Source organism: Aristolochia californica, unplaced genomic scaffold (genome assembly GCF_029961685.1).
Source record: "Aristolochia californica isolate CCGP_79_NKW_82.1479 unplaced genomic scaffold, dmAriCali1.0.hap1 SCAF_15, whole genome shotgun sequence".
Taxonomy (NCBI): domain Eukaryota; kingdom Viridiplantae; phylum Streptophyta; class Magnoliopsida; order Piperales; family Aristolochiaceae; genus Aristolochia; species Aristolochia californica.
Genome location: NW_027181826.1, coordinates 19,739,575 through 19,860,582, shown reverse-complemented (window position 1 = coordinate 19,860,582; position 121,008 = coordinate 19,739,575). Strand labels below are relative to the sequence as shown.

Below are 121,008 nucleotides of genomic sequence, written 5' to 3'. Positions count from 1 at the left end.
CTTGTAGCCAAAATAAAAATTATTATTATATTTTTTACTTTTAAATCTTAACTTGGTATCTGGTTCTCATTGTTTTCTCAATACGGAGAGGGCGAGGGGCAGTCCCCCTACCCCTTTTTCTCTCCACTTGGAGAAACACCCTTCTTTCCATCACTGGAAGGCAACCCATTGTCCCCTCCTGGAGCAGAAATAAAGGAAGGCAGCTCCCCTAGCTTCTGCTGTTTGTACAAATAGATTGCCCCTTCCCATCTTCTCAAAGGGGTGCCTTTCCTACCTGCAAACGAAGGAAGGATGGCGGTGCCCTCCCTCCTGTCAGTAACAGAAGGGGGAGAGGGGGCCTCCCCTTATTCTTCCATTCTCCTCAGAGTGTGAGACAGACGCTCAATCCTTCCTGTTGAGAAAAGTGGCCCTTTGATATAATATTTCTACTGCTATAACTTATAAACATACCATTTCTATAGTTTTAACATATGACAAGATGCACCAAAATGAAAGTCCTCGTTCTTCTGAAGTAGAGTTGGTGAATAATCTTCTGGAGGAGGTTATTCACAATACGGGCACATTGTGTCCAATTAGGTGAATAATCCTCTGGCTGGAGACCATTCACAATAAGGGCAAACGTGTCCCATTTAGTTATGGTTTACTTGAAGGGTGGTTTCAACTTTCTACGGTGAGAGTGTTCTTAATGCTGCATGGATATACCAAGGACAACGAGAGCAGCCATGAAAGCGGCGAGAAGGGAAGGTCAACAGAAGAAGAATTTCTTAAACAAGCTACGGAGAATCCCCACAGAGTGAGCCAAGGAGTGGAAGAAGCTTAGGAAGTTTGACGGAAGTGGCAAAAGAGGAGGCTGCTGAAGAGTTGGAGAAAAGGTCGACGACGCTGTCGAGGGAAATTACGATAAGATCATGGGAGAGGATTAGTTCAATTCCACCTTGATCATCTTTTGGGGATTTAGCAACATATTACACATTTAGGTTAATGATGCTGGTGGGAGAATCACCAGATGACCAGTTCGTTTATACATTTAGAATGTTTGCCGTGATAGAAAAGAGGAGTTTAATAGGATCTGGTGTACCAGAGGTACCTAGACGTTCCATCAACAACCCTCTGAATAGACCATACATTCCTATCATCGCCAGAAATTGAACAGGAGGTATACTTCCGTTTTTCATCTTTAGCACCATTTCAGGCTTCTTCACAGACTGAGAAAGTTGTTCGCAACATGGTGAGTTGAGCCATCCACCTCCATCAGAGCCAAACCAGCCTAGGGCACCTGCTCCTAAGGAAGATGAGCACACACCTTCTAGACCATCTTTGAGGAGCTCAGTATTGCCATCATTCAGCCACTACCAGATTTTGCTCTTCCTGGCCCTTCAACTTAGCTGTGTCTAAAGATCTCGACACATTTTGTATTTGTCATTGATTTCTCATATTTGGATTAATACAACTCATCTCCTTATTCATTCCATCTCATCTTCTTATGATGCCAAAAGGGGGAGAAAAATAGAAAAGGGTGAAGTACTAACTTAAGGGGAGGAACTATGGAAACTTCAAAGTGTAAACTGATAAAGAATGCTAGAATTGTTAAAATTAATAAACACAAGTCAATTTGCACTATATTTGCATCATCTTATTGGACTAGGTTTGTCATCATAGAAAACGGAGGAGAATGTAAAAGAAAGGGTTTGAGATGCCTCTAAACACCTGAATTTTTAGGATAACAAACACATACATATTACACTAATCATTTTATGAGAGTTTTGTAGTAAAGGTGTTTCCTAATTTTTTTGAAAAATGGTTTCAAATCTTGATATAGGAAGCTGAAATCCATGGAGTCGAACCCTGGGGTGGATTTAACTACAAAATTAGATAGTCAGAAGGAATGAATTTGAAAGTTTGCTAATATATGCAAACCCTAGTTTCAGAAATTCAACTTTCTAGAATATGAGAGGTAAGTTTAGAGGGTTATAGGTCTCCAAACTTTGTAAATGACCTACCAACATATTCAACAAAAAAAAGAGGATTGTTTGTAATTTTTGGAACTTATTTTTCCTATTTTTATAAAAAAATAAAAAATAAGAGTCAAGAAGAAATACTTTTGGCTAATATGTCATTGAAAGCTAAAATATTCATCAACATTGATTTTAAGATCTGAGTTAGATATAGGAATTGTGGTGGTTTCTTTATGATCATACGATTTAGACTTTGATTTTCATATCAATTGACAAGTTTTTTAAATCTTCCCATACTGCCAGCATTTCTATAGTTTTCAAATGCCTTGATTTTGAAATCCATATTATTAGTCCTATTGGAATTATCGATAAATTCACCTTAGGATTGATGCCTATTGGAGTTTTCAATAGAAATGCAAGTAACCTTTGCAAGTAACCCAATCAAAACTTGGTAAGATGCTTCCATGAGTTGTAATTGATGTGAAAGTTGTAGAGGAGACACCATGCTCCTATTCAAACTGGGAAGTGAAAAGAGGTCTTATCCACATTACTCCCTTTTTTTTTTTTGAAATTGGCAGAGGATCCAAGGGTAGGAACACCTCTTATCTACCATTTTTCTGCAATATAAACATAATCAGTTTGGTTAGATTAAATCTGAAGAGTATTGAGAGATTTCAATTTTGATCCAATAATGTTTATTATCTCGCTTTTTGACTACTCATCATTATTCAAGCACTTTTACTTGGACATTGCAATTTACATTGGTCACGGATGTATTTTATTTCCTTGTTTTCGTTCAATTTAATCTGTTCCACGACGACAAAGCCAGAAGGGAGGGTTTTTCTGTTTTTCCTACCGCCGGTGGACTTCTCCTCTCTCTCTCCCAATTGCTGGAGAGAGAAGAAAAACATCTCCTCCTCCTCCTCCTCCTTCCCCTCCTCCTCCTGCTGCTTCCCCTGCTGCTGCTTCGATTTCCTTTTTAAATTGAAGGAGAGGAAAAGGGAAGGATTGCCTGTTTCCTCCGGAGAGGCGAAACTACTGATGCTCTAGGGTTTGCAAAAACCCATTTCCCTCGCATGCAATGTCCAATGGGAGTCGGTAGAAATCCAGGTGTCAATCAATTTCTACGGCTCAGATCCCCAGTACCTCCTGGAATGTATGTCATTGTCACCTCTTCGCCCAATTCTTCATTCTCACTTTCTTCTTTCTCCAGTTATTATCTCCTGCTACCGTAATTTATTTTGCTTTAATTCGTTTCAAAATTCTAGCATTTTGGGTCCCGATTTCCTGAAAGATAATATTCTTGATCAGATTATGAGATGCTTCCGGGCAGAACCCATTGCGGGGAGATCTCGGAACGGATCGTTTGCCGGCTTCTGAGGGTTAGGGTTTGGTATTAGGGTTTGTAAATATGATCAAACAGATACTGGGGAAGCTTCCCCGGAAACCATCGTCCAAGTCTTCCAACAATCCCGATAACCACAATGCGGACGGGGCTGTCCCCACTGTAAATTCGGTGGGAACAGGTTCTGTCACTAGCAATTCCAACAGTTCTCGCAACAATTCATCCCCTGCAACGGGTTCTGGCTCCAATTCAGCTCCAGGTGCTTCACGCAACAGTTGGGTTTCTGCAGCTAATAAGTTTAACCATGGGAAGAAATCTGGCCCTGTCGTTACGCCTCCAAGTGGACCCACTAGTTTGGCTTCCTATGACGCATTGCCGAGCTTCCGAGATGTTCCAAGCTCTGAGAAGCCCAATTTGTTTATCCGGAAGCTCAACATGTGTTGTGCTGTATTTGATTTTATGGATCCTACAAAGCACCTCAAAGAGAAGGATGTAAAAAGACAGACCCTTCTTGAACTGGTGGACTATGTAACCTCTGCCACAACCAAGTTCAGCGAGATAGCAATGCAAGAAATCACCAAAATGGTTGCAGCAAACCTTTTCCGAACTTTTCCTTCATCAAACCATGATAACAAGCTTCCAGAAGCTTTTGATCCTGAGGAGGAGGAGCCTGCAATGGACCCTGCATGGCCCCATCTACAGATAATCTATGAATTTTTCTTAAGGTTTATTGCCTCATCAGAAACAGATGCGAAGTTAGCAAAAAGGTACATTGACCACTCCTTTGTGCTAAGATTGCTTGATTTATTTGACTCCGAGGACCAAAGAGAAAGGGAATACTTAAAAACCATACTCCACCGGATATATGGCAAGTTTATGGTGCACCGTCCTTTCATCCGTAAAGCAATTAATAACATCTTTTACCGGTTCATCTTCGAGACAGAAAAGCACAATGGAATTGCAGAGTTACTTGAAATCTTGGGGAGTATAATCAATGGTTTTGCTTTGCCACTGAAGGAAGAGCACAAGCTCTTTCTGGTGAGAGCTTTGATTCCTTTACACAAACCCAAGTGTGTCTCAATGTATCACCAGCAGTTGTCTTATTGCATCACACAATTTGTGGAGAAGGATTTTAAATTGGCAGATACCGTGATAAGAGGTCTTCTGAAATATTGGCCTGTCACTAATAGTTCAAAGGAGGTTATGTTTTTGGGAGAGTTGGAGGAAGTTCTTGAAGCTACTCAGGCAGCAGAATTCCAGCGATGCATGGTGCCTTTGTTCCGACAGATTGGTCGATGTCTGAATAGTTCCCACTTCCAGGTACTCTATCCAGTTGGAACTTATTCTTTTTAACTTTTGATATTTTTTTCTTCTTCTTCTAATATTGGGAAGAAGGATATCTCCAGCGTGTTTACACTGTTCTAAAGAAACCACAAAAAAAGTGTAAGAAACTGTATAAGCTGTATGATGTTGATTAACCTCCTTGCATAAAAAAATATTGTTTGATTTGTTTGGAGAGTTGGTTTTGCAACACTTTGATCAGAATGCAAGGGGAGGAAAATTCAGTTTATCTGTATCATATGCTATTCAGATTGGAGATGGATGCCATATGGTTTTGCTGTTTCTTTGATGCCTGCATCACCCTCACCCGGGGCTTCACTGTGCAGAGAGTTAGGGGTTTTAATGTGAAACATAAAAAAGGCACAAAAGCCTAAGGTTGTCCTCATGAAGTTCATTAAGTTTGTCTTGGTGGAGTATCAATTGCAGAATGCTTGTTTAGGCTGTGCTGTTCAGATTTGATTTATACCAATTTGGCATGCCAAACACCCTGGATGATCTTTCTTTGGTGTCGGTTTCTAATGTATGTTGTTCATTTTTCTATTACAATAAAGTTGACTTAGCGTTTCTTTTTTCTACTTATTTTCACATTATAGAGTGTATTGAATACTATATTTTCTGCCACTTCAGAAGATTATATATCCCTTGCTTCTCATTGGTTTCTTGGTAAAACTTTTTTTGTTGTTATTAGAAAGAACAAGTGCTGCTATTGTCTGTGCTGATCATCATGTTTTTTTCTTCTCAACGATTTTGAGTTAATTGAATCTCATGAGAATGAATTAATTATGGAGCAGATGTGTTATCAGAGGTTAGCACCCAAAATCTGAGCAGTTTATTTGTACCAGTGGTGGTAGATAGATGGATCTTATATAGAAAATTAGGCATGCTGGTGTCTAAACATAAATTACTTTACAGAATTCCCTGCAAGAATTTTCTGCCTATGTACTGACTGAAGGGCCTAAGCAAAAACTTCATTATTATACATTAATAAGCTTAAACAATTTTTCATTCTGTGATTTGTATCACTGAAGTATCTTTTCTATTATATAGACAAAAATCCATTTGTAAATTATAGTGACTTGTTTTTTTTTAATCTTCTCTTTTCAGTATGTTAATCATTCTTTTTACCAATCACTTTTTTTCCGTCTTCCTTGAAATATTCATTTGCATGTCCTGAATAGTTGTTCCTGGACAGCTAATATCTCTTTAGGAGTGTCAGCTGGATTGGGGTTCCAACATGCTAGGTTGCTGATAAAGATCTATGTAAATTTGTTCCTATTATGTAGCTTAAAAATACAACCCTGGCTGTTAAACTCACAAAGTTTTGGAACTTCGCCATTTTTTATTTTTTTTAAAGTGTTACTTTTAGTTTACCTACTTTAGCTTGGTAACACTGCTAACATGAAAGTGCCAAAAAAAAGGATTTCACTAGTGTTTATAGGTTAGATATTGAACCGGGTTTAAGCAGATGCAATCCCTTATCAGGGTCTAGAAGTGAAAGATTGAGGAGAAGGCATAAAGTTGAGTCAACCTGACCTGTCACAATTCGATTGGTGTACAATGTCGACAAGTCATATCTTACCTTCTCCCTCTATGTTAATTTAGAGTTAGGGAGGCTTCCCTGTTTCTATTTGTGGGCAGGGTGAGCCTTTCCACCCCTCCCCTGCCTTGAAAGAAAAGGTGGGAGAAGGCAAGTGGAGTTCTTTCCTCCCTGGCATCTGCAACTGTTTAGGATGGGGCTAAAGGCACCTTCTTTTCCTCTTTTCTTCTGCTCTTCAGTTTGGATGCCGGTGGGGGTGGGCTGGGCCTGTCCCCACTGGCAGAAACAAAGGGGAAGGTTGGGGTGGAGCTCCCTTCCTTCCTTACCTGTTATGAAAGAATCCATGCCCTCCATCTTCCTTCTGCATGCCAGTGCAGAGGGCGGGGGGCCCTCCCCACCTACAGACAGAAGGAAAATGCACCCCCCGCTTCCTCTGTCTCTATTTTGATTTCATTTTATTCAATTTATGACTTCATGCTGATGTTGTTCTGGTTCAAGTTTTTTGTGGCTGGTGTTGTGTGAAGTTGTTGGCCTGGCTCGGCGTGCATGCTACAGACTTTCCAACAGTATAAATATGTCTATGAGAATTTATGTCCACAATAATGTTGTCAGATACTTCTCAGCACTTGGAAGTCCCTGTAGTAGCAACCTGTTGTGACGATGTGCCTTGAAATTTGCATTGGTCCTTTTTTCCGTTGACATGTGTTCTACCAAAGACTAGTATGTCTGAGGTTTATTACATTAATTCATTCTTATGCCTGTAAGAGACCCCACCCACAAAAAAAAAGGGTGAAAGCTCAGTGGGGAGATGGACCATGAAACCGTCTATCTGCTCCACTCCATCTTAACCCTCTGCAATGTGATTTGCCAATCCAGGAGTATGACTCTGATGAATTAGAAGAACGTTCACTAGGTCTTGAATCTCCTTGAAGAATTGCATAAGATGTCAACAAAGTTAATTGTCATTTTTACACAAGCTTATATCCACTTTTTAGTCTTCTTCAACTTCAAGCTGAACTGAGAGCCTGTTGTTGAAAATTTTACTTCAGGAGAGTTCTAAGTTCTGCTTCCGTGGAGTCAGTGATCATGGCGATCCACAAGTGAAGGTCCTCTTTGTCTTTCTAATTGTTTATTTAATGCCACCACAGCCAGCAGGACCAGATATCCTTTTCAGCTGCCATCATTGATTTGGTTGAGCCATCTACTTGGAGGTTCCAAGATGAGATGGTGCAAGTCTTGTTAGGGGGAGGTAGCCACTACTGTCTGATTTGACTGGATGGTAGCACTATAGTGATTGTGGAATTCTTCCATGAGGCCTACCTGACAGAGAACTGTGTAACCTTCTCACTTAGCCCCTAATGGAGCATGTATATTAGAGAAAGCTTTTTGGTTTTTTTCTTTCCCAATACAACAAGGAGTGATTTGACAATTTTTTTTTTGTTTTTTTGTTTTTGGAAGCAATATGAGAGCTAAGAGAGAAGTTACATGAGGCCTCCAAAAACAATTGGAGGGACGGACCTCAAAATTACCTATGAAATAGATAATACAAATGCAAAGGGAAAACAAAATTACATGAAGTAATATAACTGACCATGATCATTGAATTTTGTGAGCTTCATGAACGTAGTGCCCTCCTTAGTGAGGTTGTCTGTGATGACATGTGCCGATCTAGGAGTGTGAGACCAGGTGATGACCATGATGGCCATTAAGTCGAAGTCCTCTTCCATTTGAGGTTGCAACCTGCAAGCATGAACTGATCACAAAAGAGGAGTCACCTTCCACCCTATAGGGACACTGAGATTTTCCTTGGCTGAACGGACATCATGGAGAAGATCATTAGTTTTGGTTGATGGAGAGTTGGTACACCAAAGGGGGCCAGCATAGCAGATGATTGTTGTGGCCTCAGTGTCATGTAAAACACCACCAAAACTTGCAGGAGTAGGGTGGCTATGGGCATTCCCATCAAAATTGAGTTTGATGAAGCCTGTAGGAGGAGAAATTGAAGGGGTAAAGTAGCATAAACTCCAAGAACTCTTCTGAGAGAACAACCAAGAAAGAGAGAGGTGTACTATCTTATCCACAACTAAATCAGACTTTTTCATCTCTCCTTGGAAGACTTGTTTCTTATAAAATGAGGAGACAGAAAGTTCCATCCGACTTCCATTTCCAAATAAGAATGTCTTCACCTTGGCACCTGAGATAGTGGGTGGGAAGGAGCTGCAAAGACCTTGACACCACAGTGCCAATTTGCAAGAACCTTGGCATTAATTTTATAAGCACTAGAGATACGGTTGATTGGTGGAATTCGAAGCATCTCGACCTGGAGCTCTTTTTTGGATCAACGCCATGAAAGGGAACCCAACGAGCCTTGCAAGTAAGCCTTTCTCAAACAACTCTGCAAGAATCTTGTAGTGTCATCTATTAGGAAGTGTCATCCCACTGGTAAACTCAGCATAATTCCCTTTGATCTGGGGCCTTTATCAAGTGGAAGAGAGAATTCTGCTTTTTCAATTTCTTCTATTATAGATCTTGAAGTAGCTGGGAGGTACCAAAGAGAGGAGGCTATGGTGTGAAAAACATTGGTGTTGCCATCCCCTTCTTGGAGCCACTTGAACGGTGCTCTTTGTTTCTAAAAAGTTCTGTTACTGCTAACTAAGTTATTGCTTTGAGATTCCGGAGAAATGAAGTGCCCTAGCTTGGGCCAGGAGGCCTCACCTTAGCATTTGGATCAAGCTCTTGGATTTGAGAGGAGATAATATTGGCAGCCACAAATACTTTCAAAAGAATTCTATACTCAATATCTACTGATATGGCATGTAAGAATTTTTAGTTTCAAATTGGGTGGTAATTGACTCCTCAACCGAGTTGAAACTCCAGCCTTCCAGCTTGAACTCATTGATATACCACTAGTGACATTCAAATTTGAAAAGAGTTGGACCCCACAGGTTTGACTCACTATCTAACACCAATGATTAGAGGAAGGCCTCGAGTGGGAGATGCCAAAGACATTTGGAAATCTTTTCAACTAGTCCGAGGAAGCCAGGATCTATCCAATTTCAGATAATTGGGCCTTTTAATTATTAGTCTAGTTGAAGGAGCTTCCTCCCAATTGGATGTCTTGTAGTCAATAAAGTTGTTGAAGGCAGTCATGAAGACGTAATTGAGTCGGCAGTAGGCATCTTCTCCTCACAGTAATGCATAGCACTAAAAGGCCCCAAAATTAACCAACAAAAGGGCCAGTGATTGGGACAGGTGGACACCGAGCAATGACATTTTTAGAAGTGGATAGAAATTGTAGATATCTTGCTGAGCTACAGATGCTCAAAGCGTGAGCTTAGGAGTTTTCCTCACTTTAACCTATGTGAGAATATCCCCACTACATTTCCCCTCAAATCTAGGCTTGAACAAACAGTCAGCGGACCTAGAGCTTGGACAACATAAACAACTACAAATTAAATGGGACATGAACTTGACCCAATAGAACTCATCCCTTCCTGTCATACCATGTTAAAGTTACATCCTGGTCCATCCCAAAACAATGAGCTGACGTTAGGAGATCTTTTTCTGACTCTCAAGTGAAGGATTTTATCCTGACTTTAATCTATGTGGTATTGTTCTCACTAGCATTAGCTTTGAGCTTATACTTTTTTTCTTTATGATACTTTTCTTTTACTTTGGAAAGTTTAAAACTATGTTGTTCTGAAGAAAATTAAAGAATTTAATATCTCAAAATCTCAGATAACTGTTACAAGATTTTTTGACAATAGTTTTTTCTTTTAAGGGCCCGTTAGCTAAAATAGTGTTATATGTCATGGTTTTGCATGTTGAGCAATCTTGTATATCATTTTTTTCCCTGCATGAGGTTATAGTAACTAGTTCTCTGCTCTTCTTATGTTTATTTTGGAAGGTCAGTTACTGCAGGTCATGTTTTGTCTTAGTTCAGTTAATATTGAGAAGTAGACCTTTGAATACTGCAGAAGGTTCTCAATGCAAAGAAACAGCAATAAAACATTGTTGTTGTTGTCCAGAATCCTATAAATCCAATTGTAGTAAAAGTTATTTTCCTAAATGTTGGTTTCAAGTTTCATAGTTCTCCAATAAAGGGAGTTCTTGCATGTAAAAATAAAAAAAACATGTTTTACTATTTCCAAAAAAGGAATAAGGTTTCCATTTATATAAAAAAATAAAAAAAGGTTTCATGGATGGTTGTGCTAATGGAATGCATGATTTATATAAGGAAAGGATCAAAGAATAGTGGCAGAATCGAGATTTATGTAGTATAAAATTGGATTACTGAATATAGCTAGTATATATCATAAAAAACAAGGTATCTTTACTTGCAAACATGTTGAAGGGAACCTAACATGACTAACAAACTCAAAATCGTGATCCTGTTTGAAATAATCCCGACTGATTTAATATTTTGGAATATGTGAAACATGAAGATCTTATTTCAGGAGAAATACTAAACAAATATGTTGGTGGTGAATTTGGATCTCTGTTGCTGGACGGCTAAGAAGTTTTAGTGAAGCATCATGTCTTAAAATGGATAAAGACTCTAATACTTGGACAAGCGAGTGCATTTACTCTGTAATATGAATGAAACAGATGATGAGCTTAAACTAGGCGACTACTGCCCAAAGTTTTATTTTGCTTTAAATTTTGATTATATATTAGTGCGCATTATCTTGTAAGTGAGTTATTATTAGATTGAACTTATCATCAGCTAAGCTAGGTCATACTTCATAGTTGAACTTGTCTTTTCTCTTCTTTGATATCATTTGTGCAGTAGGATCTGAACTGTTGATAAAAAATATCAACATTTTTATAATTCATTTTTACATAGAATATCATGGATTGAGTATTAAGCTGTCAAGCCAGGAAGTCCAGTATTGGTATTTTACATTTCTTTTTCTCTAGTACAATTTAATTCGATGGAGAATCTGAAAATTGTTAGAAGCTTTCATCTGTTATACACTGATTGCAAGAAAATAGCAAACTGCACCTTTGCCTTTACTGACACAAGTATATATCTATATCTATATCTATTTCTATTTATATCTATATATCTATATATATATATATATAAATAAATAAAGCAAATGAAACAAGTTAATTTGTTACGATGTTATTTGTCAAAAGTTCTTGGTTGATTTATTTATTTATTTGAGTGTTGAACTCCATCACCCTGGTGAGACTTAAAACCAAGACCTTACTCTAGAAATCCTCCCATTTGGCTACTGAGCTAAAGTGTCAATCAACTTGTTTAATTTATTACCGGTTTTTATTCTTGCTCTCTTTTTTTTTTTTTTCAGTCCTGGCTCTGTTTACTTTCTCCAGTTGTCTGACTTGATGCTGACTGAAACAAGTGTTGACACATCCTCCAAATAGAAATTCTATTCATATATATAAGTGTTAATTATATCAATTTACAAAGACTATGCATTCGCTTTGTGTGAGCACTGATCTACAAGACTGAATGTGAATATTTTCTGTGGCTATTATCCGTATATCTAGCTTAAGTAGCTTCAAGAACTAGCAAACATTCTGTAGGACACACAACAAAGTTATGTGTACATGTCATTTTGTCTCGAGTTTTAGTCACTGCTAAGCAAGGAAACCCCTGTTGAATTGCCAGTATCTCAGTCTGTAGTGGTAGATGTATCAAAACACTGTTATTGTATTGGGATCTGTCCTGCGTCCTTTTTATTGTTATGGGGAATGGTGCAGGGTCCTGAAGTGTTTACTTCTTGTTATGTTTAAAGCTGTGCCTTGTAACTTCTTTGTCGAAGCCCACTAATGCTATATGATATTATTTACGGATCTAAAGCTGCCGGAAGTCTTGGAGCCTCTTTGATGACTCGTAATCTGTTCTTTTTATTGATTACAGATGATTCAATCTGTGATCTTTTGCTTGTTGGTTTTCCGATTGAACTCTTGAAGTGATTGGTTTTTTCTCTTTGCGTGTATCCAGGTTGCAGAGCGTGCTTTGTTTCTGTGGAATAATGATCATATACGCAACTTAATAATACAAAATCGCAAAGTCATACTTGCCATCATATTCCCTGCTCTAGAGAGAAACACAAGGACCCACTGGAACCAAGCTGTCCAAAGCTTGACCTTGAATGTGAGGAAGATCTTTTCTGATTCTGATGCAGAGCTCTTTGATGAATGCTTACAAAGATTCCAAGAGGATGAAGCAAATGAGAAAGAGGTACAAGAGAAGCGTGAGTCAACATGGAAGCGGTTGGAGGATGTTGCTGCGTCGAAAGCTATCAGCAATGAGGCTGTATTAGTCTCTCGGTTTGTCTCGGTCCTTAGCATGGGAACCACATCTCCACGGGCTACAGTTGGCAGTTGAGGTTCCGGTTTTCGGTCACTCTGGTCAGCTAGTTTAACAGGGGGAGAGAAGCCGGAGCATTCTGGTTTTGTCATGACTCAATATGCCTCCTGGGATCATATTTGAAAGTATTGAGTATGGAAGGACAAGTTGGTGGCCTCTCGTTTTTTTTTTTTTTTTGTGTTGCTATATTCTCTTTCTTTCTTCCTCTCATTTTCTTCCTTTGAAGAGGGAAAGTGTAAGTGTGTATGATAAGGGGAGATAGGGATTGGTATAGAGGTAAGCATGTCTCTGCTGCGGATTCCCTCTCTACATGATGATGATGGTATATTTTATTTTGTATGACCCAAGAATAGACCGGTTTGGTGCCTTTACCCGCAGATTTTTATTTCGAGGCATCTTATCAAGTTTGCCTTGCATATTTGTTCCATCGAACCATAAGACACTCCTGTACAGAAGAGAAAAATTACTCTCCTCGACCCTTTGTTTTAATTTTTGTATTTGATATGTTTATTTTCTTGGAAGTATGTGATCTAGGCAAGTTTTTGAAGAAGAGTTGCATCTCCCATCTAATAACTTGAGCAGCAATGCAAAGGCTTTCCAAATATTGGAAGTGGTCCTCCCTGTGTTCTTTCATGGTGGAAAAGGGGGTGGCTTCCCAATAGAAGGAAGAGGAAGGATCTTGATCCAAAAATGACTATGCTCTCATTCTTTGAAATTGAATTTGGAACCACTCTTTGAACACATCTTATGGTTTTTTACTTTGAAATCTTGTTTACTGAGTTTAATCCTTACTTTTAAATTATCTCTTCAAATTAGTAAGAGAATTTGTTCTAGCATTTACATTATTTTAAAGAAATTTGGGTTATTACATCCACTAAACATATTTCTTTTTTATAGTCAGAAGTTTTATTTCATTACTCAAAAGTGTAAGAATATCAACACTTTTACATGTATTTTTCAGATTGGTTCATAGACGCATCTGGTTATCTAATCGATAACCAGCATCAATTACTCTCTAATGGAGATTTGAAAGATTCCGGTTTCTGCCTTACATGGTACGTCTCGAACCTCCCCAAATCTTAACGATCCAGCTGGAGGTAGGCGGGGCTGGCCACCCTGATGGAGTGGCTCGTGGGTCATCCATCTGCAAGAACCGATGAATGGAATATCGCCGTGGCGCTTCCCCAGCAATTCCTCCTCCACCTCCGTCCTCGTTTTGACAAGTGGTGCCTTACCACTTCTGCTATCGATTCCCTTTTCGTCTCCAAATAAAAGGACTTTTTCCAGGGACCAACTACAAAGAAAAGGATTTCAGATTCTCTCTTCTGCTGTAAGCTAAAGTGAAGTTTACGAATTACAAGCTCTGAAACAAGAATAAAGAAACTTCTTGCTCTTCGACCACAGACAAGAAGGGAGGATAGGCGGGATTCAAAGAAGGAAGAGAAATGTGTTACCCCGGTTTACCTCTTGTGAGGATCAGGCTCTCCAGATCGTTGTGGTCGGACCCTCCATTGTTGCAGGATGGGGGAACCCACCAGCTCGCCTCTCCGCCATCAGCCACTGCGACGATGAAGGTGAAGCACTGCGTCTGCTCTCCCACGCAGCATCCTGGGTCGTTCCGTTGCAGGCATCACCACTCCCGGTATATGTGGTTCGCTGCTGTAAAACCAAAGTAGGGGTTGATTGTATTAATCCCATCTGTATCTTGTAATTGAATTGAATCTTCCCATCTATCTCTCTATATTTGCTCATAAAAACCTTTCCATCTTGTATTTCTCCATCTCTCTATAATTGTTAATAGGGCTAGGCATCATGTCACCGAACAGGGAAGGTCTGCGGCGACGGGTTCCAATTTTTTGTTTTTTTTTCGGCTCTGTTTCTTCAGCGATGAGTTTCGAAATTGTTTTTTCTTCGGCTCTGTTTCTTCCCGGCGGCAAACTCATTTTCGACTCTGATTTCGGGATTTCGTCCCGACGGCGACGGAAGATCTGCGGCGACGGCAGGATTTTCGGGAGCTCTGATTCTTCAGCGACAGGTTCCGAAATTTGTTTTCGGCTCTAGTACCGGCGGCGGTGATCACGGCACTCGGTGGACAGAGAGGTCTCGCTCTCTCCTTTCTCGTTCTACGGCTGCGGCGCAGGAAAAAACGAGGGATAATGGAAGACGAAGGCTACGGCTGCTCTCCCCGAACTGAATTTTCGAGTCGCTAATCTGATACCACTGATAAAAACAAAATACAGAATACAGAGGACTATAAACTACCGATGATTCATTCATAAACAATCAGCTTATTTAAAATAAATTAATACAAAACTGAAAGAACTAAAAATACACTATATACACGAAGCAGGGAGATAATGGAAAAGATGAGGAAGCCGAAAGGATGACTTTTATTTCAGGGAATGATAGAAAGGAGGGCGGAAGGAGTAAAATTTCTGTGTCGAGTGAGAACTTTTCAATAAACATTCACCACACACAAACGGGGTGAGTCGATTTTATATTTATAATTGATATAGACTGTTACAGCTTAATTTAAGAAATTTATATTTGATTTGATTTTTATAATATAAGAAAGAATAGAGCTTGATTAGCTCCTGTAATTGATGGTCAATGGTCTCTATAAGGAAGTCCTTAAATATGGCAGATATTCTTAATTAAGATACAAATCTTCAACGATGTGAATCAGGCACAGGACCTTCAACAGCCCCCCGCAAGCTAAGCGTCGGAATAGGACAAACATGTAGCTTGAAACGAAAGAATTGAAAGAGAGGCCGAGATATTTTTTTGTGAAAATATTTGCAACCTATAAGTGAGAGGGCACATACTGAGTACGAAGTTTTCCAACAACCACAAGTTCTCGAAGAAAGTGGATGTCTAATTCAACGTGTTTGGCCCGCTTGTGAGCAACCGGATTGGAACTCAAAAAAATGGCATTTTTATTGTCACATAACAGAAGAGGCCGCTGGGGAAGAGAAACTTTGAGATCACGAAGAAGATGCGTGAGCCAAATAAGTTCAGCGGCAATGAGGGCAAGAGCACGATATTCAGATTCACAACTGGAACGAGAAACAATATGTTTTTTTTGGGCACTCCAGGAAATTAAGTTGTCTCCAAGGTAAATAGAGTAACCAGAGGTAGAGCGACGAGTGTTAGGACAACTGGCCTAGTTAGCATCAGAATAAGCAATTAAAACCCCAAGAGCAGTAGATGGACGGAAAGAGAGGCCAAAATGGATAGTACCCTTGACATACTGAAGAATGCGCTTGACAGCAAGAAAGTGGTCAACAGTGGGCGAGTATAGAAATTGACTGACAGAGTTGACAACATGCACAATATCAAGGTGTGTGATGGTCAGATATTGAAGAGCGCCAACAAGAAATCGGTAAAGTGTAGGGTCCGAAAAGGGTTGACCATCAGCTAATAGATGCTGAGAAACAACCATAGGAGTGTGAATAGGCGTGTTGTCAAGTAATTGAGCCCGAGCGAGAATGTCACGCGCATATTTCAGCTGGCTGAGAAATAGACTATCAGTGGTGGGTGTAGCTTCAAGACCAAGGAAGTAACTGAGAGACCCCAAATCCTTAGTAGCGAACTCATAATGAAGCTTGCAAGTGAAGCTATCTAGAAGAGAGGGGTTTTTGCCCGTAATAATAATATCGTAAACATAGAGTAGCAAATAAAAGATGTCAGAGTGTCGGTGAAAGACAAAGAGTGAAATGTCGGCATGACTGCAGTAGAAACCAAGCTGAATGAGGAAGGAGCTGAATCGTTGAAACCAGGCACGAGGTGCTTGCTTGAGGCCATAGAGAGCTTTCTGAAGCTTGCAAACATGAGTAGGGAAGCGATGATCGATATACCCCAGAGGTTGTTCTATATAAACTTGTTCAGTAAGATGACCATTGAGGAAGGCATTCTTGACATCAAGTTGACGAATAGGCCATCGATGAGTAACAGCAAGTGATAGCACAACACGAACAGTGGTAGCTTTGATGACGGTGTAGTCAAGTCCTGGAACTTGTGTGAAACCCTTGGCCACGAGACGAGCTTTGAGACGTTCAATAGACCCATCAAGCAAATATTTGGTCTAAAATACCCATTTAGAACCAACAATATTGGTGTCAGCAGGTAGAGGGACCAAAATCTAGGTACGATTATGCCGCAGAACTTGAACTTTTTCATCCATATCAGCAAGCCAGGCAAGATTCTTGGCAGCAAATTTGAACCCTTTAGGCTCAGTGGATGTCAGAAGTGCAAATAGAAGACCAAAAGATCCAAAGAAACCAATATAGGCCGAGTGATGGGGTTTAAAAATACCGGCCTTGGCGCATGTGACCATGGGATGGGATCCCAGTGGAATAGCAGCAACATGATTAGTAGGAAGCGAAGCAGTGGATCCAGGGAGAGTAGGATCGACAGGCGATAGGGGTGGTCCTGTAAAAGGATTAGTGGCCTGCAAAAACTCATTCACGAGATCAGTACAAATTACACATGAACGGGAGCCAGATTGAATAATATGTCAGGAATGGGGTGCCGGAAGAGATGGGGGCATGTCAGAAGAAGAGGAACTGGGTTCCAGAAAATTGGAAAATTGGAGAGAGGATAAGGGTTGAGCCTGGGAAGAAGTTAAGGATGGGAAATGAGTTTCATCAAACTGAGCATGTCTAGTGATATATATCCTAGAGGTGATGGGAAGACAACGAAAACCCTTGTACGATGAGCTATATCCCAGAAAGAGACAAGGAAGACTACGCGGAGAAAATTTATGAGGCATATAATCATGTAAACATGGATAAACACGACAACCAAAGGGATGAAAATTTGCATAATTTGGAGAAAAACCATAAAGAATTTCAAAGGGGGACTTACCTCTGAGAAGTGGTTTGGGCAAACGGTTGATGATGTAGGCAACAGTGCTAAAGGCGTCAACCCATAAGCGAGGAGACATGTGGGAATGGAAGAGCAGAGTCAAACCAGTTTCAGTTATATGACGGTGTTTTCATTCAGTGCGACCATTTTGAGCAGGGGTATATGGACATGATAGCTTATGATGAATTCCAGAAGTACGAAGGTGGTGTTGAAAACGATTACTAGTAAATTTGGCACCACCATCACTTTGAAAAAAATTATATGAGCAGAATGTTGGTTTTCCACAAATTTTTGAAATTAAAGAAAGGTATCGTAGAAGTCATATTTCAATTTCAACGAATAAAGCTAAGTAAAGCGAGAATGATCATCAATAAACAAAACATAGTAAACAAACACCAAATTTAATGTGACAGGTGAAGGACCCATATATCGCAATGAATTAAATTTAACACATGAGATGACCTTTTTTTATTGTGAAAATAAGGTAAACGATGACTTTTAGAAAGTTGACATGTATCACATAATTTCGGAGATGGCAGTAACGAAGTAAGATGAAGCTGGCCATTTTTATTTAAGAAAGAAAGAACTGAATGATGAACATGTCCTAAACGAGAATGTCATAAATCATATGAAGCATGCAGAGATTTATTCTTCAAAAAGAAAAGAAAAGCTGAATTGCCACGCTCTAGCACACAGAGGCCTCCATCACATTTACCGGTTGCCACCACCTTTCCTGTTTGGCAATTCTAAATAGTGAAAAGATCATTAGTAAATGTAACAGATAAAGGAAAATCGTTCGTTAATTTACTAATGAACAAAAGATTTTTAGTAAGATGGGGAACAACCAAAACATCTAATAATTAAATATTTGATGAATGAGAATAGTGACCGGTATGAGTAATAGGGAGAGATGCATCATTCCCTACAATTACACTATCCTGAACCGTGTAGGTGACAGAATGATCCAAGGAGGAGTGGGTCGGGGTCATGTGGGTCGAGGCACCTCTGTCTACGAACCAGTCCGAAGATTCATTTTGGGATATTGAGCATGCAGAATTAAACGCTTCAGCGAGGTGCGTTGAAGAGTCATGCCGAGTGTATCGTTGCCGACAATAGGCATAGTGACCTTCTTGGCGGCAGATTTGGCATCTCGGTGGTCGACGACGGTGACTGGAGGTGGAACGACCTTGGCCGTGGCCGGAATCGCCGCTCGGGCCCTGGCTATGGCCGTGGTTGGAGAAGGAGCATTGACCGTGACTGGAATGGCCGCCATGAGGGTTTCCGCGGCCACGATTCTGGCAAGAAGAACCACTGGAACACTGAAAGGGGGCTCGATTTGCGGTAAAGGCAGCAGTGGAGGTCGTCGTCACCGAAGGCTCAAGGGATTTTTGGAAGATTTCGAAGCTTTCGGGGCGGGACACAATATCGGAAAAACAGGGGAGGGGATTTTGGGCCATTTGGGCTGAGGAGAAGCCGGAGAACTCCGGACCGAGGCTTCTGAGGAACCAACGAGCCTTGTCGGTGTCATCAATGGGACGACCGATGGCATGGATCTGGTCACACAGTGCTTTGAATACACGAGCTTATACCATCACTGAGCGATTTCCCCTTTTCATCAATTGCAAATCGTCCTTGAGACGAATTTTGTGAGCTTTGGAGCGATGGCTGAAGGTGTTCTCCAAGGCAAGCTACACCTCACGAGATGTGGAGAGGCCGACGGTTTCGGTCATAGCTTCTTCGGACAGAGAGGAGAGAAGCAAACTGAGGAGACGTTGGTCTATTGATTTCCACTCCAGGTGTTTGGGGCTGGGAGTCTGAGAGGTGGGAGGGTCGAAAAGAGGTGGTGGCACAAGAGTACCATCCACTTGACCCAGTAAGCCTTGGTTGTCGAGAAGAGGAAAAAACTGACTATTCCATAGAAGATAATTGGAAGACGACAGTTTGATAGTAACCATGTGAAGTGTTGAAGGGAAGACGATCGCTAGTGATATCAGAAGCTATTTAGGATCACAGAATGTTAATCCAGGTATAGCTCTGATACCATGAGAATTTTTCAATAAACATTCACCACACAGATGGGGTGAGTCGATTTCATATTTATAATTGATACAAACTGTTACAGCCTAATTTAATAGATTTACATTTGATTTGATTTTTACAATACAGGAAAGAATGGAGCTTGATTAGCTCCTGTAATTGATGGTCAACGGTCTCTGTAAGGAAGTCCTTAAACAAGGTAGATATTCTCAATTAAGATACAAATCTTTAACGATGTGAATCAGGCACAAGATCTAGCACAGGATCTTCAACATCCAACAACTTGTAGCCAAAACAATAACGAATATCCTTACGAGGTATGAAAGTGATTCGTCCTGGTTGGGAGCACCGAGCGCCTATAAGCTTCTATCATGGGCGGAGCTAGGTACATCCTCCTCATCCTTCTTCCTTCTGGGTAAACTCGCAAACTTGTGCAACAGAAAGAATAAAACTCCCGAAATGGCGTTGGAACTCCGAAGAGTAACCCGAAGGAAAAACATCTCCATGTTTTGCAAAGAATCGAAAGGAGAAAAGGGAAGCAGGTAGATGATGGAAAAGATGAGGAAGTGAGGATTGTGGATTGAAAGAGAGAAGCCATGTAGAATGATGACTTTTGTTTCAAGAAGAGAAAGGAAGATGGAAGGAGTACAAAAGAAATCCTTGAGTTGATGCTGACGCGGTTTCTTTGTGTCCAACTTGTAGCCAAAATGACAACGAATATCCTTACGAGATATGAAAATGATTCGTCACGATCACATGTAAACTTGTATCATGGTTTTTTTATTCAGTTATGGGCGGAAGGAGTAATTTTTCTCTTTCAGTGCATAAGACGAGAACTAATGGAAAAACTTTTAGAACACCACAAGAACAAAGGAAAGAAAAAAAAATCCTTCTTTTGAAGCAGAATTAGTTGATTTAGACAATCGTGAATGACAAAGAAGAAATATTAGCTGATCTCGTTGCAGGAAGATGGATTTTTCTGTTCCATGGGTAGCCAAAGCTCAAATCTTGTTAGTTGATGTAGAAATTAGTCCAAAAATCCTGTAAGAAATGACAAGACAAATTGAACATCAGTGAGCTCATCAATCTTCCATTGATTGCTTAAGGAGGCCAACATACAATTAGGATAATTGTGCTGGTTCGCATGCAGAGGAAGTACAGCACAACCAGACATAAATGAATGAGGGCAAATACATATTAAAGAAGGAAAAAGAAATTAAGGCAACAATTCCTTTGTTCGCAGGAACTTCATTATTGACGGCCAAGAAGATCGTCGGTTTAGAGAATCGCCAAGTGAGACTTGTGTTTGGTTCCCTGAGCCACTTCTACGTACCATGATTTCCACGCTTCCATGTAATGCACAAAAAGATCAGTTAATGCTGCACAGAAAACAAGCAACAGAAACTTGTCAATTTTCTGGTACAGTTCAAATGTGAATTGCTAACATATTAAGGAGTGACGACAAGTGCAAGTTATTTGTCAAATAGCTGCAGTCATTACTAGTACCAATTTTACCATTTCACATCCAGCCAAGCTAGAAATTTTGGGAATTTCATTACTTGTTACTCTTAGAACGGTAAAAACCAAAGAAATAACCATATTTGATGACCTACACCGGTTGATACCTTCACGGTGGACTTACAAGATAAGGTCACTGGCTTAGCAATATGAAGCTTAAACAGGCAATCATCAAACGATAGCTATATGTTCTAGTGTTGTTAAATAGATAGACCTGATCAACAGAGACCCGTGAGGAAAACGTCTCTGCATCTGGTTCTGATAATTTAGCAATCAAAGTGTCAAAAAGAAAACCAGAGCGGCCATGTGTAGTCTCATAGCATCTGCCTTGGTTCAATATGCAGTTTGAAGAGTAGAACCAAGTATGGGTTCAAAAGAACGTAACACACTGAGTCATAAAACTACCCATCTGCCTTGCGTAGGCCATCAATTTAGATGGTTAGAATAATCTCACATAAACTCGAGATAATAAAAATCTTGTACTTACTACTTGAAAAAAAGCCTCATCATAAAGTAGGTACATGATCTCCACGCAAAAAGTATCCATGTTTAAGAGCTATAAAGAAAGCTCTCACGTGGAAGATAGTGTTAGAATACACGTTTAAGGTTTGCTCACGACCTAAAAAAATAGAGAAATGTAAAAGTTACCTTGATTGTGATATCGAGGTCTAAAGGCAGCTGCCAAGTTCTCCCAATTTTGAACTCTTTTCCCAGTCTTCTCTTGCTCTTTGTCCTTGCCTTCTTCCAACGGAACTGGGCCGAAAGGACCATAGACGTAACCTCTGGATCCCTTTTCCTGCTGCATAGGATCATGTTGACCACTTGCCTCGCAATTAATTGGCACTTTAATAGCTTTCTCATCAATTGGAGAAAGCATCTTGTTCCTTTTAAAATCAATATTAGTAATATCTGTTCCAAATTCCCTTTTAGTGGCTTGCCTTACGTTCATGGTTTTATCGCAAGGCACCAGATCCGAGTCTGGTTTTCCTTTGAGACCCAACCATCTGAAAGCCGGCTTCCTGGTATCTGTCTGATGGGTCTGCAGATCATTTAAAATGTTGAGAATATTATACCCGGAAGCGTTACCATACTGTTTCACAGAAATAATTCGTGGTTTAAAAATACCTTCTCTATGAGATTCATTGATGACAGCACATTTGCAATATCATATAATCTCCGAACTTTTGCTGCAGAGTTATCTTATGACTAAGCGATTAGTCTTAAGGTTTTGGGTCTTTTATAGTTAAAAACAAGAGAACTATATGCAAAGAAATTTCATTACTTCGCATCTGTGCAGAGTTAGGAGCATCTCCAAGCAAAAGTCTTGCAGCTTCATCAAGAGATACCATATCTGCCTGAAATTTTTGAAGGATGTAGTGAGTCCGGAAGACGAGACTTTTTAATTGAACCTAACAGTTTTGGAACCAAAGTAGATGGCTTACGTTGGTGCACAGGAATAATTTAACAAAATTCTGTGTAAGCAGGCCGAGTGATTTCTCTCTCCTGTTGTCTGTTCAACCAAAGAAAAAACCATAATTATAACAATGCAATTATCCAAAAATGACCCAGCATCCCTTAGGGGCCGTCCGGTTTATGCCCAACAAGGGTTTCTAACAGACTCATTCCCTTCTCTTTTCTACGGACAAAATAAATCAAGAAGCGGAAGACGTACCAATTTGTTTCTTGAAAGATATATCAGAAGATTGACAATCTTTGGAGCTCCCTTGCTCTTGTACATTTTCCTCTATCCTTTGAATGGATGGTTTATCATCTTCGTCAGACTCGCAAATCTGATAACAAACAATGAATTCTGGAAATCCACTTCACCAAGCACTCAGCAACCGAAAATAAAACATCATGTCCCATAGGAAGCTACCTTCATATAATTGCAAGAATTTCCTAAAGTACAGCAAAAGTTTTCCCTAAGCGCCTCCTCCTGCAGCCAGGAGAAGTGGATCAAAATCGAGCAAAAACATGGCTCTCACCTTGCAACCATATAGGCCGCCTTAGTTGTAAACAATATTAGAAGAAATAAAAAATAGTGTATTCACCTTAAGCTCTTGTAAAGCCTTCGGGATCCCATCAAATCCCTTCCAAGAATAACGATTCTTAGCCTTCCTCGCGAGAACCTGAGTTAATTCAAACAAATTTTTGACAACCCTACGCAGAACGATAACTTTAAAAAAAAAAAAAAAAGGTACATTGAAAAGGAGATCTTACACCGACACTCTCCAATACATTAACAATATCATAGATTCGTCGCCTCTCAACACCTGAAGCAACACAAAAGAATATTCAAATACCAGGTAAAAGAAGTTAACCACGTTCAATGTAGAGATCAAGCCGACATCAGTCCAATACCTAATTTATTTGCTGCTTCATCCAGCCCTACTGACTCAACATCGTCTCGATTGTACAGGTTCAGGAAACTGCAACAGATTAAATTCATAAGAAACTAATAAAAACTTTATATGGTTCTAAGAAAATGACACTGAGAAGGATCCGAAGGTACTTAGAGCACAAAAGCCCGAGAGACTTTTGCTTCCTGCTATACGCATGATGCCTGGATGCAGGATCGAGGTAAGAAGACGAAGACATGTCTGCGGTGAGTGGGTACGAGATCTGGAACAGGATTACGAGGGTTAGAAGAGGGAGCGGAGACCGCTCGTTAATTAAAGGTGAGAGTGATACTGAGAGGGTTATCGTGATTTTTTATTAATGATGATTCTCCTTTGGCGGTTTGGAAATTTCGAATTTAGGTGCGTAACCGAGGCTGTGAGGCTCGGGATGAGATGAGCTAGTAGGAGGCGGGATTTCAAATTGCGCGCGCGGTGGGCGTTGGAGTCGGATTCGCCTTTCCCTCCTAATACGGTTTCTCCCTCTTGTGGACGAGATTATCCTCCCGCGTGCGCGCTGAATCATGTGAAATAAGGAGCGTTTACGTAATTTCAAATAGGAACACGTAGGCAACTTTTGAAAGTACTAAATTAGTCACATGGGCTAATTCCAAATATTCAGGAAACGGGGGGGTGTACAAATTAATTAAAATTTAAATCAGGTTTGCCAAGTGGTTTGAACTTAGTGATGATGTCATAATTATGTCATCAAAATAAAAACCAATAAAAGGTAAAAATTAAAAAATTCTCAAATTCAAAGTTTGAATGACTGTAGGATTAGCCCCTTAACTGAAAATACAACCGATCTTGGGTGATTCTACCATAACAATTAACAATTTAAGAATCACAAACAAAATAAGAGTGAACTCTCTAATTCAGAGTTTGAATGACCAAGCTTAAGGGATTATCAAAAACACTCTCTTGCTTTAAAATCTTATATGGATATCTTATTTACATCCCAAAGCAAAATCGACCTTGCTTTCAAGAAAAGCTAAGTGCACCAATGCTTTATTTTTGAAATCTTTCTGTCTTAGCTTTAAGTTGGAACTGATGGTCTTTGATTCTTAAATCATTCTATACACTCCAAGAAGATTCTTTATCATTGATTTTCAAATTTATTATCTAATTGAGTTGTTCTTCAAGAACTAAGGGCCTCTTAGTACGCCTCTGGGTCAAGTGAAAGTGAATTAAATTACACTATCACTTGACCCGGATGGGTTAGTGCATGCATCGGGCGCCAGTTCAAGTGGATGAACGGGTTAAATAAGATATGGCCTTTGTGGCCTAACGGGCTTTCACAACCAAGTTGTTGTTAACTTTTATGGCCAAGCCTTTGCAGCCAGGTGATGTTGTGGGAGTAGGTTGAGTACTCACTCATTCTTAGGTTTGTATAGCTTGAGTGTACAGACTTTCGCAATTCGAAGACGAAGATCATGTAGATGCATGAAATGAAGATGAAGATCAAATTTCACGTCCCCCCCCCCATCTCCCACTCATTCAACCTCTCCTATTTTCTTGTTTTTCTCTCTTTCTCTCTCTTGTGCTCTAACATGGAAAAAACAGATGGAGAAGAAGGGAAGGGAAGGGAAAAGAAAATGAAAAAGAAGGAAAGGAACAAAAAGAAAATAAAAATATAATATTTTTCTCTTAGAGTTGTCTTCAAGGTTTCTTTTTCTTTTTGAGTCAATTTTAGTTTCTCTTTTTTGAGTTTTAAGTTCACGGTTTATATTGCAATGTCCATGGTTTTCTTCATATGTTAAAGTTATTCTTCTTAAGCTAGGTGTTGAGTCAAGCTTTGTTCGATTGCTTTGGTTTCCTTGAACATACGTGTCATCTTCTTCCTAGCCTTCTATAACAGTTGTAAACGTTTCATGATGATTGTTAATAAATCACGATGACATTTCCTTCACATACATCAACCGTATCTTTTGCTGCCAACTAATTCTTCAGATGACAAACTGCTGTCGTCGTTGTTAACACAAGATCATTTGATAAGACACTTGCATCACGTCCGATCAAATTTACAACTGAGGAACAAACCCCAACTCTCCTTTTTTTGCTCCCTTTTTTGGGGGAGATGGGCAGGAAAACAGATGAATCGTGAAGTCTAGCAAGAAGTGACCAAGCAAATAAATAACCTAATAATATAAGAATATATATATAGCAGAAAGCCAACAAAAAAAATAAAAAATGTAAACTTGTTTTTGTTTACTTCAGCTATGAACAATTGCTGGTGATGCAGTATGGCTATCTATGTCGAGTTTGAGGATATGGGGGTGGTCTGCCAGTCTGAGGAGATGGTTCAGGGATCTCAGCAACTTCATATTGTGTGGGCAGCAAGTTAAGAAAGCTTCCTTGGACAGGTTGTTGATCAGGAGTGGTGGTATCTGTGAGAAGTGCATTAGAAAGAATGTACCCATATGGACCTAGTGATTTGGAAAGGAAAATCAGTTCTGAATCATACCAAACAGTGATTTGATAGATGGTCGCTTTGGTTTGTTACCCTTTTTCTTCAACTCAGCTGTAGATAAACAAGATCACGAATACATTGAAAATGTCAGAGCATGAAAAATGTTTCCTAAATCCCAAAAACTGTGCAACGATATGAGAGACAACCAATGCCAGGAACTTGATGATCATTGACTATTTCAAAGTTCTTGTATGTGTATCCCACAAAGTTTACATCCTTTGATGAAAGCATCTGCAAGAATGAATGAATGTGAGTATAAGCATGTTACCGGATTGCGCACAAGTAACCATTATGTTTCCTGGACAAACAATCATATGAATGTTTATATGAAACAAAAAAATAGAAGACTCTAGGAGGTTTAATTCACCTCAGTAACAGAACTCATGAATTTGGGGCCAGAATATGATCAACTTACCTTCCTCCATGGACCTGACTTAGATGAAGTTTGTATTGGAGGTGCAGACTGCATTGGAAACACTGGAGCATTAATAAAAATATTGATTAACAAGAAAAATAACAAGTTAAGATTATCTGAAGAATAACAAATGCTAAAATTGTCACACATCATTTACTACAATTAGAAAATTTAACAGATCCATCACATTCCACAAAAAGAGCAAGAAATACCTCTTCAAACTTTTCAAAGTTTTGAGTATCCAGTTCATCATTGACTTCTGGAATAAAAGCAGCTTCCATCTGATACAGTTTATCCCACTGGATGCCTTTAAACCACGGATGTGCCTAAAGACATTTTGATAGTCAAACAGATTCACATGTCATTTGGGAAAACATAGTTAAAAATAAAAAAAACACTGATCTATTGTTTTATTTAAGGGTCTACTTTCACACTATTGCAGCAGTCAACCAAGGAACATCATAGTACCTTATTCATTTCTTAGTTAGTAACTTATGCTTATGCTCAAAAATTTTGTTTTTAGCAACTGGAGCAGTTACCAATTCTTTTAGTTTATAAATGCACAAAGCAAACCTTGATTTCGTGTGCTCCTTTAGTTCCAAGTCTCTGCTCTACATTGCACAACAGCCTACTGATAAGATCTTTCGCTTCAGCTGATAGCTTTGCCTCCTCAGGAAACTTCAAGTGAGTTCTCCAGTTCACAATCTAGATCATATTAAAAACATATAAATTAACTGATGAGAACTATACTAGTACAGCATCGTTGGAGAATATTGACACATAATCCAAAGATACCTTTCGGCAGGTTGACATGGGTTCTTCAGAATAAAAGGGGGGGTAACCCACAAGCATCTCATACATGATAGCTCCAAGAGACCACCTGCAAGAAAGGTCAACTTACGCAATGGAATAGAACCTAGCTGAAGCCTGACTAAAAATCAACAGAGATGTCACTAACCAGTCACATTCCATTCCATAACCTTTCTTTAGCAAAACTTCAGGAGCAATATAGTCAGGCGTCCCCACTGTTGAATAAGCCTGCAACAGCAAGAAGATTAAAAAAAAAAAAAATTGGTTTAGTCCCTAGTACCAACAAAAATGTTTTTATTTATTTATTTATTTGAATGTTTAAACCCTTTACCTGGTGAGACTTGAACCAAAGACCTAACTGTAAAGCCTCACGTGATCATTGAGCCTAAGACCTAAAGTGACTACTAACAGAAATATTTGATTTTTAACCTACTTTGTCCAAACCTGTTTTTATAATGTGAATCTAATTTTTACCACAATAATGGCAATAGATATCCAAACTTAAGAATATGTCATACAAGAATCATCCGTAAAGCAAGCTCACCAACATTCGCCTGTTCTTTTGCCAATGCAAAAGTTGTTCCTGCTGTGTACGCTTTGGTGCTGCTAAGCGCCTGTCACTGTCTAATGAAGGCTTAAAATCTCTACCCATGGCATAGTCAGACTCGCTAAGATTTGGAAAGTTACTACAATCCAAGGGTTTACACAACCCAAAATCTGAGAGCTTCATATGGCCATAACGATCAAGTAATAGATTGTCAGGCTTGATATCCCTAAATAGAAACAGAAATTTTCCAATCATTGGAAATGCTAGATAAATACAATGCTTTCATGTGATATTAAATACACAAGATAACAAAGGAAAACACGGCATACCTGTGGATATAGTTATGCTTGTGAATAGATTCAATTGCTAATACTGTCTGGCCCACATAAAATCTAGCCTCATCTTCTGTTAAAGTATCTTTCCTCATAAGCAAGGTCATCATGTCCCCACCAGGAAGATATTCCATAATTAGATAGAGAAATTCCTCATCTTGGAAAGAGCAGTAGAGTTTCACAATGCAGTTACTGTCAACCTCAGCAAGCAGATTCCGTTCAGCTTTAACATGCTCCACCTAAATAAGATAAGCAGAAAATGGGCCTAAGGAACAAGCAACCCTTCGAAGAATACATCTGCTTAGTTTTTTCTTCATAAAATTTTGAAAGAAAAAAGTAAAAAAAAAGTTCTTGGAGTTACACCTGGCCTCGTCGAAGCATCTCCGCTTTCTTGAGTTTTTTCATTGCATAGACATGACCAGTGGTCTTCTCTCTACATAGTCTTACCTAAAAAAGAAAATGGAACTGCAATCATATTAAACAAAAGCAATTTGCAACTATCTTGAACTCTTAGTATGTGGGGTAAGCAGATGAGTGGATGGATTCTGGTGTGTGTGTTATGAACCAAAATGTTGAGTAAGATTTTAGGAGCATATGATGGATATTTTTAGGGTTTTTGATGGATGTGGGTGATCGCTACCCTGTTCAAGGTGGGCAGCTCCCAAATGCTCTCTTTGAGGGGAGTCCTCAGTAGAAACACATGCAATCCAGATAAGGAAGAACTAATCAAAATACAGAATTTACAAATTAATCCCTACATACATAATACAAATACGACTACTTTCCCAATTATATATAGTTAAAGTTCAAGCAAAATCAATCCTAAAATAACTAACCTAGTTAAGAACCATTTTCCCTAACTAATAAATGCAAGATTTTTCTATTCATTGATCCATATGAGACTACTCTAACCCTCCCCCACATGTGTAAATCCTTTTTGTGGCTCTACATGGATGGTTTGGATTGAGGCCCACGTACAAGCTCTGATACCCTGTTAAAGTTGGATCCAAGCTCATCCAAAAGTTACTAGTTGAAGTTAAGAAGCCTCTTTCCCAATGTGTGTGTGATGTGTGCATGTGTGTGTGAGAAAGAGAAGAAAGAGACCTCTCCAAAAGCACCTCTTCCTATGATGGTCAGCAACCCAAAGTCATCAACGCCCATTTTATGTCTTTGGAGGCGCATATATTCTGTCTCCTTTTTCTCCAAATATTTTAGAAGATTATTCTGCTCTTCCTCGGAAATTTCAGCATCAGCAAGTTTTCTCTCCAGGATCCACCGTCTAAAATTATGCCAAATGAAAGTAAGAATGACAACAAGAAGTTCAAATGCTCCTGATACAAACTATTGTACTACAAGATAACTCCAACAAAAGGACATGACTGGAGGGAAAAAACTAAGTTAAACATGACAAAAGAAAACAATTTGAATACTATCCCAATCCACTTTTCATTTTGGAAAAGTTAGTCTTGATCAGTTTGACTAAATTAATCTTCAGAATTGAATTAAGAGCTTACTCGCACTTAGAAGATAACATTTCAACAAAAAATGGATACCACTTTTTTTTTTCTTTTTTTTCTTTTTATAAAGATGAGAGCTGGAAATCACTATCACTAACTAGTATGTTCATAGCTAACTGAAAATAAATAATTTCAAAAAATTTATGCTTTTGTTAGCCTACTTGACCACAGGCATATGAAAGATGGAGTAAGAAAGAAATCTGGTGTACTAATACATGTCAAACTAGAACCAAAGAAGTCTTGGTGCACTAATACATGTCAAGCAAGAACTTCAAAGACAAATACTGCTATATAAAAGAATTAGATAATGACATTGTAGTCTGCTATTCATTTTAAACATAAGAGTAATCAAGTATTTAGGAAAGGTCATATCTACCTCTCTTTACGATCTTGCAAGCCCTTCATCTGAGCTTTATAATGGTTCTCAATGTATTGTTTGGCCGCAGCAACCTTCTGTTTAGTGATGTTTGAAGGTGCCTCATCACTGAGAGGAGGCTTCTGCCCATCTTTACCCTGATCTGCTTCCTTCTTCTTAGCAGGACTAGATTTGAATTTTTCACCCCTAGCTTGGAATTTCTGAAACCAACTTCTTGCAGAATCCATTTCAGTGTAACATCAACATTGCCTGCAGTCCACTCTATATAATCTCAATGCTGTTAACTGCTTAACCTTTAATAAGGAAATCTGCAAAAAGAAAATACAAAATCTTATTAGATAGCATGGTCTCACCGATCGATGGATATATGCCTCCAACAAGAGGAAGAACTAATTTAGATACAATACACTAGAAATAAAATATTTTTTATAAATAATAAAAATAAAATTGAAGTACGAGGTAAGTGATCAAGAACCACTTCAGTGCCTCTTACATCTTTCTCATAGTTTCCTATTAGAGCAATAGGAAACTCACATTTCTATCCTTTTTAACATTTATTAAAGATAAGAGGAATGAAGAGGAATCAAGCAGAAAATTTTCTCGTCCCAAAACATGGCACAAACTAAAGAAAATTTTCCCGTGGCATGTTTTCCTATAATTTTCAGTTGACACAAACACACCCAAAGAGCGTTAAGGATCGAGTTTTGACCCCTAATAAGGACTGCACAACTCATGCAGCTTTCTCTCCTTTCTTCTCTCCTTCTCTTCTCTCTTCCACACATCAATCCCTAACTTCTACAAGATTCTTTAGTTATGCCTATGATTCTTGTAGAGATCCACCTTTATTACATCTATATCTCACAATCACCTAGAGCAATGCCTTTTTCCCTTTTCAACCAAAATACATGATAATCTTATGAACAAACCACATGATCAACATGAGGTCATCAATAAGGCAGCCATAGAATTGAAAAAGGTTCAGTTTGGATAGGAATTAAAATAATGAATCAGAAGTAGCTGAACGTTACTGATTGTTTCAGGACGGTTTGTGAGAAAATTAGAAGCTCCCTAAAGATCAAATTTCAGGTTGTATGACAATTAGCAGAAGCATCATGTGTTTTTAAGTTCTTGAATCGCCACATTAGATCAAACTCTAGACAGTTATTACATAAATCTGTTGTTAATTTGCAGTCTCAAAAAGGGTCATTAGTGAAGGATTATAAAGTCAAACAGAGGATGAACCTCTCTCCAATAAAGACAAGCCAATATCATTTTTTTTTTTTTTTTTAATAAAGATGTAATCCATTAAAAACAAAAAGTTACAAAGAGATAGGGAGCATATCCGTAACAACAAGATGTTGAAGAGATGCTCCCTGTTTGGCAAGCACATCTGCTGCCGAATTTGCAGATCTCGAAGTGTGAGGCCAAATACAAGACAATAGTGAGGCAATCTCTAAAATCTCCTGGAAAATTTCCCAATGCCTCCATGGCGGAAAAGAAGTGCCACGGCCCCATCCAATGACTACCTTGGAATCCCCTTCAATGTGAATTGGGCCACTACATTTATCTTTGAAGATCCGGAGCCCGTTGAGAAGACCATGAAGCTCTGCAGACGTTGAATCGGAGATGCCTAATGGACCCGCATAAGAAAACCACTGGTTGCCAAATGAGTCTGAAACCACACCTCCGAAACCTGCTATCCCCGGATTACCGAGAGAAGATCCATCAAAATTCAATTTTAAGTATCCAACCTCTGGGGGCACCCACTCTTTCATAACTTGAGTCTTGGTCCCCAAATGCATCTTTGCTAGATTGCTCCAGTTTTCATGAATAGAAGTGCCCTTGAAAGAACTGAAAGGCTTTTTTGTCAAGAGCCAGGTGGATATTTGGCCCATCACTTTGTCCGCTACATTTTTCTCAGATTCAAATTTAGCCTCAAACCTCCTCCTATTCCGTTCATTCCAAATCCCCCATGGCACAAAACTGGCACATGCCGATAGCATCATTTTACCGAGTCCAGGAAGGGGATAACCATAGATTGACTTGCTAAATCTGAATAGATCTACAGAGATACATATTTGCAAGTCGAAATTGCAAAAGATAGAGGACCAAACCTTCCAAGAATACGGGCATAATAACAAGGTATGGCTGGCGGATTCTTCTTCAATGTTACAAAGAGGACATAGCAAGTCTATTGAGGGGTGACCCCTTCTTCGAAACACATCCGCTGTAAGGATCTTATTTTGGCAGGCACTCCACATGAAGAATTTTACTTTTGGAGGGCAACAAAGCCGCCACACAAAATAAATATCAAGCTCCCTCTGCGTTGAGTCCCAACCATTAATGTGTCTGTATGCAGATGCAACTGAGAATTTACCGCTTTTGTCAGGCCACCATATGAGCTTGTCTGCATTAGAAGGCCTCATCCTGACATGATTCAAAGAATCCAGTAAACGGCTTGCTTCCATTGCTTCTACATCAGAAAGACCCCTTCTGGGATGGAGATTCAAAACACCTCCCTCGAAAGCATCTGCCACTGTTATCTCCCTTTGAGTGGAGATAAGAAATATACTGCTAAAAGAGTTTCTCAAAGGTTCCTGTCCTGTCCACCAATCGTCCCAAAATTTAAGAGACCTGCCGTTACCCACAAAAAATCTACAAGCTGAGGAGAAATCTGGAAGAAGTAAATGAAGAGATCTCCAAATTGATGATAGCCTTCTCCGATTTCCCCCTGACATCCACCATAAAGAATTCCAACCCAACTTGGTACGAACCATATCCTTCCAAAGGTTTGATGAATTTGTGTTAAACTTCCATATCCACTTAAGAAGCAAGGCTTTGTTCAGTTCTTTTGATTTTCGAATCCCAAGTCCACCTAATTTCTTAGGCAAACAAACTTCATCCCATCTAACCAAGTGATATTTAAAGGAATCACTTGAACCTCTCCAAAGGAATCTTCTTTTCAATTTATCCATTGTTTTGCATACCGATGACGGGCAGGGCATAAAGGATAGCGCATAGTTTGGTGTGTCAGCAATACATGACTTGAGGAGTATCAATCTACCTGCTTTGCTAAGGAGCCGCCCCTTCCAAGTTGCTAAACGAGCTTCAATTTTTTCCAGCACCGGGTTCCATAAGTTCTTAGAAAGTCGCCCATGAAAGAGAGGGAGACCAAGATATTTGGCAGGAAGTGTAGTAGTAGAGCAACCAAATGAACTTGCCATCTCTGCAAGGTTCTCTTGGTCCACATTAAATCCTATGAGAGATGTTTTCCCCCAATTAACTTTCTGCCCAGTTGCTATTTCAAAAAGACCCAATACTGCCTTTATCCTCCTGACACTGTGCATATCTCCGACTCCAAAAATGATAGTATCATCTGCGTACCGAAGGATCGGAATATTAAAAGCCCGGTGCGGACTTGTTGGAGGTAGCCATCCAAGGTCGACCGCTGAATAGAACATAGCGGACAGGAATTCTGCTACTATGTTGAATAGGAGCGGGGAAAGAGGGTCCCCTTGTCGAATACCCCTGGTTCCTTTAAAGTATCCACATACCGAGCCATTGAGTAGAAGAGAATATGATGCTGAACCCACACAATTCCGAATCCAGAATCGCCATCTTTCACTAAATCCCATTTTTTCCATTATTTCATCAAGCAGGATCCAATTTACTCTATCAAAAGCTTTTTCGAGATCAAGCTTTAGGGCGATTCTTGGGTCCTGATTATACCTGAAATGATCCATAAGCTCGTGTGCAGCCATTGTGGAATCCAGAATCTCTCTCCCCTTTAGGAAAGCGCCTTGACCTCTGTGAATGACGATGGGCAACACTGCCTTTAAACGATGTGCTAATATTCTTGCAATGATTTTATATGCACTCGTAACCAGACTGATGGGGTGAAAATCCTCAGGTTTTTCAACACTTGCTTTTTTCGGCACCAATGTGATAAAAGACGCGCCAATGCTGCGGTATGTGATGCCGTTTCTGAAGAAACCGTGGACCATAGCACTTATATCTTCTCTCAGCCGAGCTCAAAACTTTTTCAGAAAGTCTCCATTAAAACCATCTGGGCCAGGTACCCTGTCACTCTCCATGCCCAGGACCGCCCGCTCAATTTCAGCCGAAGAAAAAGGAGATTCAATTAGTGCTACCGCTGCTGGGGAGATGCGAGAAAAACAAATGTGTGTAAGCTTCGGCCTGCTGGTACACTCCTCCGAGTATAGTTCTGTAAAAAACTTAACCAGCTCGTTAGTTATTGAGATCCAACACGACGTTACCTCATTATTAATGCATAATGAGGTAATTCGATTGGACCTCCTTTTTGCCGAAGCGACGGCATGAAAAAATTTGGTATTTGCATCTCCTTCTTTTAGCCATTTGAATCTAGCTCTTTGCTTCCATCGAACTTTCTCTTGGTGCAGAATCGTGCTGAGCTTAAAATTGAGAGAGACTCGAAGCGAAAATTCATCAGAAGTTAAGTACCTTTGTTCCTCCACCACGTCCAGAGCCGCAATCTGAGATGTGAGGGAAGCCTTCTCGACAATTAATGAGGTATGACGACTATTGGCCCACTCCTTAATTTTTCCTTTAATGAAGCGCAATTTTAGGGGGAATGCCCACTCCCTTCTGCCAAAACTTGGACCCTCATCCCACCAACCATCAATAAGAGATTCAAAATTTTCCTCCATTAACCAAGAATTTTCAAACCGGAAAGGCGAAGGCCCCATTTTTCAAACACTGATGTCAACAAGATAGGCCAGTGATCTGAGCCTACCTTGTTCAGAACTCTTCCAGTAACATTTCCAAACATCTGCAGCCAGTTGTTACATGCCAAGAATCTATCCAATTTAGATAATACGGGTTGTTGTTGACTGTTTGTCCATGTGTAATTCTTACCGGATAAGGGAATCTCATCCAAACCATTCCCCCCAATGAAGTCTGAGAAGCCTCGCATAGAGGCTGTAATGCGAGTAGCCGGGGGGCTCTTCTCATGACAATATCTGATGGCATTGAAATCCCCAGCAAGGAGCCATGGGGAATTCCAATTCTCCAGAAGCGTACTAAGCTCCTCCCAGAGAAGGCTGCGGTCCCTGTAACTAGTTGGACTGTAAACTCCACCCACACACCAAATTCTGTTAGTGGAGAGATCTCTGAACTGAATACCCAGAGAGAAACGACCTTCCATGAAATTAAGAGAGTCAAACTTAGTCGTGTCCCATGCAACAAAGATACCTCCGGAGTGGCCAATTGCATTCACCGATGCCCACTTGATTGAGGGGCACGCCCAAAGTTCCTTGGCAATATCGTTTGTCATCTCTTGACACTTTGTTTCTTGGAATATGACAATAGAAGGCTTAAATTGAGATAGGTAACTTGATATCGTACCTCGCTTCTGGGTAGAGCCAATCCCTCTGACATTCCAAGACAGCAAGATCATTTGCTACCCTGGCCTTGAACTCCCAACGCCGTAATGTCCCCATTCAGCTGTTCATGATACATCACGCCCATTAAGCGTGCCAATTCCATCATATTTTTCCATGTCTCTTCGTCATATTTTTTTTTCTCCATGCGAAGTTCCTTTACAATACTCTCAGCTCTGTCCGTGGGAGAGGGAGCCGATTCTACATTCTTTTTTACCACGTGGCTAGTAGCTTCTCTCTGAGATAAATTAGTTCCCAAATTTTCTCTACTTTCCTGGAAAGTATTCCGTAGAGGGGGAGAGCTTGGAGCCATGATAGGTAGTTTTCCTTGGCCTGGGTATTATGCCTGTTCAGTCTCCACTTGAGTGTTTGATAATTCTGTAGAAATCACCAATCTATCTTTTCTCTGCGTGTCAGATCCTTGAAAAAGACTTAGAGTAGCCCCTTGAGAGTGTTCATTCCGTTCCCCGAGAGAGACAGAAGTCGGGGGGAAGACGAATTCCTGTCTTTCTCCTAATTTTGGAATTGAATCATCAGAACCCGATTCGATTATTGGTTCCTCGGGCTTACGCACCTGAGAGGCTCTTGGCTCGAGGTTCAAAATTATTTTCTCTTTTTGTTTTGTCCTTTCTGTAGTCTCGGGAGGAGTGGTAAACTTGGGTTTGGATGAAAAGAATGACGCTGAGATAGGAGAAAGGGTATATTTTTGGAATTTGAGAAAGTTGAGAGACCAGTATTATCCGAGATACGTGCAAAGTCAGACTCGATTTCAGAGCCAAGCTCATTTTCCGGGATACGCTGACCTTTTATTTTTTGATTTTGAAGAGACATGGTTTTCGAGAAAGGATTTGAACTTCGTTCACCCTCTCCCTTGTTTTGATTTAAATTTTGAAATAAAGGGGGGAGGGAATGGGTGCATTGCTCATCGGATACCGTGCGTGGCTTGTTGAGTGCTTGGGGGGGCAACACGGAAGAGAGCCCAGACACGCTACCCTCAGTAGTTCTCTGGGATTTCGAAATACCTTTACACGCCTCGACTGCAGCGTCTCCGTTTTCAAAATTTGAATCAGGTATCAAATTTATTTTAGCTGACATACGTACCTCTTTTTCCGGGATCGACACGCTTCTCGAAAAAATCCCCTCTCGTCCCGTAGTCCCACTGGCAGGAGTCTCCGGCATAGTGCTTCTCTTGCGCGTCCGGCGACCTTCCGGTGACCGCAAGACACCAATCTCCCCGAAAGACATTTCTAGCCATACAAAATCTTCCCCGAAGCTTAGTTTTTGGTAGCTTGTCTCTCTCCAATGACATTTGGGGTTGACGAAAGCCATGGCAACGTCCAGTTTGGAGCCATCCGCCGTGGATTCCAACCATTGTATTATCTTTCCGAAAGAAGTAAAAATTTTCCTGAGTACCTCCTCCGTCCATAGTTCGATAGGGAGGCCACGGATTGAAATCCATTGGCCGAGAACCTGTCCTACCGGAGTTGTTTCCCATTCCACCGCGAATAGTTCCTCTTCTTGTAGCCATTTCTTATTCCCCAGAATTTCTTCCGTTTCCTCTCTCGATTTCGTAGTAACCAGCCACTTCCCGGGTGCCATCCACGCAATTTTTGGTTGAAGAGAAAACATTTCGCCGAACCAGAGAGCAAGTCTGAGACTATTCCATCTCGTCGAGGGGGATTCCACGATGAGGCTTGTGCTTAGTTTCTGTTTTCCTCTTTCGAAAAGATCTGGGGGTAGATTTATGACCGGGAGCTTATCAGGAGTTTGGGGGATTTGGGGGATTTTCTGTTGGGGGTTTTCGGGTGCTACAGAGAAAGAGGATTTAGGAGGTTTGTTTTTCGAAATGGACATTTGAAGGGGGGGAAGTGTTGAAGATCATTTCGGTGAGGTAGATTAATCATGTCCTTCCTCGTCTCAGGCGTCTTAAACATGTTCTCGCCGAGTGCTAGTATCGAAATTCGCAGCTCTTTCCAACAGTGACAATCGCCGAGAGATTCCGGTAAGTACACGCGCGCCATAACTTGGAGTCCTCTCCTCTGAAGAATTTTTAGCTCTCTGATACCTTTCTTCCGGAATACAGAGACGGTAAACGAAATTTCATCTATATGGATTTCACGAAATCTCGGAGCATTCCCAGAGTCTCCATCTTCGAGAATGCGGGCAAAATTCGAGTCTGCTGCAGGTGGGATAGAGATATAAGATCTTCGTTGCCCGTTCCTTATCATTATACGAACTGCCTGGCCCGAAATCTGCTTCATCGAGATTTCCGTGTCGCCGTGAACCCACGATGCTTCGCCTCTTCTACTGCTCCTTTTTCGAGTTGCAGATCTTCCCTTCACCGTGCACCAAGGTCCATCTTCTCCCGTCGCCAGCGGTTTTCCCCTATCCTCTTGTCACTGTTGATCCTCGATGTCGGATGTTTCCATATCCGTCACTCCATTTACCACTTGCAACTTGCTAGCTAATTGTCATGTGAACCAAGACAAGCCAATATCATGCTATTATGGGTCATTAATTGTAGTTTTTAAAACTTTTGCTCCTTCCAAAATCCAAATTCATATTAACTCAATAATTGATAAAAGTAGTACTAACAAAATATACCTGGGCTGGTCACATCTTACAAAAGTATAGGAAAGATAAAGGAATCTTATCATCAAACTAATCCTACTACAACCATGAAAGGAAAATGCATTCAGACATAATTCCCAGCATAGGGAACTTCAATTGCCAAAAACGACAATACATTTTCACTTCCTAAAAATGCCTAACATAATTAATAGTCTATTGAAAGGTATAAATCAGCTGAGAGAATTCACCTTATGCTATTTAATGATATAACAAAAGAACTGCAAGAAAAGTGGAAAAAATTAATATCTTGCAAAGAGCATTTCTGCCCAGAATTCTCTTGTGTGTAAGAACAAAATATGGTAATATCACCGAGATTTACAACGCTGTTCAAATCAAACGTAAATGCATGTCATGAAAGACAAAAAGAGAACAAAAAATGTTCCACCAAAGAAGCACTTTTTGTTTAGGTCTATGAAGTCACAAAACTGATACGTTTCAGGACATAATTAGATAAAATTGAGTTAAAAAAGCATCACAAGAATGACATAGAAATAGGCATTCTCAAGACGAACAGGCTCAAACCAGGCAAACGGAACAACTAGAATGGTTCCCTGTTTCCAGCAATCAAAAACAAGAACCCTCACTCTTGGAAGATGTAAACAGAACCTTTAATACTACAATCGTAGGACATGACAATTCACGTAGTTATACTAAAAAAAATCCAAGAACAAAAATAATTGGTAAAGCTTAGGATTTTAGAGTCACAACTAGAAAGTAATCAAACTTGGCATCAGATCCAATAAAACTCAATCTTGAACAGCGTCAGCAAAAAACATCAACACGATGAAGCATAGAAACGGTCAACTCCCCGCAAGCTCTCCCGTCGATACAATGGCCATAACAAAATTCCTACTATAGTTCGATAAATTCAGTAGCGCCATAACAACAATTCTCCCCAACTCAATAAAATCAGAAAGGAAAAACAAAAAGATAAGAAAACATTCGCAAGGTATCACCTACCAACGATCTAAAAATCGACTTGTATCTTCAGGAATCCTTGATACGACAATCTCTTACATGGTTACTTATAATAAAAGAGTAAATCGGAAATTTACCTTGGCGTATATTGAATTCAACCCCGAGGCTTTCCCTCTGAATCCAGACTTACAGCTTCGATCCACCTCCGGTTGACTACCAGAGACTGATTGGGGGAGGTAATGGGCTGGTTAACTCTTTCGGACTCCGGCGACTTTCAGTCGGACGTAAATGCCTCGTCAAACTTGAGGTATTTACACCTAAAACTTTTCAAAATACAAAGCAGGAAACAGAAGCGTCCTATAGTTGTCAAAATTTTCAGTGTTTGCCACATCCACTCTTGTCGTCTAAATGTGATCTGAACGAGTTGACAACAATTACATCAAATCCGCGTTATGCCCTTATATCCAGTAATATATTGAATCTAACAAACGATCATCACCTACTAGTCTAGAATAATAAAGCAGAGGAAATAAAAGAATAATTGTCTGACGTCCTTGAGATGAGGCTTCAGTTGAAGTTTGGATAAAAATTAAGAAAAGGGTAATGTTGAAATGGATGAGGTAACCACGTAGAGACGAAGGAGAAGGTACAATCTCACTGAGAGCAAGATTATTATATTTTTTTCTATCGGAAATTCAAAGAGAAGAAAGCGGAGAAGAGATTTGGAGAAGGCGGCAGGAGAAATTGAGAATGAGATGCCAATCTGGAGACAGCAATCGGAAGAGGAAAAAAAAATTCACAGTTGGAAAAGGACTAGAATAGTGATGAGGGGAGTTCGGCTTTTTGGACTCTCGGCAACAAGCACGAGCTGTCAACCGCACAATGGTAATAAAGAAGCGTTTACTGAATCTCCAGACTGCCCCGCCTTCATTTACTCAGTGTACCTGAAAGCAACTGTCAGACACGGAGTTGAATCGATCTCCAAGGGTTTCGTCTCGTTAGGTCTTTACAAATTTTTATAGGAGATTAACGTAAATTAGAAATGAATGAGCGAGCAATTACCTTTTGAGTTCAGCCGAAACGAACAAAAAAGATGAGAGAGAGCTTCCGGCAGCCATTAGATGAAGAATAAAGATAAAATAGTAAAAGGTTCGTCCCCTCCATTCACCAAGTGCCCCCACTACCAGTCGCCGTAGCCTTGACTTTAAAGCAACTTGATTCAAATTGACAGATGGAGTCCCCAGCCCCGGGCTATTCTCGTAACGCTCTCCATCGGGTCGGGGCAGTCGCAGAGATTTTTTCGCGTTATCTTTATCATTCACCCGCCGGCGACGGCATCTAGGTGGCCCGACAATAACGGCGGCGCTGCGTTGATCGTGACTACATGATCGCCACTCTTCAATGGCCGGCAACTAATGCTCCCAACGCGTTTTCTTATTCTTAACCATCTCAACCGTCCATGTGGCGAAAAATATCCTCGTTTGTTGTTCCCACCAAAACGTAAATTTTACTTATTATATATTAATTGATATTAAATTTATAATTTATAGATTAAAGATATTAAATTTACGTTAATAAAACACCACTAAGATAAAATCATAGAAATAGATATTAAATCCTCCATAATTCTCCTTATCTTGAGAGTCATACATATATCATAAAATTGAAATAAGAAGAATAAAGAGAGAATAACTTTCATCTTGAAGAATATAAATAGAATTTAAAGTGCACAATATAACTTTTGATAATTCATTTACAAGACTGGGTGTGCAAATAGCCTTAGCCTCACTTGTAAGACCATGGAGGAATTTATAGAATTCTAAAGGGTGTTGCACTAATGACTATTCATAATGATACATCCCTTAAGAGAGATACATCATCTAAGGAGAGATACATCCCCTCAAGAGAGATACATCTCCTTATTCTTAAGGGATGTGTCCACTAAGTCAAGGTATCCAATTAATCTACCTCTACAGGGGGATGTGTTGGCCATTATTCCCTGTACTGAACATCTAATGACAAGACATCTAGAAATGGGCCCCACGCCTATAAAACCATGGTAATTTTATTTCATAAATAATATATTTAAAACCATAATTTCATAAAACTCCCACTTGGTTTCAAATCCATTTCAAATTCCGATTTTCGAAAAAAACATGAAAAATCAATTTTGATACATAAAACCATACCATGACGATAGGCATTACCTTAAACACTTTAATATACATGTGTAGTTAACCCGGGCCTACATTTTATATATCTTAGATATCCAAGGCAGGGGAATAAACCAAATCCATACTTGTCAAATTTGCCAGTTCAGTGGTCTCCATTCATAGCATACTCGGACCTGAACTCAGGGTAAAGCTATGTACCAGTTCGAGTATTATCCACTAAGGTAATTGTGCCTAATCAGTACCATAGGCATGAATAATTTAGACATCCAACCCTACCTTCCTATTGAGACCTTTCCGTATATAAATACAAGTATATACCTAATAGAAAAGTTGGACATCAAGGCATCTCACCGTCCATAGCATACTCAGTACCTGAGGAGCTCAGGGTAAAACTCTATACCAGCATGAGTATTAGCCGTAAAAGAAAGTGTGCCTATACAGGTCCCATTGGCCTGGACAATTTAGAGACTCAACCGTCATTCCCTATTGAGACCCTCACGTATTCACGTACAAGTGAATACCTAATAGGGAAGCTGAATCTCAAGGCATACACTGAGTACTCATATTATCACCCAAAAGCATATGCATTCTTTCAAAATCATTCTTTCAAAATGGTCATTCCATGGAATATAAATTACAATGTCATGACATAGTATGACAAATCATTGAGACCACAATGCATACAAAACAATGTTCTCTCACTTGGTCTCATCAATTATAAACAAATCAAACCCATGTTTCCCACATGGAAAGTGAAACTAGTCATGGGAAGACACATGGTTAGTGGATCAGCTAAGTTGTCCGAAGAAGATATCTTATAAATAACAACTTCATCCTTCCTCAACATGTCTCGTATGTAGCGATATTTGTCTTCGATATGTTTAGCCTTAGAGTGACACTTTGGATATTTCATGACTGCAATAGCAGATGCTTTATCACAAAAAAATAGGAATAGGTCGCTCCACACAGTCTACTACTAGAAGACTTCGCAAGAATTTGCGAAGATAGACAACCTCTCTGGTAGTTAAGTTCATAGCCACTTATTCTGCCTCCATAGTTGATTGCGCGACACAGTCTTGCTTCTTGCTTTTCCGAGAAATGACACCTCCGCCAAACATAAAAATAAAACCAGAAGTAGACTTGCGGGTATCAATACATCCTTGATAATCTGAGTCGGAATAACCAATCAATTCCAACTTGTCCGCTTGATAAGTCAAAGCATATGACTTTGTTCGTTTTAGATAGCGCATTACCCATTTAACTCATTCCCAGTGAGTGAAACTTGGATTAGCCTGACCATACCTCATAAGATATTTTCTCAACTGACTTTGAAGGTACTCTATTTGAGATATAGGTAGCTGTCAATAGTGCTTCTCCCCAAAAGGATATTGGCAAATTTGCAAGTGTCATCACATATCTTACCATCTCTAGTAAGGTTTGATTTCTCCTTTCAGCAGTATCGTTCTGTTCAGGTGTATAAGGCATGCTAAACATATGGCTAATCCTATTTGACTTGCAAAATTCAGAGAATAACTCCGAACAATACTCTCCACCTCTATTAGTTTGCAATGTTTTGATCTTCCTTCCAGTGGCATTTTCTACCTCCAATTTGAAGGTTTTGAAATAATCTAAGGCCTCATTTTTTTTATACAATAAATATATTTTTCCATATCTTGAACAATCACCTATAAATGTGATAAAATACGAATGACCATTACAAGTATTCACATTCATAGGTCCACATATATCAGAACATGAGAACTTCTTGAGCCTTTGGATGGAAAAGGTATCTTTGTCATTTTTCCATATATACAACACTCACAAATAGGAAAATCATTATGTGAAAGAATTTTCAATAATCCTTGTGTCACAACACTTGTAATTTTATCCTTGTTTATATACCCTAGTCGTAAATGCCACAAATACAATTCATTTTCTTTAATATCCGAAGAAGTAGGAACATTGGACACCATATTTCCACTAATTTACAATTGATATAGACCAGAATTTTGAAAACCTCTCAAAATAACTTTATCGTCTTGTAACATATGAAACTTTTCACTTCCAAAGTAAAATGTAAATCCAAGTTTCTCAAAGTAAGATATAGATAATAGACTTTTTCTCATAGAAGGAGCATAAAGACAATCTTCTAAATAAAAAAACTTGTTATCAACAAGCTTTAGTCGGTAAGTTCCCACATCTTCCATAATGGCCTTTTCATCATTTCCCATGTAAATAAAGCTTGTTCTGTCCTCAATATTTCTTAGCTCCTTGAAGCCCTGCAATTGATTCGATACATGAACAATTGCACCAGAATCAACCCACCAACTAAAAGGCTTGAAATAAATAGTACAAGTTTCAAAAGATAAGGACTCACTAGTGTTCTCATGTTGCCCTTCTTGCATGGTTTTTAAAAACCCTACAATACTTCTTTATATGTCCAGGCTTATTACAGAAGAAGCAAACACGTTGATTTGCATGTACTTCAACCCTTTGTTGATTGACCTTTTTGTCCTTGAAGTTTTGAAATCGAAAGCTCTTTCCCTTCTTCTTAAAATTTTTCTTCTTCAGCTTCAAAACTACGTTAGCGCTAGGTAAAGTTTTATCTAACTCAATACTTGGATTGATTCTATCGGACTGGTGGTCGATCATATTAACCAAATCAAATATAGTCCACTTTGTGTTGGATAAAGAATAAAAATCTTAAATATATTTGACCTATTTGGGTAAAGAGTTGATAATGGTGACCACTTTAGTTTCTTCATCCATTGGTCTACCATGATATTGTAACTCATCTGCCATGTCAAACATATCATTTACATGTTTTCTCACTTCAACATTTTTTGCGCATTTGGCACGAGTGAACTTTTGCCACAAGTTATTGATGTGAGTAGATGACTTTTTACCATATTTAGCCTCAATCTGGTCGAGAATCTCTTTTGTAGTGGGGACATGAAAATAAGTCATCAAGAGAGTCTCACTTAGAGCCCCAAGAATATGTGACATAGAAATTTTATTAGCATCATCCCATTCCTTGAATTTTCTAAGGTCCTTCTTATACTTTTTTAGATTATTGGGGTAGTTTATTTGGGAAGGTCTTTAAGGAGGAGTATTCATTTTGATAATCTTATCAAACCTAATAGCCTCGTAGCATTATGTCAACCCGTTGTGACCAGTTCACATAATTAGTCAAGTATATTTTTCTTTAGGGACTCAGCAAAATTATGTCCACTACTGGATGTTCCTATCATCCAAAAAATATTTCAATATTTGGGAGAACATACATAATTATACAATCATCTCAGCCATCTAGTACTCCCACTTACCCTTTGGGGATTCATGAGAGTTACTAGGCAAATCATTCCGCACATAATAAACAAACAACAATATCACAAACAAACAAACAAATAAATTAATTCATACTTACCCTTTGGGGATTTTGAAAATTATATAATTAAATTAATTTTCACATAAAATACATAAATATATAACAAGGCATGCAATAAGACAAATTATAAATGCTTCAAGAAATTATAGCAAAGAAATAATTATCCAACAACTAAACCAATTAGATATGAACTATTTAAAAAATATCAACATATAAATCTTCATACCTATAGTCTTGAATCTCAAATAGCCAAATAAATTCCAAATAGCACGAAAATTCCATTAAAAATAAACTTCTGGGTCAAAACAACTCTTAAAACACATTCTGGCACATTATATTAGCAAAACCCAGTTTGGTTCATGGTCCTAGATCATTATAGACCCGGACCGCACAAGCCCGCGTGTTAGCATGCATGCCCAAACAGTAGTTTGAGCATTGGCAGGCCCGCACCAGTAGGCCAGTGCACAACAGCCTACGCATTGGCAGGCCCGCACACAACGGCCCGCGCATTGGCATGCTCGCACCAACAAGCCCGCCTACGGCGCCAGAACACAATAAGCCTAAACTAGGCTTATTTCCATTCACAAATAAATAGCCAAAAAATCCAAAACAAATATGGAAAAAATATAGAAAATTAGAATCTATCTCTATGATACCAGTAGAGGCATTATCACTTGTATTTGTTAGACTTGAAATCTAATAATAATAAAATAAATATCATAGAAATAGATATTAAATCCTCTATAATTCTCCTTATCTTGAGAGCCATACATATATCATAGAATTGAAATAAGAAGAATAAAGAGAGCATACCTTTCATCTTGAAGAATATAAATAAAACTTGAAGTGCACAAGATAGCCTTTGATAATTCATTTACAAGTGATAAGCTTGCTCTCGTTCAGCTAGACTGGGTGTGCAAATAGCCTTAGCCTCACTTGTAAGACCATAGAAGAATTTATAGATTTCCAAATGGTGTGGCACTAATGACTATTCATAAGGATACAACCCCTTAGGAGAGATACATCCTCTAAGGAGAGATACATCCCCTCAAGAGAGATACATCTCCTTATTCCCAAGGGATGTGTCCACAAGTCAAAGCACCCAATTAATCTACCTCTACAGGGGGATGTGCTAGCCATTATTCCCTGTAATGAATATCCAATGACAAAACATCTAGAAATGGGTCCCACACCTATAAAATCTTGGTAATTTTATTTCATAAATAATATATTTGAAACCATAATTCCAACCGATACCATGTTAGATTATAGGGTTTCATAACTAAAGGTGTTGGGCGGAGAAGAGGAAGAAAAAAGAAAAGAGAAAAGAGCGCTAACTAGGGTGAGACATTGAGAGAGGGCACAAGTGGAGAACAACCACAAAGAGAGAGAATGTCGAAGAACCACACCCACCCCCCATACACACACACATACCCTTTAGGTCTAGAATGGTGCGAGCTCCTCTAACATATATTTATATTATGAGGTTTGATTAAAAAAAATTATAAGAGTGCACTTAGGGCTACTTATGAAGAATGAAAGAGAACTAAAGTGAATAGCTTCATTATACTTCTTAACAATGAGGATTTCTATGTTATGGGCTTCCCATGCCAACTCTTAGAAATCTTTGAACTTTTGGCACTATAAAAAGTAGAGTAAGCCCCAATACATCCCTCCAATGAACATGCCAATATCGATTTTAGTCAACAAGTTGGTACTTTGTTTACAATTAAGGCTTATGTTTTTTCAATGATCAGATATAATCAATCACTTTTTATCGTTTCCATTGCTTCATGTTGATGAGCTCTATCAGTGTTACAGTGCATCGAGTGCTGTAAAATGGACTCAAATCGTGAACTGATAAATAATTCATCGGTAGTTGGCGAAACTTCAAGGCCAAGAAAGTAACTGAGCGGATCCAAATCTTTAGTTACAAACTCAAAATTAAGCTCACGAGTGAACTTGGTGATAAGAGCCGAGTTGTTGCTAGTAATAAATATGTCATCAACGTAAAGGAGTAGATATATAGCATTTGAATGTTTATGAAAGACAAACAGAAAAGTGTCAACACAACTGTAAGAGAATCCAAGTTGAGTGATAAAAGAGTTGAAGAGCTAGAACCAGACACGAGGAGCTTGCTCGAGATCGTAGAGAGCTTTCTGCAACTGACAAACATGATGAGGAAAACGAGGGTCAATGTACTCAGAAGGTTGTTCCATATAAATATTTTCAGTGAGAGTACAATTGAGGAATGCATTCTTGACATCAAGTTGGTGAAGAGGCCATTTGTTGGTCATAGCAATAGAGATCACAACTCGGACAATAGTAGATTTTACCACAGGGCTAAAGGTTTCAGTGTTGTCATGACCAGGGATTTGACTGTAACCCTTGGCAACGAGGCTTGTTTTGAGACACTCAATGGATCCACTAGGCAGGTATTTGGTCCAAAACACCCATTTGGAGCCCACAAAGTTGGTGTTGGCAGGTCGAGGGACTAAAATCCAGGTCCGATTATGTTGTAGAGCTTGAAACTCTTCATTCATGGCAGCAAGCCAAGCAGGATTCTTAGCGGCAGATTTGAATCCTTTAGGTGTAGTAGAGACAAGGAGAGTAGAGAGAAGTCCAGAGTTGCCCATGATACCAAGGTTGGCCGGATGGCGTGGTTTGAAAATACCAACTTTACCTTGTGTTAGCATAGGGTGAGAAACCAACAGTAGTGTAGAGACTAGAGTAGGAGCAGGATGAGTGATTCATATTTCGGTAGGTTTTGGACTGGAAGTTTGGTGCGGTGAGGAGGGACCATCAAGAAGTGATGTGGGTAAACGGTTGTATCAATCAGTATAAAGACAACATTCTGACAGTGAGGAGGGTGGCGCCATTGTCCAGAATGAGTTCGGCCTTGGTTGACATAAAGGTGGCTAGAACCATTAGTTCTGTCATAGGTTCGACTAGAGCCGTAGCGGGTCAACCAGTCTGATCCACAGGGTGCGACAGTGAAAGCAACAACGGGAGAGACAAAAATTTCAAGAGATTTTTGAAAGAGCTCAAAGCTCTCGACTCTAGAGACGAGGTCAGAGAAGTAAGGAAGAGGAGTGAGGGCCATTTGTGTGACGGAGAAGGTGGAAAATTCAGGGCCAAGTCCACAGAGAAACTAGTGGAGTTTGTCAATGTTATCGACAAGTCTACCGATCGTGTGAAACTGATCATGGAGACCCTTGAAAACGTGGGTATAAGCTATTACAAATTGATTGCCGCGCTTTAGTTGTTGGAGATCGTGTTTGAGTCAGATTTCGACTGAAGGCATTTTCCAATGCGAGGCAGACTTGGCATGCAGTGGAAAGGACAACAACTTAGGCCATTGCCTCTTCGATGAGGGAGGAAAGGAGGAGGTTGAGAAGGCATTGATCCATTACTCTCTATTGCAAATATTCCGTAGTAGGGGTGATAAAATCTGCGGTAGTAAACTGAGGTGGTGGCGTGAAAGTTCTATCTACATAGTTGAGGAGATTTTGACTTTCCAAAAGAAGAATAAGTTGGTTTTTCCACAAGATATGTTGTGGAAGAAATTTTAATGGCAATCATATGGATGAGGGTATGAAAAGGGAAAATAAGAGAAAATGATTCAAGCGCCATTTTTTTTAAAGGATCTATGAGTTGAGTTGGGTTCAGGTTGGAACCACGGACCGACCCAGGTTCATGTGGGTTGGCTTACTCTCAGCACCGCTCAGACTCAAAAAAGTAATTGAGGGACACCGATTCTGGTGGTCCCTCAAGAGAAAAAAAAAATTTGATTGTTCCGGCGCGTCTGGTGTGCCTTCGTGTCGGGACGTAGAATGAGCCAATGTCAACAGCGATTACCAATGTCGGGAGAGTGATAGTGGCGCAATTCTTGTTGGTGATCAAGGGGTTGGTGGTGTCAAGCTACACCGACCTATGCCTGGAGAAGGAAGGTCTATCGAGGCGGAAAGGGTACGCCGGTGGTCGCTTAGGGTAGGAAACAGCAAAATGGGAAAAAGGCAGAATGTCGGGGGCTATCACGTCAGGACGAAATCAGAGGGGCGATGACTATGCCGGTGCGCAAAGGTGGGCAACAGCGAATCAGAGTTGCAATGCGCGTAGAGGAGATCGATTGGAAGCTTCTCGCCGAAAAAAATAACTATCAGATAAGCAGGAGATCAACCCGCTCTGATACCATGAAAGTTTTAAGGAAAAAACTCTTTATTTACCACGATTATAACTTAAGATTACAAAGGTATTTATACACAAAATGATAATAAAAGAATTCTATTTATGGCTCGGTGATCGATCGGTTCTGGCTTATGGAAGCTTGGTCTATAGGCTTCCGTTGCAATGTCGTTCACAGTTTGTTCTCCTAAAAGAAGGTTGATTGTTGGAGAGATTTTTAGTCGTCACGTGAGTGATGGAAGTACTAGCAGGTGCTTCCTTTTGAAAGAAAGAAGCACCCAAATGCGTAGTGGTTGTCTTGAATATGAGTAAGTTGTAACCGGGTTGTAGGTCTTTATTGCCATATGAAGCCATTGAGTCGATAGTGGAGAAGGAGATGAGAGGTAGAGAATGTCCCATTGGGTATACTAAAAATGTCGATGTATAAAAGAGTTGATTTGTGAATTGGTGCGTCCATAAATACAAGAAATTCCAAGTGATGAAATATCCAACCTCTAATTTAATTAATTGATTTGATCTCCACACACAAATTTAATTATGTTTTGTTTAACCTGGCAAACAAACTGCAACCTCCTTAATTAACTAACCTTGTATTGCAGTGGTGGATCCAAGATGGAGAGAAAGTAATAGTGAAGACGATCATTTGTTACTACTTTGATTGCAGGAATCCAACAAAGTTCTCAAATGAAATTCGAATATTTGAAGTTTCAATAGAACCTTTCTCACTTGATAGACAAAATTTCCTCATAAATTTTTTCATCAGATCACTTTGAGTAGGTATAGATACAAGGAGAGAAGGTCACCTGATAAAATCTATTCTTCATTGGATGAGGATGTGACACCTCACCTTACCCTTTGCCACCTTTACTTCAAGGTGGGGAGGCTTCTTCCAACACTATGTATCACTTATGTGTGACCTATGTGTCGCTCTCTTTGCTTGAGTGGATCATTCTTATGATACTCTTTGCTTGAGTGGATCATTCTTATGATACCATTTGTCACTTTTATGATCCTTTTTTTGCTTGTATAACACTTAGATGCCACTTAGGTGGTATCCCATTTGCTTGAGTGGATCATTCTTATGATACCATTTGTCACTTTTTATGATCCTTTTTTTTGGCTTGTATAACACTTAGATGCCACTTAGGTGGTATCCCATTTGGATTTGACCTTAGTTGTAGTCCTAGACAATATGCATCATTCTGATTATCAATTGGGCCTTGATCTCGATGATTAATACCAATTTTTTTACCAAAACCCTAGTTTTTACCACAGATTAACCCTTTTGACTAATCCTCCAGATCTTGACTTTTGACAATTTTATCTATGACTACCTGAGATCAGATCTTTTCAATCTTGACCATTAATCAATATTTGATAATCTACTGTTGATAGAAGTCCTATCTTTTTAGCATGAAATCTTCACGCATACACTAAGTTAATTCATGTAGTTCGTAATTTCTAGCGAAAACGATGAATCGATTGCCCCATCCAGACACTGACATTCATTAAGACAATTCAAACATGCAATCAACGGAAAACTTAATTACGAAAAACAGCCGCAGGATGTGCATAGCTTCAGCTAATCACTCTCTTCACTTTCGGACTCTGCACTCTGAAGCCATTCCACGAAAGGTTTCACATTCTTCCAAAGCTGAGAATTCTTATCGCTCCCACCCACTCCATCTCTATACCATTTCAGGATGCTCTCTTCCTCCAACACATCTGCATCGTAAAGGGCTTTCAGAACAAGGCCGCTCTCTTTAACTGCTACCCCACTTGCTTTCTTACAGAAAGATTCAATAGCTTGGAGTACAACCATCTGGGATCCATCTTCCTGCATGGCAGCCACAAGATAGTCCTTCTTCTTGGCAACATCTTCTGCAAAGCCCTTCTCAACACCATCAAATAAGGCCTCAAACAAAGCATTGAAAACATGCCCACGAGACCCAGAAAGGGACTCCAAAAATAAGGCCAGTTGCACTGGGGTGGATCCCTTCTTCAAATTCTCTTTAATCTTCAAAACTAAAATTTCGTGGGTGCAGCTTTGCACTTCACCATTTTCTGCCTTTGATGTCTTTTTCGCAGGTTTTGATTTCTTCTCCTCTTCCGGTTCATCAGTGGAAAGTATGACCATCTCTGCTGTCACAGCATTAAGCTGCTCCTGGATGCGCTTTTGAGCAGCCTCCTTGGAGGTATCAGTTTGCCACAGAACATCATCGTCGTCGTCAGTTGCTCTGTTTTCGTCCACACCACTAGCTGTGGGAGATGAATGATCCTCATCAGAGCCTTGCAAGGATTTCTTCTTTGAAACCTTTGAATCTCTTCCCTCCTTGGAAGAAGCTGGAACACTTTTCTTCTTTTCTTCTTTCTTCAACTTCTTCTGTTCCTCATCAGCTGCAGCTCCCTCTTTCAGTCGTTCTTTTTCAGCTCTCCTCAGAGCCTTCTTATCTTTTCCTCCTTTCTTCTGCTCTGGAGGATTTTTAATTATGAAGTTGATGAGTTTATCTTTCATGTCTACATCAGACACATAGCCACATGCAGCACATTTAAGGGTTATCATCTGTGTCTTAGTGATAAGAATTTCAGTCTCTGGGTTGCCACAGCCATAACACTGGACATACTTCTTTATAAAATTCTCAAGAAGTGCAGCTAACTTTGCCGTGTCATGAGCCCCATTGACAAGTGAGGTACCAGTCTTCTCATCAAATTTGGACTGGGCCCCCAGCTCACAGCCAAAGTACTTTGTAGTGTATGATGCAGGCCTAGCCAAAGCCTTTGCAATGTCTACCATATTGACAATATTGGTCTTTATGCCATTCCCACGACCTTCAATTTTTGTCATCATCCTAGGCATCTTATACCGGTAAAAGGCATCATCTTTGTTTGCTGAGCCTATGTTCTGTAAAGCCATCTTCTTCTGGTCTCAATATCTCGATGATGAGAACAATCAAACAAGGCAGTAACTACCGGGTATGGAAAAATAAGAGATTGTAAGAACCTGAAAAAAGGCTTTGCTGATTTCTCAAGACTGGAAAAGGTTGTATCCAATCACAACCTTGACCTTTGATAAAATCCTGAAATGGCTGAAGATGCATGCAATCAGCTCTCTCAGAAGAATGCCAATAATTTTTTCTAGTGGGCCAGTATTCCCCAAGTAATCCGATAGATCCCAAATACAGAGAGGCCCACTCAGACATAAAAGCTTTACACTTCACACCCTCCACTTTGGAAATGCACGGATTCCAGATAAAATCTGCTTTGTTTCCTGTAGACAGCATTAAAGAAAAAAATAATCAAATAGAGGAAGCAAAAGAAACATTTACACCAATTTATGAAAAAAAAAGTTTACAACCACTGGCGCTGAAACAGTAATGCACAAATGAATTATATGAAAATCTTCTAATACAAGAGTATGCTTGTTACATTGGGATGAATGCAGCAGCAGTGGTTTATCCAAATGAAGTTAACTATGTGTAATTCCAATTAAATTGTCAAATTGGAAGGTACTTTTGCACATTATTCATCACTTGAACAAAGATACAGAAAAGGCCCAAAAACAAAGGCTCATTGAAAATTACATAAAACATTGCATGCAAATATATAATTAAAGACAGCCAACAGGAACTTGTGCTGGGTGTCAAGGAAGTAAAGTTTATCATGTCAATGACCTTTTCTTCTCTAACAGACTAGTAAATATTAGGACAATACTTATCTTCTCGGGAAACTACAGAATACCTAGAGAATACTCTTAACCGAGTCACCATAATATGACTACATATCATGTAAACACCTATCAACCAAGCCAAGCCCGAACAACCTACTAGCATTCTTAAAATAATGAAGAAAATCCAGACCAATTGTGCACTAGCTTCGCTCAATGCCTTTCATTCAATGGATTCAAGGGAAAGAATTTGAACATTTAATAGTTAGACACGAGAACCCAAATACTCCAGCAGAAGATAAAGTTGTGCAATTAAAAAAAAAACAGAATTTTAACTTAAGCACACACCATCAAATTCATTAGAAGAAAATTTAAGCTTATCCACTGAGAATTGAAAACTTCATAACACCAGAAAATTAAATTATGGAAATTCAAAGAAAGACAAACACCATAGATCAACAGATCATAAAAAATAAAATAAAGAAACTACAAATCTATAACCGCCAATAAATCAAACCACCAGAAGCTCACTAGATTCGTCTATCAGCTCCCATCATATATATAATTAATAATAGAACAAAATCTAAACACAAATGCATAATCAGATCAACCATTCCCTTAAGAAAACAATGTCGACACATAAATACCGATCAAATAGAAAAAAAAAAAAAAAAACAGAATCCACCAAAATCTGAAAATAAAATAAACAAGTCAATCCCCATTGAGCCGAAGCGAAGAGAACGAAAGAAAATCCAACAGAAACAAAAGGCAAGCGATATCACTTACCTTTCCCGACGATGTAACAGTATTACTCCGTTGAACAAGAGGCGAACCAAGGTTTCGCAAGAGATGATGGTTTATATCGACGAAGGAAGAGGCGAATTTCAAAGACAATACAAAAGGGTTAGGGCAACGTCCTACGAAAGTACCCTTCTGCATTAGGAATTTCACCTGATCAGGACTCCTCAACACGCGGGGGTTATCATCAAAAGGTTAAACGTTCGACCTGGGCAGCGAGCGACCGTAGCTCGCGAAGGTTGCTGGCCGGAGCTCATTTGGAGCGTTAGTGCAATTGGAAAATACATTACCTAGAGAAAAAGAAGAGCGAATGTGAATTCTAAGAGAAAAAGTATTATTATAAGACATTTTTTAGTTAATAAAAATTATATGTGATTTAGAATAATTATATATTTATATTAATTAATTATTAATTTCTTTAAAGGGAAAAAAATAAGAGAAGCCTCCTAGCACAATAATAGGAAACTTTTTCCCTGAGACGAAGACGAAGACAGAAGAGGATGAGATGGAGGATGGGAAGGATCTTTCGAAGCCATCACACTCTTGTCGTTTAAAGGACGATATGCAATCATTTGATGGAAAGTAGATTCTACTTCTGAGAGCTGAAATTTTAGATTTCATCATTTTGTGAAGAAATAAAGAGATCTAATTTCTCTAGGTAAAGTAAATTCCACTCCACCATTTCGCATGCATTAACGTAATTTTATCATTTAAGTGAGTAAAATTCACATCCCACTCCAACTTTCCAAGTGTACTAACAAACCCTAATAGTTGTTCATCTGAAAGATTTTTCATGGTAGTACTGAAATTGTTTAATTAATTTTTTTTGTTTAAATGTTATTAAACACAAACTAGACTAGCCAATTGAACTAGATTCAATTGGACTTGGTCTTTTTGTATGGGTCTAATATGTGTAAAAAACTAAAGGGAGGAGAAAAAAAGACTGCCCTGATAGTTTTTTTGTGATTCAACTAATGAATCACAAAAAAATCAATCTAGATCGAATCAATTTCCTCCTTCCCCTATTTGCTTGTAAATATGCTTCATATGTCCTTATTTAGAGTCAAACGCAAGAGTGTAAAGGGACACATGCACTGTATTCCAATGTGTGAAGTTTCCATGTGTTGGTAGGGGATATAGGGGCCCCTCCCCCAAAAGAACAAAGGGTAGAGCAAGTCTTTGCCTTGCCCTCCCCTTTTCCTTCTTATAGATGGGACAGGGGTCACCGAGTGAAAGGCTATAAAATTCACTGGTATGTAAAATCTTAGATTACAATTTTTCAAAATATAATATTCTAAAATCAATATAACTATTGAAATTATTATTTATATTTTAAATAATTAAAATATAGTGGTAGTGTAACCCTTTGAGTATATTTGTCTTTATGTAATAAGCTTATTGAGCTATAAATAGAAGAGAAGTGCAAGACCTAATCTCTAAAATGCTTCCCAACTAACTCTCTCTCAGTCATTTCCTCTTCTCCTTTGGTTTTCTTTCTCCTACTTCCTCTCTTCTACATCTCATTCCTCCTTTGTTTCTCTCTCAAATCGTAATATTTTTATATATGAAACCCTAGAATCTCACATGGTATCAGAATAGGGATTCTAGGGTTTCATTAAAGTTGTTCAAATTTTCAAGTTGAAGCCAAAGAAAAGTTATACAAGACAAATTGTTACCAACAAGTCCAAAGTTTTTTAAATAAGTTTGCATTAAAATCAACTTGTTTTGATCCTTTCATAGGTTGGTAATCTTTAGTAATAGAGGGTCATGTAAACCACTATTGCTAGACTCATTACATGCAGGCGCATTTAGGTTGACACCTATCGAAATTCACATTTTCGTTTCCTAGTATACTTTATCAAATTTAATTTTTTTTTCTTTGTTTTGCATGTCAAAATACAATTTGAATTGTCCGCTTTACTGGCTTACTTGTTCTCTTATTTTTTTAGAGTTTCATTAGTTTACGTAGCTTAAAACCCTAAATTAGGGTTTTCATATCTTTCAAGTCCTTTCCATAAGTATCTTACATGCATTAGTTGAGTTTCATTTAACCTTTTTTGTCTTTTCTAAGTACTAAACTCCTTCTTACTTCCCACATTATTTATGGTCTTGTTCCATGCCAAGCATGGCTAAAAGTGTGGACAAACATGATTTTTTTTAAGATCATAACAATTGTCTCAAAGGACTTTTCAATTATGGCACATGGGTCCAATTTATTAAAAGATTTTTAATAACTCGAGATCTTGCTACTAACCATCGAAGATTTTTAAGCAACTTTCCTCTACCATCGAAGATGATGTTTCTTATCAAAGGTGGTTGAAGGAAGATGCTTTAGTTATTACCAGGCTAATTAATAGCATGGAAGATTGGGACACTTGCGCTACATTATATTCTTCCCTTGATTGCCTTCAAGAGCTGTTTAATGTTTTTAAAGAGTGTATAATACGAAGCATGATGACCATCTAAATGTGTATTTTGCAAGTCTTAGAGGATTGCTTCAAGAGTAGAAAGTTGTCCAACAACTATTGTGGTTCAGGAAAAGCATAGGAAAACTTTGAAATATGCCATCTACCTAGTGAACCTAAAACCAAACCTTGATGTGAAAAAGTCGCATATTCCAAGCTCTACCACTAATCCATCTTTAGTCTCACTGACTATTTTTTAGTGAAACTTTTCATGAACTAAATCACATCTTGCATTAGAGTACTGATTCACATATAGGTACTCTTTTCTTTCTAATTTTCACTCACATCATAAGATTGGTAATTTAAGTGTTGTATTTACTACAAGTTAATTTACCTTCTTTCATTTTGTAGTTTTTTTTTTTTTCGACTATTTCTCATGTTAATATAAAAATGGTGAATAAGACTAAAAGAGGTAGTGGGTGGATAGGAAACGATCAAATACCTAGAAATGGTGGCTTTTTTGCATGTTATCAATGAATCACTTCAATTATTCAGTTAGGTTAAACCTCATTTTGCTACCTAACTTCACTTTTTTAAATTGTATTGAACTCTTTGGATGCAATGGAGGATTAGGATTGTGAAATCTATTATCATTTCTTATATTACATAGATAGGTGCATAAGTTTGATTGTGTTTGTCATATTTACTTGAATCATAAAATTTAACTAATTTATTTGTAAAAATGGCTGAATTATTAGCAAATATCAATTACAATGTCGAGTCAAGCCTTGATAACCAAGACCATTTTCTAATTAGTTTGATTAACAGAGGCCTATATGGCTAAAGAGGAAAGGTTGTTAAGTTATTTTTGTGTAGGTAAGCCCTACTGAAAAATTCCCTTATGGGTCTAGGTTCGTGTGCCTAGTGAACTTTTGTAAATCACTGTGATATTGAAAAATTCCTTTATCGATCAAGGATGGATAACTTAGTTTGCAATATTCATATGTCTGGGTGAATTATGACAAATTGGTTGTTGTGGTCAATTATATAGTGTAAGTCACTATGTAGATCATAGTTAACATTGACTAGACTTGAGTTTAGTCTCCTTTATGACCTGTTCCTGTAGTTATTTTTTTAATTTAAAAAACTCAAATAAAATAATTTATTATTTTAATACCCTATGTAAATTTATTGGGCCTAAAATAAATAAAATCCTCAACCAGTGCCCACTACAACAACTACTAGGACGCTTTCTGTCGACGGTATTTGGGCCCATCTCCGATTCTCAGGCCAACGAGAGACTCTCCCACCCTAACCCATTAAACAGGCCCAATCTCATTTCCGTCGCCGCGTCGGCAAGTCGCCACGTGCCACCATCAGCCTGACATCGACTCGGATCCTGTAAGGGTAAGGGCGAGAAAGAAGGATATAGGCGTCATTTTATTATTGCTGAGAGTCTTTTTGGAATTTGGCTGGGCCGATAGCGTCACGCCCTCGCCTTCGCTCACTCCAGCCTGTCCGCAGCTGTCTTCCAGCACTTTTGCCATTAATGCTGGCTTCCGTACTCGTTCTTCCTCGTAAATTTAAAATAATATTAATAAAAACAAAAGGAGTGAGAAATCAGAAGCGGCAGGAGCAGGAACAGACGCCCGCCAGATCAGAGTGCGAGCGATTCACGTTGGCGTCGTACGTGTGCGCATTGGGCACCAGCTCACGTCCACACGCTCCCCCATGAAATGGTTCTTCCATTTCTTTTGGTTTCTGTCGATTCTCATCCTCTTACCCTGCAGCTCTGCTCCAGCCTGTTGCAGATCCACCATGGCGTCCCCCTCTTAAAACCTCTTCCCTTCTCTCTAACGGAAACTTCACTCCTGTAAACGTTCTGTTACAAGTCTGGTATTAGTGCCCCAAATATTCGCCCCACGGGCCTCCTCTGGCCATGGATCCTTGCCCTTTTGTTCGTCTTCTTGTTGGAAATCTCGCCGTCAAGATACCTGTTGCTGCTAAGCCTGTTCGCTCCGGCGTGCACCCTTCCACCTCTCCTTGTTATTGCAAAATCCGTCTTAAGAATTTCCCTTGCCAGACCTCTCTTATACCGCTCATTCCGCCGGAGACCGCTTATCCCGACGGTAACCCGCAGACTTTGTCTGCTACCTTTCATCTTTCCAAGTCGGATGTGGATAAGTTGGCCGTCAAATCGATTTTTGCCGGGAAGACGTGTTTGAAGATTGAGATCTATACTGGCAGAAGGGGTACTACTTGCGGTGTTAATTCAGGGAAGCTTTTGGGAAAGGTTTCGTTGCCCTTGGATCTTACAGGTACGGAGTCGAGGGCTGTGAATTTTCAGAACGGCTGGGTTTCAATTGGGAAAGGTGCCAAAGGTTCGTCTACGCAGATGTACTTGAGTGTGAGGGCGGAGCCGGATCCGAGGTTCGTGTTTGAATTTGATGGAGAGCCGGAGTGCAGCCCACAAGTGTTTCAGATCCAGGGGAATTTGAGGCAGCCGGTTTTTACGTGCAAGTTCAGCCTTCGAAATTCTGGCGAATGGAATAACAGATCCAGGTTTATATTTCTTTGATCTTTGTTTTACCTCTTTATTTAACGACAATTTGCTTTTGTCATTGGTGGTTGAATTCTCAATGTCGGTTGAAAAATTCTCTGGTTTTCCTATTTCTTATTTCTTTTATGCTTAATTCCAGACGTCCGTGTATTGATTTTTTCACTCTTATTGCTATGTCGCGTAAGCCATGGAATTGTTCCATTTTTTCTTGAATCTGTTCCTTGTACATAGTTTGGTTGTTTTTATCATCCCCGAGCTATTTGCTTAGTTTCATTTTGATGTTGGTTTTGTGCTCGAATTCTTCTTAACCTTGTCCTATTTGATTGATTCTATCAACAGAAGCACTCAATCTGATCCGAGCTGCTCAAGAAGCTGGTTGAGTTCCCTAGGGAGCGACCGAGAGCGCCCGGCTAAAGAGCGCAAAGGCTGGTCCATCACTGTCCACGACCTCTCTGGCTCCCGTGTAGCCACGGCTTCCATGGTCACCCCCTTTGTCGCTTCCCCCAACTCCGACCGCGTCTCTCGGGCGAATCCCGGCGCGTGGCTAATTCTCCGACCGGGGGGCGATGGTACACTTAAGCCGTGGGGCCGCCTCGAGGCATGGCGTGAGCGCGGTGGTGACGCCCTTGGTTACCGCTTCGAGCTCCTCCTCCCAGATATGTCCAACTCAGGGATTCTCCTGGCGGAATCCACTCTCTCAACCAACAGAGGCGGCAAGTTCTGTATCGATTTGGGGAGGTGTTCGACACCGGCAGGTCCTTCTCCGGCGTGTAGCCCTCGCCAGAGTGGGGACTACGGGTACGGGCTCTGGCCCTTGTGTGCATACAGAGGGTTCGTCATGTCTTCCACCACTGAAGGGGAAGGAAAATGCAGCCGGCCGGTGGTGGAGATAGGCGTTCAGCATGTAGGGTGCCGAGAGGATGCAGCGGCGTTCGTGGCTCTTGCAGCCGCAATCGATCTTAGCATAGATGCTTGCAAACTATTCTCTCAGAAGCTCAGGAAAGAACTGTGTCATCAGCTGGAGTTGTAGCTCATGCCATTTTTAACTCTCTCAATTTTTTTCCCCCTTTTGTTGAGTGAATTTATTTGAGATTAGCGTGGTTTGGAGAGTCAGATTACTAACCAAGAAGAGGAAGCCATGAATGTACAGAGAGAAGGAACGATCGGACTTTTTTTTTTTTTTTTTTTTCTGGTGACTATTGCCTTTATGAGAGATTTTTTTTGACTGACTAATCTCGGAAACAGAAGTGAAATCGTGATTGTTGTAATCTAGCTGGAAAGATGGTAACGTGCCAGTGATTTGTAGCTGTACTTGGTTGATCGTGATGAAGTCTACTCCTTTGTCCAACTGTAAAGCGTTATTCTAGTAGGGAATTGCGTGCCTTTTCATTTGATACCCGTGACAGGGATTTGGTCTTCGGGAGCAACTGCCTCGGGTGGTTAAGCGATTCACGTGAAAATATGCTTATTTTTGGACTCTGGTGGGAGTGCAGAGGAGCGGGAGGGTGGTTGAAGTGTGAGTAGGGAGACGATTGGAGAGAAAAAAAAAAAAAAAGAGTGAAAACAAAGCTGGAAGAGTAAAAATAAGCAAATGCTCAGAATACTCAAATCTGCAAATTGACCAAAAGCAAATGCGAAGGGCAAGGGCAAAGGGTATGCCCATCAACTACCTAAACAGAAGACTCAAATCTGCAAATTGACCAAAAAAAACAATGAAAGACTCTTAGAGAGTTTGTTGGTAAAGAGCAAAAAGAAAATGGCAGCAGACTTGAATGGTTCGTGTCAACCATCCATGTGCTTAAGAAAATACGAATTTTGAGACCATGGAAAATGCCAATGAACACTCCACGAAGAAAGAACCAAAGAATAAAGCAATATACATAAACTCGGTGGAGGGCAAAGACATCCAAAGGTAGCAGAACATTTTCTTTAAAACTGCACACACAAAAAGATTTTATGAAGACTTCATACTTGGCTTCGACAATGTTTTGGTTGCCAGTGTTAATGCCTCCTCCACCCCAGGCATGGTGGGGACAAGAATCCATTCCTTTTATAATGTGTTAAGCCTCATTTCCCGCATCAACTAAATGAAAATAAATTAAAAACCAAAACACATGATTTTAAATGTTTTGAAGAAAGAACCTGCTGCTTGTTGCTGCGTCAGTGGCCGTTACCTAAGATTGTATCTCTCAAGAAAAAGATATCTGCACAAAACACAAGCATGTTATTTATCCGTGCAAATGAAGACAAACTAAAGACCAGTGGAAGACAAAATAACCAAGCATCAGTAAGGTGGAATGCTTTACCAAAAGATGAACAAAGTTTGAAAGAGAATACCAGGCATATTGATAAGGCAGACTCTTAGCATGGGCGAAATTTTTTCAATAATCTGAAAATGGCTAGGAACTGCTGGAGTATGAATTTGGATCCAGAAAATGAAATACAATCAAATGTATATGTTCACAAAAAAAAAAAAAAAAAAAAGGAACAATGTACATTGTACTTCTTTATACAACTTCTAGACATCATATAAAAAAACAAAATTGATTTGCCCTCCAGAAAATTGAAGAGTGGTCGAAAGAGAACCGAGCAGGATAGATATTTGCTACGGTTCTACTCCCTCTTTGTAGGAATCAGCAATAACAATGTCAAGTATACCTCTTTCAGTTATCCGAGTCACGCCAGATTTCTAAGCAGAGCAAGATGCAGTACAGGATATCATTTTAGGTACCGGGTGGCAATTTTGAGGCAAAGCAATGCATGCAGAAAAGCAGACCTGTCAATCTCAAGAACCTCATCCGGCCAAATCACTGCTTAAGGGGTATAATAACTTGAAGGTTCTTTGCAAGTAGCCAGCCTCTAGGGTAAATGAAACCATGAACTTCCATGTGGAGATGCCAGTTAAAGATTCTTGAACAACCACTCAGTATAGCTTCCATCTGACTTTCATCTTCAACTATCTGCTCTATAAATGTGGTCTCCTACAAAATTAAAAATAGCAGCTAGTTTTAATGTATAGCAAGACATTTCTCATCATGGAAAGTAGTGGAAACAAGCAAATAAGTTAGCTTGTTGCAAATAGAAGTGTGGGAGAGATTCGAGTTTACTGACCTCTTTCCCTATTTATAATGTAAAAAAATATTAAAAATTACAACAAAGTCCCTCAGAATCTATTTTGCACAAGAAAGCATTTTACTTTGAAGTAAAGAAAACTATGTAAACTTAAAATTATAACTTCTAACACATCCCCTCAAATTAGAGGGTATAATTTCATCTTCTTATTAAATATTTCTCACGTAGTTCCCCATTCTAAGCATAAGAAAAAAATACACCAAATTCGTTTTCAAAATTTGCGGTTGTCATAGCTATGTCGCTTTGGTGCTTGAACTTGCACTTGTATGATAGTTCTTTGACTTAACTTCATCAGTATTATAATCTTATACTCTCTCCCTCTCAAAGATGGAGAGTTACGCCACTGATCCCCCAACTTGTACATAAAATACATTAAAAAAATTTCATCTTCCCCTGAATAACCCACTAATTCAAGACATCTGATCAGATAAAACACATAGAAGAAAGCAATGAAGAGAATGACTCTTACAACTCTAACCGGGGGGGTAGGACATAAGAAAAAAGTAGAAACATACGGTTGACACAAATAGGTAATCTGAAATAGTGACTGCAATTTATGATTTTGAACAGAAAATTGTGACAACAATCACTAAATATTAAGAACTTGAATTAGGTTATGTGGGAACAATTTCAGCCGCATATACTTTTTCAAGCTGAGACAACCCAAATTGGGTCAATTAGAGTAAAAGTGGAGCCACAACCAACGGTAGTAGAAAAACAGTCACTCAAGGATGACAATAGAAAACTCATAAAAGAACAAGAGTATGAAACCACCGTTAAGAGCACTAGAGAATCACCCACCCACTTAGGCCAAAGTCACTCCATATACCCAGCCAATAGAGAGTTCTCTTCATAGTTTGAGATGGAAGGCGAGATAAGCAAAGATAATATTCAAAGAGTAAAAAGAAAAATTATGAGAGGATCCACATCAATAGGACTACATGAAACATGATTAATAGAAATCATACAACAATATGAGACATAACAGTAGAATCACAAAATATAACCATCAAACCGAACATAAAAAAGTTGACCAAAAAATTGACCAGTAAATTTAACAAGAAAATCAGCCACTAAATTATAGACTAAGGTCAATTAATCAAGGGGGAGTGAAATGAAAATGGGCAGTAAGGGAAAGCCAATAGACAGTAATACAGTAGCCAAGGCGTTCTCTTCTTTTGTTCCAATTATGGTGTAAGGCTTACACATACAGCTTGAACCTAGTTTTGGTGGTGCCAAATCAATCTAAAACATTGTTTACACATCAGACAACATAACTCCACTTTGCCGACTTAAAGGAGATGATCAGAAGTGTCGTTTTGTTACCTTCACAATGGTAGGAAGCACGTTAGGTACAATTTCTTCCCCACGTGAGAGAATCAATAGAGAAATCAACGGAGACAACTTGTAAAACATAGCCTTCAAGCGTCTACTCATCCTTCAAGACTGGCCATTGTATATGAGCCTTTACTACGCGGCAGGATCTTCTCCATCAGTGAGGCCGACCAAAGATCGTAACAACCTAGAAAGATCGGGATGAAAAGCCACGACACTCTGTAAGTAAGGACTGCTACCACAACATTTTCAACTGCTTTTGCCATAGCTCGATATTCTGCTTCTGCGATAGATCTTGCGTCAACATTCTTTTCTTACTACACTAAGTCACTAAATTGGGCCCAACAATTGTACAAAAATCTGACATAGACTTTCTATTATCTAGAGAGCCTGCCCAGTCTGCATGTGCAAATCCTTCAATATTAAAGTGGCCATAATTTTTGTACAATAGTTCTATCCTGGATGTTTCTTTAAAAAACTTAGTATCCCTTCAAGTGTTTGTCAATGAGAAAATGAATAAAACTGGCTAATAACACTCACAACAAAAGAAACATTTGGTGTTGCAACTATCAAATAAATTAACTTTCCAACATCCACATTATTTTCTCTCTCTACAAGTCTATACTCTGATTTTCTCCTATTTTCTTCATCTCTTCTTCACCTCTTCTTCTCATTTCACCTTCTTTACTTCAGCAATTTCAGCCAGCCTTCATTAAAGAACGAAACCCTAGAATTCAACAATTTCTACTCAAACAAGGAACTCAAATACCATGACATTGATACTAACCAATATTACAATATTATAACTCCAATCTGTCATGGACACTAATCCGAGGGAACACTTGTTGGCTTTGCTGTTGTAGTTCTCATGGAACCAGAAATGATTTAATGCTCAAAGGCGAAAGATTTACCACATAGAGAGAGAAAGAGAGACTAAATTGAACACAAGTTGATGAAAATAAATAGAGAAAACTAAAAAATAAAAGAAGAGCAACTAATTAAACTGGGAAGAATTTCATAATCTCTACTAGTTGATCAGGTCAACTCACAAACCCTAGACCCAAACTACTTTGATATCATGTGAAATTTGCAGAAAGAAATATGGAAGAAATTAGGGTTTATTGACCTCTCTCTCCCATTTATAAACTCCTTTAATATCTCTACTTCCCTTAAACCCTAAAATCTAGTTTTTGTGAGAAAGCACTTGAATAGAATTTTTATAAAAAAAACTAAATAAAGGGTATTGTAGTCATTTGTCTTCACTTGACTGAATTTTTTATGTCTTCTCTGTTTTTAAGTTCTTGGCTAATAAGTGCATTAGTTATTGGGAATCCGTGCAATTATTTCAGAGGTCCTGGAAACACTAGATTAACTAAAACTCACCTTCAAGCAGAAATAACAAATGAAAATAAAAAGTAAAAAGGAGGTTTGGAATTCTAAAAGATATAAACATACTTGGAAACCTTCCTTCACTGTGTCTAACTGTCTTATGGGAGTAGAAACAGGTCGATGCCACCTCTTTGAGTCCCAAAGAATGGAGCTATTGAATGCAAATCCTGACATATCAACATGGAACCTTCGAAGCCTCTTACTTTTTTCATTTGTATGCCATCCAATGACTTGTGTTCCATTGCATACTGGACCTTCTACTATTGCCTTGGCTTTGCCTTGAGCTAACATGGCCACAGGCCAAGTGCCTAAGCGCCTGCAAAACACAAACCAACTAGTTCCAGTCATTTAAAAAAGACAAATCTAGTTACAGGCAGCAAATCAACATAAAAAATAACTTTTCAAGAAAGCAAGAGGTTATGTTTCTATAAAAACTTAAGGCTACATTCTCAGAAGACATGCCACACTTGATAAATATTGAAGCATCCCATAAACTTTTTAGACTTTTTTTGTAAATGAAAAGTATGCTCCTGTTAATTTTTCTCTTAGCTTATTGTTGTAGAGTCAATTTGCCCAATAATCCTTCATTTTCTCCTGTTAACTGATCCACACATTAAGCAAAACACAGTCCTGAGCTGTAAGTTCATTGTTGTTGACTGGTTTTTCACACGTTTACAGAGATAAGTGACTGACAAGTATAAGTTGAACCTTAAGATTCCATGTAATTGCATATCAAGTGGGAGACAGGAAAACTATATGGTTTGAAAAAGCAGAGAGCAATTAAATTGGAAGAGGATCCAACCAAGACTTTCCCTTAAACATGATGGGTCTTTTTCTCTTTGACTGTTTGATACTACACAAGACCCAAATATGCTACACAAACCTTTACTCTAAAACACTATGGGGTGGTTTGCACCGTTTCCCCTAGAAATATATCGGAATGAGATTCAGATGTCTGGACGTTGGCATTAACATTCTTATAAGCTACAGTTGTTGATGACTTTGATTCGGGTTTGGAAGCATTATCAGAATTAATTCCACCTGCACAACTGTGAAAAGTTGTTGGAAAGGGCAGAACTTTCTTACTCGGAATGGCTTTGATTGCACAACTTGCTCTTTTAATCACAAACAAAGTCCAGCGAGGCCAGAAAAAAAATTTGACAGTCAGTCAGAACTTTCCTCATGTCAAGACACAGCAATAAAAGCCTTACAGATTATAATACCATCAGCAAAGATTAAAAGCTGAAAAATACATACCTAATTTTCCTCATCTGTTCAAACAGCTCCAGAGAGTAAATATTATCATCGTCTGCAAAATACACGATCCCATCCAACCTATGGAGTTCAATGTGCTGGAGGGCTGCATTCCGCTGGTGTACTCCTCTATCTTTGGCATCCGTGGAATTCTCCTTGCTCACAAGATGCCTATACATGACGCCGCTTTTCCGAAGTATCTCGGCAGTTTCATATGATTGCGATTTCGTCTCTACCACAATCCACAGAAGTGGCGGTGGTACGAGTTTGAGTGTCTGACACAGTCGATTGAGGTAATAAGCTTGATAAGCCCGGTTATACGTCGGTGTGACTACAATTAATAATTTCCTAGGAATGAAATTGAATTTTTCAACTTGTAGCTCAGTTTTATGCTCTACTTCTACAACGCCCTCGGGTTTCACGGCCTCCATCATTCGATTCTCAAGCTTTAAAGCACTGAGCGAAGAAGATTTCATGTCAACGATAAGATCATTACGTCTTAGATCGCCAATAATTGACAAAGGCGTAAACCCTAACAACAGGCCTAGAAAGAAGCAGAGAGCGAACCGATACAGAGATCGCCTCCATGCTGGCGAGACCTTCCTCGCGTACTTCTGGAGGAAGATGCCTATCAAGAACCTTCTAAACCCAATGATGAGCGCGGCGAGAGGAGAGGAAGAAGAAGAGCTGTTCGATGAGGATGAGAGGGACTTATAAGTGGGAGATGAATAAGAGAACGAATTAAAATTCAGACCATTGACATGAGCACGGTTATGATGAGCAGGAGACAGAGTTCGTCGGATCGACGCCATGACTGAACCAAAGTATTGCCCCCAAAAGTTACTTGCCCGCGGTTGGATCGAATTCTACGCCTTCTCTCCCGATCAACAAGAAGTAGACACGAAGTCAAATACAAATTCCAACAAAGAAACGGATGAAGCCTGTAGCCCAACAAAGGATGAAGCATCAGAGTCAAATTGGGAATCAAACCGAATTGAAACGATCGAGGAACGAAGTCAGGCGAATCAAAAGAATTATAGCACTTTAATCTCGAACTCTATTTCCTTTTCTGGTCTCAAAATATTAAATACAACTCAGCCAGCTCGCTCCAGTCGAAGCTTCAGTGACGCTCTTCAGTAGAACTTGAGCATGTAATGGCGGCGAAGATCCAGGGTGCTTCTATCTCCGCTCCGCCGAAACGAGTGGGAGACTCACACTTACGTAATTACCCCCCAACAGTTTTGCAGAATATCCGGAGATGTTCAGTAGTCGGTGCGCGCCGGTTTTCCCTTCCGGTGAATTGTGAGACTCTGATGTGTCTCACAGTTCTTTAAAGCAAATAAAATTTGAGAGAAATCCAGTGAAAGCAAACTGTGATTCGACTCAAAATTAGTTCAGAATATTTTCAATTCAATTTAAAACCATCCCAAAATCAAATTGACACTATTTTTGGTGTCTCCCCATTTTCCTCCTCTCCCATTTTTTTCTCATCCTTAAGTCTTCTTCCTTCTTCTCTCCATTCTTCATCTAATATTTGACCCTGTTCTACCTTCATTGACAATCTGAACATCGTCGCTCCTCTAGCAAACCATCAAACTGTTACGAGTCAACCTGGGTTAGGCCAGCCTACCTCTGCCAACTCTCTCCCAAACTCCTCTCCTAACCTGCCTCCCTCACCCTAGTCTCCCTCTAACTCTACTTCCCTATTCCATGTCCAAGGCAGCTTCCACTCTCCTTTAACACCACTATCAGGCAGTTCCCTTCATTGACATGGTTTTCTTTTAGGACCTTTATGCGAGTTGGTCATAGGATAAATTCACAGGAATTATAGGTTCTCCATACATATTCTGATGTGTTCTTCCTGTCTCTATTTCTTACTTCTTCATTCTTACGCCGCATAGCTGAAGCAGGCAGACATTTTGACTGCCGATGATCTGTACATTAATGTTTTTTAGTTTGTTTTGCATCCATACTGGTGATTTGTGAATTGTTGGTCGAAGCTTTTCAAAAAATCTGCTGGCTCGTCTTGCCTCACAAATTTCAGGCCTTTGCGGAAAATTTTGCGTCCTTCAACTTCCACTGCCCTGCACTTCCCCTGAATTTTACAGTTTGCTTGAATTTCTCCTTCTTGTGCACACTCCCTTATTGAATGGCTTCTTCCTGAAAGGAGTTGTCCGGAATCTGACTTGGCGGGAGAATTTTTTGTTTGGGTCAAATGTTTCTGGTAAGAAGAGTGATCGATTCTGTCGTCCATAGTTTGCTGTAGCAAACAAGAACTTGGCCTAGACTTTGGTTAAAAAGTAAAAGTGACATGTGATACTGCTTTGAAACTCATCTGTGTGGACTGTCTAGAAATCCAACTTGGGCTTTCCCACCTGTTTTCTACAACCAGAAGCACAACTTCTTGAAGCATTTACTTGTCCAAAGATTCAAACACGCTTTTCCTCGTGTAAAAGAAGGTGGAGAAAGATCTTGATGGGAAGAAAGAGATGATCAGTGGATCTCTGTATCATAAACAATAATAACAATGTCGATAACAGTGATTTCAAATGCGATCTGTCTTGCATCGACATCCCCTTTTCATATATTCTTCTTTACTGAAGCCCCAACCTTTCAGCTTGTCGTTTCCAGAAGCATGAATTTAAAAATTCTTCGACAAAAGCCGAAGTCCACTAGATAGTTTTAAATCAAGAAGGATGGGTATTTTAGCTTAGAACATATGCAAGTTCAGATATAAGTTATGTAAGCTGCCGAGTTCCATTCACAGGTGCCCGCGTGATTATTCTGGTTTAAAGAGAAGAACTGATGTCAACTCAAGAACTCAAAAAAGCTTCTCCCTACGAATGGCGTTTTCCCACTATCCAAAGCACTATCTCCTATCGTAAACTCTTTTTCTTCATCATCGCAATGGTAAAACGGATCAAAACTTATTATGCTCAGAGCATTCAAGTTGTTTAGGGTTTACAGCAACGAGGGGTCCATTCTTCAACTGTTTCCTGACAACCAAAATGCAGGAATAAAGGCCAACTTCTCTTAGTAGATGAGTTCAGATTCTTGAGCATTTATAGAGAGGAAGGGGAAATAATGGCTTTCTTTCTTTCAAGTCACACAATGGGGGACATTGAAAAGCCAATAGTTGCAGTATCACAAGAAAATATTTCCAGTGAGTGACCCAGGAAAGTTGAAAGCACTTGAGAAACAGTTCAGGAAAAAAATTCTGGCGTTACATGACAGCACGCATGTGCTTCGTTTAGAGCATAATTGGAGGAAATAAAAGGCCATCAAAGTGTCGGCAATTCACATAATTCAGTCACCAAAATCGATCTCGAACCCGAAACGGACAGCTGCTCTGGTCGTCTGCACCTTCAGCATCTCTCCAGTCAATGTCGAGTTTCTCTTCAACTGTAGATCAGTACAATTATAGGCATTAGTCAGTCATCAGCATATTCTTTCTCTTCTGCCTGAGCTGTCTGTCAATGGAAACCAATCCAAAAATTGTGGGGACTGCTCAACGGGCTTACCTGGATGAAACAGGTAGTGAGCATTCGCTGCCCTTCCGTTTCGTGGGTCAATATATGAGTGGTCGTCACTCCCAATGATTCGATCATCCGTTGCACTTGGCAGAGTGCGCCTCTGCCTTTCTTGAATGCCACCTTCAGGGAGAGTGTCCGGTTGTCCAGTTCTTCTGTGTCAAGCTGCGCGCGACAGAAATCAAAAGCAAAGAATCAGAATAAGCTCGTGTACAGCTTCTTCAGTACTCAATTATCTGACACTCTTGCAAAAGAGACGGGTTTGGATTACTTCAAAAATCTGATGCTGGTTGGAGGAAGCCTCCTGTACCGGCGAACTTTCCTCCGGGGATTGCACAATTGCTTCCGAGCTGGTGGAAGAGAGCTCCGGAGCTTCTTGTGCCGACAATTCCCTTTTGAGCTGGTCGATCTCTTGGTGGAGGTTCTGCAGATAGGCGGCTGCGTCCATTAGTATCGATCGTTTGTCCATCTGCAAAATAAAATCTCCGATGAGTGCGCTTTACTTAGCAATGCTCGTGAAATTATCTCATCTTTAGATTAGCCTTACAAGCTAGTGAATGAGAATCAGAAAATCTGTAACAAATCATTACAAATTCTTAAATACAATAAACAGTTTAGTAGTTGCATCTGTCAAAATTTAGAGTTCTTAAACAACATTAAATAAAAAAGTCATCGTCGCCACCCCTTAGGTTCATCTTCTTGTTCTTTTTACTGAAAATAACAGTATAATAGACTCTCTCTCTCTCTCTCTAGAGTGTTTAGAGGAGAAGGGAGAGGAGAGGGTGACACCCAAAAACACGGTATAGAAAAGGATTCTAAATTTTATCACTCTCTGTCGAGTTTTCTGTCAATGATTCAAATACAAGTTTCTAAAATTTCTCGCAAACGATCTAATTTCATGGAATATCAGGACTCGCGAGTGAGTCGATCTCCACCACATCGAGAATAGAAGTTCTCGAATCTTATTTTCCTTCATTTATGTTCATTTCCGCAGATTTTCTGGCAAAAAAAAAAAGGGGCCTTTTCAGTTACGTATCAAGGAAAAAGGGTTCATTTCGACACTTGGTTTCCACGCCAAACGGATGAAAAAATAAAAACCTGAAGATTGCATACCTTAGAAATGGAAGGAACGAGAGACCTTAGGGCGAGGAGCTGCTGATTCAACCGCCGTCTGCGATTTCTCTCGGAGAGCAAATTCTTACATCCAGCATTTCCAAGATTCCCCTCCTCAAGTCCTCCCTCATTTTCCTCATCGTTCTCCTTTCTGTTGTCCACCACCGGCTCAGATGGCTCTATTGCCCCAATTTCCATCTGAAAAGCTTCCAAAAACGACTCATACTCGCACTGAATCGGAGAAAACAGAGGCGAAGTATGAGCAGAAAACGGCCGGGAATCTGTTCCCGCATCGGTGATCTCCGGCGACCAGAAGCTCAGATGCTCGAACGCCATTTCCTCTCAACTTCCCAAAAGCCGAAAGAAACTCGCCACTGCTCAGATTGAGGTCGCACACAGAGCAGAGAGAGAGAGAGAGAGGCAACAAATAAATGGACAGTTAGGAAGAATGCGGGGCAAAATCGTAACGGTTCATTAGTTGACAACATCTTTAGGGGTCCACACGAAGGAGATTTCACAGACGCTGAATCGAGGGAGTCTTGTCAACGGTGCAACCGCGTGTGTAGGTACATTAAATAATGTCACGTTTTTTTGTGTTAGTTCGAGTAATGACAAGTATAGAAAGAGAGTGGGAAAGTACGAAGGAGAGTGCGAGTGAAAGTGAAATTAGAGAGTGAAGATAAAATTCACTTTCATTTGCGTCTCTTATAAGAAGCAAAAAGGCAAAATTACCAAATAACCTTCTCCAAGATAGAAATGAAGCTCACAACTCCAAAGTTGGCCTTCTTGGAGAAGTGTCAAGCAAGTTTGAATACTATGTCTTACACCCCTTATCTAATCTTGACACTCCTTCACCTTCAACTCCATGTTAGAGACCACCATTACTCTCCTCCTTGGGCATCTTCATGTTCGATTCTTCGTCCTCCAACAATACAAAGAACATCTTCCCTTGAAGACTTTGACCTTGCTAGACCAAACATGTTTGGAAGATAAAAAAAAAAAAAAACCAACCACCAGAAACCCTGACAACTCTCCTCGATAGATCAACTTTGTTGGAGCTGCTCTAAATTGGCAAACAGAGAATCCCAAACACCAAAATGTTATCTTAACGAGACTCTCAAGCCAACAAAGAGATCTTTTGAAACGTGAAAGTAATCAGTATATGTCTCTCTATGACATTATCATAGATTAAAAAAACTCTAAACAGAGTTGTTTTACATCACTACAACAATGACATAGTTAGCAAACCTTTGAGCTCCTATCAATGAAAGATTCAGAAAAAAAAGATATATTTGAAAAACCAGGTTGCACACCTTAGAAGCCTCAGGTACCTCTCTTTTCTTCAACCCCCTCACTATTCAAGCCAACCACGGTTCTTCCCCTACCACAACGACTCCAACTCCTCTCCTCCATTGCTCTGCAAAAAGCTCCTTCCCTTCAATTAATAATTCACCCTGCAAATTCAATCGTACCAAATAGTTCTCTCATGTCATTTTTTCCATAACTTAAAATTCAACTAATGTAATTTGCAAACAATGCAAATCACTAAGGCATGGACAAGTGGTAATATCAGCTTATGTTTGCCTAACTTGAAATTCTACTTGTGTCATGGTCATATGCAAACAACCTGATTGCCAATTTTTAATTTTGAACCAAATTTCATAAATCTAATTGCAATTTTTGTTAGAAATAATTTCAAATTCTAAGGCTGTATAACTAGTTGATCACGTTGATTTACCTCCAAGATAACCAACACCCTATTAATCAAACTCTTAAAATAACATCTATGAACTTCAAAATTTGCGGTAGACTTAAGTTTGGAGGCACTAGTCACAATGGAGTAGTCAAGTATCATAAGGATCAGACTTATTTTTATGACGATGGTTTAATTTTTCCTAACTTAGAAAAAATTAAAACATCGTCTTCCTCACGGCGGTGCGTCTTCTTCCTCAGTGGCGGGAGACTACGGCGGGCCAGCGGGCAATGGCGACGGAGGCGGCGCTTCGACGGCACGCCGAGCGGGAGGCTGAGAGAGAAGAGAAGTCGGGAAGCCGAGCGTACTTTGCGACGGAGGTCGAGAGGGAAAGGAGAGGGAGGCCGAGAGGGAGGAAGGCCGACTGGGGGGGGAAGGGGGGGAGGAGCAACGTGCGTCCCACGCTTCAGGTGTTTGATTCGCAAAACAGGTCTGAATCCAAATTCCCTGTTTTTTGCCCGAGCGAATGAATTGACATAATTCACTTGAAGTGTAATTCATTGTACACTAACCCCTTAATCTAATGAACTAAGTAATGCAGGAGTAATTTATCTCACTTCATTTTGGACTAACCCCCCTAAGTGATTTCAAAATAAAAGTTAGAAGTACTTAGCTTTTTTAAATTAAGAGGGAATGCGGCTTTGAATATTGAGAACTTTTTCCCTAGATGATTTTTCAGATCATAGAGCACTTGAAGAGGGTTGTGGCTGCTATGGCAATATGTGAACTTCAAAATTGTGCCAAAAAAAAATTCAAATAGATGAGCTCTAATCATAGGAAAAATAGCTAAGTCAACTTCTTGATTTTTTTTGAAACTTCTCTACTTCTTATAATTTTTTGTAGTAGATTACTTTTAGAATTGTGATTGATTTATTTTATTTTACAATCCCAAATCTCTCCGAAAGAGGTTTAGTGGGCAATGTTCCTTCCAAAAGAAATGAGCTGATTCAGGTGGTGGGGTTTTACTGAAACAATTATATTCTGCAATGTCCCAAAATCTCTCCAAGAGACATAGACAATTAATTTCACGGAGACAACCACGATTGACTCAAACAGGATCACGGTAGATGAAGATATTTAAAGCACGTTAAATGCTTTCATCTTCGTGAATCAAGACGTCGTACTTGACAGGGAAAAGATACTTTAGCATAGGTTGGAGAAAGAAAGAGTGCAACTTAAAATTCAAAGAATTAAATGAGGACTGATCAACACTTCTGTTTCTCCGCATTAAAACTTATAATTCGTTGATCAAAACGAAGGAGAAGCATGGCTTAGTCTCCTCCACACACTTCCAACGTCGGAAAATGAAGCATTCACGTAGAGGAGACGTGTCTTATTCACTGCTTCCAGTGACCTGAAAATGCCGTTTCTGTACACCATTTGAGATCTGCAAAGATCTGTTTAGAGGAATTCACTACTTCTGGTGACCTGAAAATGTCGTTTCTGTAGCTCACCTCACCACCTCTAGCGATCATAACTATGGAAACTTTAAACAAGTATCTGAGTTATTGATCTGGACAATCTGATGGGTCTGTTGCTCATCTGTCCGAGACAACAACAAAAAGGGGATAAAAACAGAAAGACAGCAAAACGGAAATGGAGGAAGAGGTTAAAATTTAATATGAGATGTCCCACAAAGCCATTGGCTGCTGGTTGGAAAAGAGAGGCATATTTATAATTATTTCTATCTTCAGTAAATAAAAGAAGATGGGGGTCGAGTACAACCCCTAAAGAGAGCAATTCAGACTATCTTTTCTCCTTCTCTCTTTCTTTCTTCTCTTTCTCACCCACTCTCTCTATAATCTTCAATAGTACTTTTTTTTCTTCTTCTTCCATATTTTTTCCTTCATTGAAGCCTACGAATTAAAAAATGGGGTTTTTAAGTTTTGTACTTGACTGGTTAAGAAAAATGAGTCTTTTCTCATTCTTTTTTCCAGAGCCCTAGGTATGTTGGCTTCTACTGCATTTAAGTGTAGTCTAATGCTACCAAGTCCTAGTGTGCAACTCAATACTGGGCTTTTCTGGGTGCATAATCCACTGTTAAGGTGATGTCAGCCCTAATTTTGGTTGATTTGCAATATTTGTTGGTCAAAATCATACAAATTGGTTGATTATTGGATTGAATTTGGTTTTTTTTTGCATACATGTACACATAAACCTTAATTTCTTAGAAGTGGGGCTCACCTTCCCCAAGCACATGTCTTGTGATTGAAGCTTTGTTTGCTTGATTATGATTTTTGGGCGATACTTCTCGTTGATTCTGGCGAAATCATTACTCCTTCCAAGGAATTTGAAGTTCTTAGGGAAAGGATACAATTCAAATTCCTTTTGAAAGATTAACTGGCCAAAACTATCTAAGTTGGTCAAAGTTGATTTTGGATGTAGTGAAGGCCAAAATAAAATCTAAATTCATTAGGGAATACCCTCCTATCCCACTGAATTATGACTGGGAAGTCAAGGATAGTCAGGTGATGTCTTGACTAATTAACATCATTGATTCATAGACAAGAAATTAAACTATGAGTTGTGACATATCAAATGAGATGTGGGTATTGTTAGAATTCACTTATGCTCAAGAGAGTAACTTGTCATGGGTATATGAGTTATATGCCAAGATGTTTAGCTTCAAGAGAAGTCAGAGATCTGTCATAGAATACAACAACAAGTTGATTGACATATTGTAGGAGATCAATGTTTTTCATCCCTTCACTACTGATTAGAGGAATATAGAAAACAAAATGGACAAGTACATATCCCAAAATTACTGGATGGCTTAGGACTAGAATTTGACGTTGTTAGGGCCAAATTTCTAACCTCAGTCTCTATCCACAACATATAGTGGAGTTTTACTGCCCTTAATACTATGGGATCCTCATAACTATCTAGAGTTAGAGGTGGAAGAGCAAGTACGTTGGACAAAAAAATATCCATTATGGATGGTTCAACCACTTTTTTGATAAGTGCCAAGCCAAGTTTGGAAAGCCTATGGACAAATTGACTTATTCATGAGAATGTAGATACATCTATTGAGCCCACAATGAACATTGTACTAGGAGCATCTAGTGAGATGCAACAACTAGTTCAACATATGACATAGTCAACTGATGCTTCTACCTTAACATATGTGACTCAGACTTCTAGTCCTACAACCACATTGGCTAGCTCAGGTATGTCTGATTTGCATGTGCGTGATTCATCTACTTAGGTTCTTAACTTAGGTGCTACTACTCACATGTAAGAAACATCATCTTTATTCTCAAAGTGAAAAGAGTCTCTACTGTTAAGCATGTCACCTTGGCTAATAGATCCATATCCTCAGTTCAAGGAATGCATACATGAGTTCCATAGTCCTTCATGTCACCTTAGTTTGTATTATTATTCCAAAGTTTCTCTTAAATATGTTATCCATTAGTCAAATCGCAAAGTCCATAAATTGTTCGATAATGTTTTATCTTTCTCATGTAAGTGAGGTGAGTTGTACTATCTAGAGAGCCACTCACATCATTCATTACAGGTGCTGCATTCTAAAGTCTCACATTTACAACGACATCTATGGGTGACCAACTCTAGAAACCAACCAATTCGTTCAGTGTTTTTTTTTATAAAACACCTTCAAACTCCAAAGAAATATATCCAAAGAAATCAGGCATACCTAAACCAACGACAACAACAAGCATAGGTAATTCTATTCTTCTTGCAATAACTATGCTAAATCAACTAATCACTTTTGAGTTTCTATCTGTGAGAACTCACCCACAATCGACATTGTAGAGCCACTAATGTTCAAGCTCCATACTTTAATCAAGTCATAAACCCGCCATGGGTTTAAACCTTAAAGAACTAGAAGATGAAAAATCCTCTTACTTTGAGTTCTCCATACTTGCAACTCATGAATACAATTTTAAGTATTTTTAATAATTTTCATTAAACATTTTATGAAAATATTAAAGGTGTTCCTTTCTAGAATCACTACACCTTTACTTTAAAATCATATTATTTTTTCTTGCAAAAGGATTTTTAGTTGTTTATGCATAGTGTTGAAGATTTGGGACTAAATTTTAGGAATCCAATCACCTATATGCATTTGCTTTGAAATCAATTGATAGTAATTAGGCAATAAACTCTGGTTTCGAAATCAATTACAAAGTTCAGATTATTATTTGTGGGCTAGAATTTTGAAATTGATCTTTATATAAAGTTGCTCTGAGTGTGCCCTTGATTTGAAAGCCAATCCAAAAGCTATTTTAGGCCTTGACTTTTGATATCAAATTAATTAAGGACTTATGAAGCTACTCCCACATAGTATGAGTATTATGCTTTACTTGTGCTTGTAACGTTGAAATTTGTTTAATTAGGCATAGAATGGATACATAAGTGCAAACAAGTAACCCTTGAAGATATTTGGTCAAGCCTTGTGTAGGCAAGACCTCCCCTCATCTCATTTTGTTGAGAAAAGTTATTGTGGATGAGGATTTGTTATAAATCCTTGGTAGGATAGAGTGCCAAGTTGGCTATTGAAATTCTTTGATAAGTTGTAACTGTGAAAGGGTGAGTTGTATAAGTTGCAAGTGTTCACCCCCTTCTAGGGCCATAGGAGCATTAATCACCATTTCTCATATTTTCTTTATCTTAAATGTCCTCCTCTATCTACTCAGAGCTCGGGAATTCATCCCTAGGCCCAAACACCCTCTACACTTTTCTCTCTTTTCTTAACTTGGTAACCCCTGAGGGCACTAAGAGCCTCTCTCTCCCTCTCTCTCCTTCTCCCCCTCTCTTTCTCTCTCTAAGTTTAGGGAGAATTCAAAACTAAGGGAGACTAACAAATATAATTAGATGGTTCAACCAGAATATAGAGGGATCGTTCGCCTAATTAGACATAAAAAAGATTTTGAGATCTCAATCAGGGACACTCGTATACAAAATTGACTCTAATCAAGCTTAAGCGACACATTTTCTTATATATATACACCACGTTTTACACAGAAGAAGCGTTAACTTTATTATTCTTTTTCCTCTCTCGCTGTCTTCAACCAAACGAAGGGTGGTCTCTCTTTCCTGCATTCCTTCCCATGTTTCAGGTGATCAATAATCCATGACATCGCCACCACCGACCAGTAAACTCCAGAATTTCTTTCCATTCTACAGGAGTCAACAAAGAAGGCTGGACAATACTTTGACATCCCCACTTTGCACGTTCACATTCAGCTATTCTTCATTGAAACAGAAGACTTTACGAACTTTATCCCTCAAGTCTCCATCTCCAGTAGAAAACAACCTCTTCCCCTGAATGCAAGGAATCCCTTCTCTTCTTTCAGACCATATTGACTTAGGTTTGGGCTGGTCGTCTCTAGGCAAAAGCTGTCCTTCTCTTGTCCCTTCTGGGTTCACTAGAAAAAAAGTGAAGAGAAAGGATTTGAAGCTTTGCAGCTTAAAATGGACTGCCTTTTGTTTGGTAACCTTATATTGTAGCTTTCTTTATATCCAGAGAGTGGGTAACATGACCCAATATGGGGATTTTTTACTGGGAAATTCACAAGTCATCTGTCTCTAACACTGTATTCTAGTTTGAGTTTGTTTTCTTCTGATCATGTCGAAGGGCAAGAACTGTTCTTGGCAAGGAGAAAGATGACAGAACTGGGTCTGCTGCTCCAACTTTGAGTCTGTAAATGTAGGACACTCCTACTAACAGACTTTTGCCCAGAGTTGTGTTAATGCTGTCAAGTTTAATTTCAACCATTAGCGTTTATATTCTTTGCACAGCAATAGCAAAAGGGGGGAAACTATTTTGAGTGAATGCGTCTGAGAGAGAGAAAGAGAGAGAGAGAGAGGAGTTGGTCAAGATCATCATCTTGGAGTAGGGACCCAGAGAAAAGCTGTTCCATACTAATAATTCTGACCCAAGTGTTAAAATATGAATAGAAATAAACATCTTGATAAGCTCTCGAACCATAATACATTCACTTCCAAACATCAACACACTCTGGCTTACGACTTCCATGGAAAATCTCACATGTCTGAGACCTAAAAAGGAAGGAAAAACTATTACACCAATTTTCTGACACAAGGCCTGTCCATCTTGTTTCTCTGTTAAATTCTGAAGGGAATAAACGAGGGGTTAAAGAAGTTCCCTTAAATTAAAGCCCCCAGAAAAACCTTACATAGCTGTTAAGGTTATCTAACAATGGGGTGAAGAACATGGTTAATTTGATGAAACGAACCATGAAAAAAGGGGGGGAACTAAAAAACCTCTCTGCAAAACAAACCTTTGCAGCAAACAGGATGCCTTGGTGGGAGCAAAAAATGGAATCATATAGGCCTTGTGTTACAGAAAGAAAAAAGAAAGGCTTAGAGGACGGAAACTGGAAGAGGCTACCATTATTCTAGTTTCAGTAAGCTGTCTATGACTAGAAGAAGCAATCCTATTGCCATCTTCCCCTATACACAGGTCCGTGAAAGGTTTCACATGAAATTGCTGAACGCTGCGCGCAGGTTCTTCACAAGGTCCTTCACTGTCATGCAAAATTTCTCCTCCATCTGCAAAAAAAAAAAAAAAAAAAAAAGGTTTGAGTTCCTCATTCCGATAAGTCGTGAAAGAATGAATATAATGATCTTACGAACTGCATTTGGTCTCTTCCGTTATGTTTTAATTTTCAGTAAATGATCATTTACTGTTTATTTGTAAATCCTTGCATGAACTTACATAAAACGAAGCGGAATAAGGGGGAGTTGATCTGCAACTAATCGTAAAGAAACTTAGTTACCTTTGCAGTCACGGTTATATCCAGAGCAGAATTTGCAAAAGGCGCAGAATATGCGTTAACTATCGACAAAGAAAGTTTTTCAATCTCGGCAAGGGCTTTCACCAGAGTTCCTTTCCGATTCTCACAGTGGATTCTGATGAGAATGTCTTTGTCAGATACTCTAGCTTCAATTTCGGGGAGGGCCTCATCCGACCTTCCATCAAAGTTCTCCTCAGTGGAAGAGATATCATCATCCACTGAGAGCTGAGATTTCTTGATGAATACCACCGATTCTATGGTTTTCTTCACCGCCTTATCCTCCAATGTCTTCACTCTCTCCTGTAATTGTTTAACGTACTTGATTGAATCCGCAAGCACGGACGCCTTGTCCATCTGCGAATTGGATAAAAAGAAATTTCAGTGTAAGATCATCTGAAATTAACAACATAATGAACTGAAAGAAGAAATTAACCCAGGTGCAGAATTATTCATGAAGTCGTCCTCTCACAGTTTCTCTCCCTGAGTCTCTGTTCTTTTATTCTTCAGTTTTAGCGAAACTAGTGCAGCACGAAGAAGAGAATCCCATGTTAGCTAGAGAGGGAACTATACCTTCTTTAGACCAGGAATGATAGCCGATAGAGCGATGAACCTTTGGCTGAGCTTCTCCCTTCGCTTCCTCTCAGCTATTATATGATCCTGAGTATGAGAAGGTGGCCTGGTTGTGACTGTAGTAACCCTCTTCGACCCCTGACCAGCTTTAGACATGTAGCTATGATTCATATGCGACCCAGCTTGGGAAATCAAAATCTCGGACTGAATATTCGAATCTGTGGGAGAAACCATCTCATCCTTGGGCTTGACACCCACAACCACATTTCCGTAGAAAGTCTGATGATTATGGGAGGAACTCTGATTCCCCCCGAAAGAAAGAATATTAGGTGAAGAGTTGTCTGCGGTTAGGACCTGGTCAATGGTGTGGGAATTCCAGCTGGTGGTCTTGAGCAGTTTGGAGGGTCGCTCGACTCCATTGTGAGAACCTTCCATGGATGAGCAGCTGAAAGTTGTGGAGCACCTTGGGGTCAAGGAAGGGTAAGAACTGTAACTCTCTGAGGAGAAAGAATGGCGGAAGTCTTCTCCCATGGCAGTAGCTATCTGCTGCGAGGTGAAAGGATCCAAAGAGTTCATCTCGTACTGCTGGATGAAGGTGGAATCTTCTATTCCCTGCAAGAATTGCACAAGAGAAACTCCACTAAGGTTAAGATGGAATCAGCCGGGGATATTACGGTTGGATCAGATCATGTAAGGAAGCCAATCATAAGAGGCTCCGTTATTATTTTTTATCTTCTCCCTCACTATAATGCATGGACGTTTCCGTGCATGATTATGAGGATTTATTATGAATCTGGATCTATCTACGGCAGATTATGTAAGGAAGTCAATCGGGAGGAGAGCTCCATTAGTAAAAACAAAGGAAGTAGATATGAACACGTGCCCTGTAGATGAAGCCTCCTTATTGACTTCCTCGCATACATGATCTGTCCGCCATTAAAAGCAAGCATCTCCATCTCTTTCAAGCGAAATAACTGATCTAGTGATAATCAGTATAGAGAGGAAAATCGGGTTTTTTGTCTTACCAGTTCAGATAGCCATCTCGATGAAGAGATCTCCATTGATTTCCGGATCCTTGGAAGCTGGAAGTAAAAAACAAGTTCAGGTCAACTCACTCTTCTCTGGTGTAGATCCATGAAAAAAGTCGGAGAAAGAAAGTAGTGCAAAGAAGGGGAAAGGCTTTGCTCAAAACAAGTTATATATCAAATCGAAGATCATTCGGTGTAAAACCCAGCAGACTCTTTTGCACTCGCAAGTAAAAATACAATCTCATCATCTCCCAATCAAGCTGAATAGGGGAAAGAAAAACAATCATTGAGAAATTCCAAGAAAGAAGAACAACTAGAAAGATCTTCGAAAAACTAAACTCAAGTAAAAGAAAGAAAAGAAAAAAAAAAAACTGAAGACCCATTTGGTCAAATCCCAGCATAAAAACCCAATAAACTCAGCCGAGCGACGTCGACCCAAAACCCTGAGTAAGTTGCTTAAGACGAAGAAGAAGAAGATCATGAAAAAGCACTAGTTCTCACCTGGTCGGAGACGTGAATCTTCTGTTGCTCCAAAGTGAGAACAGAAAGCTTCACTTTGTGCTATTTTTATAGCGGAGAAGGTCGAAGCCAACCCCTCCCACGTGTGAACGTCTCGGCGCCTCCGTTTTTTTCTTCTGTTACTGCTGTTCAAAGGATGACTTCATTAAATAAAACTTTCCTCCACACGGTTTGAGGATTGCTGCTTACAGCAAGACGCCGTCAGCGCATGTTCTTACTTGAAAATTCCAAATCGGCCCTGGTGGAGAGATTTTCAATTCAGAATAAAAAACGGATCGTTTCAGTTTTCTCTCCAGAGTATCTTTCTTTTTCTTTTCCAGTTTTCTAATTCGAAAGATGAATCTGAGATTAATAAATTAAGGGGACTTCACTCTTTTTAGCCGGAGGAGACGGAGCTTACAGAAACGATTGTAAAGGCATGCGGAGTTGGTCGGTCAGGACGGCGGAGTCCAACTACAGTTAACGTGTAGCAGGTCTGGGTAAAATGAGAAATTAATGGCATTCAAGGAAGACGAATTAGAGAGATTAGTTGGTTAATGATTCTTTTTTATCGAAGGAGAGGGGTTCACTAGCCGTTAACATGTCTAGAACAGTTGGAGCTGGCAGTGGTGGATGACGGAGGATCAGTGCAACAACATTGAGGCCAGCCTTACAAAGCTTGATTCATATAGTTTACTATTCAAAGCATGGATTTAAACTCTCCATAGTAACATTGAGATTTGTTGAATCCAAATAATGCTAGTTTTTTTGTATTATACTAAGATGATATTGTGAGAGCTAGGTGGTTCCAGTCCACCTAGGTTAGGTTCCGTCCACCCCTGCTCCACCTGGGTTAGGTACTTGATTTTCCGCACTTAATAGACCGGTCTTTTGGGTTGTATTGGCTAGGCGTTTGACATGGTATCAGAGTTGGGCACCACGTTCCGCGTTCGAATCCCGACGGAAGCGGTAGGGAACGGGAATGGTGGGTGTCAGAGCTAGGTGGTTCCGGTCCACCCCTGGTTGACCTGGGTTAGGTATTTGGCTTTCCGGTCTTTTGGGTTGTATTGGATAAGCGTTCTTATGCACCTTACATGACCTCTAAAGTTGATCCAACAACCCTATTTGCACCTGTTAAAGATGTAGCTTAAAAGAAGTGAGATCTACTCTAAAACCATGGAGAAACAAAATTGAATGTGAAGAAAACAATGGAAGATGACACAAAGTTTGAATTGATATTCTCACTTAAATATGTTTTATGGATCCTTTGATTAGGTCCTCGCAAAAATTCTACCATATCAATTTATCGATCAATTTATATGACCATCGAGGAACTTATTCAGTGACTTTCTCTACTTCAATAGAGTTTTTTTTTTCTAATCGTTTCATCAGTTCAATATTTATGCAAATTACTTGTTGAGATAGATTATTAGATATTATGAGGAAAATAAGATCCATCATGATTTGCTCGAGTGTCCTTATTTTAGAGAGAATCAAGTTTGGGTGTTTCCCCATTGACATTAATGGTTCGTGTCTTGCTCTATAATGTGTCACACGGGAGACAAATTTGTACATTGAAAGAAGTGGCAAAACAAATGGTTGCATGTTGTCATGCTCAATCATAACTAAGTTGTAGCTTACCTATTTTTCACTTTGCTACAAGGGAAAGATCAAAGTACTGAACTTTATGGAATGTGGTCCACATTTACATTATCATTCTCTAGGTGTTTTTTTAGAGAATTGGAACCATATGGGTAGATTAGAGAACAACTAAGCTACCACTAATAATTCACCGAATCGATATATAATAAACAAAATATTGATAATAAAAGAAGAAACTCATAGACTTCTCCGTGTTTGTGCATTAATCCTCTCAGTTTGTTTTTCTATTATTTCCAATTGGAACGATAAGAAAATCATTTTCGCCTATCCCCTTTTAAGTTGTTGTTGTCGAACAAGAGGATTCGAGAGAAATTTTCGATAGCTTACAAAAAAGTCACGCCCTTGCCCTTGTAAATTTTTCCAATGGTTTCCTATTGCCACAAACATATCCTAAAAAATGTGGATCACTTAAAAGATTACAGTGATTGTTTTGCAGTAGCTAGTTTGGAGGAAGTAAACTATTGAAACTTTTGATTCCTTCAAATCACTAATTGTATAAAAAATTCCATGAAGCTTAGATGAGCACTCCATTGGTTGCAAATGGTCTTAGCAGAAGAGCTTCCAGTGGCGTGTAAATGGTTCTCAGTAGCTTACCCATTCCCACTCTCTCTGTCTCACCGTCACCAAGTCCTCATTCCTTCCATTTTTGGGGCCACCAAACAAGTTTTAGTTCAAGCAAAAAACCTACCTTTCTCTCTTCATAGTCGACTCCCAGGGCTTTAGTTACCTCTCTGCATCTCTCACTTCTGAACCAGGCATGTGCTTTCCAATCAACTAGAAAAGTTTAGAAAAAGAACAAGTGCTAAGCTGGGTTTTGTTAGGAAGGATAATAGAACGATATGACAGAAAGACAAGGAGCACGTTCTCACTATTTTAATCCCATTACACCCAAAATTTTAGTAAATGTGTTTAGATTAGTGCAAATTAAATTTCTGGAATGACCTCTATAATTTGTAAGAATACGTTTGGTTGTTTAGTTGTTTGCTCCTGTCTTACCCACCAAAAATTAAGAATGCAACTCAAGTAGGCTTGATACAACTTTAGGGGAGGTTAGTCAATATTAAAGTTGAAGTTGAAGTTAGACTTCAAATTCAAGGCAATGATTTAATTCAACTTAAACTTCAAGTTGGGTGTTAGTGCCCCAAAATGAAAACAAAGTTCAAGTGCACTGAAAAACAGATTCCAAATTTAATGCCCCAAAATAAAAAATATGTTGTAAATAAGAGAATAAGTAGTTTTTTATAATATATTTAAATAAAACATATACCTAAACAGATAACTAACCAAAATAAACATGGTTACTACACTAATAAGTGATTTAATGTAGCATTAAAATATATTAATATACTAATTAATGAAATACTATATTATATTAATTAATGAAATACTATAGTATTAAATCAACAACGTTGTCTTCCTCACGACGCCGATAATGGCAGGGAGAATGGCGGGCCAACAGGCAACAATGACGGAGGCGGTGCTCCGATGGTACGCCAAGAGGGAGAAGAGAGGGAGGCCGAGAGGCTCTGCGCTGCGATGGAGAGGCAACAAGCAATTGCGACGGTGGCTGAGAGGGAGAAAAAAAATTCAAGGGAGGAAGGCTGAGAGAGAGAAGAGACGAAGGGAGTGCGAAGACGAGAGGAAGAAGAGAGCGGGAGAAAAAATAATTCCGGGGAGGAAGGCCGAGAGGGAGAAGAGAGCGTGAGAGAGAAAAAAAAAATTGTCGGGGGAGGAAAGACGTGTCTCAAAATTTTGCTTCAAGTGAATGATTCGAAAGTTTGGGCTGAATCATGATTCCACGATTTTAGTATGAGACAATTACCTGTGTTTTTCAGATGACATTGGCGCTAGTGCACTACTAACGGCCTAATTGAATGAACTATGTAATACGCGTAAACTTTATTTCAACTTCACTGTTGATTAACCTCCCCTTCGGTAGTGCTGTATTGAATCATATTTCTAAAATTAAACTAGGGTTTTGCTTGGATGGTTTAGAGGTAGAGGAGGCAATGTAGCTTGAACATCTCTTTGGCTAGTAAACCCTAGTGCCCCTTGCTTCCAATATGGGTTAGAGGTTTGACTGAAATCTTCTTATGCAATAGAAATTTTTTTATATGGCAGCTGATCTAATCTCATGTGATAATTATTAGTAATTTGTCTTCTTTGTGCATGAGTGAAAAAAAAAAGTCTTTGGAAGTTTACCGGGTTGTGGCTGTACCGTTGACATTCTCGCTGAAGGCTACTCTTTCCGTTGTCCACCTAGCTTAATATAGCTTGTTTTTCCTTTCAACTAAAACGGCCAGCATAGTCAATCTTCTTGAAATCATAGTTTTTATGATACCAGAGCAGGTGCTCATAACGTGTGTCTCTGATCTTGAAACCTTTAGTTATGTCCGGAATGCAAGGAATTAAGAGCTTTTGAAAGTTATAAATCGTGGCCAGCCACTTCTAAAAATCTCTACGAACAGTTTCAAATTATTAGTCCAAAGTTTCTGGGATCTTCCGTGTTTCCAGCTCCGTCCATGGAAACTTGGACTAATAATCATTTTTTTTCAAACACAGCAGTAATTTGAAAGGCTCTTCTCGAGATTGCTGATCTGATTAAAAACTATTAAAAACTAAAACATGATTATCAAAATATTATATTCTTGTGACGTTGTCGACTGGGTTAGAGGCTATTTTAATGTCTACAGCTCGGAAGATTTGGCAGGTAGAAAAATATGGAGAGATGGTGCTGTCGAAGTATGATAAGATCGATTTATTTAAATGGGATACGACAAGAGACGTTAACATAGCCAGGAAGAAACCAAGCTATCTACCCCCGACCCCCTCCATCATCTTCTTTCCTTACTAAGCTTTTCACGTATTACCAGTCCAAACCCTTTATTTTCATTGATTTCCCAAAAGAGAAATGACGGGCACTCTCGCACTCAATTTGGGCATACTCAGTAGAGTTAGACTCGGATTTTTCCGACTTATTTTGGGTCAGGAGCCTGTCTTTGAGTTTTGGGAGTAACAACCGATTGAAGCAAACCTGGTTTAGACAAGTTAGACAGCTTCGTTTGAAAAGATGAACCTTCCAGAGGTGGCAAACCATGAATGCTTCTAGAAAGCCTGGGAGGAGAAGGAGAGGTGACGAGGACGAGGGGCACTACTGTGTGTCAAGAGTATTATAAGAGATACGGATCTTTCCTCGTAACCTTCCAAATACAGGGAATGAAGATATGATAAATGTGGTGAATTGGTGATTAGCACCCCACTTTGACATCAGAGAAGAGGATTACGATCTTAATTTCCCCATCAACAGCAATCATGGATCAGAGGATCCCAGAAAGGACAAAATGAAGTTTCCTGCTACCTTTGACCAGATGTAGAGAGAGAAACAGAGGAAGACTGGGTTCTAAATATTACAGATACCATTAAATTTAGTACAGTATCTTCTCTTAGCATTTCTGTTCAGATGACATTGAAAACAGGTAGTTGGGACTTAGGAGGGATACTTTGCTTGATAATCCCACAAACCCATCTCAATCAAAACCAATTAAAAATATTTATAACGTATCGTTTCACCAACTTATCTCTTCCAACTTGGTATTGTTTGTTTTTGTTGGGAACCTAATATGAAATCTCTTTGGATAATGCTTGTACCTAAGAGAGAAGTAGACATTAAAAGATTTGCATATTTGAGGAATCTTTTTTCTTCATTTCGTAGGTTTTATAAATTTTGAGGTTTTCTATGCCAAGAGATATGAGGAAGAATCTTCTTAGTTTATTCTAGCAGTGCTTTCCAACCTCAGATCTATTTCAAGCTCCTGATCAACAGAATCTTACGTTGGGACTTGTCTGAGAGATGATGCTCCCAAACACAAATGGGTTATTCAGATGATTGAAGAGATGATGAGGGTACAATGTAATCTCATTCTAATTAGTTGTAGAAATTAAGGTGGCTTGAGCAGGAGGTGAATGAGATTTTATCTGCATGAAGTAGCTTGTAGTTGGGATTTCTGTTAAAAAAGGAAAACAAGGACTGTTCTACCAGCCTGACATTCTCTGTGAACTTTTCTGGCCTCTGCTCTGCAGCAGTTCACAGTCATTAGATACATTCAAACTTAAGAATACTTTTTCGTTCTCTACTTCTTTCAACTGTACCGGTAAAAGAGTAGAAATGCGGTAGGAGAGACGTTCAAGCCGGAACAAAGGATTTCCAATACTGTACCAGCAGACCTTTAATAATACTCTGGAAGGCTTCAATACAAGTAACCCATCATTTTGGCTTTTTTCTTCACTGGTTCTCTCGCGAGAAAGAAGCCAGACTTTAACATCTGAAATGGAGGATTTGTCGACATGAGATAACATCACAACTGCCTAAATGTAAACAAAGAAAGAAGAGCTTCAGCCATAGCTATTGGGACAAAAGGTCGAACACGTCCGATGCATCCTCTGAGATTGCTACCAGAGGGATGAACCGACTCAATTGGTTCCGACCCTTTTCTCCATTCAATTGGGACTTCGAAATGTCTTCTAGAAGTCGCAATCTTCTCAAACCAACAGTGATGCAAATATTTTCACCCAACAGTTTCACATTATACTAAACAGAGCAGAGAAGACAGAAAGGGTTCACAACGACATAACCCAACTGCCGTGATACCATGAGAAGCTTCAAGCTCACAAACCAACTGAGAATTTTTTAGTCTCCTGCACTGGTCAACACCAGGAAGGAAACACAGAAGTGGACTGTGAGGCGTATATAGATTTTTTGTCTCCAATTGAGTGTGAACTGTGACCGACTAATTGAGGATGGATAGAGACGCTAATAACATGTTTCACGAGGAGGAAATCCTCAAATTGTCAAGCTGAAAGAACAATTGGGAGGTGAGAAAAAAGAAATGAGAGTCTGGGAGAGTTTGAACCGGGATGTCCAAATCGTCGCAGCTCTGTACGCTCCGGTAATCTTGCGTCAACGTTCAAAGATAAGGTCCGACATCGCAAGGCGCACATGAAATTCGCTGGAGTCCGTTTCTGGCTCTGGGCGGGTCCAGTCTAGAACGGAATACACAAACCGTGCCCGAGAAAACAGTTTTTATACTTGAGGAAACTTCAAAAGAACTCCAGTAAAGAAAGCTTTAAGAGGAAATATAATAATAAAATTTTTCTAGAAGCCTTCCTTTTGGAATTATTTCCTTCATTTAGATACATATCACCACCGATTCAGATCACTCTGGTTGTTATGACATTGACCTGGGTTGGATGGTTTAACTGACTTGATGGTCCCATAAATCCATAGAGGCAAGCCAGATCAAGGGAAAAATTGTCACGTTTGAGTTAGAATGGGAGCATTTGGACTGATGCTGAACTCCATTCTTCTTGGTTTGATTTCATTGGTGATGGAGAAACTCTGCAAGTAGTTGGGTGCTGGTGTCGTTTGGTGAATTTCAAATGCTCTCTTGTCTATTTCTTCCCTGCAACTCTCATTACATCTATCGTTGCCAGTAATATTGAAAATTCAGGCCAAGTTCTTCCTTCTAATGGTGTTGTAATTTCTGCTTAGCTGTCTTTGCAGTTCTTGGAGTTCTTTTGGCAATAAGTCATGTAATTATTTTTTCGAATTACTTTCAGTTCTGTTTGAATTGCTAACTTGTTTTCTAAAATGATCTTCTGCTGATTACTTACGATGCTCCTTGTGCTTTGGTTTCCTCTTATACAAGTCTTTTGGACTTGGACAAGGTGGTTATTTAGATTCATTTATTCTTCTTCATTGGATTTTCAAGTTTGTCAATGGGTGTCTTGAATGTAGCTATCGTCATACCCAGGTACTCTCTTCCCTAGTGTGTTTTCTACATATATGTTTAAGCTGGAGAAATATGGAATTTTTTTTCAAAATTTTTAGAAAGAGAGAGAGCATCATTTTACATGATCAGTTGTTTCTTTTAGTGACTAGTTGCTGGAATGTGGATTGGGCCCGTAGAAGATTGAAAAAAAGAAGCAAAGGAGAAGAAAAGAAAGAGAGAGATAACGAACAGAGGGAGAGAAACTGCCATAGCAGCAATAATCGTTCAAAGGTGTGGATGTAAGACGGTTCACGAATTGTCACCTAGACGGTTCACGATCCGTCACTTAAGTGACCCATCCGTCGGACGGTTTTCCACTTATGGTGGTTGCCGGTTACGACCTTTCGGTTTCTCGTCATTTGGTGGTCTCCTTTGATGGAGAGGAGTCTATAAAAGGGGGTCTAGTCTAGCAGAAGTATGCCTATACGTTGCCATCGACGAACCTCTATGATAGACGAGAAATTATGTTTGCCAGAGATGATAGTCGAGAAGCTCTGCTCGCCAGAAGTTGACACCATGTCCGGATGTACGATTTTGGTTTATGAATTTCATATGTGCTTTCGAAATTCATTTAAAATATTTCTACATGTGGTATCAGAGTTCCTCTCTCTGATATAGAGTCATTTCCATGGAGAGGAGCTCTCTGCATACGCTGCGAGCGTCGGCGCTGTGGAGCCAATCGGTCGAGGGCCACTTGTGGTCGCTGAGCGTCCTCTCTACGCGTGGCTAGAGGTTGAAGACGACCTCCAACACACGTAAATAAAAAAAATTGAAACAGTAAGTTTCATTTAAATAACGAGTTGACTCGGGTTGTGCAAGTCAGGCTAGATGAGTCAAGTCGAGTTGAACGGGTTGGCGCGACTCGGAATTTAAGGGTCGAATCGGACATTAACGAGTCGATTGGGTTGCTTTGGATGGGCTGAGTTGTGGCGGGGTTGAATTGTTTTGGCTCGGCTGTTCCAACTGATTGATTCGACCTGCCCACGAGCTGGCCGAGTTGACTTGGTCGTTAGAATAAAAATCATGCGCCTGCGGGGATTCGAACACAAGTAAATGCCGTTGTGACCATTAGGCTATCTGGCTTTATGTGTTATCGTAGGACACACATTAAATATAGATTAAACTTGCAGTAATATGTTTTTATGTAATTTTAATATTTGTGCAAAATAAATTTATTTAGGTTTTATGCATACTTCAGTTTTTTTATGCATATTTTTATGTTGACCTAAATATAAGGATTATTAATTGACATTCAAGTTAGTCAATTATGTTTATGTCATATTTTTTGGTATACATTTGAATAATTGAGTAATTGCCACAACATTCTTAATTAAGCAATTGTCTAGTGACATTAAGTTTAGTCACATAAAGTTAATGACATAAAAAATTGTGATTAATCATGGAGATATAATAATTTAACCCCACAGGGTAAATGTTATATTTACGTGATTAATCAGGATGGGAAAGAAATATTTAAAAAAAATATTCTAGTTGCCCACAGGCCTAGAATATTCCTTTACACACAAATTTTTAGGTCCCATCATAAAAAGACATAAATCGAATGTGTTATAATCTAAGCCCACAGGAAATATTATAATGACACGCTGATTTATTTATTTGGATTATTAACATGGGTAATTATTCAAAAATTTGGCTTCATTACATGTTTAGTAGGCTTGTTATCTATTTTTTGTAGCTCTTCAAACTTTATCTGTCCCAACCCTTGATTCCTCTATTGTTCCCTTAAATGGAGAAAATTATATTGAGTGGAAGGAGAAACTTCTCCTGTTATTAGGGTGTATGGATCTTGACTTGGCACTTAGAGTGGACGAACCTTTCAAACCCACAGAATCCAATACCCACATTGAGAAAACATCATTTGAACTTTGGGAAAAATCTAATCGATTAAGTTTAATGTTTATGAAGTCTCATATTGGGAAGAGTATTCGTGGATCTATTCTTGAATGTGCCAAAGCCAAGGAATATCTTCAAGCTATTCATGAACATTTTGAGAATTTCGATAAGGCATTAGCAAGCACCCTGATAACCCAAATGTTTTCCTTAGTGTGTTTTGAATCTAATATGACTCATGCTTCTTATAACACTTGGTGGATTGATTCTGGTACTACAATCCATGTTGCCAACACCATGCAGGGTTTCTTGAACTAACGAAAACTGTCGCCAAGTGAATGTTCCATCTATTCAAGAAACAAGATGGGTTCACATGTAGAGGCAGTTGGAACTTTCAGACTTGTCCTAAATATTGGCTTTGTCTTAGACCTTGAAAGGACATTTTATGTTCCATCTTTTTCTAGAAACCTTATCTCAGTTTTAATTTTCTTGGAACTTCCCTTCATTTGTTTAAAGACCATTTTCTTGTTGGAAATGGCATTTTGGAAGAAGGATTATTCAAACTTCTTTTAAACCCTACATTTGATTGCAGTCTTACTACTGTGCATGGTATTAATGTTGGCATTAAGTAAAGTGTTATAAATGAGAAATCCTCCATGTTGTAGTATAGGAGATTAGGTCATATCTTCATTGATAGAATTAAAATATTAGTTAATGATGGAGTCCTTGTGGCTCTTGATTTTACTAATTTTAGTACATGTGTGGATTACATTAAAGGAAAGCAAACCAAAAAGTATAAGAAAGGTACCAGGAGGACTTCTGATGTCTTAGAAATCATACACACTGATATTTCAGGTCTTTATGATTCATGTTTCAATGGTCAAAAGTATTTCATTACCTTTATAGATGACCATACACGATATATGTATCTCAATCTGGTTTATGATAGAAGTGAAACACTAGATGCTTTTAAGGTCTATAAAGCAGAAGTAGAGAAACAATTAAGTAAACAAATCAAAATCGTGAGGTCAGATAGAGGTGGTGAATATTATGGAAAGTACACTGAAAAAAGACAATTGGCTGGTCCTTTTGCAAGGTTTTTTGAGGAACAAGGTATTATGCCACAATACACAATGCCTGGCTCACTGTCTCAAAATGGTGTGGCTGAAAGAAGAAACTGAACATTAATGGACATAGTGAGGAGTATGATTAGTAACTCCGATCTCCCATTATTTTTGTGGACTGAAGCTCTCAAAACTGCAGTCTATGTACTCAATAGAGTTTCAACCAAGGCGGTTCATAAAACGTCATTCGAGTTATGGAAAGGTTGGAAACCTAGTTTAAGGCATGTACATATTTGGGGTTGTCCAGTTGAAGTTCGACTTTACATCTACATGAGACAAAGATAGACTTTAGAATAGTCAGTGGACATTTCATTGGCTATGTAGAAAAGTCTAAGGGATACAAATTTTATTGTCCATCTCATTTGACAAGAATTGTCGAATCTAAATGCAAGGTTTCTTGACAATGATGAGATTAGTGGGAGTAGCCAACCTCGAAACTTAGTTTTTGAGGAGCATACAAGTACTCCACCTGCTTCTACAACTTCGGATAAATTGGTTGTTGTTCATAAAAATCATCAGGATTCGATTATTCAAATACAACCAATAGTTGAAGAACCATCTCAACGTGGGGATACTCATATAGATCAGGTTACTCAATAGTCTCAACCTGAAAAATGTTGAACTACCATTAAGAAGATCTTCAAAAGTTAGGAAACATGCAATCTCTTCAGACTATGAAGTGTACTTTCAAGAATCTCACATGAACATTTAAATCTCACATGAACATTTGTGCTGAAGATGATCCTGTTACGTTTTCACAAGCCATGAGTGGACAAAAATCCACATTATGGAATAATGTCATGAAAGAAGAGTTGGATTCAATGGCTAAAAACCAAGTCTGGATCTTGTTGAATTGCCTAAAGGGGAGAAGGCCATTGGCTATAAATGGGTTTTCAAAACCAAAAGAATTTAGGCAATATTGAAATATTTAGGCAAGACTTGTAGCCAAAAGATTTACTCAACAAGAAGGAATTGATTATCATGAAACCTTCTTTCCTGTTTCAAATAAAGATTCATTTCGGATAATCATGGCATTAGTAGCTCATTATGATATGGAGTTACATCAAATGGATGTGAAAACGGTTTTCTTCAATGGAGACCTAGAAGAAGAGGTTCACATGAAACAACCTGAAGGTTTCATTTCAGAGGGGAATGATCACTTGGTCTGTAGATTTAAGAAATCTATATATGGACTAAAACAAGCCTCTCATCAGTGGTATTTAAAATTTCATGATGTTATTTCTTCATTTGGGTTTACAGATAATATCATGGATCAATGTATATACCATAAGGTCAGTGGGAGCAAAATAATTTGTTTAGTCCTATATGTAGATGATATTCTACTTGTTTCAAGTGATTTCTCTCGTTGAAATTTGATATGAAGGATATGGGCGAAGTTGCTTATGTCATAGGCATAAAGATTGACAGAGACATATCCCAAGGGACATTAAGATTGTCTCAAAAAGCCTATATCAATAAAATTCTAGAAAGATATCGTATGAATAATTGCTCATCTAGAGTTGTTCCTATTGTGAAATGTGACAAATTAAGTTTGGAACAAGGTCCACGAAATAATTTAGAGAGGGAACAAATGAAAAATATTTCATATGCTTCCGCAATTGGGAGTTTAATGTATGCTCAGGTTTGCACAAGACCTGACATCGCATATGCAGTGGGAATGTTGGGTAAATATCAAAGTAATCTCGGTTTGGACCACTGGAAAGCTGCAAAGAAATTCATGTGATACCTTCAGGGGACTAAAGACTACAAGCTTACGTATAAAACGATCTGATCATTTAGAAGTGATTGGATATTCAGACTCTGATTTTGCTGGCTGCCTTGATTCGAGAAAGTCGACATAGGGATACGTTTTCTTATTAGCTGGAGGGGCAATTTCTTGGAGAAGTGCAAAACAATTTTTGATTGCTACTTCTACTACAGAAGCAGAGTTTGTAGCATGTTTTGAAGCATCATTACCGGCTATATGGTTGAGGAGATTTATTTCAGGGCTTAAAATTGTTGACACAATTTTTAAGTCATTAAGGATTTATTGCGATAATTCCGCAACAGTGTTTTTCGCCAAGAAGTTTAAGAGCGGAAGTCGTAGTAAACATATTGACATAAAGTTTTTAGCTATTCAAGAACATGTCAAAGCAAACAAGGTGGTTGTGGAACACATCAGTAAGGGATTAATGGTCGATGATCCGTTCACAAAAGGTCTACCACCTGCTGTTTATAAGGGACATGTTGAACATATGGGACTCAGTTCTATTATGTATTTTTTTGTAATTGAGATTCCCTTTATGTTTGTATCGCAATTTTGTCAATGAAAAATTCCATTAAGTTCTTGTGTCTTCTCTTATTTGGTTGTATACATAAAGTTTAGAGAATAACAATAGAAGATGATCCCGAATGAGCATTATGAAAGTTCATTCATAAAGAAATGTGCCACATAATGTTCTCATTCAAAGGAGACAGATGCATCGTAATACGTAGAAGCTAATACTTACTCTAAAGGACTTATCGCCATGATTCATGTAATTTAATCTTCTTTGTTTCAGTATAAAAAAGTTATATCTATGGAAAACATTCATGAAGATGTATCAATGATACATATTAAGTAGGTGTATGGGTCAAGTGGGAGAATGTAAGACGATTCATGAACCGTCACCTAGACGGTTCACGATTTGTCACTTGCCATGTCAGGAGGTACAATTTTGGTTTATGAATTTCAAATATGCTTTCAAAATTCATTTAAAGTATTTCTACACTGGACACGACCTTTAAGCCTTATACTATCAATTAAGTGACTATTGCAAGTAATGACAAAATTGTCCCTTTAGTCTTGCATATAGATCGGCATCAATGACAATGAAAAGTGACTCTTACATAAACTAGTGGAACAATATTACATGTGTAAAACAACTATAATACTACTAACTTCAATGCTCCCCTTCATGCTCGAGCATACACGTAACAAAAGCTCAACCTTTTTGTATGGTGATTTGCAAGAGAAGGTTTATATGAAGTAAGCTATTGTTGATGCTGGTCTAGGGAAAAGGAGGAGGTCTATAAATTGAGTACATACATCTATAGATTGAAGCAAAACACAAGGGCATTGTTTGAGAAATTTAATAAAGTTGTCATTTCTTATAATTTACAAGAAGTTATTGTGATACTCACTCTTTGTTCGGCTTCAATCTTCTAGTATTATGGTTCTAGAGGTATATGTAGATGATATTATGCTATCTGGAAGTGATACTAAGAGAATTAAAAAAACTAAAGGAGTATTTCAAAATATAGTTCAGACCAAAGACCTTGGATCTCTAAAATATTTTTCTGGAGATTGAGCTTGCAAAGAGCAAAGAAAGAACAATATTATCTCAATAAAAATATGTTACTAACATGTTGTATGAGTATGGTTGTTAAAAGCTAGACTACTAGAAATATCCACGAAAGTATACCATGATCTGTTTGATATTGAAAGTCCCTTATTGAATGGTAAGACAATTTACAAGAGACTAGTTGGTTAGTTGATTTATGCAACAGAAACAAAAACATTTCTGCTTCTCTGTTAGTGTGGTGAGTCAATTTATGGAGAATCCTCGCAAGCTTCATCTTGAAGTAGTTCACAAAATTTTACACTATTTAAAAGGAACTCTAGGTAATGGCTTATTTTATAAACATTATGAAACTAGGAAGCTATTGGATATTTTAAGCAAATTATGCTAGTTCTAATGTAGATAAAAAAAATAAAAATAAAAACTCACTACAAGGTTTTGTGTATTTCTTGGAAGAAACCTCATGAATTGGAAGAGCAAAAAATGAAATATTGTAGCTCATTCAAGTGCAAACGCCGAATATCGTGCAATGACTTACACCATGAGAAAACTTATTTGAGTAAAGTTGGCTTTGAAAGAATTCAAACTTGATTTTAAAGATCCTATATGGTGTTGACATGTGATTATCATGCCACAGTTTTTATTGCTGGTAAACTTGTATTTTTCACAAGAGATCCAAACATCCAAAGTCAACTAGCCATTTTGTACATGCTCCAGTGATAAATGGTGATAAAGGAGAATCAAACTCTCCATGATACGTGTTACTTTACTTTTCTGTTAACATAATATCCGTTATGTGCTACCTTCTTTTTCGTTATCATAATATCTACTTGTATAGTTGTAAGGATATGTTCATTATTTGTATTTGATTCTTTCCTATTGTATAGGAACTCACAACTGTAAATATCGTGAATATATAATGAAGAGTTATCTCCTTATACGGTAAGGAGGATTTTAGCTATTTACCGTGTTTTACAAATATCTTTATGGTATCAGAGCCAAGGCTTTTTTTTTCGATTTTGACCATGGCCGATTCGTCTTCTTCACCTCCTACTCTTCCGCTCAACGCAATGGTGCATAAGCTCACCATTAAACTGACCTCCTCCAATTATCTATTGTGGAGAAATCAGTTCGTTCCTTTGTTATCTAGTCAAGAACTTTTTAGTTTTTTTTTTACGGCAGCATCACGGCTCCTTCTCCCATGATTACTGCTTCTAATGGCACCACAAAGTTAAATCCTGCATATATCTCTTGGCTGCATATCGATCAGACACTACTCAATTTACTCTATTCTTCTCTTACAGAGGAACCTATGAATGAGGTCTTGGGTTTCCGTCACTCCCATGAGGCTTACCATGCGCTTGAAGTCTCAATTTTGCATCGATAAAAAAATCGAGAGCTGCAACTCAAGGATGAACTCCAGCTGATGCACCATGGCTCTTAGTCCATTGTTGAGTTTTCTCGTACCTTCAAAGGTCTTTGCGATCAACTGGCTGCTATTGGTCGTCCCATTGACGACACAGATAAAGTCCACTGATACCTACGCGCATTGGGACCCAACTACAAGATCTTTTCTACCACAATGATGTCACAGCTTCCTCTACCATCCTTTGCAAAGATTGTTTCGAAAGCTTTGAGCAATGAAATCTTTGAATGGTAAGTTTCCCATTCATCTTCCAATTCTGCTTATTTTATGCAGCAAACTTCCAAAGTGGTTGGTCATAAGAAAGTGAAGCATCGGTCTTCAGTCTCTCCTACACCGTTTGCCAATTCGAAGTCATCCTCCAACTCCTCTGTTCACTATCAGTTGTGCGACAAAGAGGGTCACTTGGCCAAACATTGCTGGCATTTCTAGAAACTCAAGAAGAAGCAATCGGCTAACCTTGACATTTGCTGCCTGCTCGATTCAGGATTTTAATGACGCTGAATGGTTCCTTGAGATTAGTGACACCGAGGGTGTGGATCAACCGGCTGTCTATTCTGGTAATGAACGTGTCATGGTTGGCAATGGTCAGTCTTTAACAATCTCTCACACTGGTTCCATTTCATCTCTTGTTCCGTCTAGTCCTCTTTTTTTATCTAATGTCTTAGTTGTTCCTGGAATTAAGAAAAATATTATTTTTATTAGTCGACTTACTAAAGACAATAATTGGTGTTACCTTCTCTTCCTCTGGTTTTACCATACAGGATCGAGTCACAAGAGTGGTACTGGGAGTCGGAAGATGTGAAAATGGTCTCTACGTGTTGGATCATCGTCATCATGCCTTCGTGTCCACTACTTCTTCACTGCGAGCATCTTTTCATTTATGGCATTCTCGCCTTGGTCATCCACATTATCGTACTGTTGCTTCTCTTTCTAAATTAGGATATATTTCTTGTAGTAATAAATTGGTGAACAATGATTCTGAAATTTGTGTTGGTTGTAGACTCAGCAAAAGCCACCGTTTACCTTTTTCTCTAAATGATGAACGTTGTGCCATGCGTTTTGATCGTTTACACTATGACCTATGGGGTCCGTCACCAATTTCTTCTTTTATTGGATATAGATACCATGTTGTTTTCATTGATGATTGTACTAGATTTAGTTGGATATTCCCTTTAAAACATAAATCCGATTTCTTTGATACTTTCATTCTTTTACAACGTTTTATTGAGACACAATTTTCCGCAAAAATCAAATCATTTCAGTGTGATGGTGGAACTGAGTTTATTAATAATAAGTTTCACTCTCATCTGCATTCTTGTGGCATTGATTTTCGTCTGGCATGTCCTTACACTCCTAGTTAGAATGGAATTGCTAAACATAAGCATCGTCATGTCACAGAAACGGATCTTAGTCTTATGTTTCATGCTCATATGCCGCTTTCCTTATGGGTTGAAGCCTTCGCTACTGTAGTCTTTCTCATTAACCAACTCCCGTCACCATCTCTTGCTGGCAAAACACCTTATGAGCTCTTGTTTGGTAAGCAACCCGATTACTTTATACTTCGTACTTTTGGGTGTTTTTGCTTCCCTTATGTAAGAGATTACTCACCTAATAAATTGTCTCCAAAATCTGCTCCTTGTGTCTTTTTAGGATACAATACCCTCCATAAAGGATTTTGGTGCTTAGACCGTAAGACACATCGTGTCTATGTTTCTTGACATGTGCAGTTTCATGAACATATTTTTCCTTATAATGGTGATTTTGTGCAAAACCTGCCATCTAATAGTGACTATATCCATTTTTTTGAGTACCAAGAATGTGTTTCTAGTTCTTCTAACATTAGTTCTTCAGATTCTTTGGCTTCACCATGTCTGCCCTGCAGTGATATTTCACACTTGTCATTGACTTCTTCTCTTGGTCTGTAGGTTCCTCTTGATGAGGAACCACTCTTGGATTCTATCATTCCAGATTCTACCATTCCTTCCCCCATTTCGTCCTCTCCTCGAGTGACCACTTCCAGCCATCCGATGATTACCAGAGGGAAAGCTGGTATATTCAAACCATGGTTGTATCATGCTATGAATGTCTCATCTTATTCTCAATTGTTTCAGGCTCTTCTTGCTCTCAAAGAGCCACAGGGCTTCAAGTCTGCTGCAAAACATCCTGAATGGCTCTCGACTATGGATGATGAAATTCACGCACTGAAGAAAAATGATATGTGGGTTCTTGTACCTCGTCCTCAGCATCAAAATGTGGTTGGCTATCGCTGGATTTTCAAAACAAAGCTTCACTCTGATGGGTCTATTGAGCGTCATAAGGCATGTCTGTGGCTCAAGGATTTTCTCAGGTTCATGGTCTTGATTTTGGTGACACCTTTAGCCCTGTGGTGCGTCCTGCTATAGTCACAATCATTTTATCCTTGGTTGTTAATTCTGGATGGCATTTACATCAGCTAGATGTTAAAAACACATTTCTTCATGGCTTTCTCAACGAAGAGGTGTACATAGAACAACCGCCTGGCTACACTGATCCACAATTTCCTCAGCATGTTTGTCGCCTAAAGCGTGCTCTTTATGGCTTGAAACAAGCTCCTCGAGCTTGGTTTCATCGATTGAGCTCCTTTTTGCTCAAACTTGGTTTTCACTCTAGTTAGGCTGATTCTTCATTGTTTGTCTATCACTCCTCACTTGGCATTGTTTACTTACTTGTTTATATTGATGACATGATCATCACTGGAAGTACTCCTTCTCTGGTTCACACCTTTATTACTCGGCTTTCCAACGAATTCTCCATGAAGGATTTGGGTGATCTTTATTATTTTCTTGGAGTTGAAGTTCAAGCTAATGAGAAGGGTCTATTTCTCAGTCAAACGAAGTATGCTCTTGATCTCTTGCAACGTGCTTCAATGATCGATGCCAAGCCTATTTCTACACATTTTGTTGTTGGTCAACATCTATCAGCCAAAGGGACACTATTGTCCTACCCTACTTTGTTTCGTTCTCTTGTCGGTGCTCTTCAATACCTAACTATCACCAAGCCTGATTTGTCCTTCAATGTCAATTCCATTTGCCAATTCATGCATGCTCCCACCGAGGATCATTTTTCGTTCTCTCAACCGTATTTTGCGCTATGTTAAAGGCACTGCTCATCATGGTCTTCAACTTCATAAACAGTCCACTTGTAATGTTCTTGGCTATTCTGATGCGGACTAGGCTAGATGTCCTGATACACGTCGTTCTACTACTGGCTATGCTAATTTTTTTTTTGCTAATTTAATCTCTTGGTCTTCTGAGAAACAAAGCATTGTTTCTCGTTCAAGTACAGGAGCAGAATATCGCTTCTTAACTGTTGCTACTGCTGATATTGCATGGATTATTCAATTGCTTCGGGACCTTCGTGTTACACTCTCAGTGCTACCTAAAATTCTTTGCAACAATCAAAGTGCAATTTTTATGGCAGTCAATCCGGTTATTCGTCCTCGGTCCAAACATATTGCAATCGACTACCATTTTGTTTGTGAACTTGTTGATAATGGCACTTTGAAAATTGATTTTGTTCTGTCACATCTGCAACTCATTGATTCGCTGACCAAAGGAGTTACCAATCCGCAATTTGTTCTCTTTCGAAAGCAAGCTCAGCGTTATCCCTTCTGTCACGCTCACCTTATAGGGGGGTGATAAAGGAGAATCAAATTCTCCATGATACGTGCTGCTTTACTTTTTTGTTAACATAACATTCGTAATGTGGTGCCTTCCTTTTCGTTAGCATAATATCCACTTGTAAAGCTGCAGGGATATGCTCATTATTTGTATTTGATTTTTTCCTATTATATAGGAGTTTACAACTGTACATATCGTGTATATATAATGAAGAGTTGTCTCCTTATACGGTAAGGATGATTTCAGCCATTTACTGTGTTTTACAAACATCTTTAAATGGAAATGTAATTACCTCGTATGTCAAGACTATAGATAGATTGGAGACATATTCACAAAGACTCTTGGAAGACGAGAGTTTAGTAATTTTTGTAACAAGCAGGTTCAATTCACATATATGCCCAACTTGAGGGGAATATTAAACTTCTAGGGTATTTTAATTATTATACAAATGAGTATATTGAGTCATTAGGATAAGTCAAGGTTGCCTTGTTATAAGCAGTAGGGTATATGTTTCTTTATATAATGACTCACTTAAGTTTTAATAAAAGAGGTTAGCAAGCTGAGTTTTCCTTAACAAAGGTGCTGCATTGATGCAACCTTCTCCTCCATATTCCTCTGTCTCTCGCCTCTTCTTTCTTCTCTCAAATATATAATTTTACTGTAAGAAAGGATAACATGATTTACTTATAACAAAAGAAATGCTTGTCTTTGACACTGAGATTATCCTTTTTGGTATTTCCGAGATCAGATGATTGTTTCTGGAAAAGCATCATCGTCCGTTGCCCCGGCTTTTTAATCTATCTCCTGGATTTCAAAGCCGTGACTAGCAGGTTAAGTTGAACTAATCAAACACTCTGTTTGCTGAGTTGAACTTTCCATCTTTATCTCCCCCAAATTTCTACTTTATGGCTAATCATACGAGCAGGTAAGTGGACTCGTATGAAGAAGAGATTGCAGGAAGGATTATCACACGTCAAAAAGTCCGAGAAATCTTATCAACTCTAAAATCATCGGTGGTTTCTGTGGTTTTATTCGCTTGAGAAGATCTTGTCTTTTCATGCTTCAGTTACCGTTCTTTTCTTCATTTGTTTGGAATTGAGGGCTCGATCTTTACGTGTGGAATATTACATGCAATTGCTTCTTGTTAGTGGATGAATAGGATGGTTAGTGGCCATGGACTAATGCAAGTATTTTATGGGACATATTCCCTATATGCTTTGTTGATGAGGTTGATGTGTTTGTAAGCCTTTCTGGTTTTGTTCTTGAACCAAAATCATAGAATAAATTCCTGCTTCCAACGCCCATGCAATGGGTGCCCAAAGATGACCATGTTGAAGGTATCTGCTGCTGTTTTTTTTTCTTTTTTTCTTTTTCTCTCTCTTGAACACATTATCCACTGCCTTTGTACCGTATTATATTATTTCTATGGATACGATCCTCATTGTTATGTCAATCCTATTATTCTTCTCGTCTATGTTATCACTACAAAACACAAGTGATGTTGCATGACCTGGAACACTCATTTCATGGATTCTAATTAAGATGACTCTCAGCGGTTAAGAATGTTGGACTCGCTGATGTTCCCTAACCATCCATCACTTTGAGGTGTTTGAGATAAAATTAACAGTAGGGAGCGACAAGCAGCAACATGAGTGTTGGTGTGAGGTGTCAAACTGAAGAAATCAAACATCAAGGATCGGTTTGAGTTGTCGAACAGAGGAAACCAAGGGTGAGCTTTGAGTTGTCAAATGGAAGAAATTAAGGACCAGTTTCCTCTGGATCGTCCATGAGAAACACTGTCATTTCTTCATTTATCGTATTATAAATACAGTGTAAACCAAAATAGAAATCGATGAAAATAGAGAGAAGTCTTTGTTTTATCAATGGGCCATGAAGATGTTACGAGGCCCTATCACTAGCCTCTCAAACCATCACTGTTATGGTTCCTAACTACTGCTTTTGGATGAGGTTTCCATCCACTCATCAATATCTGCTATCCATCAGCAGTGTTTGCATTGATGATCTGAAATTCTTTCCAAGCTCCGTGATGCCTGCCGTTAATGTGGGTTGTTTCATGCAGAAAGAACCCATGTTGGCTCTAAAGAAGCATAAGTAAACCAGTGAGAAGATAAAATGATTCTTCATTTTCAGCAGCCATGGGCAGCTTCAATTGTAGCGATGAGGAGACATCCATCGAATCATGAATCATTCTCGGATGTCAAATCTGAGGAAGTCACCGAGAATAATACTATCTTTCACCCTGAGGAGAATAATAATCTTCTTTTAATGGGAGGAATGGTAATCAAAGCGATTCTTTCTTTCTTTCTTTCTTTTGATGTAGTAGAGCCTCATCTTTTTTAAGTTGGCGACTTGCCTGTCTGCTACTGTTCATGCTACAACTTGTTTATCTAGAAATAATAATCTTTTTGAATAATAATCAGAGGTAAAAAATATTTCTGTAAGATCTTTCCTACTGCCTTTTGAAAAACAATCAGAGCGGGAGAGACGGATCAGAGATAGCGAAAGAACTAACAGGTAGGTTCTAATGGAATAAATTCTTTCTCGGGCTATGTCAAAGTACTCGACGATAGGTAGGACTGTGGCTCAAGGTTTGTGATCCAATCGTAAAACAAGACCAAGGATTCTGAAAAGGTTAGCATCATAACTGTAGAAGTGACCTCCACATTACAACTCCGGAGGCCCCGATGCCCTACACATAGACGTAACCACTTATCGAAGGTTCAGCCTCACCCTACAGCCAAGGCGAGGCAAACCGGAGCATTAAACAAGGCTGTCGGAGCCGGTGGACGGCCGTACGAGCTGAACACGGGCTTGTCGTCTTCGAGGACTCCATTAAAGTGGGGAGGGGAGGTGAGGGGAGTTGGTAAAGGAAACGAAAGGGAGGAAAAAAAGTCGTCCATGGGGCCGAGACTTTTAGGGTACGTCCGGGTACCCACGACTCTGTAGAGGTGCGTGGGACGGTGACAAGACCCCCAGACATTGCCTCACTCGTCCAATCATCTGAGATAAATCTCAGGGCGGGCGTGCAGTAGGCTCACCCGCCAAGGCAAGGGACGTTCTGCCTACTGCGGAAGGTGGAAAAGGCTGGATGAAACAGATAAAGCGTTTAGGATCTTGCTCGGGTGTCCACTCATGGTAGCTAACCTAACTTGCTGGTATAAGGTTTATACTATATTATATTCATGTCTCAACTCTCAATACTCGAGTGAAGCGAAATTCAATGTAGCATTTAAGGTTTCACGAGCCTTCTAACTAAAGCTTAAATTATTGAAAGATTTAATCTCATTTTAGCAGAAAATAAAATTTTTAACTTATTATCTTTTTTAAGTTAAGAATAATCAAGAAGAATCTAGAGAAATATTTTTTCATCCCCAAAAATGATAGAACTACTAAAAAGATTTCTTATAAATTGTTTGAGGAAGAAAAAGCTCAAAACCTTCTCCAAAAACCCAAATTTTGATGATAACAAACATAGGCTGCTGATAATTTTGGTTGTAAGTGTGTTAGTGTAAATTCCTTAAAATGAGTCGACACCACAAGAAAAGAATCGAGTACAAGAAGCTAGAAAGTCACATATTCAAAATTGAATTGTCTAATCCGACCATAAATTGATGGAGAGTCAAGCACATAATGGATGGAGTCAATCACATGTCCCTGAATAATATAGTGTTTGGATCTTCAAATGATGGTCTTCACAAAGAATTTTCAAACCAAATGTAAAGTGAGTTTGAAATGAGCATGATGGGTGAGTTAACATTTCTCCTTGGGTTGCAAATCAGGCAATAAAAGTGAAGAAGTTTAAATATCCCAAACAAAGTACATAAGAGAGCTCCTCAAGAAGTGAAAATTAGAAGATAAAAAGAGTGTAGAAACCCCACTTAGTCAATAGCCAAACTGGGAAAAGATGAGACTAGAAAGAGTTTAGACCAAACTAGGTATAGAGAAATGAAAGGCAGCCTCCTCTAGCAGGCAGCTAGCAGATTTGCATTCAATTTGTTGTGTGCTTATGTGCAAGGTTTTAAAGTAATCCAAAAAAATACCATGTAGTGACAGTAAAAAGATTTTTTAGATAATTGAGATACACTAGATTATGGAATATTTTATCATATGAGTAATGATTTTCTATTGGAAGGATATTCGAATTTTATTTTTCACAAAGTCTAGATGATAGAAAGAGCACTCCAGGCACTTATCAATTCCTAGGAGGATGTTTAGTCTCATGGTTCTCTAAGAAACAAAATTGTGTTGCACTATCAACAATAGAAGTAGAATATATGTCAGTTGCATTGTCTTGTACTCAACTTCTTTGGATGAGGCAGACACTTTTAAGACTACAACTTAAAGTTTGACTCTATCCCCAAACTTTGTGATAATACTTCTACTATAAACTTGTCTTTAAGTCCAATGCATCATAGCATGACAAAATATATTGAGATAAAACATCATTTTCTTAGAGATTATGTACAAAAGGGGTTAGTAAATTAGAATTTTGTTCCATCTTATAAAAAAATAGCTAATATATTCACTAAAACCCTAACTCATAGATAAACAAGAATTAGAAGCAAACTGAGCATGGTCAACATTGAATAAATTTGAATTTCAATATTTTGGAAGTCAAATCCATAAGAATGGCGTCGCTCCTATGACTAATCCACACAAATCCTTGAACCCTTCTAAGTACTAACGAGGAAAAAAAAAATTTGGAGTTGAATCCTTGGAAAGTGAATTCGACCTTTGAGGCTTGAAGAAAGAAGGAAAATCTTTTATGGAGTTGAATCTTTTTTAAGTGGATTCAATCCAAGTGCTTACAATAATGAGAAGTCTTTATGGAGGAATGGAATCCAAAGGCAAGGAATTGACTCCTGGTATCTAACAAATTCAAACACAATGTTGGGTATACAACTAAAGTCCTACATTAACTAAAAGTGAGGAGGATCATAGATATATAACTGTGGACACTATCTCTATTGGTATAAAGTCTTTTGGGGTAAAATCTCAAGAGCAAATCCATGAGGGCTTAGGCCCAAAGTGGACAATATCATACCAATGTGGAGAAAGGTAGTGTTTATAGTCCTTAAAAATGGTATCAAAGTTATGCCCCAAAGTTAGCCATGGTGGATGAATCCTCTGAATGCCAAACGAAGGTGGTGGGCCTCAAATTAGATCTCAAAGGGATCCGTGGATGTGCTTTATTGGATAGGTAGTGTGCTCCAGATTCTTCATGGACGTGTCCATGTCCCATCATGGTGAAGAGGAGTTGATCTACATAGAGTACGCTCTCGAGACAGGTGGTACTCTATGTAAGGCATGTGTTTCCAACGCATTGGAGTGAAAAATTCGGGTTGGTAGAGAGTGGACGGATGGATGATTGTTTGAGGGGAGGTTTGGTGGTCCTTTGTTCGATGGAAGGATTGTTGGGTATACAACTAAAATCCCACATTGATTAAAGGTGGGGAGGATCATGGATATATAAGTGTGGACACTATCTCTATTAGTATGAAGCCTTTTGGGGTAAAGGCCCAAGAGTAAGTCTATGAGGGCTTAGGCCCAAAGTGGACAATATCATACCAATGTGGAGGAAGGTAGTGTCTATAGTCCTTACACACACTCTATTCTATAGTAAAATCCAAGAACAATTCATCTTCCTCTTAATTTCCTTCTGCCAAATCAATTCCTTAGCATTCTAATTATTCAACAATATTACCATGGGAAAGAAGATAGCCCAAAACCCTCCCACAACCTCCAAAAACAAAATGAAAAATGAGGTCCCTTTGATCAGGCACATGAGGAAAAATCAAGCTTCTTCCTCACAATGTGAGCCAAGTCAATCTCCATCTAATTCTACTGAAGCAACTTCACTTTCAACTCCATTGAATTGAGTAGCATGAATGCCTATGAGAAAATTTAAGGTCAAATAGAAGACAATTTTGCCTAGAACCTCAAATCTTACTCCACGAGAAGCTCCTTCAAACCAAGGACCATTAGCTCCTTCTCCAATGAATTTCAACTCCAACATGTGGCTTAGACTAGAGCCTAAGATTCCAAAATTCCATAAGCATTTCATACACCTATTGGAAATCCTAGCAAGTAACAACATCTTTGCCAATGCCTATTTTGAATGCCTCTTCACTTCAGGTTTCAGTAAGAAGAGGGTCAATCCAGGAAGATTCATAGAATCGGCTCAATTGGAAGAACTACCTAAGATTAGAAGGATGTCGAAATTCCAGCAAATGCGTGCCTTCTATGAGAGAGAAGCATATCAAGTAAGTGATCTGACTGTTCAACATTTTTCTCAAATATGGAGAGATTACTCCCTCTAGGCCAAGGAGATCACCGTCTTCACAGCATTCTCCCCAATCTCGTTTCATCACAGCTAGCAACATCAATATGTTGCTAAAATGAGAGAATGAAGGATTGTCTATCCATCTTGATATTTTTCACGACAACCCACTAGCTAATAATGCCTCAAATTTATGAAGACTTGTATGGGACTAGCAAGTCCAATGATCCAAATTCAATGAGTAATCAAGATATGATGATCTCCTTGATTGTGGGCTATTGAATAGGATACAAAGTGGTCAAGAAAGTCATTTTTACAGACAACATCCTCATCTATTGCATCAAGTATAGTCACAAACTTAATATGGGAGCTTATATTTTGGATGCCATTTATAGAGGAAGAGTTAGAAAATACATGAATTTAATACATGGTTGGATCATCGCTGCACCACTCAAGAGCAATCCGCTATTCAAAGGCTACTTTGAGAGAGAGTAAGGAGAGTGTGAGCAAAATGACATGCAGAGGGGTCATTGGTCACTGGTCATCCTCCACACAGTAGCAACAAGAAAAAGAAAAAGATCATGAAGAACAAGAGCTCGGTGAGGAAGAAACCCCTGAGGAGCCGCCATCTCAAGATCAAAGTTCAACCTTCCAACTCGTATAGCAGCTCTGCTCTTACTTCAAAGAATTTTAAAGAATGTATTTATGAAATTTTAAAAAATTGAGAGGAAGCTTGCTCAAATTGAGCATCATTTGAGCCTTCCATCATAATCAGTTGAGGTGCCTTATCATCCTCAATTGGAGAGCATCTAGGAGAAAATAGAAACCCAGAGGTAATTTAGCCCCAAAGGACCGAAACTTCAACCCCCATTGATGTTGACAGTCAAGCCTTCAAGATAATGTTTGTGGCTTTAGGGATCGAAATGAGCAGAAGATTAGCCTTCCACCTCTGCTTCACCTCCTCCCAATCATATAAACCGAAACAAAAGGTTTCTATGGTTTCTTTTGTACCTATGCAACTATTGAAATGAAAGATATCTTTTCTTATGTGCTATTTTGGTGAGTCCAAAAGAGGGGGAAAGATTAGAGATTTAAAAATTAACATGGGGGAGAAAGATTAGAGACTTTAACAATTAGAATAGGAACATACTCAAAAAGTAAGGGGGAGTCTTTAAAATTCTTCAAGGGTATAAAAAAATTAAAGAAAGGGGGAGATCAACAAGTAAAGAGAAGAGCAAAAAATCACTTAGAATGCATTTCATGACGTGTGGTTAGTTTTTAAACCATATGTTTGTCATCGTCAAAAGGGTGAAGAACCGTAAATCCATCTCCGAAAACCTAGATTATAGGGTATTGATTTTTTTGCTTCGAAGTGTTTAAAAAATATGAATTCCTCAAAAGGAGTCAAGTACATGAAGTTGTAGAAAATCACAACATTCAAAATTGCATTATCTAACTCGCCCACAAGTTGATGAAGTTGAGCAGATGTCCCTAGAGTTGAACATAGTCAGCATTGATTAAAAAAAAAGTTCAAAAGTTTGTTACAAGTAATGGTTGAAAAGTTAATGGAGTTGAATACAAGATGAATGGAGTCGAACACATTTTTCTAGAGATGAACTTATTCCAAATCTGAGTCAACTTGGCTAAGTCATAGGTTAACTCACCGGCTCAAAACATCATGGTTGAAACAAGTCCAAAAGTACCACAAAAACAAAAACTATAACGGGCAAAGGATTGAAAAGGAGCACAATAAATATAAAACTACCAAAATATGTGGAGAGGAAACCTAATAAAATAAGATCATATGCATATTTTGTGAGTATAAGAATTTCACTTATTGGTTTGAGGTCTCTGAGGATTACTTACCAAAATTGGAAAACTTATTTCCAAATGATAAAACATAATCTTTTTGATAGTACATCTATAAAAAAAAACTATTTTAACTATACTCTCTTATTTGAAAATTCACTTTCGGGTTATTAAACATGATAGTTCGGGTGGTGACCCATGTACAAGACCTACTTTGTTATGAATAAAGTTGCCTTAAATCAAACTCAAATGATTAACCAAAATTAGGACATTGCTTCTCGAAAAAAACATTGAATTTATCCAACTTCATATCTACATGAAACCATTGTTAAGAATGGAAGAACATTGTTTCAATAAGGTCATTATTTGCTTTTTTATTTTACAAAATAAATAAATAAAATCAACCAAACACATAGTGGCCTTAATGAAACAAATAATGCCACCCTTTTCAAGATGTCTTCAATGGCAATTCCTTTTATTCGTATTTAGACGATCCCTCCATATCTGGTAATTTCCAAGAGAGCAATGAGATCCATATACGCTCAGATGTACTTACTACCTTGTATTGTCTAAGGTGAAAGTTTACACTGGCTGATCTAATATGAAAAATTATTTGGTGTGAAACATGAAAAACGGTTTATTGGATGGTTGAGATAGTCGTTGATAGTGATCAAATGGTTGAAATAGCCATTTATTGGATGGCTGAAATAGTTGTTGATCATGATCAAATGGTTAAGATAGCCCTTTTATATGTTTGGCACCATTGGATCAGCCCTAGAAAGTTTATATTATCAATCAATCTTTATTTTAGAAAGTACAGCCCAAAAATCTCTCCAATTATTCTCTTACCAGTTACCAGGCTTTTCACTGCCTTGATTATCGTCATCACCTTCCTCTTGACTACATTCTCTTCATTATCCTGCCCTTTCTCGCCTTCACTCGTCGAAACCGCTCGAGGTGGTGGGGAGACCGCCTTCTCTCCTGCTTCCCCTTTTCAGAACCTTGATATCTACAGCCAACTCTTGCCGTTCCTAGGGAACTGATATTTTTACTCGCAATTCCTCGACGACGCAAAGAATGGATTCCATATCAGGTAAAGAAAGTCGGCACCAGAAAAATGCAAGGGTCACTCGTGCATTTTTTTTCCAAGGAAGCAGTATTGGCATTATTTATACACCTTCCCTCTGAGAAAGATTACTTTATCATATTGATTCTCTTGTTAAAAGCTGTGAAATTTTGGAAATTCTCTTCAGATCGATGCCATATTTTCAGTTTATCTAACTTCTTCAAAGAGAATTATATTCTCAAGTAGATTCTTCTTCCTGACAAAGAACTAGATTCTTTTTACACAGCCACGACCTAACTTCGAAATAAAAATTCGTCAAGGACCTGGCATTTTACTAAATCATTGTTTTGGAGTACTTTCTGTCAAAGCAGGTCCAAAATTGACTGCAACTGATAAACTAGGTTATAGTTTTCTTAATTTTCATAATCCAGTGAGTGAGATCTTTCTCGTTTCTCCCATGTGAAAAGTTATTTAATATTATGCACTAATCAATCTTTCATGTGATTAACCTTGCTTTCATATTGTTTTATCATTATCAAGTACGAGGAACTATCAATTAAGGACTGTAAGTAGTTTGCTGACTTCACCTCTGCTGTTAAGTGCGGTAAGGCTCACTCGAGAGTACAACAGAGGGCTCTCTCTCTCTCTCCTCACCTTTGCAGTAACTATTTGCAGTTTGCACAGGGTGATGAGACCTCATGAAATGGAAGAGGACGCTCGGGGTGTACTGAAATGAATGGTTTTCGAGCTTTTAAAGGGTCCTTTTGGTTTTTCTCTTTATTGTTCTCTGCGTCGCAGCTGATCAAGGAGGAAGGAACTGAAAACGAGGGCCAGTCAAATTTCATGGGCTCTGCTAATAAACTAATCTCTGTTACTTGTAACGTTTTTGGAGCGGAAACTTAAAGCTCCACAGTGATCATAAATTTTTCCTTTCTGAGACAAGAAAAGCTCATTCAAGATCAAGAGTCACATCATGTTGGATCGTGGAAAGCAGACGGTGTTAGATAAGGCGTTTTCCTGCCACAATATTTGATGCCCATTTGAGCAAATCTCTGACCCAAAAGTGAGTAAACAAGAGTATTTTTTGTAAAATCTCTCGTTTACCACCTAGATATCAACCCTTGGAAACCACCCGGACACGTGCGGAAGATCCTATAATAATTATCTCTTCTGCTGTTGCTGCAAATGAACACGGAAAACTTCATTTTTTTATCCCCGTAGCTCGACCAGAGTTCAGACAGACAAGGAAATAGGAAATTGGGAATGGCGACATTTTTTTCTCTGCTAAAAAACACAGCAAAAGAAGTAAAAATATGGTGGAGGCACTGTTCTCTGCAACTGACAAAATCGGCCTCTATCCATGACTTTGAGGGGAAAAGGTGATAGAAATTAAATGGCTGAAATTGGGGCACGTATATCTTTCAGTGTCCCCTTACTCCCATCTGCCGGCTCTCTAGACTACCACTAGCTCACACATCAGTCACTGGTGGCTCCCTAAAAAGTTTGGCACTTTAATCGACCTCCATTGAATTCTCCCTTTCTTTTTTTGACATGTTTGCTCTCTTCTTCCCGTGAAGATGAAGATCAAAACTGAACGGGGTCTGTGTTTTTGACACCTTAAACATGGCAAGAGTGAAAGCCCCTGGAGGAGAGCAGATCTTGTTGACATCTACAAAACCCGTAAAAAACCCTTTACTGGGATGGAATGAGAAGACATGCTTGCTTTTTTTTGGTACTTAGAAAAGAGGGAGATGACAAATTAGAAGCCCCATGCAGGAACACCCTAGGGACCCACCAATTCTCTCACAATTGAGAATTGATGAGCAGCTCTTTTTTGTTTCCATCTTCTGAGAAGTGAGCAAAGGTTCTAATGGAGGAAAAAAAAACACCCACTCAGGCTTCTTGCTGGAAACCCAACAGGGAGAAAATAACAGGTAGGAGAAGCTTCTCTTTCTTACACGCAATTGCAGATTAGGGGTTAAACTTTGAAAGTGATGCTCTGATTAGGACAGAGGAAACAGAGGGATGATATCATTACCAATTGAGAACCTAACCTGGTTCTTGGTTGATTAAAAAATTAAAACACTACAATCATTAACTGGTTTATTTTGACATGCCTTATCTGATAAGGTCTCAGTCACTCCCCCACCCTATAGATGAGACCCTTACTCATTTTAGGTCATCCAATCCCAAAACCAGTCCAATCTGTCCTTCTCTCTGACAGTAGTGAAACAAAGATGGAGAATCAAATTGACTACGGCTGCAAGGACAGGAAGAGGGAGGGTCCCCCTCTCCTGCCTCAGACCCAAGATCAGTCTTCCAAGGCTCAACAAAACAGCCCTCTCTCTCTCTTACATTTGGACACTTGTTTGAAGGACCCCACAATAAATACCAATCGTCAAATATATATAGCCCCACACTATCACTCTCTTCTATTCAAAACAAAAAAGGAAAAAGCACAACATAAGGTCAGACAGACTCACAAACAGAGCTTCTCATCATATGATAATTCAAGTCTAGTTGATAGAGGCATGTGCAACCCAAAGCCCTCCTCCTCTTCTCCATTCCTCCCTTTGAAGAAGACCCAGATGGAAAATTCTAATAAAACCATGGATATTGACCCCCGTGAACTCCATAGATGGCCTACTACATCTGAGGTAATTGCATTCAATTCCTGCGCGACAGCCAGTTCACTGCATGTTAGGAACAAATACATGTTACTTTCATTTCTCTAATAACAACAGAAAGAGGCACTCATCACCGGTCTTTGACGCTTCTTCATTTGATTTCTTTTTGTTGCTTTTTCTCACTGGTTTGTGTTGATCTTTGCATGAATCCAGGCGGTGGAGGAAATGAGAGCAATAGGCAAGATATCAGGTCCAACTGCTCTTACAGGCCTTCTACTCTACTCAAGAGCCATGATCTCCATGCTCTTCCTCGGTTACCTCGGCGAGCTGGAGCTCGCCGGTGGGTCCCTCTCCATCGGATTTGCTAACATCACCGGATATTCAGTCATCTCCGGTTTGGCCATGGGAATGGAACCCATCTGCGGTCAAGCATTTGGCGCAAAACAATGGAAGCTCCTGGGTCTCACTCTTCAGAGGACGGTCCTCCTGCTTCTCTCCACCTCTATACCCATCTCCTTTCTCTGGCTCAACATGAAGAGAGTCCTCCTTTGGTGTGGCCAAGACGAAGAAATCTCCTCCATGGCACACGTCTTCATCGTCTTCTCCATCCCTGATCTCTTCTTCCTCTCTCTCCTCCATCCCCTCCGAGTCTATCTCAGGACCCAGAACATAACTTTGCCATTGACTTACTGCTCCGCCATATCTGTAATTCTTCACGTTCCTCTGAATTTCCTCCTCGTGGTGCATTTTAAGATGGGCATTGCTGGAGTGGCCTTGGCCATGGTTTGGACCAATCTCAACCTCTTCATCCTGCTGTTTCTCTTCGTGTACACCTCCGGCGTGTACAAGGACTCATGGGTGACTCCAAGCATGGATTGCCTCCGAGGCTGGTCTTCCCTCCTAGGTCTCGCCATACCCACCTGCGTCTCCGTCTGTCTTGAGTGGTGGTGGTACGAACTGATGATAGTGCTTTGTGGCGTGCTGGCCAACCCCAAGGCCACCATTGCTTCCATGGGTATTCTGATACAGATCACCTCATTGGTGTACGTCTTCCCCGCCGCCTTAAGCTTGGGGGTGTCGACGAGGGTCGGAAACGAGGTCGGCGCCAATCGGCCGGCGAAAGCTCGCATTGCCATGATAGTCTCTCTGGTATGTGCAGTTGCACTCGGCCTGGCGGCGATGCTGTTCACCACATTTATGAGACACTGCTGGGGACGACTCTTCACCACCGATAAAGAGATCTTGGAGCTGACCGCGGTGGCATTGCCCATCGCTGGATTCTGTGAGCTCGGGAATTGCCCTCAGACTACCGGATGCGGAGTGCTGCGGGGCAGCGCTCGCCCGACCATTGGCGCCAACATCAATTTGGGGTCATTCTACTTGGTGGGGATGCCTGTGGCCATTTGGATGGGTTTCGTTGCAAAGATGGGCTTCGCCGGACTGTGGCTCGGCCTTCTCGCCGCCCAGGCGTCTTGTGCTTCCCTGATGCTCTATGTTCTAGTCACCACAGATTGGCTAGTCCAAGCAGAGAGAGCAAAACAACTTACAAAAGCTTCCTATGGAGGTGCTTCTTCTTCTCCAACATCGGCTATCGAAATCACTGCCACCGACGCCGCTGCAAATGATGCTAACAAGTCATCGGATTTGGAGGAGATTTTGTGCATCAAAGACGGGTTTGCAAAGCCAGTTGCATCAGAGACAGATCCTCTTATTCCCGTTGTAAATGAATGATTTTTTTTTTTTTTTTTTTTTTTGTTTCTTCTTCATCTTTCTTTTTTCTCATTGGACGCTAGCTGGATGTTTATTTATAAATTATTAATTCGTATTGAGAAGAGAGTTGTCTCGCTTTAATTAGTTATGATCTTATCATTATAGATAGAATTTGCTCTCTCCTTGTCTTTGTAGTCATTGCCGGCTCTTTTCTCATTTATTCTGAGTTTTTGAGTACTCCGGAATGGGAATGTGCTCTGTCGATCAATGGTGCAGACCGAAAAGAGTAAAAGACGGGAACTCGTTTAAGAATATCTATAAAAAGCTGAGTTGTCGGTTGTTTTAAGGGTGGAGGAATCCGTCTTTGAGTCTCAGACTCTCAGAAATATTAGCAAAGTAACAATCTCTACTCTCTTCTTTTACCCAGAAAATCAGGCACCACGAAAAATATAGTGGAAAAGAAAAGTGATTCCTTGACCCAATTTCAATTGATGTAAAATATCGCTCCCTCTCACCAAAATTCTTTTCATCTTCTCATTTACTGTCTAACACGAAGCCCTACACAAAATATTACTCATTTTCAGCAAAATTCCCTTCAACAACAGTTCCCTAGCACGAAACACCACGTGCTGTTTCGTTCTTTTATCCTCTGTTTCTCTAGAGTGTTTTCTACAAACATCTCGGCTTCAAAAGTCCCACATAGTTAGGTACCTTTAGAAAAACTACAAAAATATCAAACTGGGGTTGGCACCCACCATTGCTGTTTCATCAACCATCATAGGGAGGCAGGGAGGAACAGAGAGAGAGAGAGAGAGGAAGCCGAGCTTCTATTCTAAACAAAACCCTCCCATTATTGCTTCTGTCTACTTCTCAGATGACAAATTTTGAGCAGTTCTTAAAAGAGAGAAAAAAATTATTGAAACTATCTTTATCCTCTCTAATTCTACACCCAATGTGAGGAACAAGAAGGCTGTAGAAACGTTAGTCAAGTTTCGGATCAAATGGATGGCTTACAAGTCTCTGGCTTTCTCTATTCCCCTAGAGATATTTTTTTCCTTTTATCGGAAGGAAAGGATTTCTCACAAGTACATGCCTCACTTGTTCTAGTTTTCTTCAGGAATTGTGTTCTTTTGAATTGTTAGTTTTTATGATTTCATGTCATGTTCTGAACTGGTGAAAGCAGGGATTATAATTCAAATGTGGGACGGTGGGAATCATTGAAACCGACACTGAAGAGAGGAACTAAACAATTCATTTCCTTACAAGAGTTGGTTTTCAGTTTTTTATTTCTCCATCTACCAATCAGAACATAAAATAAGTGCACTTTTTCTTGCTTTTTTGCTTTGTTTAAGAGCTCATCTTGTAGTTTATGATAGGATTAGATCCCCTCTTAACTTGGTAACAACCTCTCTCTTTCTCTCTCCTCCCATTATAGTAATGGGAATCGAATAATATTGTGCCATATGTTCTGACCTATGGATTTTGGCCTTTAACATTCCTTCCACACCAAGTGGCTAGGTCACTGGGATTGAATCACGAGCCACTTTCTTCCGTTAATGATTTTTTTTTCTTTTTTTTCACTAAGAAAGAACCAACATTTTAGTGTCAACCGCCCCTCTGTAGTGGTGGGAGGTGGTGGCGAAGGAGGGGAAAGGAAGAAGAAAATGAAAAGAATAAAACCCATACTTGAACCAGCAAAGGCATCTGTGTTTCCTGTTCAATAATGTCGTATCAGTCGAGACTATTTGAGTGCTTCTTATCTTCCCTAAAAGAAAAAACGAAAAGAAAAACAAAACAAAACAGAAAGGAGATTGACACATGTGTCGCCTTCCATAAGAGAATGAAGGATCATTAAGATCTTTCAATTCAAGGCAGTGACACATGTGTCAAGCTCACTGTAGCCCTTTCAATTATTTTCCGAAGCTCTGGATTACATCCTTGAATGCTCATTCTGATTCCCGGTTGTAGCAGCAAAGCCGTGAGTACTACTTGGAGGACCTGTGATTTATGATGCTTGGAAACATCCATGGGAAACACAGACACTTGGCATGGCACTCTGGCCTATCGTTGAGCAAAGAAGAAAAGCAAACCGGACAAGATTCCAGCTTATTTGTGCCGATCAAATTTTTGGAAGCAAATCGACACATATCTGATAAATGGATCCAAAATGTACTGAAGCCGTGTCCCAGGCAGGAGGAGTATTTCAGACCTGAAAATGTTTTGATGCGCCTTCACCTAGACTCCTGAAACAAAAAGGTCCACATAAATAAATCACTAGTCCTGTTCCATTGGGCTTTTACGAACGGACCGCAGCCTCACTCTTGGATAAAATTGGATGCCCCTCCATTAAAATAGCCGATCAACTCTTCTTTGGAAGAACGAATTTGCCTCAGCCTCAATGCTTCAAATACGAGTCAGATGGCGCCAACTTGTCAACCCATGGCCTTCTCCCTTGGGCTTTCCTAGGGTGGGGAGCTCTCCCCTTGAGGGAATGATGAGTGTTACACTTTGATGGACAATAGATGAAGACGAAAGAAAAAATGAATCTGAAGTGCTCTTATTCTTGTTATTTTATTAAACAATAAAGCCTTTAAATAGGGTGTATATGTGAAACCGAGACACAGAGAATTGTTTCAAAGAATGTTTTCCGACGATGTATTCTTCTCCGATTAGAAGGCTATTATGATCCTAAAATCAAAGAACAAAATCACATAATTCTGATTTTTAAGGTCAATTTAGATCCTAAAATCAAAGAACAAAATCACTGAATCAAGGAAACAATCTGTTTCCTACAATCACACCAATCAATTTTACATACAGTTCATTACAGGTTTGCAAACACTCCCCCTCAAGTTGGTTCATAGATATCGGTCATGCTCAACTTGTGAATTATACCATGAAATGTCTTCCCTGATACTGCCTTCGTGAGCATATCCTACAGTTGACTCTCAGATTGAATAAAGGGGAATTGTATAATCTTTGCATCAAGGTTCTCCTTGATGAAATGACGTTCAACTTCAATATGTTTAGTGCGATCGTGTTGAACCGGATTTTGTGCAATTGCAATGGCTGCCTTGTTATCACAGTGGAGATTCATAGGTTTAGCGTATTCAATCCCTAAATCCCTCAGTATATTCCTTATCCATAACAACTCACATACACCATGAGTTATACCTCAAAATTCAGCGTCAGCACTTGATCTTGATACTACCTTTTGTTTATTGTTTTTTCAAGTGACAAGATTCCCTTCCACAAAAGTAAAGTAACCCAATGTGGATCTTCTGGCTGATCACCTGCCCAATCAAAATCTGTATATCCTTCAATATTAAATAATACCATTTTTTTAAAATAACAAACCTTTTTCCCGAAGCACTCTTTAAGTATCTCAAGATCCGATAGACTGCTTCCATATGTTCTTCACTTGGTGCATGCATGAACTGGCTCACAACGCTCACTGCATATGCTACATCGGGCCTTGTGTGTGATAGGTAGATTAATCTTCCAACTAATCACTGATAACGCCCTTTGTCTGTTGGGGTTTGATTTAGGAGAAGTCCTAGCTTATGATTCATTTCCATGGGCATCTCTATCGGTTTACAATCAATCATTCCGGTTTCGGCTAGAAGATCCAAGAGATATTTTCGTTATGAAAGGAAGACTCCATGTTTTGATCTTACAACCTCAATTCCAAAAAAATATTTTAATTGTCTGAAATATTTCATTTCGAATTTCGTGGCTAAATACTGTAAAATTTGCATTTCACATGGGTCATCTCCGATCACTACCATATCATCAACTTACACAATTAAAGCTGTTATTTTTCCTTCTTTATGTTTTATAAACAAAATATGATGTGAGTTACTTTGCTTATAGCCAAACTCCTTTATTGTAGCTGAGAATCTCCCAAACCATGTTTTAGGTGACTATTTCGGCCCGTACAATGATTTCTTCAATTTACAGACTTTGACTTGACACAAATAACCATTTTTTAACTCCTGGTGGTAGCTCCATGTAGACATCTTCTTCTAAGTATCCATTGAGGACGACATTTTTAACATCAAATCGTTGCAGTGGCCAGTCTCGATTCGCTGTTATAGATATAAGAATGAGAATTGTATTGATCTTAGCTACTGGTACAAAAGTATTCTGATAGTCTATCACATACCTTTGCAACTAGCTAAGCTTTATATCTATCAATACTTCCATCCGGTTTGAGTTTCACTGTAAACACCCATCGACATCCAATTATCTTTACTCCTTTAGGTTGGGGAACAAGTTCCCAAGTGGCATTCTTTTGTAGGCATCTCTTCGTTCATCGCCTTTTTCCATTTTGGGTCAACAGAATCCTGCACATTACTAGTAATAGAAACTCTAAATAATTGATCAACAGTAAATGCATACGATTTAGTCAACCTATGGGAGGACACATAATTGTTGATTGGGTATTTGGTCTTGACTTCAGGATCAGGTTCATATTGTATTTTTGGAACTCCCCTATTCAATCTTTGTGGATATCTAGGGGTTATATTTTCTGCAGGAATACTTGTTTCATTAGACTCATCAAACACAGGATTCGTATTTACCTAAGGAGGAACATTTTGAGTTGATTCTTCAGTTGTTGGTACAGACGGGGGCATCTCTGAGGGTTCTTCAGGAGAAATTAACGAATCACAGTCTTGTTGCACATCATGATACTTGAAAAACTCATTCACCGCTTCTAACTCAATAAACTCAGCACCTCCGTTATTTTCTTGTTGAACATTCTCTTCACTTGAACTCTCCCCCTAAAGAGATTTCCAAGAGACTCCCCTTGAATAATACGGTACTGATTTATGGAAGGAGACATCTAGAATCACATGGAGCTTTTGGGTGTGTGGATCATAGCACCGATATCCTATTTGAAATTCAGAGTAGCCAACAAATACACATCGTTTGGCACATAAATCAAGTTTATTTTGCAAGATTTTTGGGATATGAACATATGCGGTACACCCAAAAAAAGGGGTTCAAGATTCAGAAGATGGGGAATTGAAATCATGGATTGCATCTTGCGTTGAGAAGTTTGAAAATCTATTACTCGAGAAGGTGTTCGATTGATGAAGTAGGCAGCAGATTTGATAGCTTCTCCCCAATAAAATCGAGGCATGTTCATGCCAAAGAGAGAGGCACGCACTACTTCCAAAAGTTGTCTATTCTTCCTTGTTGACAATCCATTTTGTTGGGGAGTATAGGTGCAAGAGGTCTACTGACGAATTCCATGATTGGTCAAAAAATTCTCAAGAGAAGCATTGACAAACTCAGTACCATTGTCAGATTGCAAAACATGAATCTGCTTTTGGTACTGAGTATGTATCGTTTAGTGGAATTTTTGAAATGCTAGACACACATCACTTTTTTTTATAAGCAGAGATACCCAAGTCATTCTAGTGCATTCATTAATAAATGTCACAAAGTAAAGAGCTCTAGAAATAGAGAGAACCTTGGCTAGACCCCAAACAATAGAATGAATAACTTTAAAAGGTTCAAAACTTTTATTCAAACTCGGTAAATAAGAGATATAGTGGCTCTTAGCCAGTTCACATGTGTCACAATGAAAATCTAAATCATTCAAACCTGAAAAAAGTTGTGGTATCAATTTATTAAGATAACCAAAGGAAAGATGGCTTAATCTTCGGTGTCATAACCATATAGTTATTTGAGCATTATCTTTACTTCTAGCTTGATTTGCCTGACTGATTTTTAATCCCCCATTCTCTGTCAACTTCAAATAGTAGAGTTTGCCCTTTCTAACAACGTAACCAAGAATCTTCCAGGTTAGAATGTCCTGAAAGACACAAAATTAGGGCCAGAAGGTTATAGTACAGGCAAAAGTGGAAGTAATTTGGCTAACAGACAAAAGATTGTATTCAAGAGTTGGAACCACAATGACAGTTTCAATTGTAAGATTATTAGATAATATAACAGATCATTCCACAGTAATAGGAGAGGTACTACAATTGGTTGTTAAAATAACAGATTACGGAGAAGGGAGGATAGATTGTAACTAACTGGGATCCTTTGTCATGTGATCGGATGCACTTATATCAATAATCCAAGTTTTATTCTTAGAATTTACATAGAATAAAGATGTTTTACCGAAAATACCTAGATGGGAAACATTTGTCGTAGGTAGCTGCTGTTTGTCTTCCTTGGATGTTACCATAGCTTTCCCAACAATCTTTTTTTGGGTTTTTTTGAAAAATCTCACGACTCCGGATAGCCAATAATCTCATAACAATGTTGTTGCGAATGTCCTTTTTCTCCGCAATGAGTGCATGCCCGGTCGTTACCTTTTCCAGATGATTGAGTGTGTCGACTGCTTGATGATCCTTGTCAGTTTTGGTTGACCAACATAGCCGAGTTCTCTGAGATTGGGCAATAGCTCCCCATTGTCTGCCTTTGTTGATATTCTTGTCTAACATATGCATATGTGTTCTCCAAATCAAGTTTGGAGTCTCTTCGCAAGATTTCTCCACGAACCTAATCAAACTCATAGTCAAACCCACTAAGAAAAATATGAACTCGAAGCCTAGCTATTGCAGAGTGCAACTGGATTAGTCCTTCGTCTGTTCCTTTCTGAGATATAGTTTTATGATCAATCTCCTAGAAAATAGCAACCAGTTCATTGTAGTACGTGGATAATGGTCTACCATTTTGTTTGGTAGAAAAAGATTTCTGGTTCAGCTTAAATATAAACTTTTTGTCTGATCCGTCATAGAACGTTTTTTATACTGCTTCCCATATCTCCTTGGCAGTGGAGAGGTGAATAAATCGCTACATTAGCAACGGACTTGTTGAGTCAAAAAGCCAACTTTTTACTCTTTGATTTTCAGTAATCCATACTCCAAGATTGGGATCTCCAGATGTTGGTTTTCTCATTTCACCGATGAGATATCTAGCTTTGTTGCAAGCACCAATTCACATCTCCATGAACTGGGACCATAATGAATAATTGGTCTCATTGATGATGATTCCAGTTGGAAATACAGAATTGTCTTGGTGGATGATAATCTGTAGTGATGGGATAAGTTCGATTGATGCACCTGTAGTGGTGGCCATCAATTTCTATTATGGATTATCTAGAATAATCCCAATCACAACTTTGTCCGGTCTAGAAATTTGTTCCGGTTCGGTTCTGGTCTGATTCAGATCCGCTGGTTGACCCGTAGATAAATAAAGGAACAGTCTAAGTTAAGAAAAAAAAATTTATGCACTTTTCTTCTTCGGCGACAGCAGCGGCGGCTTCCTTCGGTGCGGTGGTTGGCAGTGACAACGGGGCCAATGGTGCGGCCGTCGGCGATGCTATTTCGGCTATGGGACAGTCGTTGCAGAAAGAAAATAAAAGTTCTACAAGTCGGCTTCCTTCGGCGACAACGGTTCGGCGTAGATAACAGGCTGGTGGTGCAGTCGTTGGCGATCGTCGGCAGTCGTTAGCGATCATCGTCGATCGTCAGCGACTTTCTTTTGGCTAATGGGACTGCTGGGCTACTGAGTTGCAGAAAACAGAGTTCTGCAACTTCTTGACGATTTTTTTTTTTTCGACTACCTCCTTCGGCGACTACGGGAGTACTTAGCTATGACCTTCGGCAACGGAAAGGAGAAGAGAATTCTCCCGCTCTGATACCATGTGAAACTGAGACATAGAGATATGAAAACAAAACATGGAGAATTGTTTAAAAAAATACTTTCTGACAATGTATTCTTCTCCGTTTAGGAGACTATTTATAATACATTATATGATGATTTTAGGATCAATTTGGATCCTAAAATCAAGGAACAAAATCACATAATCAAGGAAACAAGCCGTTTCCTATAATCACGCTAATCAATTTTACATATAGTTCATTACAGGTTTGCAAATAGTATATGAATAGTGACATCCTCAAGCTTCTTCCCATGAATCCGCATCTTGTTTGCAATTGTCGTTGTCCTCGAGAAATACTCTAAAACTCTCTCCAAACTTCATTTGAAGAACCTCAAACTCTCGACGAAGAGTTCGGAGCTGCACACGCTTTACTCCTTGGACCTCAAGAAATTCTCCATTAACATGCTCCTAACATGCTCCAATGGTCATAGTCACCATCAAAGCAAGGATTAGCTGGTTGATTGAAGTTTTCAGAAGCCATGAATGAACTGCTGCTGCAATGAAAGAAGGTAAAGAAAATTGCTACTGATGCACTCTATTTCATTCTCATATTGTCACACTTTGATGGACAAATAGATGAAAACAAAAGAA

General features: G+C 39.1%; 10 protein-coding genes across 13 annotated transcripts; 3 read left to right on the top strand and 7 right to left on the bottom strand.

The window, feature by feature from the left end:
• The first annotated feature begins 2,779 nt into the window (after positions 1–2,779).
• LOC137951951 (serine/threonine protein phosphatase 2A 59 kDa regulatory subunit B' gamma isoform-like) lies at positions 2,780–12,937 on the top strand. The gene is made up of 3 exons (XM_068798953.1): positions 2,780–3,111; positions 3,267–4,620; positions 12,153–12,937. The coding sequence occupies exons 2-3, from the start codon at positions 3,367–3,369 to the stop codon at positions 12,537–12,539; spliced, it is 1,641 nt and encodes a 546-aa protein (XP_068655054.1). The 5' UTR covers positions 2,780–3,111; positions 3,267–3,366; the 3' UTR covers positions 12,540–12,937.
• Positions 12,938–20,480: 7,543 nt separating this feature from the next.
• LOC137951732 (E2F transcription factor-like E2FE) lies at positions 20,481–23,603 on the bottom strand. Of its 2 annotated transcripts, none has more exons than XM_068798611.1 (11): positions 23,455–23,603; positions 23,304–23,371; positions 23,163–23,215; positions 22,994–23,071; positions 22,819–22,878; positions 22,615–22,732; positions 22,385–22,452; positions 22,225–22,297; positions 22,068–22,141; positions 21,591–21,981; positions 20,481–20,803 (listed from the first exon to the last, which is right to left on the bottom strand). In XM_068798611.1, exons 1-11 carry the CDS (start codon positions 23,538–23,540, stop codon positions 20,703–20,705), a joined length of 1,170 nt encoding a protein of 389 aa, XP_068654712.1. In that variant the 5' UTR covers positions 23,541–23,603; the 3' UTR covers positions 20,481–20,702. The 2 variants fall into 2 exon arrangements, with proteins under 2 accessions (XP_068654712.1, XP_068654713.1); XM_068798612.1 differs by having other exon boundaries at positions 22,068–22,129.
• A 1,844-nt stretch (positions 23,604–25,447) lies between these two features.
• Positions 25,448–40,010, bottom strand: LOC137951323 (uncharacterized). 2 transcript variants are annotated; one of them, XM_068797905.1, is made up of 15 exons: positions 39,837–40,010; positions 38,912–39,718; positions 29,806–30,113; positions 29,017–29,191; positions 28,276–28,359; positions 27,910–28,151; positions 27,578–27,806; positions 27,182–27,261; positions 27,019–27,103; positions 26,797–26,928; positions 26,436–26,549; positions 26,224–26,271; positions 25,955–26,039; positions 25,803–25,859; positions 25,448–25,725 (listed from the first exon to the last, which is right to left on the bottom strand). In XM_068797905.1, exons 3-15 carry the CDS (start codon positions 30,030–30,032, stop codon positions 25,586–25,588), a joined length of 1,698 nt encoding a protein of 565 aa, XP_068654006.1. In that variant the 5' UTR covers positions 30,033–30,113; positions 38,912–39,718; positions 39,837–40,010; the 3' UTR covers positions 25,448–25,585. The 2 variants fall into 2 exon arrangements, with proteins under 2 accessions (XP_068654006.1, XP_068654007.1); XM_068797906.1 differs by lacking the exon at positions 39,837–40,010 and having other exon boundaries at positions 38,912–39,721.
• LOC137951202 (uncharacterized) lies at positions 33,837–34,493 on the bottom strand. Its single transcript, XM_068797788.1, has one exon. It carries the CDS (start codon positions 34,491–34,493, stop codon positions 33,837–33,839), a length of 657 nt encoding a protein of 218 aa, XP_068653889.1.
• Positions 40,011–49,924: 9,914 nt separating the features above from the next.
• Positions 49,925–53,115, bottom strand: LOC137951515 (eukaryotic translation initiation factor 5-like). The gene is made up of 2 exons (XM_068798215.1): positions 52,972–53,115; positions 49,925–51,789 (listed from the first exon to the last, which is right to left on the bottom strand). Exon 2 carries the CDS (start codon positions 51,433–51,435, stop codon positions 50,104–50,106), a length of 1,332 nt encoding a protein of 443 aa, XP_068654316.1. The 5' UTR covers positions 51,436–51,789; positions 52,972–53,115; the 3' UTR covers positions 49,925–50,103.
• A 3,899-nt stretch (positions 53,116–57,014) lies between these two features.
• LOC137952311 (uncharacterized) lies at positions 57,015–59,259 on the top strand. The gene is made up of 2 exons (XM_068799441.1): positions 57,015–57,950; positions 58,288–59,259. The coding sequence occupies exons 1-2, from the start codon at positions 57,328–57,330 to the stop codon at positions 58,976–58,978; spliced, it is 1,314 nt and encodes a 437-aa protein (XP_068655542.1). The 5' UTR covers positions 57,015–57,327; the 3' UTR covers positions 58,979–59,259.
• A 1,191-nt stretch (positions 59,260–60,450) lies between these two features.
• Positions 60,451–66,428, bottom strand: LOC137951884 (probable beta-1,4-xylosyltransferase IRX9H). 2 transcript variants are annotated; one of them, XM_068798854.1, is made up of 3 exons: positions 65,062–66,428; positions 63,871–64,120; positions 60,451–60,929 (listed from the first exon to the last, which is right to left on the bottom strand). In XM_068798854.1, the coding sequence occupies exons 1-3, from the start codon at positions 65,868–65,870 to the stop codon at positions 60,756–60,758; spliced, it is 1,233 nt and encodes a 410-aa protein (XP_068654955.1). In that variant the 5' UTR covers positions 65,871–66,428; the 3' UTR covers positions 60,451–60,755. The 2 variants fall into 2 exon arrangements, with proteins under 2 accessions (XP_068654955.1, XP_068654956.1); XM_068798855.1 differs by lacking the exon at positions 60,451–60,929 and adding an exon at positions 63,087–63,142.
• Positions 66,429–68,215: 1,787 nt separating this feature from the next.
• On the bottom strand, positions 68,216–70,113 carry LOC137951958 (transcription factor bHLH35-like). The gene is made up of 4 exons (XM_068798961.1): positions 69,702–70,113; positions 68,860–69,057; positions 68,580–68,753; positions 68,216–68,460 (listed from the first exon to the last, which is right to left on the bottom strand). The coding sequence occupies exons 1-4, from the start codon at positions 70,035–70,037 to the stop codon at positions 68,365–68,367; spliced, it is 804 nt and encodes a 267-aa protein (XP_068655062.1). The 5' UTR covers positions 70,038–70,113; the 3' UTR covers positions 68,216–68,364.
• A 7,800-nt stretch (positions 70,114–77,913) lies between these two features.
• LOC137952377 (transcription factor bHLH25-like) lies at positions 77,914–79,864 on the bottom strand. The gene is made up of 4 exons (XM_068799531.1): positions 79,829–79,864; positions 78,804–79,415; positions 78,216–78,587; positions 77,914–77,988 (listed from the first exon to the last, which is right to left on the bottom strand). Exons 1-4 carry the CDS (start codon positions 79,862–79,864, stop codon positions 77,914–77,916), a joined length of 1,095 nt encoding a protein of 364 aa, XP_068655632.1.
• A 31,054-nt stretch (positions 79,865–110,918) lies between these two features.
• Positions 110,919–112,754, top strand: LOC137952295 (protein DETOXIFICATION 48-like). Its single transcript, XM_068799423.1, has 2 exons — positions 110,919–111,053; positions 111,237–112,754. The coding sequence occupies exons 1-2, from the start codon at positions 110,928–110,930 to the stop codon at positions 112,752–112,754; spliced, it is 1,644 nt and encodes a 547-aa protein (XP_068655524.1). The 5' UTR covers positions 110,919–110,927.
• Positions 112,755–121,008: the final 8,254 nt, after the last annotated feature.

Excerpts from the sequence above, each read along its gene's own strand:
- LOC137952295 (XM_068799423.1), top strand. The coding sequence starts at position 110,928 with ATGTGCAACCCAAAGCCCTCCTCCTCTTCTCCATTCCTCCCTTTGAAG. Across the intron at positions 111,054-111,236 it reads GATGGCCTACTACATCTGAG|GCGGTGGAGGAAATGAGAGC; the intron begins GTAATTGCATTC and ends GCATGAATCCAG.
- LOC137951958 (XM_068798961.1), bottom strand. The coding sequence starts at position 70,037 with ATGGCGTTCGAGCATCTGAGCTTCTGGTCGCCGGAGATCACCGATGCG. Across the intron at positions 69,058-69,701 it reads TCGTTCCTTCCATTTCTAAG|ATGGACAAACGATCGATACT; the intron begins GTATGCAATCTT and ends TTTATTTTGCAG. Across the intron at positions 68,754-68,859 it reads ACCAGCATCAGATTTTTGAA|CTTGACACAGAAGAACTGGA; the intron begins GTAATCCAAACC and ends TGTCGCGCGCAG.
- LOC137951323 (XM_068797905.1), bottom strand. The coding sequence starts at position 30,032 with ATGGATTCTGCAAGAAGTTGGTTTCAGAAATTCCAAGCTAGGGGTGAA. Across the intron at positions 28,152-28,275 it reads AGATGCTTCGACGAGGCCAG|GTGGAGCATGTTAAAGCTGA; the intron begins GTGTAACTCCAA and ends TATCTTATTTAG. Across the intron at positions 26,040-26,223 it reads AGTCAGGTCCATGGAGGAAG|ATGCTTTCATCAAAGGATGT; the intron begins GTAAGTTGATCA and ends TCATTCTTGCAG.
- LOC137951732 (XM_068798611.1), bottom strand. The coding sequence starts at position 23,540 with ATGTCTTCGTCTTCTTACCTCGATCCTGCATCCAGGCATCATGCGTAT. Across the intron at positions 23,216-23,303 it reads TGAAGCAGCAAATAAATTAG|GTGTTGAGAGGCGACGAATC; the intron begins GTATTGGACTGA and ends GTGTTGCTTCAG. Across the intron at positions 20,804-21,590 it reads ACCTCGATATCACAATCAAG|CATTAACTGATCTTTTTGTG; the intron begins GTAACTTTTACA and ends TTTTCTGTGCAG.
- LOC137952377 (XM_068799531.1), bottom strand. The coding sequence starts at position 79,864 with ATGGAGATCTCTTCATCGAGATGGCTATCTGAACTG. Across the intron at positions 79,416-79,828 it reads CGAGATGGCTATCTGAACTG|GGAATAGAAGATTCCACCTT; the intron begins GTAAGACAAAAA and ends CAATTCTTGCAG. Across the intron at positions 78,588-78,803 it reads TCATTCCTGGTCTAAAGAAG|ATGGACAAGGCGTCCGTGCT; the intron begins GTATAGTTCCCT and ends TCCAATTCGCAG.
- LOC137951884 (XM_068798854.1), bottom strand. The coding sequence starts at position 65,870 with ATGGCGTCGATCCGACGAACTCTGTCTCCTGCTCATCATAACCGTGCT. Across the intron at positions 64,121-65,061 it reads GAACAGATGAGGAAAATTAG|GCGCTTAGGCACTTGGCCTG; the intron begins GTATGTATTTTT and ends TGTGTTTTGCAG. Across the intron at positions 60,930-63,870 it reads CAGTGAAGGAAGGTTTCCAA|GAGACCACATTTATAGAGCA; the intron begins GTATGTTTATAT and ends TTAATTTTGTAG.
- LOC137952311 (XM_068799441.1), top strand. The coding sequence starts at position 57,328 with ATGGATCCTTGCCCTTTTGTTCGTCTTCTTGTTGGAAATCTCGCCGTC. Across the intron at positions 57,951-58,287 it reads GAATGGAATAACAGATCCAG|AAGCACTCAATCTGATCCGA; the intron begins GTTTATATTTCT and ends TTCTATCAACAG.
- LOC137951515 (XM_068798215.1), bottom strand. The coding sequence starts at position 51,435 with ATGGCTTTACAGAACATAGGCTCAGCAAACAAAGATGATGCCTTTTAC.
- LOC137951951 (XM_068798953.1), top strand. The coding sequence starts at position 3,367 with ATGATCAAACAGATACTGGGGAAGCTTCCCCGGAAACCATCGTCCAAG. Across the intron at positions 4,621-12,152 it reads TGAATAGTTCCCACTTCCAG|GTTGCAGAGCGTGCTTTGTT; the intron begins GTACTCTATCCA and ends GCGTGTATCCAG.
- LOC137951202 (XM_068797788.1), bottom strand. The coding sequence starts at position 34,493 with ATGGAGGAAAATTTTGAATCTCTTATTGATGGTTGGTGGGATGAGGGT.